The sequence below is a fragment of the Urocitellus parryii genome, chromosome 9, assembly GCF_045843805.1.
Source record: "Urocitellus parryii isolate mUroPar1 chromosome 9, mUroPar1.hap1, whole genome shotgun sequence".
Classification (NCBI taxonomy): Eukaryota; Metazoa; Chordata; class Mammalia; order Rodentia; family Sciuridae; genus Urocitellus; species Urocitellus parryii.
In genome coordinates, this window is record NC_135539.1 from 111,000,464 (window position 1) to 111,144,642 (window position 144,179).

At 40.6% G+C, this 144,179-nt stretch overlaps 5 protein-coding genes and 1 non-coding gene across 20 annotated transcripts; 3 read left to right on the forward strand and 3 right to left on the reverse strand.

The window, feature by feature from the left end:
- Positions 1–4,786: 4,786 nt before the first annotated feature.
- LOC113181803 (C4b-binding protein alpha chain-like) lies at positions 4,787–34,456 on the reverse strand. 2 transcript variants are annotated; one of them, XM_026387475.2, is made up of 11 exons: positions 34,312–34,456; positions 27,026–27,196; positions 25,618–25,800; positions 24,354–24,453; positions 19,332–19,417; positions 18,980–19,174; positions 16,318–16,500; positions 9,627–9,809; positions 7,984–8,163; positions 6,583–6,758; positions 4,787–5,180 (listed from the first exon to the last, which is right to left on the reverse strand). In XM_026387475.2, exons 2-11 carry the CDS (start codon positions 27,186–27,188, stop codon positions 5,007–5,009), a joined length of 1,623 nt encoding a protein of 540 aa, XP_026243260.2. In that variant the 5' UTR covers positions 27,189–27,196; positions 34,312–34,456; the 3' UTR covers positions 4,787–5,006. The 2 variants fall into 2 exon arrangements, with proteins under 2 accessions (XP_026243260.2, XP_026243259.2); XM_026387474.2 differs by having other exon boundaries at positions 27,026–27,199.
- Positions 34,457–38,628: 4,172 nt separating this feature from the next.
- On the reverse strand, positions 38,629–49,431 carry C4bpb (complement component 4 binding protein beta). The gene is made up of 7 exons (XM_026387491.2): positions 47,684–49,431; positions 47,199–47,302; positions 46,448–46,618; positions 45,246–45,422; positions 40,642–40,732; positions 39,387–39,501; positions 38,629–38,775 (listed from the first exon to the last, which is right to left on the reverse strand). The coding sequence occupies exons 2-7, from the start codon at positions 47,257–47,259 to the stop codon at positions 38,644–38,646; spliced, it is 747 nt and encodes a 248-aa protein (XP_026243276.1). The 5' UTR covers positions 47,260–47,302; positions 47,684–49,431; the 3' UTR covers positions 38,629–38,643.
- Positions 49,432–51,549: 2,118 nt separating this feature from the next.
- Positions 51,550–76,824, reverse strand: Pfkfb2 (6-phosphofructo-2-kinase/fructose-2,6-biphosphatase 2). 14 transcript variants are annotated; one of them, XR_003300625.2, is made up of 18 exons: positions 76,546–76,653; positions 75,414–75,524; positions 68,718–68,843; positions 68,114–68,210; positions 67,408–67,474; positions 67,213–67,287; positions 66,806–66,862; positions 65,786–65,910; positions 63,950–64,157; positions 63,383–63,529; positions 62,506–62,610; positions 61,603–61,732; positions 60,795–60,857; positions 60,480–60,544; positions 59,692–59,871; positions 59,003–59,071; positions 58,616–58,779; positions 53,454–53,535 (listed from the first exon to the last, which is right to left on the reverse strand). XR_003300625.2 is itself a non-coding variant. In XM_026387386.2 (17 exons), exons 2-17 carry the CDS (start codon positions 75,502–75,504, stop codon positions 53,470–53,472), a joined length of 1,671 nt encoding a protein of 556 aa, XP_026243171.2. In that variant the 5' UTR covers positions 75,505–75,524; positions 76,709–76,824; the 3' UTR covers positions 51,550–53,469. The 14 variants fall into 14 exon arrangements, 13 of the variants coding, with proteins under 13 accessions (XP_026243171.2, XP_026243170.2, XP_026243172.2 ...); XM_026387386.2 differs by lacking the exons at positions 58,616–58,779; positions 76,546–76,653 and adding an exon at positions 76,709–76,824 and having other exon boundaries at positions 51,550–53,535; XM_026387385.2 differs by lacking the exon at positions 58,616–58,779 and having other exon boundaries at positions 51,550–53,535.
- Positions 76,825–78,554: 1,730 nt separating this feature from the next.
- Yod1 (YOD1 deubiquitinase) lies at positions 78,555–85,664 on the forward strand. Its single transcript, XM_026387511.2, has 2 exons — positions 78,555–78,897; positions 80,001–85,664. The coding sequence occupies exons 1-2, from the start codon at positions 78,555–78,557 to the stop codon at positions 80,702–80,704; spliced, it is 1,047 nt and encodes a 348-aa protein (XP_026243296.2). The 3' UTR covers positions 80,705–85,664.
- Positions 85,665–100,872: 15,208 nt separating this feature from the next.
- On the forward strand, positions 100,873–106,392 carry C9H1orf116 (chromosome 9 C1orf116 homolog). The gene is made up of 3 exons (XM_026387540.1): positions 100,873–100,977; positions 103,497–103,674; positions 104,849–106,392. Exons 1-3 carry the CDS (start codon positions 100,873–100,875, stop codon positions 106,390–106,392), a joined length of 1,827 nt encoding a protein of 608 aa, XP_026243325.1.
- A 398-nt stretch (positions 106,393–106,790) lies between these two features.
- On the forward strand, positions 106,791–106,869 carry Trnaa-cgc (transfer RNA alanine (anticodon CGC)). Its single transcript has one exon. It is a non-coding gene; the product is annotated as a tRNA-Ala (tRNA).
- The last annotated feature ends 37,310 nt before the right edge of the window (positions 106,870–144,179 follow it).

Below are 144,179 nucleotides of genomic sequence, written 5' to 3' on the forward strand. Positions count from 1 at the left end.
TTTGTTTATCAAATAATACCCTGCAATCCAAATATTTGATTGCAGTGATTGGTGACAGTTTCCAGATCAACATCCTGGTTTGAGACACAGAGATACATTGAAAAATTATTTATAAGCATCTTGAGAAGAACAGGAAAAAATGTCAGAGGAATGTAGGCCATTTAAGAGAGAGGAAAACTAAAATTATACTTGGGTACCAAGGACTATTATTGTCATCCATTTTTACAATAATGACAATCATTATTATAGTCATTGACCATGTCTATGTGTTAACTTGTCTGTACAAGATTAACTTGTTAACTCTATGAAGTAGGTAGGTATCATGATTCTCTCCATTTTCTCAGAAAATTCTTAGGCAGAGAATTTAAGCAACTGTGAACGATCAGGCTTTTGAAGTGGTGTAGGCAGGATGCAAACTTAGGTTTTAAATTTATCTTTGGAAGTTGAATATGTGTACTCTACAGCTCGCAGGTGCATTAAAAGACGAGTGAAGGAATATTTAAGTTGTGAAATAACTGAAGAACTGAAACAATCCAAATTTTATCCCTAAGGAAATAAATAAATCATAGTATGTTCACCCAATCGAATAATAGAAGAGTACGTAGTGGTATAAATGAATTACCCACAGCTCTACACGACATGAATAAGTATCATAATCTCAGCAAAAGAAATCTTCTATCACTACATTTTGTGCAACGTAGGACTTCCTTAGCATCTGCAGTGGGTGGGATTTTGGATACCAAAAACTCATGTTGGATACCAAATGCTCTTGTTCCTTAAATAAAATGGCAAAGTGTACTTAGATTATTTATAATACCTACACCATGTAAGTAGTTTTTAAAACTATCATAGAGAGAACAATGACAAGGAGGAGAGTCTGTGTTCAGTATAGACCCAACAGCTGTAGGCCAACTACATAGTGTATCACTGGCATGATCCCATTTCCTTCACTAGCTCCTCTTCTGGAACTCCTGTAGATCTAACTCTGGGCAATCCTTGAGGATATGTTTTCACTTGCTGATTTCATTTTTTAATTTTTTAACATTGCATCAACCAATCAGTGGAAGAGATGGCCACATTGAGGCAGCTCCCAAATGCCTTGTGCTGATTTAAAAATGCAGCTTCTTGGACCCTATCCCCAAATCAAATATATCTAGTAAGACTTTAAGATGATTCTTGAATGCAGCCAAAAGGGGAAACAGTAACATAAATGCTATCCAATCGTTTTTCTACGTCTTCCAGCCTCTGTCTGGCTTCAAAATGGAGCTTTAGTACCTGTGTCCGGACATCAATAGTTGCTTATTTCTTGCAAAAGCATCAACCAATCTTTACATGTTTAAACGAATCAATTCAGTTCATAGATGAGGATGAGATGTTTGATTATTTAGATCAAAAACAGATTTGGTATTGTTATTGGCATTGGCCTTTAACAATTCCCTGTTTCTTACAAAGTATTCTATAAGATGAATTTTGACTTTCCATTTTTATTTTTCTATTGTAATAAGAGCAAATAAATTCCTCTTTTCAGAACTGTGTTTCTTTTTATTAAGTCAGTAATTTGGTTAAAATGGATGGAAACATGATACTAGGAACAGTAATTCCTGGGTTCAGAAGAATTTTAGAAAAGCCCCTCCCCCCTTTTGCTTCCATAAATACAAAATAGCAGTACAATCATATAGTTTCTTTTTAGTTATAGCTTTTTACAGAGCCTCTGGTTTACCAATGTCTTTCCTCCCAGGTTTATAAAACCTTGTATGAAAATTATTCACTTAGTTCTCAATTCTTTTCCTGTGGTCAGAGAATGGTATTTAGTAATACACGGTTTGGAGCTGATTTCTCTTAAGCTGAACTACACTTTAGAATCAAATCAATATTTCATATAGTAATAGTAGATTTTAATTAAGTTGTTTTACAGGAAACTTGGGCAAATTTCCAACTGAAGCCCAAAGCACAATGTGAGATGTACACAGTTCACTCTCTAAGATAGTGAAACAATTGTATCAGGGGTAACAAAAGGTGCAATCACCCGGGGATCTGACAAGGCAAGTGAGATCTGTGCAGGGAGAGCGTGGTGGGCTGGAACAGCATGTCCATCAACGAGACCACACAGAAAAGGGGACTTTAGAAGAGGCTCTCTGTGCCCTGTCCCTGTGCCTTGGCCTACCCTGGAGGTCACTACAAACAGCCCATGGGCACGACTGACCACAAGTCCCTCTGCCTGAGGGGGATCCCTGTCCCCAGAGCCTGCTTTGCTGGTGCACAGTGTGAGTCCCCTGTGCCTGTGGGTCAGGGCTGCTGGAGCAGCTCTTCTCCAGTCATGGGGGGAAACACCCAGGTTCTCAAGGTCAGGAGGGCAAGTTGCCATGGATGCACACACTCCCTGAGGGCTGACAGCATGAGTGAGCCTCTGTTAGCGACAGCAGCAGCCCCCTCCATAGTAGTTCCTTGTTAGCTTTCTGTCTTTCCCTGTCTTGCTAGCCAGTCACCCAGGGTGCTTTCCAGAGCCACCTTCCAAGGAAACTCTTGGCCCATCCATCCTTGTCTTGGGGAAGCCTCTCATGAGCAAGCTATGCCAATAACATAGACCAAACAGGTTTGTGCCTTTCCACAAAGTCAGAATTTATTGAACACCAATAAATTCACAAGTCACACCAAGTTCATTGTTGGCATTCACCACTTGTGGGTGACCTGGGAGTCATAAGATGAGAAATCACTTGTTCTTTTATTCCAGTCTTAATTTCTAATGTCTATAACACTCAAGTATTATAGTCATATAAATCATACTACAAAAATGTGTGTGTGTGTGTGTGTGTGTGTGTGTGTGTGACAGGATTGCTAAGGGTAAAAGCAGCCTTAGGGGTTCAGGATGCTGAGCTGAGAGCATATGTAGAGAGCAGATAGCAAAGAGTCACTGTATGTGGTCAGATATAATTACAGACCGTCCAAAGAACTTGTTCAGGGTGCAGAAGTGTCAAAGTGCAGGAACCTATTCTAGGCCAAGGTTCAGACAGATGCCACTTTCAGAGTGTCCGCTTGAGACGTCAGTTTGGAGTGGGCCGTGCGTGGCCATGGAGGACAGAAGAAAGGGTCCTCTGCTGGAGCCCAAGGACAGAAATTTAGGGGCTTGTTGCTGTGGTGATCTTCCTGGGCAAAGCTCTTGATAAGGAGTGACCAGATGACAGGGTCAGGATGCCACCTGTCCAGACACAGGTGCTCCTCCTTTTACAGACCTCGAGGGAGGGGTTTGCTTCATTTGATGGCCTAGAATGTTCAACAAGTTCATGGGTCTGGTTTTTCTGGCAGGAGGGTGATTCGTCCATATGTCCATGTGCTTAACTAATTCAATAAGTTCACAGGTGGTCATTTTTATTAGTATGAGCAATTTATCAGTTTGTGCCTTATGATAGATGGCTGCGTTTACGTGTACAAACAAGGTGGAGAGTCATTCTACTTCAGCACCTAAACTCAAAATGGCATAGCTATGGTAAACTACTGCTTTATCAAATGGAGTAACAGGTTTAGGCACAGCCTGGAAACTGCTGTTCTATCCAGGGAGTCACTCATAGCAGGGCACAGACTGCTCTCCACAAAACCCAAAGATGAACATCAAAGACACTCCTGTAACCTGGTAGGTCACGTCTCTTAAGATCATGGATTGATACTCTCTGCGGTGGGTGGGACTCTCTAGAAGTTCAAGCCCCTTGAACATATCTGAGGTTCAGTGAAAGCCTGTGAAACCATGGCCTCCTTGTAGTGTGTTGGGGGTGATTAAACCAAAGATGTCAGTGTTCCCCAGAGATTTCTGTTTAAAGGAGACAAGCAGCAGCAGGAGGTGCTGGGACAGGAGTACAAAAGAGACTTCAGAGGAAAAAAAAGATTAAGAAAGCAGTTTATAAAAGGAATAAACCTTTCCAGGGTACCCAGCGACATAAAGGAGAGATTGGCACAGGGTTGGGGTTTCTCCTCATGTGTGCAGTGGTTGCTCAAGAAACCATCTTATTATTAAGGCAAGTGGTGACCAAATAGGATGGAAGACTTGGGAACAGGAGGTGGCTGACCTGTGGGCGTCATACTTATCTGTCCTTTGGAGTTCCTTCCTGGGGTGGGAAGAAGGAGGTCAGACCCAGATGTAAATCCCCATTATGGAAGGCAATACTTGATGTGGTGGGAGTGAAAGAGGCCTCATGAGTTCAAGAAGAGTATGATTCCGTAAAGTGGTGGGGAGTAGATTCATTCTTGAATGAATCCTAAAAGTCAGATGTCACCATTATTGGCTGGGACAAGGACAAATGTGTGTTGACATTTAATCCTGCTCTGGAGGCCTGAGTGGAACTGTGGAGTTCAAGGTCATGTGGGTGTGAACCCAACTACATATTTCTTATGTCTACACAGTAAATAAAAACATTAAGTTGTGTAATTGTATTGTTTGGGACCCTCATTTATTATTATTGTAAATGACCACCAAGACAAAGTAGTTTTGATATACGAATATTTGTTTTCACGAATATTGGTGTCAAAGACATAGTAGGATTGCTAAGCTGAAGTGATCCACACTGAATTGAAAGGCAGCAAGTGAGCCAAGCACCTTTTTCAATCTCTTTTGGGAAAGATGTGCACATGTGGAGTCCAGGGACATGTGGGTATCAACCCAAGTGCATCTTTTTTACAGTCCATACAGTAAAAGTAAACGTATTAATTTTATGTAATAGGTTTGTTTACGATCTTCATTTCATGGAGTACTAAATGACCACAAAGACAAAATAGATTTTGACATGAAACTTTTTAATTGAAAATAAAATGTACTTTACATCCAGAAAAGCAAAATTCTAAGCCACAAGATGATCAATAATTCTGTAATCTCAAAGCTGTGAACTATCCCTTCTAGATGTTTATTACCATGAATATTGTTGCCAAAGTGACAAAAGAGTTGCTAAACTGAAAGGATCTGCGCGGCATTGAAGGCAGCGAGCCAGGTAGGCATATTCTTCTCCCTCCTCTGGGCAACATTATGGTGTTGTTTCTATACTAGTTTGTCTTTCCTTGTTTAGTTGTAGTTCTAGTAATTCAATCTCAAGGGATAGCTTAGATATTTCCAGGGCCATTTTCACATCTGCTGGGTTTGGGAGACACTGCAAGAGTTTTTTTCCTGTGTATACTTGATTGCACCCTTCCTGGAATTCCTGAAAGAGAGAGAGGTAGTGGGTGTGGTGGAGCCTCTTCTCTCCAAATCATGAAGGAGGTGCACCCTGAAGATGGAGGGCTCCAGACAAGGACCAAGACCAGCTTCAGATTTGTGGTTGACCAGAGAAAACCAGAAATCTGAAGCCCCCCAAAGTTTTCCTCAGATCATTGTCTGTTCTGAGATAGCTGCTCAGAAGACTTCCATGAGGGTTAGGGTACCCTGTTGACCACTCAGCAATAGAAGAGTATATTATATGATGTATAATATAGAAGAGTATATTATATGATGTAGAAATAGAAGAGTGTATTATATGATGTAGAAAAGTAAGCATCAGTACGAGACCAAACTAGATTTTCCACTTTTGCTGATAGACTGGATGTGCTTAAGGGGTAGTCTTCTGTGGTCAGTAAAAGCCCATTTTAGTGTTAGCAGCAAATCACAGCAGGGGATGCTGGGCAGCATCAGCCTGAGGGTCACAGCCAGCAAAACTGGATTCTTTTCTGCTATTACCAAGTGGCACAGTTGCAGTTCTCTGTGGCAGGCTATGCCTCCAGTGTCTCAGCAGACTACATCAGCTAACTACAGGTTTCTTTCCAGGTTCTTGTCTCACAAATTTGAAGACTGAAATCCACAGACAACAGAGGAAGGCAAGAGGGAAAGGAGTAGGATTTGTTTAAGAAGAAAAGAGAGAGCAGGACAAGAGAGGCCTCTATACCGGGCTGCCATTTAAATGTACTGGGTTAGGGATTTATATAGCTACTGGGGAGGAGCATCGATCGATCAATACCTATACTAATCAGGTCTTGGAAAAGTACCAGCCCTACTGGTTTGCTCCAAGATCTTCTAATCGGCTGTGCCCTTTCAGCCCTTAAGTTTGAACTTCCCTGTAACCTCCATTTGGGTTCACCCCTACCTCTGTGCATCAGGTCTTCAGGGGCTGTGTAGTAACTTCTGAAGGGCTAAGTCTAGGACCAAGCTCCTTGACCAACTTAAAGGTAGAAGAACCCACACAGATAGAAAAAAAAACACACTTAATTGGGGCCCATTAATTATTCTACTTTTTTCAGTACTATGCCACCCTGGCCTTCTTGCAGTGCATTTGGGGAAATTAAGTCAAAGAGGCTAGTTCCCCCTCATCCCAGAATTCTGTGTAAAGGCGAGAAGAGGCAGCAGGAGATAGCAGTTCTCTCATGGGCTCTGTTTATGTTGCTCTCAAGGAAGAACAGGAAAACTTACCACCTCTAAGGGTGCTTTAAGGAAAAAAGAGAAAGTTTGGTTGAAAGACTGAGAAATGAATCCTGAAAATCAAATGTCACCATCATTGTCGGGGAGAGAGCTTGGTGGGGACCACCATTTTTACAGTTTGATGGCACAGAATTTCCTTGAATTATGCCACTTACCCACTCACACTTGGGCACTGCCGGGTGCCAGGCTTTGTCCTCTGAGCAAGTGATCATTTGGCTACCCACCACTTTAAAGCCAGAGTCACAGTGAACAGTGATACTTTCCATTTCAAGATACTGATACTTATTCACAGACAGAGTCCCATTTGTAATCTCTGGTTTCTGACAGGTAGCTATAATGGAAACATATTTTTAGGCAATCTGTAAATCTAAGAAAAAACATGGCAATAGTCTAAGACAATAAGAATGAATTACATTTAGGAGCTGCTAATTGTTCTATATTTCATTTTGATAACAAAAATATTGGGCAAGGCGGTAGTAGTGTATGCCTATAATCCCAGTGGCTCAGGAGGCTGAGGCAGGAGGATTTTGAGTTCAAAGCCAACCTCAGCAAAAGTGAGGTGCTGAGCAACTCAGTGAGACCCTGTCTCTAAACAAAATAAAAAATAGGTCTGGGGATGTGGCTCAGTGGTCAAGTGCCTCTGAGTTCAATCCCTGGTAACAAAAAGAAAAAAATTATATATATTGGTTAACAGCTTTATTGAGCATGATGGTCTAAGCACTTTATGTGGCTATCTCAACTCTCACGATAATCCTCTAAAGTGAGTGCTGTTATCTGGGAGAAAGGTTAGATACTGAGAGGGTAAGGAACTTGTCCATGGTCATCACATTTTAAATAACATGACAGGATATTTTTTTAAAGGGGATGTGACTCCAGATTCTCAGCTAGCAGAGTAACTCTCACCCACAGACAGGATTGCTGCAAGATGCTAGGCATGGAGTTTTTCTTCTTTTATCCTGTGCCTCCTGTGTGCTATGGAGACAATGTTGCAAAATACATTCTAAATTATTATAAATATAGTATTATTGTTGTTGTATACATGTAAAAATCAGACCCAATCTTGATTTATCCTGTTCCAGATAGGTTGGCATGAGGAATCCCCTTCATACACACCATTTAATTATAGCAGGCAGCACTCTGCACATGACTCTGATGGAAATATCTGTCCATCCATTCAATTTGAAATTACCCTAGGAGAGCCTACATTTATGCTAAAACAAGTTTCCTTGAAGATTTTATAGAGCCTGCAGGTAATACTCCTTAAAATGTGATGCTCCTAGGACAGTTGTGGAAATGTTTACAAGAAACCAGGAATAGGGGCTACCTCAAGAAGGCTGAATTTTGTGACTGGGAGAAAGAAGTAGAGAGCAGGAATTTTTGTGTCCATTTTTTTATGCTTTTTGCATGGTGTACCACCTGCATATGTTAATTATTTAAAATAAATGAAATCAGATCAAGTGTTTTAGTGCTGCCTCTGAAGGGAACATCTTTGCTCTTGATCTTCTCCTAACAGTTCCACCAGCATTTGTCATGGGTTGAGGAGGGAGCTGAATTACCTTTGCACTGAGGAGGTTCAGGTGACCACTGAGAATAGGAGCAGGAGAGTTTTGCTTCTCCAACCAGTTGGTATCCTACATCGCATTCATACACAATCTCAGTTTTATATATATGAAAAGATGGTTTATGATGTCCGTGGGCAATGGTAGGTGGGAAATTGCAATTTTGATGGTGAGGCACTAAAGTAAGAGAGAGTAAGTGTGTGAGAGAGCACATCCCGGGATATGTGTGGTTTGTAGAAGGATTCACTCTGTCCTTCCATCTTCTCTGACACACTTTCTTTGAGGAACATGCCTTCCCCATACCAGCACAAGAGAATAATCTTTATCACCAGAGAATAAAATTTGTTGCTGCAATGAATCTGTACAATAAACTCTCAAACATAAACCTAATCTTCTACTAGCTTTAAACCCCCTACATAGCTCCTAACAACTTCCCTAGAATTTACAACCCTTAGTCCAGATGGCTCTGTAATGTCATTTCTTCACAAACCCATTGATCTGTTTCTAAAAACTGTAAAATTTCCTGCATCGGCTCTTCTTCCAGGTCTTCACTTTTATGAAGGCGAAAATAAAATAAAAATGTTTTTCTTCTGGTCTCATGTCAGTTTGGCTCCTAGATCCTATTTGAGAACTAAAAGGGTAGAGATGTATAGTGGGGTCTACACATAGGATTCTCTACATCCAACTAGAAGACCCATTCATAGCAATTAAAAGAGAAAAAGGGTGTGGCATTAGTACCGTGGTCATGGAATCACTACTCCAAACACATAGTAGATCACCCAGAACCTGCTGGCTTGTTAGAACATTGGGGTGGCCTGAAAGGCATCACTGAACAGGGATAGGCACCATCTTCCAGAATTCACTTTGAACCCAAGATCCATCTTTATATAGCGCCGGGTCCCCAGTTAAATAAATGCATGGAGTCCAGAAGCCAAGGGAGGGAAGGCATCAGCGGCCCAGCTTACTATTACTCTAAATGACCCACTTGCTTGAACATGTCTAACAGGGGAGAAAGTAATTTTCTCATTGATTTATAAGCTTTAACTAATGTCTGGCGTCTTTGGGGCTTCTAAAACCCTCTTGCTCAGGAGGAAAGAAAAAGAATCACAATCCTGACTGAGGTCATCGTTCCTAAGCATCAATAGTTAAGGCTATCAAACACAATGAGGGAAGGGAGGAATGTGTTTAGCACAGAGAGTGCCCCTCCATCAGGGAGAAGAAGGCATCTCACAGGGGATGACAGACTGACAGGAGAGCGTAGCCAGAGGATGGCTGTTGAGGCAGAAGAAAAAAGAAAGTTCAGGAAGGTTTAGGCAGGTCTTATTTTACAGATTAAGATATATACACATCAGAAATGAAGAAAAAGGAATGTAAACAAAGAAACAAAAAACAGTCATTGAGAAGTTCAATTTATCTATTAGATGTGATCTGTTTTTACTGAATCAAAAAAGAAAAGGAAATTGAGAAGGCCAAGAGCATTGGAACAACACAGGAGGGTCAGAGAGAAAGGGAAACCTGGATCCACTCCATGGAATGTGGGGCATATGATTCTTTTACCTAATTTTAAACCTTCTCATAATAATCTCCATCATAGTGATATAAAGGCACTCCCTAAATAACATGACTCTTTAAGTTCTTACCGTGGTCACATGATGGTGTTCGGGGACTCCATGTGCCATCTGATCCACATGTAGCTGAAAACTGTCGCCCATAACACGTGTATGAAAGTTGGTCTTTGTAGCCATAAGAACACTTGTTGGTAGGGTGGTATCTTTTAGGGTGAATGATTTTACCATTCGCCAGCTCTGGTACTGGGCAACATACTTATAAAAAATAAAAAGTGAAGATAACAGTTAATAAAAGCACCGTGAAGAAGCTCCTATGGCTAACAACCTCATTTCTACCTTTGAAGGATCTTAGTACTGAAGAGATGCTGGGGAAACAATAGAGACTCAAAATGTTCCAAGTATGTGTTCCCTGTCCCTGATTGCTAAAGAATTCTAATCCAGTCATTTCCCTCCAACAAAACATTCTCATTAGGAGCCTCCAAAGGAGAAGTTGTAACAAACCTGTGTGAAAAACATAAATTTTCAAAATTATTCAAGAACAACGACAAATAACATCCACTTACTGACTTCCCTGGGGTTACATCATAATTAAGAAGAAAGTTCTCAACAGTTTATATCCACCAGACAGTTCATCCATAGATATAAATTGATATTATTGCTTATGGCAATAAAAAAGAATTTTTTCTTTTCTGATGTAAAATTTTAAAAAATAGCTATTCAGATTCTTTCCTTTTAGAAATAATAATAACTGATACAGAGTTATAATTTTTCATTAATTAGTAGAAATAAGGACTTTAAATGGAACTGGAGCCAGGCACAGGTGCACACCGTAATTCCAGCACCTCTAAAATGACCTAATGCTATTAGATGGGTAGAAGGAGACATTTTCTCCATTTTTTTTTTTGTCAATTTCACTGAGATGCATAAAATAGCATCTACCTAACCTATCTGTGGGCCCCTCCCTGGTTCCCGCAAGTAGAGGCGGCACCTCTCCTACCAATGAAACTGGACAAAGTCTCCTTTGTATCCTCCTGAGGTAAGAATATTGGGCAAGGAATCAGGATCTGTCTTCTAGAGGCAGGTGAGGAGATCCAACTCTGTCTGCCTGCTGTCTTTTAAAATTAAAAGCAACTTCTCATTTCCCATTAACTGTTTTTCTGCATCTTGCATTTCCTCATACTGAGAGTAAAAACTGGAGGGAATCTTACTCTGGGGATGCCAAGGAAGCTAAGAAGGGAGATGCCCTCTATCCTGGCCTGATTCACTGGCGTGTTCTTTGTCTCATCACCTAAGTAAATCTGCATATGAATCTGCCTTTTGTCCAACTTTGCTGCCTTTTCCCCTTTAAATTTTTTTTATTTGTTCTAATTAGTTATACACGATAGCAAAATGCATTTCAATTCATTGTACACAAATGAGCACAGCTTTTCATTTCTCTGGTAGTATATGATGTAGGGTTGTTGCACCATATGTACAGTCATCCATGTACCTAGTGTAATGATATCCATCTCATTCCACCATCCTTCCTACCCTCATATCCCCTCCCCTCTCCTCCCTCCCTTTTGCCCAATCAAAGTTCTTCCATTCTTCTCATAGCCCCTCACACCCCATTATGGATCAGCATCCACTTATCAGGGAGAGCATTTGGCCTTTGTTTTTTTTGGGGGGAGGGGGATCGGTTTACTTCGCTTAACATGATATTCTCCACCTCCATCCATTTACCTTCAAATGCCATAATTTTATTCTCTTTTAATGCTGAGTAATATTGCATTGTGTCTACATACCACAGTTTCTTCACCTATTCATCTGTTGAAAGGCATCTAGGTTGGTTCCGCAGTTTAGCTATTGTGAATTGAGCTGCTATGAACACTGATGTGGCTGTGTCAACTTTCCTGGCCCTTAAGTTTTCCAAAGAGGGAAATTTGAAACAAAGGTATCTTCTATTTTCATTCAAAGCCAGCTTTGAATAAAACCGCTTTTCCTGCCAATATGACTCCAAATTTTGTGGAGGCATGAATGGAGGAGCAGTTCTATAGAATAACAGAATGGACACTGAAGGTATTGAGCGTGCCTATTGGCCTCCATTGTAGTGTCAGGCAATCTCTTAATGTGCAGACATGTTTTATTCTGTTCTGATGTTTTGTCTCATATCAGGCAATATCATCACAAACCATCTTTGTGTGTGTGTGTTTTACTGGGGACAGGTTGCTTCCAAACCCTCTCAGACTGCACAGTGCTACTAACTAAGCACAGATTAAGAAGCCACAGGGAAAATATGAAGTACATTGGAATTAAACTCAACACTACACAACAAGCCAACATCCCAGGTCATATCATTAAGGGAAAGTTGCTCACTAATAAGATTCTCACATAAAAGTGGAAAAGATATTCATCCCAACAGATGCATAAATCTCAACCCAGAAATACAAGAAATATGAAAACACAAGGCAATATTACTATTCCAAAAGATCCCTAGTAACTGAATCCAAAGATTGAAATGGATGAAATGTCACATAATTTGGAAGACTGATTGATAAAATGATCAGTGATTTTAAAATACAAATTAATAGCAGAATGAATTAAGGAAGACAATGCAAGATATGAAAGAATAATTCAATAAAGAGACAGATTCTGAAAAAGAACCAAATAGAAATCTTGGAAATGAAAAGCTCAAAAATCTCTACTGAGGAGCTGGAGATGTGGCTTAGTAGTAAAATGCTTGCCTGGCATGCATGAAGCCTTGGGTTCAAATCCCCAAGCACACACACACACACAAAAAAAAACCCCATCAACTGAAAGTCTTACAATAGACTAGATGAAGTAGAAAAAAGACTATCAGGGTTTAAAGACAAAGTGAATACACTGGCAAATTCAGATAAAAGTAAAGAAAAAATAAGAAACAGTGAATAGAACATATAGGTCCTGGGACAAAATTAAGACACCAAATATTCAAATCACAAGTTTAAAGGGAGAGAATAAAATTATAGGCTAATTGCATAGAAGACATAGTAGGTGAATTAACAGCATAAAATTTCTCAAATATAGGCAATATTGTTGACATCCAACTAGTAGAAGCATTTAGAACCTCATATGGAAAAGACATTCATCCCAACAGATGCATAATGATAGGAACTAGTGCACATTTTTCAATAATACCCCTGAACATAATTGGTCTGAATTCTCCAATTAAAAGACACAGACTAAACAAATGGATTTAAAAACAAGACCCAACTGTTTAATTTCTTAAAGAAACTCAATTAACTACCAAAAACATACAGACTGAAAGTGAGAGGATGGAGAATGGTATTTAAATCAAATAGAATCCAAAAGCAAACAGAAATAGCTACATTCATAGCTGAAAAAAAATAGACATCAAACCAAAATACGTCAAAAGAGACAAAGGAGTTCATTACATGTTGATAAAGATTATAATTCATCAAGAAGATAAAATGGTTTTAAATATATATGCATCAAATGTTAGAACATATAATTTTCTGAAAAAAAATTAATGAGCAATAAACAAACAAAGTAGAGAAATTCTCTCATTCAGACAACACCAGGAACTTTGTCATTAATGAACTTCACTAGACATTTTTTGGGCCTGAGCCCTGAGTCCTAGCCTCTTCCCTTTCCTGACATTGCTGATTCAAATGATATGGACAGATAATCCAAGTATCTACCAAGTTAGGTGTTTATTACATTTTATCTTCAAACATTTGAAATGGCATGTAGACTAAGGTCCTTTAGAAAGGGAAATCCAATGTATTTTTAGTATATTCACAGAATTGTGCACCATCATTACTATCTAATATCAGGACATTTTTACAAAAAAAAACATCTAATTAACAGTCACTCTCAAGTCCCACCTTTCACCAGGTTCTGTCAAACATGACTCTACTTTTCCTCTCAATGGATTTCCCTATTCTGAACATTTCAAATAAATGGTTCATACAATGTGGTGTGTGTGTGTGTGTGTGTGTGTGTGTGTGTGTGTGTCTTATTTTACTTTGAGTAAAGTTTTTAGTGTTCATCTATGTTGTGGCATGTGTCAGCCCTTCATTTTTATTGTCAAATAATATTCCATTGTATGAATGTGCCACTATTTATTCAGTTGATGAACACTTGGGTTGATTTGCTATGTTGAATAATGTTGTTCTGAACCTTCTTGTAAAATTTTTTTTGTATGTGTGAACATCTGTTTTCATTTCTCCTGGGTAGATACCCAAGAAAGTAATTTCTGGATCACATGGTAACTATATACTTAAAATTTTGGAGGAATTGTCAAAACTGTTTTCTAAAATGGCTGCACCAATTTGCACTCACACCAGTAGTATATGAGAGTTCTAATTCTTCCACAAATGTTAGTGAGAATGCCTATTTGTTTCCTGTAGCCATTCTAATGGATGTGAAGTGATAACTGTTGTTGCTAGAGAGAGAGGACCATTCTTACAAAAATAATAGAGAAAATTCTTTAGACTGAAAGCAAGTGACACCAGACAGTAATCTAAATCCATGCAGGAAAACAATGAGCACCCAAAAAGGTCAACAAAATTGTGTTGGTAATTATAAAGAACATATGAAATCATCTCTTGGTGTCCGAGAAGATTGGTTCTAAGACTCCCCGTGGGTACCCAAATCTGCAGATGCTCAAATCCCTAATATAAAATATTGTCCTATTTACATAAAACCTAAGAATTTCTTCCCGTATACTTAAAATAATTTTATCTCTTTCCTAGTTGTATACCTAGTACAATGTAAATACTGTTATATTGTATTGTTTAGGGAATACTAATAAGGAAAAAGGTCTGTACATGTTCAGTGCGGACAATTTTTTTTTTCAAATACTTTCAAGCCACAGTTGGTTGAATCCCTAGCTATGGAACCTGTAGATACAAAGGGTCAATTGTAATTGCATATTTCATCTTCTTTATTCTTTTAACTGATTTAAATGGCACTTGCATAAAATAATATATAAATAAGTGCATTATTAAGTCTATAACATACAGAAATGGAGTACATTAGACAATAACCCAAGGGTGGTAGGTGTGAACAAAGCTGCATTGGAGAATAAAAACAATACCAGGTGGTAACTTGAAGCCACAGGAAGAAAAGAAGAAATCCAAAAATGGCAAAGAAGATTAATGTAATAAATTCTATAAATATATACTTGTGTTCCTTTATTTTTCTCCTCTACCATCAAAAATATGAAGTGTAAAAAATTTTAATCAATAATTATAACAGTGTACTATAGGAATTCTAACAAATATAGACATGAAATATTTTGCTAGATTCTTGGCTAATGATATTCTCTTTCTACATTTTGAATATATCATCTCACTGTCATTTAGCCTTCACTATTCCTGATGAGAAGTCAGATGTAAATCTTATTGGGGTCATTGTATATGACATGTTTGTTTCTTCTGTTTTGCTATTTTCAATATTTTCTCTTTATCCTTGACTTCAACATTTTGACTATGACATGTGGATGCTGGAGCCTATTTAAGATAAACCTTTCCCAGCATAGGACTTTGGAAAATGCACAATGTTGAAGAGCTGCTAAATCTAGTCCACTCCAAATAACCTTCTACCTCCAGGACACTGGAAGAGATGGGAATTGCCATTGTCAGCCCACCAAAGCAGTTCTCCAAAGTGGTGATTTAGGGAGCTGAGAGCCGTTCTTAGTTCTAATGTAATGGCCCACCACTGTTTGTATCAAGTCTGTTTGTACAGAGTTGCTGAATAAATGATTCTCAATTGGTTGTAAATCCTTTGAACAATCTCTAAGAGACCTTGAGTGGTTTCCTTTGCTAATTTTTAAGAGCTTAATAAATACCACTCTGAGAAGTAGTCTAACTCCTAACACCACTGTTTCAGCAGTCCCCGGAGTAAGGCTTTTGACGTTTCAGTAAATCAAAACTAACAGCACAACGCATTAATGACTTTCTTACCAGTTTTATAATCTTTGGGCAAGTCATTTGATCTGTTTCCTCTTCTGTAAAATGAGGATAAGAGTGCCCATAACTGTTGGGAGGATTCATTAAACATAACTCTTATTATGCACTAAGACTACTACTTACTCTTATCACTATTTTTAAAATATATGTTTAATTAGTGTATTGTAAGTACACACAATAGTAGGATTTGTGAATATATATTTCTATATATGCACATATATAACAATATAATTTAGTCAATTTCATTCCCCTGTACCTCTCATCCTCCTTTCTAGTCCCTTTCCTCTGTGCTACTGGTCTCCCTCCTATTTCAGGATATCACTATTTATAATGATCCACATGAATTTAGAATTTCACAGAATCAGAATCAGCTCATTCATACAACACCTTTTTTTGCAAGTTAGAAAAGGTATCTTTCCTCAGGATACTTTATTGCTTATCTTTCAAAGTAATGATCATAATGTAATGACTTTGCTAAAATAAGATAAGTTTTCTACCAACTTAAAGAAGTGTTGAAATATATATAACCAATCCATCATGTTTACAATGTGAATGCTTCCCCTTCAGACTAGAACAGTCATGACCTGCACAAATATCTATGGCAGCCTTCTCTGGTGATGTAGGCATTGCAGAGTATACTATACTCATTTTTCTTTCCAACAAGAAAAAAAATGAAGAAAATTATTAATCTAAATTTAAATTTTTTTCTGGGATTCAAAATGAGTCTAGATATACAAGTATGCTCACAATGACATTTCTGGGTACCTTTAGATGCCAAACACTGAAATTCCTTCATGGTCCATACTTACTGGGCTCACAGATGGGAGGAGAAGTATTCCATTTTTTATTAGCTTCACAATGGATTGAACTGCTGCCTTTAAGGTTAAAACCTCTCTGGCAGCCAAACACTATAGAATCTTTGTAAGAATAGGTTGGTCCAAATCCAGAGATGATGATTCCATGTGGAACAACTGGTGCAGGACAGTTGATATCTAAAAAAAATCATGAGAAAAAAATCAAGCAGATTTTAAAGGTTAAACAGCAATAAGAATGTTACTGCTACTACTAATCCAGTTAGTAACACAAATACCTAATATGTCATATAGATACAAAGGAAATATTTTTAAATGAGTGTGTGTGTGCACGTGCATGTAATTTCAGCTTTTCAAAGCCTCAGTAAAATGAGGTCCCATCATACTAGTCCTTCTATGAGATGATCGTGAATAAGTCCTTCAATTTACTAATAAAGATTAGTTATAGGTAACTCAGAAGACATATATCTGTGAGGTCTAATTTTCTCAGATAATTTGGGTTGTAGGTCAGTGTAATGATCTGTAGGTCAGTGTAATAATCACCATAGTAATGATCTGGTGATGGTCATGAAGAGGTAGGTGGCCAGAGCTCCATGCCCCAACAAGCATAGTAAAGATCATCCCCCCCATCCCTCTCCTATCTCTAGTCAGTTATCCAAATCCTATCAATACAGACACATTACCTCCTCTATAATCCCTCAACTTCTCTCCAGGGCTGCAGCCACTGCTATAGTTGAAGCCACACTGACTGTATGGTTAAGCAGTCTTAGTTCGAAACACCACAGACTGAGTAATTCCTAAACAATAAAAATTCCTCATATCTGGAGACTGGGAAGCCCAAGACCTGGGCACTGACAGCCTTACTATCTGATAAGGGTTTTCGGTGTATTTCCAAAATGGTGACTTTTGTGCTGCATCCTCTCATGAAGAAAAGGACGAAGGTTGAGTCCTCATGTGACAAAAGATCTAAAAGGACCAGGGAGCTTCCTTTCCTCTCTTTTAAAATGGTACTAATCAGTTCCCAAAAGGCCCCATCTCTTAGTACCATTACACTGGGGCCTAAATTCCAATATGAAGTCGGATGAACACATTCAAATCATAATAAGTGCCTATTGGTCAACTTATGTCTCACTTCAAGTTATTGTCCATCCTTCAGGTAACAGTTATCTTTCTAAAATATAGAACACTTACTCTCCTGGTTCAAACCTTTTATCTCCCCTTCACCTTCATTCTGAATTCTTTTTTATTTTTATGATGAAGAGTATATTGAAAGAGGTGGGGAAAAGGAGCTTCCAGAAGATGGATTCAACATGTCTGAAAATATTTCAGTTATGTAAAGGGAAAACTTCAAGAGCAAGAATATATTATAAATAAAAGTCTTTCAACTAGATGGACAGATGAGTAAATCTTGTATTATTTGTACCCATGGGAGAGGTCTTCTTGAAAAATGCTTGTTTATAGAATATTCTGTAAAATAGAGTTGGCAACCTCCAGTGATTCTTCTTTTACCAAAACAATATCGTAAGAGTCCATGTATTTTCTAAAAGTTCATCTACTCTATCATTTAGATAACCAACCTTCAGAATGTGTTCAACATTGACTACCCCATCTGCCATTTTTAAATCTCCTTCAGACTCTCCCAGCAGAATTATGTTGCTGTTGTCTTTGAGTTGACTGAGATAGTCTGTATTCTTCAAGGCACCATCATGTTTGTCAAATACATGAATTAGTTCTTCTTTAAATCTTTTGATGACAACATTTTCATCAAAACACTACTTTGACATTCTTTAGAGCAAGACACAAGCTCCTTTATAATATGACCCCTGCTGACTTTTTCGGCCTCAGCTCCTGCCTTCTATGTATCTTACAGTCCTGACTCAGACACTTGAACTCTGTACTATCCTGCTCTCTCATCCCCAGGATTGATTGCATCTCGTACTGAGTAAGAATAATAAGTGATACTGTATAAGCACTGAATGGTTATGGAAGATGCCTTTGGTCAGCAAACTAACAATACCATATGATATCTCCCAGCTTGATTATCATTTTCTTTGTCTTGTTATACCTTCTGTATTTAGTAGGGTTTTTTTGTTCTATAGGCACATATTGTTGACATTGTAGGTGCTAACCAATATTTCTTGTTATATTTTCTGAAAAGACAAAAAGACTTCATGCCCTACTCCTCTGAGGCCAGGTAGTATTTGCACAACACCAGTTGTAAGGCCAATATGGAAAGTGATATGTGGTCACTTTGAGGCCAAAGCTCTAATAACCAGGATACAACTATATTCTTTCTTCCTCGGCTTAAGAGATTGTGAAAGCACATTTTGATAGGGGGTGCCATTGGATCAAAGTAACCAGAACTGTTGAGCTGGTTACTAAGCTAATGTATGGGCTACAGCGATCCTGAGGAGCCTCCTGGACATGCAATGGATTCCGAATGAATGAAGAAAAACTTTTACTTTACCAAACCAATGAGATACTGGTGTTGTTTGTGCTATATCCTAGTAGAGCATGCAGCAAGTATCTATTGATCAAATAAAGGACTGCCTCAGTGCAATCATTAGTTTCTTTGAATCATTTCATTTCCCCAATAAATTCAGCTTCCTTTTTCTTTAGGAAAAAAAAAAACAAACAATTTAAGGCTAAATTCACTTACTTTCACAAGTAGGAGGACTTGGGCTCCAGACGCCTACTGTTTTATTCTCTACCGTGCAGGAAATGGAAGCATTCCCTATGAGTGAGAAGTTGGGGTCACAGGTGTAGGTGACAGAGGAGCCATATGTAAAGAGGTCTTCATCGCTACCACTGTGCTTCCCATTGCTGATATCTGGAGGGGGTTCACATGTGACAACTGGGATAAGGGAATGAAGAGAAAGGAATATTCAGCAAGGCATCAGGACAAAGCTAAAATTCCTGCCAATTCATACCTCCCAAGAGGCAGTAAAAATGCATTATTATTCCATAACATAATTTAAGCTTATAGTCAAGTCAGAAATACCTTTACTTACTTAAACATACAGGGAAAGGGTCACTCCAGGCAACTCTCTTATCTTGGATTTCACAATAACTAGTGGTTGGACCCTTTAAGACAAATCTAGATAAGAAAAGATGGAAGACTTTAATGGAATTCTTCCTGTATGAAATTAAATTAGATAAAGGGATTTGAACAGAGAGAATCTGTTACTTAATATTAAAATAAATAAATAAAGTTTTCTTGGATATTCCCAGAGAATACTCCACTTGGTAAAATTTCATCACTGTGATGAGATGTGTGTGTTTATTCATTTGTTCTTTTATTCTTTAGTATTGAGTATTTAGTATCTATTAGGTATCAAGTCTGCAGTTCATCCAGAGCTTAAGTAGAACAACAAAAAGAATCATCTGAGTGAGTTCTATGGTTTTCTTTGAGAGTAAAACTCACCATCTCTGGTTTGCAGGATGCCTCTGACTTCAGATGTGTGGCTTTCTTTTCACACACTATCAACTCACTGCACACTACCCCCATTTTTATGGCTCTTGACAAGTCCTAATCTTTCTTCAACTTGACTTTCCTCTATGTCTTATGATAACAGGAGGAAAGGCATTTTTAGTGTGATTTTACATTGTAGCATCATCAAGAAATAAACCTCCAATGTGATGGAATCTTGAGGTCAATTCTTTAGCAGCCTAGGATAGCCCCTGGAATGGACTTAAAATAAAATGTATCTTTTAATAGAAACAAAATATAGCTAGAATTTAGCAATTACTTTAAAATTGCTTTTAAATGTAGTTTTTCTAATCAAGTGAAAACTACTGTTTCTGGTTATTTTGATAGGAGCAACTCAGTATTTCAATAGCACCTTAGTTCTCAATCTTTTCACTTTCCCTCTTGGTAGCCATATACAACAGGGCAAGCAGAAAGCAGGATGGAAATGAAACACCAACCAAAGTGAAATAACCACAGAAAGAAGATTAGAGAAAAAATAATAAATAGAGGTGACAAGCAAAGGAGAATCATTGCATGCTTTATTGGAGAGGAAAATAGCTATTTTTAAATTCATTTCAAGTAAATAATATTAAAATAACACTCTGATCTACATAGTAAAATTTCAAATCAGCAGCAAAAAAAAATTGAACCAATGGTCTTTATCAAAACAGCTAAGAAGAAAATTATTAGATTTCAAAGTTTAAGAATACCTTTGGATAGTAAATTTGCAAGGTGCGTAGAAGAGAAAGAAATTGAGGTCAGCATCTGAGTTTTCTACAGCATCATTTGCCACTAAAAAATATTGCTGCAGTACCTACAGGATATCCAAGAAATGAAAGTACTTTAATGCTAGGGATTGAACCTAGGGACACTCCCACTGAGCTAAGTCTCCAGCTCTGTGGTGTTGTTTTTTCCCCCCTGTGGTGTGTGTGTGTGTGTGTGTGTGTGTGTGTGTGTGTGTGTGTGTGTTTGGTTGAGTTTCTGTTTGCTTGCTTGTTTTGGTTTGGTTTTTGAGAGAGGAGCTCACCAAGTTACAGAGACTTGGCCTTTGAACTTGCGATCTTCCCACCTCAACCCCCCTAATTACTGGAATTACAGATTGCATGCCACTGTGTCTAGCTGGAAAGTACTTATATCCAGCCACACTATCTCTGAAGTGTCCATGCTTCTGATACACTAAAACCTACAATAGGTCAAGGAATAATTTGCACTTTTTGGGGGGTGGGGGTGGGGCACAGGTTATTTTGTTTCAGTTTTTAGGAAACCACTACAGGACCAACTCTAGACAATCAAGAGACAACAGGGGCAACTTTAGCCAAAAATGGAAACAAATCAAAACAAAATGGTAGTGAACATTGGATCAAAGACAAAATACAAGATGGGGCTAAGAGTTATTAAGTGAAATATAAATGTTATATGCTGAGACAGCAGTAGAATGCTAAAACTGTCAAAAATAAGAGATGAGGAAGAGAATAGAAGAAAAACACATTTCCTCATGGCCTCATCTCCAAGAGTTAGGAGTGAAATCAACCTGTAGACATATAATTGTATTTGACTCTAATGTTAAATACAAAATAAGTAATAAGATATATGAATAACAAATTTACTGGTAAAGACAGAAGGGGTAAGAAGGGAGGAGAGAATGCAAATTTATTGTTGCTTTCAAGTAATAAATTTAAACTGCCTCAAGATAAACTGGAATAATGATACATAAATATAAATTTATAAAGATAGCCACTAGATCCAAATTTCAAACCTTCCTAAATATCATATCTATATCTTTCCATATTTTAAATAACAAATAAATGTACACATGCCTACATACATATATCACCATACATGAAATAGTATGACAAAACCAAGTTTATAGGCATCACTCATATCAATAAATGTAATTGCGCTTCAGTATCTTACTGAAAGAAAAAATAGGTTTTAGTTTGAACTAAATTCAACTCTATGTTGCATACAGGAGACAAACCTATAAATATTTCAAACATGTTAAGGAAGGGCAAAGTAAATGCAAACCAAAAAAAGAGATAATAATTTTTAACATCCCATAGAACAGACATCAGAACTAAAATGATTAAATCATACAAAGACAGGTACTTTATAACTTTGAAGATTTTTTTCCTCATGTAGAGCAACATGAGCCAGCAGTTTGGGAAGCTGAGGAAAAAGGATCTTGAGTTCAAAGCCAGTCTCAGCAAAAGCAAGGTGCTAAGCAACTCAGTGAGATCCTTTCTCTAAATAAAATATAAAATTAATCTAGGGATGTGGCTCAGTGGTTGAGTGCCCCTGAGTCCAATCCATGCCCCCCCCCAAAAAAACCTCTATGTACCAAAATATATGGTAGCCATTTTAATAAACAAAAATACATGGGCTATAAGCAAAACAGTCAAGCTATGCTATTAATTATCATTAATTTACTTATACTATTATTTTATAATATAGTTACAAAAGTTATTAATTTACTTTAATTCCTATATTTCTGTTTAAAGTATATAAAGAGCCTAGTGTAGACTGGTGTATGCCTATAATCCCAGCTACTCTGGAGGCTGAGACAGAGGATTGTGAGTTTGAGACCAGCCTGGGCAATATAAGGAGTCCGTTTCTCAAAAAAAAAAAAAAAAAAGCAAATCAATAATAAAGACAATAAGGCATATAAAAAGAAGGCCTAACAAAAGATTCAAAAAAGCCAATATCAAAAAATTAGATCTGAGATGGGCACATGCCTGTAATGCCAGTGACTTTGGAGGCTGAGCCACAAGTTCAAGAATAGCCTCAGCAAATTAGCAAAACCCTAAGCAACTTAGCAAGAGCCTGTCTCAAAATAAAAGTACTGGTGATATATCTCAGTGGTTAAGCACCCTGGGTTCAATCCCTGGTACCAAACAAAAAAGTAGATCTGAAATATGTATATTTCAGATATATGAATATATATAATAAAAATATGCCTTCATTTGAAGTGCCTGTGGGCTATTGATGAAAATCAACCATATATTCATGATGTACCCTAAATCCTCAGTAAATTCTGAAATAGAAATAGGCAAAATTCTCTATGGGGGTAGAAGTACCATAATAGACAGCAAGAGTTCCAATAAAAGAGTTGCCAGGATTCAGTAAATAAAAAGACAGGATAGCTAGACAGGTGGCACAAGCCTGTAATCCTAGCTACTTGGTAGGCTGAGGCAGGAAGATCACAAGTTCAAGGCCAACTTGGACAACTTAACAGGACACTATCTCAAAATCAAAAATAAAAGGAAAAAGGACTAGGGATGTAGCTCAGTGGGAGAGTACCCCTGGGTTCAATTACCAGAAACAAAGAAAAGAAAGAAAGATAGGATGTTTACTTTTCAAGTTAAACTTGAGTGCCATACAAACAGCAGTTTTTTTAGTGTGTGATCCAAATATTGCATGGAGCATACTTATAATAAAATATTTGTCTGAAATTTAACTGGGCATCCTGGGTTTTACCTGGCAATTCCAAACTAAAAGTTTTCACCTGTCAATTCTGGCTCCTCATGCAAGTGAATAAATAGGAAGGGCGGAGGTTATGATGGTTGGGCTTATTCATCCTGACCACTGAGAGGAAACTGGATTGCTTCTGCACAATGGTGTTGTGTAACTACATTTGTACAAATTTATATATGCATAAGTAAATGCATCAGAGCATTGTTCAGAATAGCAAAATACTAGAAACACCCATGGATCCATCAAAGGGGTTAACTCTTGACACATCTACACAATAAAATTCTGTACTGTTGTAAGCAAAAATTAATGCAGAAACTCTATATATATAAACATGAAATTTTTCCAATATATACTGATCAGTGCAATAGCGAAGTAAAATGCAAAACTACATTTGTGGTTGAAAAGAGGGAAAAGAAGAATATATGCTCATTTCTTAGCTTGCAGTAGAATAAGGAAACACTAGAAAGATACAGGAGAAACCAATAAAAGTAAATCCTTGCTTGAAGAAAGGAAGAAATGGAGTATATGGAGATAGAATAAGAGACTTCTTACTGCATACCTTTTCATGTCATTTTAAAATTTGAAATATATGAACACATTAGCTATTTTAATTAGCTATTCTAATTTAAAAATTAGACAGTAGAATATTACTCAGCATTAAAAGAGAAGAAAATCATGGCATTTGCAGGTAAATGAATGGAGTTAGAGAATATTATGCTAAGTAAACCAATTCCAAATGCAGAATGTTTTCTTTGGTATGAGGATGCTGATCCATAATAGTGATGGGGGAGGAGGAGCATAGGAGGAATGCAGGAACTTTAGATAGGGCAAAGGGGAGAAAGGGCAAGCGAGGGGGCAGGAGAGTAGGAAAGAAGTGAAATGAGATGAATCATTACCCCAAGTACATGTATAAAGACACGAGTAGTATCATTCTACTTTGTGTATAACCAGAGACATGAAAAATTGTGCTCTATAAGTGTACTATGAATTGAAATGCATTCTGCTGTCATATATAACAAATTAGAATACATAAATAAAATTTTAAAACAAGAAAAAATAGTAATTTAAAGTATTGTTTTCAGACTACTCTTACCCCTCTGAACAGATGAATTCTATTTGTGATCCAAAAGTGAGATCTGTCTTAATTTCCACACGCCCATTAGGTAAATCTCCTGGATTACTGCATCGTTTCTCTGAGAGAAAATTTAAAATGATAATTAGTGACTCTAAGATCTCACATTAGAAAACAAAATTGAATTATCAAATTCTACCTCTGCATCCAGAAAAATCCAAATGTTAAGATTCATACTTATTTCTGAACCCAACTTACTTTAATTTGGAGGAACAATGCCATGAAATTTTATCTCATTTTTTTATGGTACATTTTACCAAGAACCCTGTGTCCTTGTGTAACAAAGGCTTAGATACTTTACTTTTGCCTGAAAATATCCTAGAGGGGGCTAAAAGCAGAATTACAGAGTTGGCATCTCTGTTTCCATTTTGCATCTGTCTCCTTTGCTCTGAGTCAACTTGGATTCCAAAAGCAACAAACAGGTCTGATGGATAAACATCTCATGATGCCTAAGAGCTATGGCTCCACTGACAAATCCTGAGAAAATGATGGTCCAGAGCACACATGGTCAATATCACCTGGTTAGCTGTGAAAAACCTCCAGCTCTTCAGACACCCCACCTTTGCCCTCATTTTCTTTCTATAAAACCTCAAAGTCATTGTCAGCCCCTTGAGAACAGGGCTGAGGACATGAGTGCCCCATCTCTTCCTGAAAGTTCCTCGCCTGTCTTTCACCTTTACTTTCTGGACAGAGTGGCCTGACCTGATTTATTGGTTCCCCGGAGTCAGGTTTCTGGCCTTGGACTCTAGTAACCCTTGGTTACAAAAGGAAACCAAAAGACAAGGTATTAATTCATATGCCCTTTCTTTTGGAAAACATCACAGAGGCATCACCCACTGACAGGGAATCATCTCCATAGACCCAGCAGATATGTTGGGTGAGAATACTTTGGCAACTGCATTACCACTTTCTAGCCACTTAATTTTTTATAACTTTCAAAACAGTTTTGAACTTTTCAGCATATCAAAGCAAGGTTGGTGGTTCATTTCTTAAAAGAAGGGCTTGTTGAATCACTTCCTATAAATTGGAATTCTTTTTCAATGTAAACAGCCAACTCCTAATGTTTCTGCTTTATTATGTTCTGTTTTTCAAAAGTGGTTAGATGAATCCCATTGAAACCAGTAATTGACAAATTGGATGTTTTCTCAGCCGGAAGTTTTGATCCTGAGACAGTTTTGCAAAGCTGGAAAAAAGCAAAACAAGCAGAATAAACATTGATACTTACTGACACAGAAGACATCATAGTTCCATTTGCCAGTATATGCACAGTAAACTTGCGAACTTGAACTTGTCTTACTGTAGCCAGGGCGGCAGGTATAGCTCAGACTATCACCAGTTCTGAATTCTGTCTGGTTCGGTACACTTATTGGAGAAGCAAAGCTTAGATTGGGTGGGGGACCACATTTGCCTGAACATCAAAATGACAAGAAGCACCAAATATTATATCTTGAGACACATCATCTCAGGGTTCTAGTAGTATGATTGTAGAGCAAAGACAATCGAGAAATATTGAGCGCTGGGGATGTGGCTCAAGCGGCAGCGTGCTCGCCTGGCATGCGTGCGGCCCGGGTTCGATCCTCAGCACCACATACCAACAAAGATGTTGTGTCCGCCGAGAACTAAAAAAATAAATATTAAAAAAAATTCTCTCTCTCTCTCTCTCTCTCTCTCTCCCTCTCCCTCTCCCTCTCCCTCTCCCTCATTCTCTCTTTAAAAAAAAAAAGAGAAATATTGGAACTCCCAGGAGGCTCTCTGTTCAATGAATCCAGTGAGTGATCAGTACTATGCTTGCTGATAACGATAATAATTAAAGGTATAAATTGGTCCTTTCTCTACAATATATCAGAGAATTTATCTAAATAGGATGACAGCCATGAATTTTACAAGCCTATTGGATTCTTCATCTGAACTGACTCAATGTACCTATGCTAAGCCAGAAATCCCCACAAGTCAGCCTCAACAGAAATGTATTATTTCATTAAAAATAATATGACATAAGGTCAGCAACCAGAAAACTGGGTGGCTGGAAGATGTGTATGAGTAACACATTTTAAATTAAATATTCTCTGTGTCTTTTGGATTTTGAACGATATGGAGGAGGAGGCTTAGTGTCCTTGAAACATAAAAATCTTAATCTACTTAATGAGAGAAGTGTTAGGGAATTATGTTGGTCAAATTACATTGTGTGCATGTACAAATATGAAACAACAATTCCCATGATGATGTACAACTATAATGCACCAATGAAAAATGTGGAAAGAGAATAAAACAGGACTGATTTACCTTTATAGAGACACAATAGAAGTATAATCTTCACTTCTTCTTTCTGAATAAAACCACAGACAGTGGAATTGTTCAGCTGGACTGACAGACAATATAAATTTGTTTCAAGTCATGGTGGGAGACTGATTGTTTTGGAAACTCCTAGAAAAGAAATTCTAGCGGGAAATATCTAGAAAATTGTCTCTTTCATGTATAAAGCAAATTCCTCTGTATTCCAGTTGGACAAATAAATTCTATGGCTGAAACTGAATTGCTGCTGGAAGCTTAGTCAGTTCTCTTTCAGTCTACTTAAACACGTGGATGATCTCGATTTTCTTGTTGCCCATCTGAACCTGTCTCCCACTACTCACCATGAACAGTAACCAACAGAGCAGCGGCCAAGGTCATTTGGAACAGAATTGGATCAGAGACTCTCCGCAGATTACAGAAGGCCCAGGTTGCCATTTCCCCCTTTCTATGATGGGTTCCACTTGGTGGTCTTGGGGGGCACATGACCTGCTGCTTCTCTGGCATTTTTTTTTCTGCTGAAAGAATTCAATTTAATAAGTACTCATTAAATTCCTACTTGTCATAAAGCAGTAGAATAAATACCATGGGATCCCTGTCTTCAAGGAAATTGCAGCCTAGATTGAAAGAAAAAAGAGCTTAAACATCATACCAAGACAAGACAGTGAAGGATGGCCTGTGCAGAAGTATCCTCTCAAAAGACAGATGAATTGCAAGTGGAGAGAGAAAGAGGGATTTAGAGGGGGGGTCACATCTGAGCTAGGTCTGCTGTGAAGTTAGAGGATAAATGCAGGTCATACTAGGAGAATAGCAGATAATTCTTCTGTTTGGGATGTTAGTAGTGTCTGTGATAAGGGGATAGGAGGGGGAAACTTTTAGCTATGTCTGAAGGGGCTGTGAGAGTCAAATTTAAGAATTCATAGATTTTACTCTTTGGGGAATAAAGAGTCATTGTTTTTCATTTTTGTTTTAGTTTTTGATTTGTGCATTTCTTTTAAGCTAAGGTGTAACATTGTGTGGTTTAAGATCACGATGGCAGAAGGAGACAGAAAAGAAACAGAGAGGTTGATTAAGATGATATTGCAAACTACCAGCTGAGCCATGCATATGATCTCAACAAGGAAATAGCACCAGAGTTTCAGCACTCTCTGGTGTTTATAATTCATACTAAGCTCATGGCCATTTAAGAAGAGGGAGTTCAGCTGGATGTAGTGGTATATGCCTGTAATACTAGCTACTCAGGAGGCTGAGGCAGGAGAATTGCAAGTTCAAGACCAGCCTGGGCAACTTAAATAAACCCTGTCTCACAAAGAAAAAGTAAACAGGACTAGGGATGTAGCTCAGTGATAGAGACCCTCAGAATTCAATCCCTAGTATTGAAAGAAAAGGGGCTTCCCTCAATATTTCTCTCGAAGATGTTTCTCTCCCACATTATGGGGGGGGTAGTAGTTAATAGTGGATCCTTCACACAATGTAAAGGGACCAAAGTTCTGCATGGAGTAAAGACACCTGGAAACTAAAACTCAGTTGTGAAGTCATTCCTTCACCTGTTTTAAGGCATGGGCACACATTCTATCCCATGAGCTTTATAGGCAGCCACCAGGACATCTGTCAATGCATGGATACACCTACTGAAGAATTTACCTGATAAATTTGTTGACTGAAATATGCTTGCAGAATTTATACTACATGAATCCATGTGGTCTAATGAGGTTGGGAAGAGTCTCTCCTTCTTTCTCTGGCTGGTACTCTCTCTCTACCTCCATTCCCCTCTCATTCCCTAGCAGCCCCTCCCAGTCTCTAGTCTCTCTTTTCTCTGCCCTTGCAATCTGGTGAAGCTCAAGACAGTAGAGAGAAAGGCAAGTTGCATAACATGAAGGCTAGCCCACTAAATCATCTGTGAAATTTACAAAATATGATAAGTTTCTCCTACCCAATAAATACTTCTATGAGGTATGAAGCCAATAATTTTCTTTAAAATTTGATACGTCAGTAGATTTGATATCGTATTGAATTTCCATGAAACTGATGATATTAAAAATACAGATGTGTTGACAAAAGAATTTGATGATGAAAAGTCAAAAGGATAATATAAAGTGAAAATTTCCCATATGAATTATTGCAGTTGTTATATTCATGAGAAAAATATATATGTGGACTATCTTCAGAGAAAATATTTATGACTACAGTTATAGCTTTAATCCTTAGCTTTAAGAAATTGAACTCAGATAGCTAAAATGTTGCAAAAATATTCATTAGCTGTATTTAAAAAGAATATCTTTGTAATCATTAAATGTATTCTAAATATTTCCTAAGCAATGTTATGTGAAATGAAGTTTTGATATATTCAGCAAATTGGTTCCATTGAATCGAGCCTTTAGGAAGTAGTAGTCACTCAATCAGCTTTGGTGACTAACTTGTCAGTAGTTTGGACTGAGTCACTGGGCTCCATCTGACCTGTTCTAGTCAACCAGGATTCTTGACTTTCCTACCTCCTACCTCTCCCTACATCACTCACCCTCTCTCTTTCCTCTTTAGCTTCTACTTATTCTGCCAGTCCTTTCTCCAGTGTCCCCTTGTTTTCCAGGTCAGCCTCCATGTACCAAGTACAGTTTTGTACTTATCACTCTCCACTGACTTGGCTTGCAAGGAACATCTCAGGTCTATCATCCCCACTAGATTATAAATGCCTTAAGTCAGAGGGTGGCCATCTATTCATTGCTGCCCTACACAGTACCTAGCAACGTGGCACACAAAGTCAAATTGCTCAGTGTATGTTTGATTAATGCACACCCCAAAGCACCTAGTGCTGAAATGTGTCTCAAAGAGAAATGATACTTGTTTTGGTTTGGTTATGAGGTGTCCCCCCAAAGCTCCTGTGTTAAAGCAGGAATGTTCAGAGTGAAATGATTGGATTGTGAGGGCTGTAACCTAATCAGTCCATCCTAGTTTGAATGCACTGACCTGGTGGTAACTGTAGGCAGACCGAGGGTGGTTGAAAGAGGTGGTCCCTGGGGGTGTGCCCCGGAAGAGTCCATCTTCCCTCAACTTTCTCCTATCTGCTTCCTGACCACCATGAGCAGAGCAGCTTCCCTCTGCCACACTTTTCTGCCATAATGTTCTGCCTCACCTCAGACCAGAGCAATGGAGTCAGCCTACCACGGACTGAATCTCTAAAACCTTGAGCTAAAATTAACTTCTTTTCCTCTACGTTGTTCTTATTGGGTATTTTGGTCACCGTGGTAAAAAGCTAACATAATACTGTTTGATATCCACACTATTTGTTTTATAATTTTGAGTTCGTTTCAGGGGTTTTATATGATGGTTTGTTTGTTGGGACCAGGGATTGAATCCGGAGTGCTAAACCATGGAGGTATATTCCCAGCCCTTCTTTATTTTTTATTTTGAGACAACACTAAGTTGCTTAGGGTCTCACTAAGTTGCTGAGGCTGGCTTTGAACTTGTGATCCTCCTGCCTCAGCCCCCTGAACTGCTGCATGTTCCAACATACCTGTCACACATCTGTATTTTAAAGAAAATTGACCCAAGCAATTTTATGCTAATCCCTTTTACATCACTAACCTGAAGTCATCCAATCATCAACCAATTGTAAGGGAGGGGCAATGAAAGAGGGAAAGAATAAACAAAAACTAATTCTCCTCCCTCCATGGGTTATGAAACAGACACACAGACATGACACCATGATGAGGAAGTTATTTCACTCCCTTTATCTCAGTCTCACTCTGAGGCCACAGCCACAGAGCCAGGGACAAGGAGGGCAGTGTTCCCAGTACCTTGGGACTGTATCTGGATTCAGACCCAGATGCTGTGAGTTTAAATTCTGGTTCCACCATCTAGGAACCAGGTGCCTGTGGGTAAGACATTGAGCCCCTCCACACCCATTTCCTCTGTTATAAAATGAGAATGATCAAAATGCACTCTACTGTCATGTGTAACTAATAAGAACAAATGAAAAAAAATGAGAGTAATAATCATATATGTCTTTAGGAATTTCTGAGAGGGACTTGATGGTGTTTGGGTGGCACATAGTAAACATTCGGAAGAGATGTTAGAATTGGTGTGGGATGTTACTCTGCCAAGAAGAAGAGTGCCTAGAATTCAAAAACATCATCTTCAGAATGATCTGAATAATGGATTGCATCACCAGGGGGAACTTTACACTCTAGTGCAGAGTGAAAGCCACCAACATGGGGACAGAAGCCCTCGGTCAGATATCCTCTGTGGCTCTTGGCACACTGAGACCCAATGTGACACCCAGAGCAGAGAGACGCTCATGTCCCAAGGGCTACCTTGAGTTTATTTCTGTCTTATTCTCAACCTTCTTCTGGGAGGAATTCACACACACCTATGACCCTCATCAGCAGACATGAGTCACTTATAGACCTCTGGGCCCAAATGCTTCTACAGACATAAAAATGTACGAGCTCCTTAAATTTAATTATTAATAATTACCTTATTCTGCCCCATTTGAATCTTCTTACATGTAAGTTTTAAGTCATTCAGGCCTGTCTTCCTTATTCTGGTTGCTAATTAGTGAAATATCTGTGCTAAACCTTAAAACTATGTCTTTCCTAAGTTGGTAAAGAAATTTTAGCAAAGTTAGGAAGAAATATTTCCTCTTCCCCTGCAACTGCAGAAGAGCAGATAATATCTACATGGTAAAACTGACTTTGCAAATGTTATTTCCCACAAAAGTGTTTTCTAGACTTTAGAGATGGTTGTTCTGCTACTTGAAAGTAACCTTTAACTTTAGGAAATATGTACTTCTTACTAGTTATCTTAGCAAATTATTTTTTGTCTGGGATAATATTTAACTAATTTCTCTTTCCCAAAAGTTACAAATATTTATGAGTTTTCTTTGTATATCCAGAAATACATAATTATACTTTCCTCTTCACCTGCAACCCTGAATGTAAACCAAAATTTGAGACCCTGTTAGATTTCTTATTTAAGCAAAAAATCACATTTTTAAAATTTAAGTCTCTATTATCAAAGTTCAGATTTTTCAACCACGTCATTTGTATCTCCTAGGCACTTTGAATCCAACATATCTCAAATTAAATTTCCTGCTTTACCTCTGTTTTCTGTTTGGGCTGAAGTAACAAGATACCAGCCATCTCCCAGATGAGATCCCTGAGTCAGGCACATTATCTCTCGTCTTGTGCCAGCTTTGCATGTTCAGAATGACCGAGTCTTGTCAAGATGGCCAGAGCAGGAGCACTAGAATCTGTCACTCTGTCCTATGTTCTACTTCCAAGTTTAAGTTCTCATAATTCCCTTCACCCCACCCCAGACTTCTGCAAAAACCTCCAAACATTTGTGGCCAGCTTCCATATTGATATATAATGTCTCTAAAAAGCAACTGACATTATCACTCTGCTTAAACATTTATGTGGTCCCCAATCCTTATAGGTCTCCATTTGTCTCCAAACTTCCTACTTGCCTCTTTTGCAAATAGAATAATGCTTCTACCTAATGAAAGTATTCACCTTTCTCAAAACACATTCTGAATTAAAAACAAACAAATCTGAAAACATCTTGGAAGCACTTGTACAAATGTTCTTACCTTTGGTGCCTCCTTTTTTCACTACCCAGATCAAATGTCACCTCCTTGAAGAATTGCCTGCCTCCATCAAGAAAAGTCAATGTCTTCCCCGTATCCCTACTACTTTCCTAATACCTTACTTGAACACCACTTTATATTGTAACTGTGTATTTACTATTGTTTCTTAAAATATATTTTGATACCCTAAAGACAAGGAAGGCATTTATTCAACTTCCTATCTCTAACCTGGTATTGTAATTGATGTATTACAGCTATCCAATAATTGTAAAATGAAGCTCAATTTAGTTTTACCTTCAGAGTGAGAAAAGTTAACTCTCTCGCTGAGGACCAAAGGAAAGAATGTGTGTGATGTGCCTTTTCAACTTGGCAGAGAGAAGAACCAGGCTTTAGATTTTCCTCATGAACTCTCAAGATGTCCTGGTTTACTTCCTCAGCTGCTCTTTGGGTAACTCAGCAGAGCTTGCAAAGAGATCAGCAAACCATAGAGTGTGGGGATAGAGGACTTGTGAGTTGAGGAGAACTGAGCTTGAGTTCCAGAGATGCCACAATCTTAATTCTGTGATCTTCAGGAAGCTACAATCAGCTTCTTAGAACTCAGTTTCCTCATCTCTAAAAGGTGACTTAAACTTCGGTGATCTATTATATTGCCTACCAATTCTGTAACTGCCCGCTAAAAAGCTGAGATGACTCTAGCAAATGCCGCAGAGTTCAGTGATATTGTCCTCTGTTTCCTCCCTAAGGAAATGAAACCAACTCAAGAACTATGGTCAACACAGTGGGTGTCTCGTAAAAAGCAATGTCAGCACTTAACAATGCGGTACAATTTGAGAGACATTGGGAAAATCTTCCACCCCTAAATTTTTCCTTCTTTAGTGATTCTCCTTTAAGTTTTAATGTATTTCTTTTGTCTGAATTCCCCTTTTAAATTTCTGATTGCCTGGGGGCTTGGGTTGTGGCTCAGTGGTAGAGCCCTCCCCTCACACATTGGATACTCTGGGTTCGATCCTCAGTACCACATAGAAATAAATGAATAAAATAAGGGTATTGTGTCCAACTAACAACTAAAAAATAAATATTAAAAAAAGAATTCATTTAAAAAAATAAATAAATTCATATTGCCTCTGAAGAAAGATAATTTTGTCCCTAGTCTCAGGCAGTGTCTCCTTCCTTACACTGGGCTCTCAATCACATTGTTTACAAACTTCAGAAAGAACTTGCTTCCACACCCCACCATTCCTGGAACCTCTTTATCTCTCTGTCAACGTCTTTCTTCTTTGCTCATATTACAGTCAAAGGTACCTCTAAGTTGAATGCAGGCCTTATTGGATGCTTCTGCCACTTCCATATAATCCATTTTTCATTCTCCTAGTAGCACCATATTTAGGGACAGTATAAGCGTCCGCAAAGACATAAGTAAAATGGGGATCAGAACAGTACGGTGCCCTGTCCAACCAAGGGAGAAGAGACTTTTAAGAAGGAAGGCTAATCAACATTGCCAAATTTGGAAAGTGAGGGAGAAAACTAGCTAGAGGCTGACCAATGTCTTCTTATTACCAAATCTAAAGGACTTTACTGTCAGCGATGGAAATTTGAAGGAGTTCATAAAATCTAATTGCATTCTAAGGAAACTGTACCAATTTTCAGAGTACAGGAAATAAAAACCAGGTCTCTTACGGTTCCACTGGGAAGTCAGATTGGCTTCTTGCCTCCACTCCTCTTTGTGAGGAGATGATAAAGAATCAACAGACAAACCCAGCTCTTAGATAAAATAGCATGAGCAATATTGTCTTACACTACTTTTTTGCTTTTCTTTATTAACATACATTACTATTCCCCCATTTCTAATTTTAAAAAATCTAGGCTCAGAACAGGTTAAAAGTACTTTTCAAATCAAACACCCTTCATGCAATACTTCTGCAAAGATTTCTGCTGAAAACACTGTCGAGTTTTTATCTGTCTTATTGTTCCAGTTCTGCACTCTCTACAGGGTCAAACCATCAACCTTACCCCCTAGATCCCCCAAGTGCTCCGTAGTCCACTCACCTGTAATAGCAGAGGAAGAAGAAGGCTCTGATGGAGTCTTGATCTCTATAGTCCTAGATCCTTCCAAGATTAGGGTTTATCATAATATCCCAAAGTTGACTAGCAATTGCTTCACCAAAAAGTCCCTGAATTCCAGACATGTAGCTGGCTGGTCAGGGATTATTGAATGAAGATGGATGAGCAGAAATTCTCCCCTGGCCCTGTGAATGATTAACAGCAGAAATAGAGCAGCAATATTTACCTAAACTCCCTCCTCTTTACTAGCCCTCATTCTCGATACCGTGTTGCAATCATTTATTTTCTCCTTTGCCAACCATTTCCCCTAAGTGAAGAAGGTAATTTGAATATGATGCCAGAATTCCTTCTCTCTCTTTTTATAAACACAGGTTATGCAAGAGGCAAGCCAGCTATCTGGAAACCTTGAATACAGCAGGGTTCAGTCAAACTTCATCAAAATGATCTAGTTTCCATGACATGAAGTCCAGAGGCTCTCTGGGGACTGAGGGTCTTGCCTTGCACTCTCCTCCATCCTATCCCAAGGCAAAGTGAAAGGTGGAGAATTTCTCAAACATTCATTGAGTTCTTGCTATGTGCTAAATGCCTGGAACATACGGGAACATACTTGGAGCTCAACAAATGTCAACTACCACCCCCACCACCATTACTATGATATATGGGACACCTAAAGACCAGAAACTGGTCTGTCACGGATGGCTATTCAGAAGAATGCAATGAGGGGCTAGCTATGTTTACTATCACTTAGGTCTAGGAAGGTACCCCAAGCCCTGACTTTGTCCAGTTACTCTATTCACCCTAAAGCTTCAGAGTTGTGTCCACAAAGGACAGCTTTTATAAGTAGTTTTTCTAAGAGTGCAAAATTTTCCATAAAAAAATACTGAAAGTGCCACAAAAACTCAACCCCAGTGGTTGAGTTCATCAAAGAGGTGGTGATGGAAGACATGAGATTTAGACCAGACTTGGTGAGGTAGAAGGTATTAGAGGAAGATGAGAAGGATATTAGAGGGAAAGAAGACCCGGCTGAATCACAGAGGTGAGAGATGACAAGCACGAGTGTAGAGGGAGAATCTGGTCTGTGCAACAGGAGGGTGAAGTTGGAGAAAATAGCATCTTTTAAGTTGGGTCTCCAAAATCCCATTGTCCAACACATCCTGCTTTCCACTGTAATGGCTGCAAATTTTTCTATCCAGGTCACCAAATTGTCGTGTTCTCAGCAGATCATCTTGCTTCCCACTTTACTAAAATCATTCTACATTAGCCCCATGTCCAATTTTCTCTCCTATTCACTCCTGATTCAGAGAATGACTTCTTCTTTCTTCTCATTTTTACTGTGTCTCTCATCCTGAAATACTCCCGCCTTCTTGCCCAAACCTCCAACTCCATTTTCCTTCTTTAGTGTGATGCTGCACTCTCAGAAGTGGGACCTGTACCTTCTGCCTACTCTTTCTCATCAATCACTCCCCGTTTTGCCTTCCCATCTGACTTCCACCCACCCTCAGACCCACACTCTTCTCTGGGGCATGTCCTTATCTCCAAATCCAAAATTTCTTTATTTCGTTTCTTATAATTTCTCTGTAGCTCTTGACAGTGTTGACAATTTCTTTTCTAAACCTTTCTTCTCTTTTGACCTCTACTACCCCAAACTTTCCTGATTTTCTTATCTTACTAATATCCTTTTCTCAGTTATTGTTATTTCCTTTTCCTCCTCTTCATTTCTAAGTGTGGAAACATTCCATGTCCCTTTAATTTTTTTTTTCTTTCCACCATTTGAATAAATTTACCTACTCTCACAACTCTATTTCCAATGAGAGGATTATCCCATCCTACACCTTAATCTCTAAGGTGTAATTTCCTCTGCTAAACTCCATACTTTTTTTGTTGTTGTTGTTGCCCATTGAACATATTCCAATATACCTCACACTCAGCACATCCAAAATATCTTGTTTACTGTCCATCAGTTTCACCTTGTGATCCCAACTTTAATCTAGATTCTTGCACAGAATTTCAAGTTCAACTTTGAACTCCTTTTTTTTTTCCTTAATGTTCCAACGTTCCATTAATTAACAAGCTGAATGATATGAGTTTCAAATTGCTTCTCGTTTCTGCTACTTCCTTTTCACTTCTGTTACTGTTAAACCAGTTCAGGTTATCATTGTCTCTTTGTGGATATCTTAGTCTGCTTTCTGCTGCTATAACAGAATGCCTTAGAAAGGGTACTTTATTAAGAAGAGATATTTATGTCTTACAGTTTGGGAGGCACCTGACAAGGGCCTTCTTGTTACATCATCCCATGGAGGAAGGTGGAAGGTAAGAGAGCACAGGGATAGAGCAAAAGGAAAAGGGGAAGAACTCATTTCATTGCAGGAAACCACCCCTGCAATAAGTAACTCAGTAATATCAATCCATTCATTAGGGCTCTGCTTTCATAACCTAATCACCTCTTAGAGATTCCACCTCTCTTCACTGCCACACTGGGGGTTGATTAAGTTTCTAACACATTAACTTTGGGGCATACTCAAACCATAACTGGTGACCATTGTAGTAGCACTTCTTTTGGTTTCTCAGTCTCAATTTTTTTTCTGCTTCAATCAATACTATACACAATTGTGAGAAAAATCTTCTTCTATGCTCTGTCCTTATTATTTCCTTACTTGAAAGTCTTCTATGTCTACTCATTGCCTAAAAAAACATAAATTCTCTAGTGTGCCATTCAAAACCTTCTGAACTATCTTTAACTGATCTTCCCAGTCTTTTCTCTTACCACTTCCCATGCTTAATTCAGGCCAACTTAGACTGTGTAGTGTTTCCTAATCATCTTTCCTTCCTCTGTACAGTGCTTTTAATATATAATATATTATAAAAAAATAATTTTAAAACATTTAAGAAAATAAATGCCTATAATTTCAACATTTTAAGACAATAGTTTTCATCTATGTATATTATTGTCCAGTCCTTTGCCACAAGAATGGAGGTCTTACATAAATATAATCATAAGTATTTATTATTATTATTCTATTTTTACTTGAGATTACATTTTCAAGATTTTCTACTACTTTATAATTATCAGTGTAAAATGATACATAACATTGGATCTATTATACATTGTGAAATATTTTCCTAAAATTGGACAAATACTTACAAGGTCTTGATAATATAGTTATTAAGAGACAATAATATAATAAATACCTTCAAATGAAAATTATTTGCTACAGTTAGATTAATCCTAGCGGTGTACTTACTTGATTTAAAAACTTATGGCTCTCTTACTTCATTTTAAAAAAACTTATTTCCACCCAAAACATCCTCCTCCTTACTTTTTGTCTCTCTTACTTTTAAAGGCCAAAATAACTATAATCTATTCCTTAACAATTTTCTTCCCAGACAGAAATGATCTGTCTTTTTCTGCACTCTCATAGCACAGTGATCTCTGAAAAGTGTTTACTTCATTTTTACCAGCCTGAAATATTGTTTTAAATACACAGGACTTGTGTCTACTAAAAGACTCTAAGATACTTAAGAGTCCTTATTCTCCTTTATAACTTCACCTGGAGATTTTCCATTATTTCAAGCTCTCTTAAGTATTTTGGCTTTAATTTATCAAGATTTCTTGTCTGCTACAATGGGGGTCAGGCTGAGGGATGGGAGAAGGCTATAGTGTCAGCTCAATATGACATTGTGATGGAAAGCCTCAGGATTCTTATTTCTTCTATCCTCTAAAAAAGAAGAAAATATATTCACTTGTGTTGCATTGTCTCAAATCTCCTGGTAATGCAAGACTGGGTTCCATCCAAAAGGCAGTAAGCAATATTATTGAAGATCATCAAGAAATCTGGCTTCATAAAACAGATGTAGCAGAGAGCTGGGGTCCTAACTCTACATCTGTCTGAATTTTAAGGATATAACTGTTCTGACCCTATCTTTTCAGAATAAGAGGTTAATTTTTGCCTCATAAATTTTGGGTTATTTGAGGTTAATTTTTGGCTCATAATTCATGTCTCTTATGAAGTCCAGTCTTAGTTGAGATCCAAGCTTCCTCTTTCTCCTTGCAGACAGGAAATTAAATTCTCCACAGTCCGTCAATGTGGTGCCAAATGTTGTCTTAAACAGACAACAACCACACTTGATCTTTTCACATTCTAAGTATGACAATTCGCACAGACACCCAGAGACACATACAGTATATTATACATTTGCAGTTGCCTTCTATGAAGTTGCATTTCAGCCCAATAAGAGACAAACTGATACCAGTTTCAGAATCAAGAGGAAAATTTATTCATAAGTGAATTTGTATTACCAGTCTACTCAGCTATTGCATTACGACAATAGTTTTGCCTCCAACTCAGCTTTTTTCATCTCCAGAGAAGATTTTAATTCTTCTATTGTTGAACCACTTTCCTTCAATCTTTTCATAAATTTCTCTATGGCACTGCAAGGGTTATTTTTCTCCTGAAAGGCAAGGAGGAGAAACAAATTATTTTGAAGTTTTAATTGATAGAATGAGATCCAGCTCTACACCCTGAAGTCAACAAGCAACAAGGAGGTCCCTGAATGGGGACAGGAGTCAAAACCATGGAGCTCAGGTGGGATCTGGGCCTTCAACATGATGAATCATTTACTCTTTCTGTCTTAATAAAATTTTAATATTTCCACAGTAGTAAATATGGTCTAGAAGAAGAATCTCAAGGAAAATAAATTTTTCAGTGTTTGTTGCAATCTAGAAGAAGTTTAGAGCCTCTTCAGAGTAGTACTTACAAATCTCAGGCATTAAGTTTAAGAACCTTGTTCTATAAAGCACATGAGACAATAATGCCTACCATTATTATGAGGCATTTATGAGGGCTTTATGAGGTATTTGTGATGAAGGTGGCAAATGGAAATGTCCTTATATTGAAATGTGAATCAGTGGTTTATGAGGCCCCTTCTATAGTCAGGCCAAGGCCCACCCATTCAAAAACATTATACCAAATTGAAAAGATATTAACTGAACATGAACCAGAAACAATGGCCAAGCCCCAGAGACACAACTGTGAATAAGACAAACAACGGCCCCCACTTACCAATGCCTTCTCAAACCCAGTCTGTAAACATGGTTTGTAGATCCTCTCATGGGTAAGTACACTTTCCAGGTCCCCCTCAATGACCAGCTGCTTCTGTGGGCCCTCTGGGAGGTTCCTGCACCAAAGTTAGAACATTTAGCCCTTTCACCTTCAAAATAGAGTAACTGAGGCTACCTTGGGTAGTTATATTTCAGGCTGTAATAGAATCCACCTCCCTGCCCCAAGCCGTAATGCATGCTCATCTCATTATTACAAAACAGTTAATAAAGTAAAACCATTCTCCTGGGGGGCGGGTGGAGGCAGAGTGGGAGGATCCATGGGATGAGTTGACATCCATAATCCAGAGAGGTGAGAAATTCTGAATTAGTGTGTTCCTGCACAGAGTTTTTGGGTAAGGAGAGTGAGGGAAGAAGTAGCCGATCATTCTATAAACTAATAAGGCATCTGCCACGTAAGCTCTGGAAAGCAGTAGAAAGTTAGAAACACTCCTCAAAAAAATCTTAGTGAATGGGCTAATGAGTAGCGGTAGCTTTTAATCAGAAAAAATACAAAAGTGGACTTCAATGTCCAAGGAAGTCCAATGGAACTGAATTGCCAGTGAAGCCACGTGACTCAGTAAGAGTAAAACAAGGAAAAGAAAAGGCTAGGCAACCCATCAGGTGGGAGTCTGGCAGTGTAAACTGAGGCTAGACTGCAATTAGGAATGCTTCAAGGGTCTATCCCCTAAATATTTATATTTTTGAACTTCTGTGTTTTTTTTTAATTTCTTTTTTTGTTCTTTGATTCTTTAGAAAAACATACTTTTGAGGGGGGTGGGGGCAGTGTGGGGATTGAACTCAGGGTACTCAACTACTGAGCCACATCCCCAGCCCTATTTTTATTTTATCTGGAGACAGGGTCTCATTGAGTTGCTTAGTGCCTCCCTGTTGCTGAGGCTGATTTTGAACTCACGATCAGACTAGCTCAGCCTCTTGAGCTGCTGGGATTATAGGTGTACACCACTGTGCTCTGCCCAAAACATTTAAAAAACTGAGGTGGAAAAAATGGTACTTTCAAGAGGATACATAAGATATTCTAACAGGATCAGTCTGCTTTCCAGGGGTTGGAGAAGGACCACAACGAGCTAACGCAGTTCTCAAAACCCAAATCCTAAAGCAGGAGGTTGTCAGGGGACTAGCTGGACATAGACTGGGTCATACCCCAAACAATTCTGCCCAAGAGCAAGATTTCATATTCAAAGGCTGTCCGCACTTACCTCTCACCACAGGAAGAACTGGTAGACCCCGAGTCAGAATTTCCTCCTTCACAATATCCGTGAGGTGTATCTCCATGAGAGCCACTGTCTCCTGAGGAAAAGGAGTCCCAGAGGATAGTGGTGAGGTTCAGTGATGCTGAGGGCACAGCTCCCCACACAAGCAGCTTAGGCCAGCACCTGCCATCTCCAGAGCAGTACAGAGGGACCTAGGGACTTGATCTCCATTCACTCCCTTCTCATCAAAGTCAGATTTCTCAGCCGGCCCATAGCACACCTGTCATCCCCATGTCTCAGAAGGGAGGCTGTGGCGGGACTGTCAGTTCATGGGAAATTTAGGAAGACCCTGTCTCAAATGTTTTAAAAAGGTAGTGGTGGGGGTGTGTATCTCGGTGTTGAGTGCCCCTGGGGTCAATGCCTGTGCCACAAAGAAACAAGATCAGATCTGTCCATGGGGAAAAGCCCTCCCCAGGTTCATCCCCTGAATTGTGAGGGATTCTGGAGAACTTTCTAACTGGCAGGAGCTCAAGGAAAAGAAATTTGAGTTGTAGAGATGCTAATTGTTAATGCAAAAGAAAATAAAAATTAGACCCTAGGTGAGGGCAGAAGTAACTTGAGACAGGAGATGAAGGATGTGAGCTCCATGGGGCTGACACCTGCTGAAGAGGACAGGTCTGTAGAACTGGAAATGACACATTAGGAACAGTGAAATTTGATTCGGGCTCTTCCAGTGGCAGAAAAGAAACTCCCTGGCACCAAAGAAATCATTTTGGCCCTCTCCATTTCTAATATTTTATTTATTTGTTTGTTTGTTTATTGATCTATCTTTCTGTTGGTACTGGGGATGGAGCCCAGGGGTTGTTTACTACTGAACTACATCCCAGGCCCCTTTTATTTTATTTATTTTTCATTTTGATACAGAGTCTCACTAGGTTGGCTTCAAGCTTGGGATCCTCCTATCTCAGTCACCCAAGTCATTGATATTATAGACAAGGGACATAAGGCTGGGCTCAGCCTCTAATATAATAAGATAATTTCGAATTATCTTAAACTTCTAATATTTTAAGATAATTAGGTTAAATATTATTATGTATAAGGTTATTTATAATGTCTTTTTCAGTTCTGAGATTGCATGAGGCTAATCTTGGTGATCAAGATTAAAGGCTGAACAAAAGGTATATTAAAGGTCTTAAAAACAAATAGCTTGAGTAAAATCAGAAAATTATTAAAAAGCATGTATAATATAAACCGGTTTTGAAAATCAGGATAGGTCCTTGTTCCCCCATGTTGAAGATTAAACACCCAAGAAATGCCTAGGCAAGAGCAAAAAGTAAAATTTACTTAAGAAACAGAACAGAGAAAGAGAGAGAGACTCCTCTGGAGAGGAGGGTGTCCAGGGCTGGTACTCAAGGGAGTAGGGGTGTCTTGCCTCTCATATAGATTTCAGGTTTCCTTTCCTCCTGTCCCCTCCTCCCACTCTGCCTACGTGACCACAAGTGGCCAAAAGGGCAGGAAGAGAGTCACCCAGGAGGTGATTGCTTGTGTTGGAAAGTATGATTCTTTCCCTCCCCCAGAGGCTGTTAGCAATAGGGTGATGGGGAGTGCTATCTACCCATTTCCTTTTCTTTGATAATCAGCTACCTGTCCTTTGCCCTGGTCTCAATATAACACAATTTTTGTAAAACGGTCACACACAAATATGCACAGACAAAAAAAGGTCTGTAAATAATATACCAAGATTTTCCTAATGCTTGTCTCCAACCTCCCCTACCCCATAGGCTTGTAGGTAATGATTTTTTTCCTTCTATTTTCTATATTGTATTACTTGAGTCATTTTTAAAAGAATTTGTAAAAACTAAAAGACTGAGTTCAAAGACTGTACAGAGAAAATAAAAAAGGATTCCCATGAGTTGATGGAGGAATTCCAGTTTAGAGGGGGTTCTGGTAACTTTTAAAAAGTTCAGTTTTGAACTGAAGGAGATGATGTTGATCTGAGGTCTAAACACAAAATAATGTGCTTTACAGGGATCTAAGGAGCTCCTCCAAGATCTGAGCAGTTAACACAAAAAATGATGCTATATGTGGGAGCCAGGGCAGAAATTTCTAAATTAAAAGAGTAAAAGATTTGGAAGAAATGAAGAAATACTACAAACCCATGTCAAGCTATATTACATTCATGATGTGGTACAAAAGCATGTTCTGGGTACTCCCAAATGCCCTCATAAGAGAGCTCATGCAGTATGTGCTTTAAGTTCTTCTCCATTTATTATCTTAGGTAGCTACTGAAGTCACATACAAAGAGTGTAATATTACATCTCACTAACATAAGTGGCCATTACTCGTACTGTGAATAATATTAGACGAAATTAACTTTTTCTTTTTTGCTAACATGATTAGTAAGATATTTGTATCTAATTTTAATTTCCAGTTCCATAATTATTAGAAACATTCAATCAAGTTGGAAGATAGAAATAAGTTTGGGGTCATAAACTTGGAATCATCTATCCTTGGAATCATCTATCCTTACACAATTCTATCATTTTTCTATATGGCTGTCTTTTCTGTGCTAATTTATAGAGTGTTTATTTTATTTTATTTTGTATGTTTAAAATATTAATTGTTTAGCCATCAAGTATGTTGGCAAATACTCTCTCCAAATCTGTTATTATCTTTTAATTTCTATGAGGCCTTTTAATATATATTAAAATATATATTTTTTTATTTGAAGATTTAATTAAATCTGTCTTTTTGCTTGCTTTTTGATTTCTGAGTTTTATGTTATTGCTTAGGAAAGCCTTTGCCATCTCATGAAATAAACATATTCTCTCATGTTTTGGTAACTTAACACTTTTTCTTTCATATTTATATGTTTTTAACCTAGTATGAGTTAGAGTCCAACTTTGTCTTCTTCCAAATAGACAATTATCACCACTGAATACAAATGTTATGGTTCAGTGGTGGAGCAAGTGGCCTAGTAAGTGTGAGGCCCTGGGTTCAATCCTTAGCACTGCATATAAATACATAAAGGGCCATCTACAACTAAAAAAATATTTTAAAATAACAATAATAATAAACAAGTTCTCCTACTTTTGTCCCTATAAATTACTGTTTTAATAGCACATTAATTATAGTTCCTATAATTTACCAAGTTAATACCATTCTGCTTATAAGATTGTTGGACATTTTATTATCTGATAAGGCAGGTGTTTACTTCCGTTTGATCCAGCCAGATATGAACGTTAGTCAACATTTTCCAAAAACAATAAACTTTACATGCCAGATATGTACCCTTACAAATGATAATTTAAAATTAACTTTTTATTTCTTTTTTTTAAGTTTAAAATGTTGCGGGGACTGCACTGTAACCATCAGTCCAGCCAGATCATGGCATATATTTTCTTTTACTCAAGTCTTGTTTTATGTCTCCCAGTAAATTTTCATATTAGATCTTTCTAATAGGTTTATTTTTATCTTTTATATTAAACTAATAATTATTAATAGAAAATAAACCCATTGATTTTTAAATACTCATTTTGTATAACAGTATATATTACACAATTTTCATGGATCTTTTACATATATTCTGCAAATAATGACAACCTTTGTCATAGCAATTATTCTAGGAACTTATCCTAAAGAAATAATAGCATAGGTATAAGGATGTGAATGGGGGGGTGTATAAAACATTCATTTCAGCCTTTTTCATAATAGCAAAAAATAGACATAAAATACATGTCCATCAGTATAATAAATGTATAATAAATTGTGGTATACGTTTATGTATCTATTAAAAAGCAGGAGGTAAAGCTATATTACTGGAAAAATGCTCATGCATATTGTTATATTTCAAAAAGCAATTTAAAACGTGTATAGCAATAGCTTGTTTTTATAGGTATACACACACAAATGCTTATTTAGTGTTTATTTAATTCAAAACATTTCACTTTGGTGTTTGTTTTATTTAAACATATGTCTGCATAAACATAAGAAAAAGAGCCAGGTGTTAAAAGAGTCAGATGTCATGGCCCACCCCTGTCATCCCTGAGGCTCAAGAGAGAGAGGCAGGAGGATCCAGGCCAGCCTGGGCAATTTAGAAAAAAATAATCATGGTGGGGAGTGGCTCTGCAGTAGAGTCCCCTGGAGCCCAATCCCTAGTACTACAAAAAAGAAAAGAAAGGAAGGAAGGGGGTGGGAGGAGAAAGAACAAGACATGGAATAAATACATCCAACTGATTACCTCTGAGAGGTTTGAATTTTGCTGATACAAAGAGGGACTTTCACCTGTTATATACAATTTTGCAATGAATGACTCATGGTCTTTTCCCTGTCTGTTTTGTGTATTTTTTTTTTCAAATAAAAACATTAAATCATACTTGATCTTAGAAAGAGCCCTTGTTTGGATGCCATTCATTTCATTGGAATATCACTTGAGATTTGTTTCTGTGAGCTCAGTTTATTTCTTGACTGTTGGCTAGATCTAATCCTATTCCCAGATGCAAAAAAAAAAAAAAAAAAAGAGGAAAGCATTGCAGGGATGTGGGAATGACTAGGGTGACAGTGTGCTAATCAGGATGTTTGGGATTCCCGGTGATTTCTCTGGTACTTACTACTCTTGCAGATGGGAAAGGGAGGTGACCAGGTGTGGTTCTCTAAGCACTGGCTCCAACTGCTGCCCTGGAGGACGTAGTGGTCATTGCACTTAAATGTAATTTTGTCACTTATATTCACAGGCTTGAAGAACTGAATTTCACCATTCACCAGCACAGGGTCAGGACAGTGGCCCACTGAAGAAGAAAACTGACAGTGATCTAAATAGCCTGTCCCAGCAAATTCTTGACCTTCTCAGACACCAGTGAAAAAAATAGCAAATCATATCAATACAGGTTTTGATAAATAGGGCAGAAATGGTCTTGGCTAAGCATAAGAATGACATGAATCAGCAATTGAATTTGCTAAACACAATGAAGCACATAACTAGAAATCACCAATAGTATATTCATTATCCTGTTAAGCATTCCTCAAAATTATTGGGCCTATGTTTTAAGCAAATCTTGCCTTCCCTTTCATCCAGCCAGTACTAGCTCATTTTTTGTTTGTTTGTTTTATTCTTTTCTTCCCATGGTATGGAAAAACAGGAGAAAATGCAGAGGGATATGAATTCCTTCATGTAAATGAAGGATAAAAATATTGGTATAGGTATACAGACAGCATAAATTTTTCCCTGTTCAAAATATATAAGGAGTGAATATAAAATATGATGTTTTATTTCAAAATAATAAAGTAAGAATATAAATGAAAAAGGTGTGGCCATGTATTGGTAACTGATGAAGCTGTGAATGAGTTATCTATGTTAACTTGACCTTTCTGACTCTGTATATATTTTCCTATATTATTTTTAAAGCAGTTTTTAAAGCAGTACAAGATTAAATACATTACAATGAAAAACAAAGTAGTTTTAGTGTATGAAAAAATTTTCAAGGGCTGAGGGTAAAGCATTTACTTAGCATGTGCTAGGCCCTGGATTTTATCCTCAGCACCAAGAAGACAAAACAAAATAAAAATGAAGAGAAAACCTTTTTCCTAGCTGTAGGAATAATTGATTCTATTAATGCAACTAAATTAATACCCAGCAAGAGTTGATCTTGTATCTTCCCAGAGACATTCCACCACTATGCTACTTTAAAAGGGCATACCTAGAAATTGAGATTTTTTTAAAAAATAAAGTTTTAATATAGCCAACAGGGATGAGAATGTAAAAGAATATAGCCAGATGACAATATGGGCAAAGAGGTAGAGACAGTCAACTCACAGCGACACTCAGTGGTGAAATCATTCCATCCCTCGGAGGCATTGCAAAGAAAGGTTTTCTTTCCTACCAGGTGGTAGCCCTTGATACAAACGTAAGTCCCCAGCGTCTGTCCTTCCACCTCCTTTACAATAAATATGCTGTTGTTCACTGGGGGAAGTTCTAGACAGCTCTCTGTTGAAAGAAAAAAACAAATTGGCATATCACGCACTACGAGGAAGCCCCTCTAGATCCCTGCGTCCGTGACTTTTTGCAGGATTATTGGTCCTGATAGCTTGTACTCTTCCATATCCACATACATGCCTGCCCCTCCCTTTCTCAAGATTTCCAAAGTTATATTTCCAAAAGGATATCAGGCATTCCACTCAAATTCAGCCATAGGTTATCTACTACACAAACAATTCCCTTCTCAAATAGAAGTTCTGGAGTTTATACCAAGTATAACCTCTCAGAATACTGACATTGGTACTAGTTTTGCTCCCAGAATAGGAAGGGAAAGTCAAGGGTAACCACCCACTTCAGAAAGCAGAGTCATCCTTAAATACACAGTAAGCCCACAGGAATATGGAGCATTAGGTGAAGTAACTTGATATTTTTCAATATCATAAATGTAAATTTTATTTTTCAAGCAAATATTATTTTGGAAACAAATATCACAAATGTAAATTTCACCAAAACCCTAGACAGAATGCCTCATAACCCTAAATCTGAGATTAAGTGCCTTGTAATCTGAGTTTAAAGAAAGCATACATACCATCTAAGGCAGAAATCAACCACATGACTGGTACAAGACAGCACACGAGCCGATAAAACATCTGGTGATCAATTACTCGACAAATATGTACGTATATATATCCCCTGCCACAGGAAATAAGAGCAGTAAGAAAGTTGGTATGGGTAGGGGCCTTGCAAAAACACAAAGCTGGTTAAAGAGCTGCCAGTTTTAATAGCCAGTTTCAGAAATGTTCCAGTCCTTTTCAACTGAGGTTTATTCCTCCCCAACAGATGTGGGCCAAATAGTCTTGCCATGACCTTGATGTCTCAATATTTGCCAGTGTTTACAGTCCACCTTCTGCAACTCTCTAGCACTGGGGGTAGAGACTGGGTGCCAATCAATTGTACTTTCCCAGATAGGAGCCAATGTTCTGTGCCACTTCCTCCCCTTCTCCCAAACACCAGATTTTCAAAGGCTGTAAAGCAACACTGAAGACAAAGCTCAAGAAAGCAAACTGACCTTACCTGTCTCTATCCCTCCACGACAGTCCTGATTCCAAATCTGAGAGCTCCTAAGTCCTGCATTGACACCTTTTGCCTCCTTTTTCAGGACTATTTCCACTCTGTGGCTCTTCCTGGGGCAGGATATGGCCTGAGATCAGTTAACCAAATGAATGAAGAGAGGTGAGAGGAATGTTTTGGTTTCTTTCTTTAGGAAAGAAAAGCACATTACATTGCTTTGTGATTCTTTAGCATCTTGTTCACAACTATTGTGATACTTAGTTGGTTCTCTGTGCTCTAATTGTAAAATTGGGATAAAATTCCTATGAAATTCTACCAAATTTTAGGTTTTAATAAAATAATAAATATAAAGCATCTAAGGACACAGTAACGTCTTGAATGTTATTCTCCATACATTATTATTACTCTGTAATGATCTGTTTATATTCTTCTCTTGAAGGAGTTTAGAATTGCCACTCCCAAATATGCCACTTCAGTATAAAGTTGTTTTAAGCTGAAGATGTTTCAGATTCAACATATGCAAGGGAAATTAACCTTTCTTGGAGTTTCCCCTTATCCCACTAAAAGCAGCAACTTCTGGAAAATGAGGTAGACATAAATTCCTCCTAAATGTAGATCTACTCCCAGAAGAGAGAATGCAAATAAAGTCTATCCCAAATTCTTCTCCAAGGGAGTTTTATGGCCTTGAAGTATACAGACCACTCATACCTACATGGACAAACATTATTACAAAATTTCTTATCTCTTGTTTGTTCTCCTGAAAACCCATTTATCATTACAAAAGGTTATCTGTAATTACTTTTCCTGTAAGTACTTTTCTCTTCCACCACTTTACCTATTAAAATGACATATAAACCCCCAATTCTAACCACTCCTTTGAGCTACTTAGCTCTCCCACACATATTTGAGTTGCGTAAATTCTTATTCTTTTCTTTCTGCTAATCAGTCTTTTTTCAGTTTAATTCTCAGTTCACAGCTACTGAGTTTAAGAGGGTAGAGGTTTTTTCCTTCATCTACACTTCAACACTAAACTGTTAACCATTCTAGAAAAGGGTTTGTGCCTCATTTGTATTGTATACCTTTGTACCCCATATTGCAAAGCAGAATTGTCTGCTAAATGAATAAAATCAATGCAGGGCTGGGTGTGGTGGTGCATGCCTATAATCTTAGCTGCTCAGGAGCTGAGGCAAAAGGATCTCAAGTTTGAGGCCTCGGCAATTAAGCAAGATCCTGTCTCAAAATAAAATGAAATAAGCAATGTTGGAATAAATGTAAAGAATATAGTTATCTAGAAACTCTACTGAGCCATCAAATCAAATGCATACTGATTATCATGTACTGTATTTTGCTTATTTAATTCATCTTTTCTCAATTATTATGTAAAAAGCACCTTCTAAAGAATGATTTTCAAAGTTAAAAATATGACACTTGTATAATATAAAATGAATTCATTAATTCATTAACATGTCATTGCAGATGATGTATTAATGTCATTAAAGATGCTACAACTGGTTCAGAGAAGAATTTGAGAAATAGAGATTTATATAGTCAAAAGCATTCTATTTCAATAGATGTGAAACTAGTTAATGTCCTATAGAACAATACAATTTTGAGTTGACTTTTGTACATTGATGGAAATTAATTGAAACAAAATGGACAAAACTCACTTGCTTTGTTCTGATCATGAATCATTTGCATTGTTCTCAGATAAGAGTAATTCACATTTTCATCCATGTTACAAACTAACTTCTTAGAGGGTTGTAAAAGAATAATAAAAAAATCAAACTTGCATATCCTAAGGAATTGATAATCCCTGGGGGGTCTGCTAAAAAAAAAAGTGCCCAGTAACTCACTGAAATTTTATTCTAGTGATCTCTTTTTTGCCTAAGTCCAAGTTTTGAATAGTTTTTAACATGCCACATATTCTCCTTCTTGAGGAATACATGTTCTTCAGTGTCTTACATAGAGTTTTATATATACATATGTGTGAGTTTGTACAATAAAAGATTAAAAAGGGAAAGAAAATCTGGCTTAGTCCTGCATAAATACAAACATAAAATAGAGCACATATTATAGAAAATAATTGTAAATACCTTTTCATCTTAATGGTTTACTTTAGATGCATGACTCTGAGGACCTTATGGAGTTCATATTGCTTATACTATTGTCTTACTCTAATATTACTCCATGAAATATAATATTCACACTAAATGGAATAGAGACTGTAGATATCCTCACAAAGTTCAAGTCTAATTTTACTGTCACATGGGTTAGAAGAAAACCTGGTTTTCAAAGCTTTCTGGAACTTAGAATTAGAGATAAATGGATGCCATCTGAGTACACGTATTTTTACCATGTCAAAGGAGAGAAAACTCTTGGTTTCCTACCCTGAGACCCAAGGATGGGTTTCAGGTCATGACACCTCTAAACTGTAAGCAATACCCGTGTCTACCTTTTTCTGGGAACTGTATGTAAAACCTGTAAGTGTCTACCTTTTTACTTTGCTTGTTAAATTCTCAAATGAACTGAAGAGAATGAATGTAGGTCAATGGTGCAGACTATGCTTAGAGAACATAAAGTTTGGGAATGGGCTATTGCCAGACTGCCACAAGAAGAGCCAGTGGAGTTTTGTCACCAAAAAAGGCAAGCTAGTAGCCTCAAGGTTGAGCCTCCTTACAGTTGGGTCCCTAGTAAAATCCCTGGAAAGGTTTAACATGGTATAATAAAGCAACCAATGGCCATCATACAACGCAGAGCACTCTCTGAATCATTTTCTAATCCTGATATCTTTGTTACTGGTGACATATAAAAATAGTAAAAATAGTATGGTATATTTCTTGTGACTTCACTGTTCAAATCTTACCATTTACCTTGCTCTGAGATTTTGGCTTTGACAAACATTTCAACAGTACCAAGGGATGTCTTTTAATAGGGTGTTCAATGACCTATCTGTAAATGGAGGAGAATGATTGCAGACTCTCCCAGCCTTTGACCAAGGATGGCTTGACGGCTGATTAAATTACAAGTGACTAAAGATCTTTCCAAGGAAATTATACCCTTGAGAGCACACCCATATCAAAGTCCAACACATTTATCAAAACTTACAACCACTATTTCTCACTTAGTTCCAAACTTGGAAAATTCATAAATAATTTTCATTCTGTCCGAAGAATCTTTGAATTAAGAGAATTTGGAAATGCTTTCTGAGTCTGGCTTATTTCACTTAGTGTGATATTCTCTGGGTCCATCCATTTATCATCAAATGCTATAATTTTATTCTTCTTATGAACATTTTTTGTCTGATACTACTTATCCCAAGAAGAATGCACCAAGTTCTTTTACCATACCAATTTACTTAACTATTATCTAATAATGGTTTTACTCAAGGTTATTCATGAAGGAGAAATAATTCCCAGAGGGAGGGATGAGCTACAGACTTGCTGTTAACTTTTTACTTTTCAATAATAAATTCTAGAAAAAGGGCAGGCACTTTGATCCATGGCCTATCAACCAACAGGCAGTCATGAAATATTTGTTGAATAAATAAATGCCTAGAATACCAACAATGCCTGGCTGTAACAATCCCATTGATATCCCTCTGAAATGCTAGTGGAACTTGATAAAGATAGTAGATACTGATTAAAAACACTACTCTACTTGGAAATATATACACTATAATAATTTGAGAAAATTTTTAAAGAATTTAGTTTCAAATACATTTGAACAATGGTATTAATATTTTATGTATGTATAATATTCCAAATGTTATCTTCTTTTGTGGTGATTTTAAAAATTAATGTATTTTAATTAAAATAACTTTTATTTTGTTTTCTTATTGCAAAAACAATACATATTACTCACATATTTTAGCATGATTTTATTTATCCAGGAGATGAACATTTCTCCAGAGAATTGCATTTCTTGGTTTATAATAAAAATCAATGAGGAAAAAAAGTGCTCAAAAAAAGTTCACTGTGCTTTTACATAGTTACTATCCTTTTACAGATATCCACATTCTGAAAATTTCAGGAACACTATGGACATTAAACTTAAAAGTTCAAACCACCTAGGCCTCTACCAAAAAGCTAACAACACAAATTATATTACATTCTGATTAAATACATGCAAATGCTGATATAAAAATGCTTTGTATGGATAAATAAATAACTAAATAAAACATTAATCATCAGAAAACAGTATATTTAGATGCAGAAAGAAATCTGCATCAGAAGAACAAATCAATACAGTACAGCATGCTACAAGCAGCCAGATGAAAACCATCTGCTACAGAGCAGAGTAAGGAGCCTTCTGAAGGCAGCTTTGTGCATGTAAAATAAGCTCCCAGTTGCCAGATGCTGAGCTGCCTCCAGCCCAGCTCTTCACATAGTCAGTAACAGTCTTCTGCACCATCCACAGTATAAAAGAACCATTTAGAGAAAGCTGAATCTCATTATTTTTCTTGCTACTCAGACTTTTGCCCAGTAAGTGTGCATTTGAGTGAGAAAAAAAAGTAATAATTAAAGCCCAAACTGTACTATTCTTAAAATTTAAAAAAAAATAGATTTTATTTGTAAGATATAATGTCCTGTGAGGATTCCACATTCTTCCTCCATGAGAGCAGCAACATATTAAAGTTGCATTCACAGAGACATATTTGCACATTTGACAATCACTGATCTTGGAATGGTGATCTGGTTTCTCTAGAAGGTAAGCAATTTACTTAACTATTATCTAATAATGGTTTTACTCAAATGCACTGAAGTCTTGGTTCTTCTCCCGTGGTGTGACATGGGAGACCAGTTGATCAAGATAGTGAACTGGATCAGAGACAGACATCAATAGACTGCTTTCTTGAAATGACAGTCACAGCTTTCTTAGAGACCAGGTCACCATGACAGATCCCATCAGAGGATAGGTCTGTCTTTACCTGTTTCAAAGCCAAAAAAAAAAAGAAAAAAAAAAAATTCCCAAGAGCTGTTTTCATTCCTTCATGGGGTTATACATGAAATGGCACTCTCTTTTTCCAGCCCTCATTCCAGTCACCGAGGAGAAGTACCTCAGTTCTCTTCAGCTATGAGAGGCACATGCATCAGGTAGAAAATACAGCTGTACAAAAGAGAACTTAAAGACGAGTAACCTTCGGGGAAGTCTTCTAGTCAGACTCTCCCCTGAAGGGCCTAAAATGAGAAAAACTTTTCTAAATGAAAAGGGTGCTATTGACACCGACTTCTATTACTTCAGAAGAGACATTCTAGGTACTGAATTTCTCAGATACCTTCCATTTACCTGGTGATTTTGCTCACTTCCAATAATATATCAAGAGGTGGCTGTTAGCATATGTATATTGGACTCTAGCCAGCTGGCCTGCGGTGGATGCAAAGATCAGTTCTTATTACACAGAAAAGGCTTCCTGGAGCTCATCCCTCTCACTCAGAAACCACATTTGAAGAAGTACATGTGCACCTTGGGCAACAGACAGCTAGGGTTGCAGTCACAGGTAGGATGCTAAATGCCTAAACAGAATGATATCCACAAACCTGGACCAAACCCAACAAAGAGATGATGAAAACTAATTGGTTCCGGCTGTTAAATGTTTTGAGGCACAGTATAACTGATATTCCCATTAGGCATGGGGAAAGAAATGTGGCGACTTTTGCCAGGACTCATTTTGGTAGCCATGAATTTGCAGTCCCCACTTAACCTCCATTTCTAGCCTCAGGGGAGCTGACGTCCCAAGTTTTTCAGAAGATCCAGTCCCTTGGAGAGGTCTGGCCTCAGCCTCCACACCATCAGGAGTGCAATGTGAAGGACGTCACAGAGGCAGGTTTATGCTCAGTCGGCACAGTATTCACTTCCTAGGAGTCAAAGAGGAAGAGAAGCGAAGCCATTATACCATAACCAATAGATGAATGAAGAAAAACAGAGCAGAATTCAGCCTCAGCCCTTCCGTTGTGTCCCCTACCCTTCAGCCCCCATCCCTCCCCTCCACACACATACATGCAAGGACACACTGGTGTGCTTGCACACACACACCTGCACTCTGAGGGGTCAGACAAACTCTAATGGCATAGGCAAGGGCTTCTTTCCCTGAGAAGCTGACCTTGTAACCATGTTGGGCCAGGTGCTCCTTGCAGACCTGGACCATAAGCTACATACCTAAGATATGAAGCAGAAGTGATCAGGATTCCTGTGGCAAAAAGAGAGTATGCAGCCTACTTCATCCAAAGACCATGCCAAAAAAGTGACCTTGCAGTCAGAGGCTACTTGGCTTCTGAGGAGGGTCCCTACCATTGTAGTTACTCCAGGCCATTCTGAAGTCAGTGATCAGAGCAAATCAACTTTTTCCCCTAAGTTTGGATTCAATGTTTTACCTTGTGAGTTCTTCCCCTTAGAACAATGTTTCTCAAATGTTAAATGTGTCTGGTGATCCTGTAAAAATGAAGGTCTGATTCGGGGGCCTGAGACTCTGCATTTCTAATGAGCTTGTGGCCCTTCTTAGTAATAAGGAATGAGGCATGAGAATAGCAAAAGCAATTTCAGCTCTAGTTCCTGTTTCAGAAGTTGTTAAATAACCATTTTTTACCATTGGCTGTTAATCTCTTTAAAAATAGGTGGGGTATATTTTAAAAGCAACAGACACTAAATTGTAAAAGATCTCACAAGTTTTTTTTTTTTAATAGGTAATATGAGCTACATGTTGTTAGTAGGAGTCACAGCACCATAGGGTTGAGAGTAATTTTCCCTTAATTCTTGCATAGGTACCAACAGGTATACATGACTACCCAAGTTCATGAGCTTCCCATATCTTTCCCATCCTCCCTAAAAGGTAGTGAAAGAGAGTCTTGTCTATAGTCGCACTGAGAACCCACGTTGGTTTGCCCAAGTCTTCTCAGCATGCAATGAAGTTTTAGAGGGTGTGGGTGGGGACATAGCCCAAAACACAAAACAAAAAACCCAGAAGCCTTTTGATAGGTTTAAGTTACTCAACAATTTTATTTACCCATTCCACACACACACACACACACACACACACACACACACACACACAAAAGCACATTTCCAATACAGTTATATACACCTTTAGTGGATCTAAGTAAAAACGTATGTCATCATGTCACCAGATTAAATCAGAATGGTGCTAGAGATTAATGCTCCTATGTTCAACAGAAGCTGTGCCTGGGAAGTCCACAGTAGAACTCTGTTCCTGGGTTTCCAGGCCCAGCCCATTTCCATTCAAACCTATGGGGCTCAGCCCCACTCCTAGTCCCCTCCAAAGAGGGTGGCATTCAGTTCTTTGCTTTTGCCATAGAAAACCATCACTGTATTACAATAAGTTGATTTTGTTACTTCAACAACAATAAAAATGTATACAAGCAATTCAGATACAAAAATAGTAAGTAAATGTTGGCCACAGATATCCAGTGAAAGACTTATGGGAAAGAATACCTTTGCCCATTTAAAATCAGTTTCTGAATGCAAATTTCCTTTGCATTTATTATATTAGGAATAAAAGCCAAATGCATGGCAGATTAAAAACAATAACACTCTTCATTAGAATGCTACATTCCTTAATAGGATAAGCTGAGGACAGAAGATTCAGGAATGGATAGTGAAAGAAAAGTCTTACTCTAAAGCAGGGGACTGGACAAGATGACTTCAAGTAGAAATCACAACTTCAGATTCTGACTAGGCATTCCCTTATCTGAGTTCACAAAACACCATACAACTATCATCTTTATAAACACTGAGAATTTGACCACTATTACATAAGGAATGTCTATGAAAAATTATAGCACACAGATTTCCCCATAAAGAAAATGTACAGTGTTTAGTTCCTTTCTTTGCAGGACATGTGCCATAGATAGACAATTACAATAACTTACCATACTAAAAAACAGTACAATGAGAAAACCGAGAAGACTGTTGGCCTGCAGACCCTATCAGAGCCCACAGTCAGTCAGCACAGATCCCTTTAGAAATAGTCTTAGGGACACCAAGAATCTAAATAAAATTCCTGGACACACTTCTGATGTCTATGTCATCTTTAGGGAAAGGCAAGGATCTACCATGACAATGTGACAATATATTTTTAAAATAAAACATTTTAAAACACACACAAAAAGTCAAAGTACATATAAGAAAAGCTGGGTACGTCTATCAAACCTCTTGACAACAGATACAATGGCTTCTGGGCTTGGCTAGGATACTGGAATGTGCATGAGATTTCATCACCCAGGACGTGTTTCCCTTTGTCCACTGGCCACCCCAAGCATCAATGAGAACTCTAGAACTCAGATCTCCAGCCCCCAGAAAACCCAAAAGATGGATTTATTTGCAAACAAGTATATATCATGTTTCTTCAAATATCAGTGCATCTGAAGATCAAATGTGGATTGCAAGAGGTCTATCAGATCTTCACAAGAAACACTCAACCATTCCATCCAGGAGTACAAATACATCTTATCCTCTACTCCAATTTCTTGGGAAACAAAATCAAAACCCAGATACAATGACATAGGGCAATTCCCCAGCACAATGCATATAAAAGATTTTTAAAAGATTTAAAATCTTAAGATTAAAAAGACTTTTAAAAGGTTTTCTTACTTGAAAAAGATTTTTCTATTCTACTTTCCAATTCGATGTAAAACCAGCCCATTACCAAAACAAAAAGGACACTATTGATAATAAATAAGAACTAAATTCCAATTTGGAAATTAGGAAGTAGGAACAGAAGAGAAGTGGGTTCTCTGAATCTGCAACAAAATCCTTTCAAAAATCTGTTAACAGACATCCTCATTCAGCTTGGAACTAACAAAAACAAAATATGGTTTTCATTTCCCATTTTATACCAGTAGATCAAAGTCTCACCTATTTCCCCCATGGCAACAATTAAAACCTCAGCAAAGGGTTCCCTGGAGTCCATCCTTTCTTTGTAGAACTTGTGATATAGACATAAGCAGAGTAACAGGTATCTACTACCAATATACATTTCAAGTAACAAGGGGAAGAAGAATAGGGAAAAAAAAGATGGGAAGTAGGACTTCCCTAAAATCCTGAAGAGCTCTATTCAATTCTATATTCTCTTGACTTCTTTTGTGAACATCTCTGAAGGGATCAAAAGTCAAAGGATGTTGAAACTGGTGCTGTTTTCAAATTCTAACTTCCCCTGTCCTATGTGAGGATAAGGTCACCTCCATTACTCCTCTGGGAATAGCAAACTAACACAGGGGAAGATTAGAAGTATTATCAGCAGAATGAGTGCCAAAACGAACATCCAGTGACCTGTCTCTAATGACAGTGTTTATAACAGACTAACACAATGCTAGTCAGTCAGAGAAGGTCCCTGTACCTAAGAGGAGGTGCCATCTAAATCCCACATCTTTGGATCAAAGTTCTCCCTCTTCTCATTTATTATCTCTAAATTACTATTACCTTGCAGCAGGAGAATACATCGAATAACCATTTGGGCTAGAGTTGCCATCATCTCAACCAAATTAGAAAAGGCAACCCTGTGAAAGAGCCACACATACCTCCCAGGCTCTCCTACTCACACTGGGGAGATGGGGTCTTTCTATCCCCTAACACTTTTGGTCTCACAGCCATTGGAAAAGGGAACAGTCACAAGCAATCTGTAGTCCACGGCAACATCAGCACTTCCAGACTCAGTGTGTGGCTCTTTTGTGAATGTTCATTTGCTGTAAATTACATGCCCTGTCTCTTAAAGTAACCTTCTTGAGGACAAGGACCTTTCTTTTTCTATTTCTGTTCTTTCTTCCCCCATCCAGCTCCAAGCCCCACAAAGACATTACTACAGACCTTGTGCAACAGCTTGACAGGAAGAGCAGGTAATTTTATGTCTTAGACACAATTTTGAGAAGACGCTAGGCCAGCAGCCTTTGGAAAGCAGCTGTGGTATTCTACTTGGAATGTAAAAGTGAAGGGCTCAAGGTGGAGGCAACCTTCCTCATCTTACAGACTGTACCTCAGGAACTCTCTCCAGGGTGCTTGGAAACCCAGCTTTTATTCAAGGTCATTTAGAGGTTTGTTCCACGTCACTGCACAATGTGAAGGGTGAAAGGTGAAACTAGAACCTACAGTAAGTCTCTAAAGCACAGCAGCCTGACTGAGAGGCCTGCTTCGCTTACTACGGTGATCGGCTCCAATATTGAACTCCAAAGAACTGTCCTTTTAGAATTAAGAGGAATTCAGAATGCCAAGGTTGATCCTTTGTCCAAGAAACTACTATCTGGTATGTTTCCACTTAGCTCCATAAGGTGGAACACCCTGGGTATGAATCAGAATCATCAGGGAAGCTATTTAAACACACATGTGTCCAGACTTCAACTCCGGTTTCTGAGTCAGCATTCAGCCTGACTCAGATGGACCCAGGGCTGTGTAAGTTTCCAAAGCTGTAAAGGAGATCCCAAGGAAGGTTCTTGGGTGAGAGCCATGATGAAAGGTTTTCTATTACAAAACAAAAACCCTTGGGAAATAGTTAACTTGTTCCCACAAGCTAAGTCTAAAATGTAAACGGATAGGCAGGAGATCACCTATCTTAAAAAATCCCAAGAGAACTCTAGATTTGTCTCTCAGAAAAATGTGCGTATATACATTCATCTATTTTGTATACAAAATTGAGATAGAAGGAAAACCATTATATGCTATCAAGGGGCTAAGAGTCCCTTCTTTAAACAATTACTTTTAAACCCTACAAAGAAAATGAGATGACAGAAATGAATAGATAAATTAGAATAGTCAGGAAAGAGCTAGACTGCATGAAATTCTCAAAATGTCAAATTAATTTCTCCTTATGAACAAAAGAGTGCCCCAAGAAGAGAGATTAAGTTCATCATCAAGTTTTTCCACACTTGGAAAAAAAAATTTCTCCTGCTAAAATAATAATAATAATAACTTTAGGGGTATGCTGGAAATTACTGGAAAATAATAAGCAGCTTTGGTGAACTGGAGTGAGCTCTTCTCTGCCTTTTGTTTTGAGTGATTCAGACATCAGTGGTGACTCCAGAATCTAACTCCATCCTTCTAAAAAGCCCCAGAGGTCACTGGCTGTGGCAGGAAAGTTGCTGTGATTGGCAAAGAACCTGAAAGCCACAGGAAAAAAGATCTGGCTGAACTGAGAGGCCCACAAGGGTTACAGACCACCCTATCCTCCTGAACCCCACTCCACAGCCAGCAAAGGACTACCCCTGGCTCTTCTAGGTTAAAAATACAAACCAAGATGTGTCCCACATCCCCAGGGCCAGGTTCCCCCAGGGCATCAAAAACATAGGATTGTTTCTCGTGAAAAGAGATAAGAACTCTCACCCTATGTCCACTTGCAAGCTCCAGAGCATTCTGTGGGTGTTCTGTAACCTGGGCTGGCCCTTTCAGGACCTGGCTGGAGAGGAAGGAGAAGGAAAAGGAGAGACTCCTCCAGTCCAGATCCACTTAGACCCACCAGAAAACACCACTGGGGCCTGGACTTCTCCCACACCAACTGCCCCTTCCCTCTTTGACAGACACTACAATGTCATGCATTATACTAGACAATCCAGAGGGGAGATGAAAACGAGTTAAGTGAGGACTGTGAGTTAAATTCACATTAAAGAGACAAGGTGAAGGGAAACTGGGCTTTCCTGGTTCCCTTCACTCACCACCATCCCCACTTCACCAACACTAGGACATGAGTGAGGTTAGACACCGGAGAACAAAGAACCAAGTTATGAGGCATGCTTAGCCCCCAGGGAGAATGTGTCCTTTTTCTCCTTCTCCAGACCTCCCCATCCTAAAAGACCCAACTTGCCATCCTGCCCCTGGGTGAGGAGCTGTTTCCAACTGGAGAACGACTAGAGTTGGCCTGTACATGTGTGACCTCATATTCTGGGTTAAGAATAATGGTGAGGTGTTGAGGGAAGGGGTGGCGGTGGAAGTTAAATGACTCCTTGGAGATTAGTGACAAGGGCAGGAGGCCGGGGCTAAAGGGAAACACACGGTTACACCACCGGAATGCTGACTTGGGTCTTCGGCTGGTCGGCCCCTTCTTGCATGTCCAAGGCACGGAGAGGGCTGAGGGGCTTGAGGGGCCGGCTCCCAACACTGTAATTTCTTGGACGCCTTATTGTATTCGAACTGGACAGAGGCGTAAAGCTGTTCCTTCTCATCCTTACAGGGGTTTGGTTCTTGGGGAGGTTGTTCTGATTGGAAATGGAGGGACACCACACAAATGAAAGCCACGCCAGAAGCTCACTCACAAAGGTTAAATAACGCTCGAAACCACAGCAGCTTCCTTCCTCCTGTTCCTCTGGCCTCACACAGGACACGCCTGGTCTCCTGGCCCCAGGGGAATCAAAGGGTCACAGCGGGGGAAAGCTCCCTGATCATCAGATCCCAGATCAGAAAGGGGTCCACCAAAAAAAGGGGTTTACTTAAGGCCACACAAATCACAGAGGCAGAGCAGGAACCCACCTCAACCTGCTGACCCCACCTTCCAGCTCCTCTGAACCCTGCTCTTTAAAGGGAGCCTTCCTGGGGCAGGGAGTCTGGATTTCACTTCAGCCAAGCACTTCCCATATTTAACTGAATTTCTAGGAGCCAACTTTCAAGGTTAAGATTCATGAAAGAGGTACCGATTTAAAAATTAACAGTTCCCATATGGTTGCCTTTTAGAAGCAGACTATGGAGGCCATGAATTCTGGATCAGCTTTTCTTTTGAACATAAAAGAAACCCCAATCTCTTTATGTCAAAGGTTCAAGGACTCAGGGAGGTGGGAACTGGCAGGTTTGTCCACGGGAAAATACTTACAGCCGGTTTTTCACGGTGAGTGTTCACAGCCTCCACTCCGAGTGTAATCGTTTCCACTTTGCACCCTGAGAAACAAGGGAAAGAAAGGCCCTCAGGAGAAAGCTCAAAGGAGAATTCCTCAGTTTCCACACAGGAAAACAAACTCTCCAACACACACACTTATACATACATCCCCTTAAAAATGCAAAATGCTAATGCAATGTCCCTGACATGTGGACGTGATGCATTCAAATTTCTGGACAATCTTCAGAGAAAACCCAAACATCTGACCTTCTTCAATCCCCACCTCTTGCCAGTCCCTGAGCTCATAGTTACCATAGGCCACAGGAGTGAGTTTGAGGATGATATGGAGAGGACACCTCAAGTATGGTAGCTCATCTGAAAGCAGAAAGATTGGATGAGGGAAGTGTCTTAGATCATGGAGTAATTGTGACTTTTTTCTGAACTCTTCAGTCTTCAACCCTGACCACCACCTAGAGTTGTTCAGCTCGTTCCCTAAGCCCCACACAATGATCAGGACTAAGAAGCCACCTAGTTCTTCTGAGTGGTAAGGAAGGAAATAAGACCATTTCAGCTTCTTCCATGCAGGCAAAACAGGAGTATGTGCCATGCCAAAAGCTCTATGGGAAGGAAGACTATGGTCCATTTGGATACCCAAAGGCCAATCTGCAGACTTCTGGTGGCTCAAAGAGATTGAGAAGGGAAGGATCAGAAAAGGAAACAGCACTTCCTTACTATTCTTACCTGGAAAGAGCTGCCCACCCCCAACCCAAAGGATGAAGATACTTCTAAGATACCACCTTCCTAGTAGCCAGAGTGACAAGCTGGGACTATTCAGTCACTTTCCTGATGCTGCCAGGAGTGTTAGCAGGACACTGGCCCCTTAGCAGTTAGAATCAAGCAGCACCAGCAGCAGCCACCCTCCACCGGGGCTTTTGTAATAGTGGAGTGAATTCAACTAGCAGTTGACCCAGTGGCTGCTAGGAGCCCCAAACCACTGCCTGAAAAATGTACTCTAGTTTGAGTGGAAGAGGGGGAGGCCCAGTTGCCAGGAATCCTGGTGCCACTATGAGCCAGGCTCTCTCCCCATAGATGTGTCCCCAGACTTTCCCTCAAATAGCACCTGCGCCCTTATCCAAGAAGTAGGCCAGGAGGCATCGCATGACAGCCTGGTGGGAGATGACAAGGACATTGCCCTGACGTTCCAGCTCCATGATGACAGGCTCCAGCCGCTGTACCAGGTCCTGGTATGACTGTGGGGGCAAGTGGAGCAGGCTGGTAAGAGGCCAGGTGCAAGCTGGCAGCCAGGCCAGCGGCTGAATCCCGGAGTCAAGAGGCCACTTCTTGCCCAGGCTGGCTCTCTTCCTGGAGGCTCAGTGAAAAGCCACTGCCCACCCCCACCCCTGCCTGAATCTTAAGCTTACTTCTTGGATCTTTAAATAGCAATATTAAGACCAAGAAAATCACAGGTTACAAAAAGTTTGAATTCAACTTGCATGTGTGTGTTTTGTTGTTGTAGTTCCCATGACTAATAGGCAGAGTGTAAGGCAATGAGAGTCTTCTAGAAGTTTCCTGGACCTCTGCCATTCTGGTTTATTTATTTTCGCCTTGAATGTTCTAGAGTATGAAGCCACTTAGAAAAAGAAACAGTCTAAAACACTAAAGATGACAGAGAAGTAATGCATGCCCCATATATTTACTTGGTGACTAGACCCACTTGGGTAGTGGTGAGATTGAGGGAGCTGAATAGGGGAAAAAAAAAGGAGTAAAAAAGATCAGACTGATTCCATAGTATTCTTGACTCAGGGGACATCTTGTGACTCTTTTCTCTAGAGATCTTAACAAATTAATGAGACATTGGACTGCCTGAGCTGAATTAAACACAGGATGGCTCAAAGGTTAGAAGGTAAATGATGGCTAGGCTACCTTTGTACATCCCCTACGATCACATCAATCCATCCTCCAAATTAAAGCTATTCCCCCACCGGCAAAGGGCTGGGTCGTTACTCCACAGGAGAAGTCTCACCTCCCCACCAGGATAGCGATACAGATACTTGTCTTGATCTCGAAGAGCAAACTCCTCTGGGTACTGCTTCTCGATCTCTTCGTATGTCATCTCCTCACACACGCCCTGCAAGAAGCCACACTGGCTGAGGAGGTGGACTGGCCCACACTGTCCTATCCCACAGAAAGAAGACGCCACTGAAGAACACCGATTGCTTACTATGTGTCAGGCCCTATGCTGGGTCCTTTCATGGACTGCAGCTGACTGTAACCAGGGTGTCACGGGCACCATGGGTGGGAGCCACAGCAGAGAGAAAGCTGTCACTTTCTCCTACTTCTGTGGGGAATGTAAAGGTCAAGAAGAGTCAACAGGTTAAAAGGAATAGGAGGCAGGGAAGGAGGGACACTGATAAGACTGAAGAACTTGAAGGAGGAATAAATTAGTAGAGAGGAGGGAAGGAAAAATTAATGTTTACTTCTGTGTTCAGGGTTAGGAAAAGCCAAGAAAAATTTGGGGAAGGACTTTACCAGAATAGCTGATCAAATGTTCAAAGCAGAAATTAAAAAAAAAAAAAAAAAAAAACCAACTGGTTTATTAGCTACTTCTTCTTCCCAGGAGGAAATCATACAAAAGAACAAAACAAGTCCTCATTAGCCCCAGTCTCCCCAGGTACCAGAATGGCTGGGTCAAACATTGGTTTGGGTCCCATCGCTGGCACTGATCTTTAAGTAGGCAGGAAGCCCTGATGGGTGTTCCACATTTCCTCCCCCAATCCCCCCCCCAAATGGCTACAGATTCAGCTTCCTCAAAGTTTTTACTTGGTGCTTCTAGTTTCTAGACAAAACTGCCCAAATCATGACTCCTGAGAATTTCCACCTGAATGAGAGACTCCACTCACAGCATCAATCTCATTCAGAATCTTCCACTGCTCATAGGTCACTCCAAGAGACTCAGCAGTCTGGATAGTCCTCTTCAACTGGCTTGTCCACACTTTAAGGTCTTTTATTTCCTGCTCCTCTAGAAACTTCTTTAGAGCCTGGGAAAACTGGGGGTTAAAAATAAAAATAAGAAAACATACACATACTCAATATACTCACCCGCATACACACACACATTCATACAAAGCACACACGCACTGCTAACTCAGCCTGTAAAGGGGCAATTTGTTGAACCATGATCAAAATATAAACCCAAGAGGAAATGAACCTGAACTGGAGCACCCTGTACTGTGCTAAGTATACAAGTCATGCCCAATAAATATTCAATGACTGAATGATCACAGTGGAGATAGTTCCAAATTAACCATACTTTAACATGAAGCTGGAGCCATGAGCAAGAAAACATCTTGAGCATTTGCCTGACCATCTGCCCAAATGAGATTTAATACAGGGATAAAATAGATGACCTCCACCATGCCCTTCTAATTCTAAGCCTAGGAAATCTAGCTAGCTAGCTAATGACTCACCTGCTTTCCCCGCACAGAGAGGCCAGAGTCACCCCCAATCCTTCCTAAGAGATTGTACTCGCTCTCTCCGTGCCGGCAAAGGTAAATGGTGCGAGGCTGGACATGAATATTCATGAGGTAGTAGACAATCTTGCTCTGGATGTAGTCCTGGACTTTGTTGACTAAAAAACGCTGGCCCACATTTATCACTTTGATGAAAGAAAGATCCCTAGGACAGGGAAGGAAAACAAAACTTCTAGGGTAAAACAATCTGAGAATAAGTAAGGTGGGGGAGGGGAACTGGGTAGGGTGGTACACCTGAACTGTGCCATACAATGGGTAAGGCAAACAGAACTCAGGCTCCCCATAAGGCACTAGACCAGGTGATCTAAAGAGTTTGTTAAGCCTCAAAGTCGGTGAGAAGCACAGTCCCCCTCTGGGGTGGTAAGAATATGGTGCCACCAAAAATGAGAGGAGGGGAGGAGAGCAAAATAATAGGCAGAGAAACCTACCCACGCCTTCCATCTACCTAATCAAGCCTCTCTCAAAGCCACTGCTAAAAATGGCCTGCTTGGTGGCCATCACAAGATTTTTCTCAATATAAAAGTAATAGGGCTTATTTTAAAAATTAAGAAAAAATAGAGTGATGTGGGGCATGGCAGTGCTTATCTATAATCCCAGGGACTCAGGAGGCTGAGGCAAGAGGATCCCAAGTTCATGGTCAGCCTCAGCAACTTAGTGAAACCCCAAGCAACTAAATAAGACTCTGTCTCAAAATAAAAAAATAGAAAGGACTGAGGATGTATCTCAGTGGTAGAGTGTCCCTGGGTTCAATTCCTAGTGCCAAAAATGATAGAAATCACCCAATGTCCTACAACCAGAGATAAAAATCTATAAATATGTACACTTGTTCAAAACATTAAACAGACCACTGCAGCAATTTGATGGTGTCCCAGGCACACTGGTCTCACCATTTGCTTGGCTGCAAGGCTGTATCCTTATTTGAATAGAGCCGTCAACTGCCCTGAATGCACACTCTTTCACAAGGAACATTCCCCCAGGTTTCCATGTGTACACTATTTTTCTTCAACATGAACTTGACATTTTGCTATGGCTCCCATACCTTACATTTGGTGAATTCATCTATATTCTTTATCACCTCACCAACAGACATTGCTATAGTAATGATGGTTAATATCAATCAGATATTTCTAAGTCAGGAATGTTCTGAGGGCTTTACATGCATTTTATATGTGCAAAATATAATATGTACAATATTATATATGTGTTACATTACATGTGATATAAGCATATGTATTAACATACATATTACATATTTCATATTATATAATTCATATAATAAACATTTAAAATTGATAAAAAATGATGACACATGTCCCAGGATGTCCTGTAACACCCCAGTTCAGAACTACTGATACGGAGTTGTTCTTGAGTGGGTTTGTTTCTCAGGGGACATTTCACAATGTCTTTATACATTTTTGGTTGTCACAGCTCGAAGATGTTACTGGCATCTAGTCAGCAGAGGCCCAGGATGTAGCTAAATATCTTACAATGGATAGGACAGACCCCACAACAAAAAATTATCCCATTCACAATGTCAGTAATGCTGAGATGCAAAAAATTTTGCTCTAGAGAATAGAGAGGAAAAATTGATGATAAAAAAAATGTCAGTGTTTAAAATGCAACTCACATAAAAGCCACAATCCATACCTTGTTTCTTAGGAATAATATAACGTTTACAAGTCTAGGAGGAAGTTAGGGGGCAGAGGGAGAAAGGCTCTTTTCCTAATGAGACCCCTTCTTCAGGGCCTTCTAACCATGGCCTTAAAACCTCACTTGTCATAGTTGTCTGGGTCAAGGGGTTGGTAGGTGACTTTGTAGCACTCAATCCTCTTCAGGAAGTCCTCCATCACATTCTCCCTGTTCCTTTCAGGGTAGTCAGGGCTGGACACCTTTACCTCCTGAAATCAAAGGAATAGTAAGGGTCTTGTCAGAGGTCTGCCCTTAACAGCCCTCCTACAAATAGCCACTGTTAAGAAAAGAAAAAGAGGTCCATAAAAGTAGCCTTTCACTGGAGTGGTGGCACTCTCCATTCATTGAGCATTCCCTCCCTAGTCCTGTGACCCTGGCAACCAAGAAGGGAAAGACAACCTGGGAGTCATGTGCCTGCCCTTGGCTGAAGGACAGAGGCAGTCACGCAGCTGACACTGCTCCTGGGCCCAATCCCTTTATGTACTTTCCTGGGAAAACGGAATGGACTCCAATTTTCTCCCACTGCCACTCAGAAGAGGCCCAGTGTGGCCCAGTGCCTGACTTGGGACCCAGTGCCTCTCCCTCAGATGACCCCAGTTCTGACATTGCTGGGAGAGCATGTCAGATGATGACTTGGCACAGCACGACACAACCCATTGGATAAGGACTGTCTTGTGCTGTGACCCCACAGGGCACAGGGCACGAGGAGCTAGGTGTATAGAATGCTGACCAGAATGTTAGATAATTTCAGGGCAGATGACATTCCTGTAAGGTAGCCCTAACAGATAATGAAAAGGCTGATCTAGGATAATATCTAGGTCTCAGAACCCAGATAATAACAGAACACAAGCCAGGACTCGCACGGTCTAAGACTAGGTCTCTTTTCAGCAGCTAATTCTTATTTTATTCCGCAAAGCCTATTTTTTCTCCCTAAGGAACAATATGGAAATACAAAATGGCACTTCTCTCTGACAGAGAAAAGAGATCATTCTGTGACATTTAACACTTCTATTTCTCTCTATCACTACCCTTCCTCATACACACACACATATATACACAGGCCACAAAGGTGAGAAAGAGGTGAAACATAGGGGTGTCACCCACCAGGATATTGGCAGCGATGACATCAGGATCATCACAAACAGATTCCACAAAGAATACCTGGCCAAGGAGAGAAGGCAGTTATAAACAAGCCAAAAATACCAAGCTGTTAATTAAGAGCACATGCTCCTACCCCACCCAGCCACCACATCTCCCAGGATTTTCTTCATGAAAATCCTTCAAGGCCTCCTCATTTTAAAATAGCTCTTACCACATCCCCTGGGACTCAAACATACAGGCTAAAGGTCTGAGAAAGGACCTGAAAAAAAACACTCAAGGATCGGGGGTATACTCAAGAGAAGAGAATCAGATACCCAATCCCATCCTCACCAGAGTCAAACAGATCCATACCCCATCCTAACACCCCGCCTCTACTCATCCCTTTAATCTACCATGGAGTCAGATCCTACCTTGAAGGAATTCTCCTCGGCAAAGTTCAAAATCATTTTTCTCCTCTCCCGGGTAGTATTGGTGGCATCAAATACCTGGGCAGAAAACACATGAGGTAAATGAATGGAGACAGAGAAATGGAGCCCCACACCAAGGCAGACCCAAGGTGGGACTGAGAGCTCAGCTGCCGACAGGGTGGAAACCAGAGAGCTCACCGCAATCTGCCCGTTCTCCTCAGTCAGATAGGTCTTAACGTCTTCCAGGGCCACCATGGCACAATGTCTGCCATGAAAGCAAAGAAAATCAGCAAGAAGAGCTAGGCTCAAACACAGTGGAGGACACAAACAGTGGGATTGCTGTAGGAATCTCATCCCCTCTCACTTAGTTTCCCTCTGGTCAAATTATTTCCTTAATTTGATCTTTTTTCCCCCACTTATGTTGTTTTTTTTTCTTTTTGGTGGGGGGTATTGGGAATTAAACCAAGGGGTGCTTTACCACTGGGCTAAGTTCCCAGCCCTTTTTAAAATGTTGAGCCAGGGTCTTGCTAAGTTGCTTAGGGCCCTGGGCTTTCCTAAATTGCTGAAGCTGGCTTTCAATTTGCCATCCTCCTGCCTGGGTCTCGAGTCCCAGGTATGACAGGCATGTGACACCATGCCTGGCTCCTTTAAAATATTTATATCATCTTATACCTTCCTTTGTGCCCCAACACATGTATCTTCTCTTGCTAGGCACAGCCTACAACCATCTCCCTGAAACCTGTTTTTCTACCCAACAAGCCCAAGGTGATCTGCCTATCAGATAACTTCCACTTAAAATACCCACAAGATACTTATTGAGAAGAAACAAGCCCCATTACATTCAGTCTCATGATGGCCCAGAAAGAGTTGACCTGGGAGTAGTTCTTAAAAAAAAAAGACTCACTTGCGGATCTTCATGGCCTCTTTGTTGTCATGCCGAAAGAAGTCGTAGGACTTATAGGACTTGACGGCTTGACGTCGATAAACCCCAAGATTGAACACTGCAGAAGACACCCAAATCCTTCAGCAGCAAATCAGTATCATCGCCCCACCAAAGAGGACATTGGCCTAATGTCAGAGTAGCCAAGGAGTTGAAAATAAAAAGTACCATGGTATGTTGGAGACAATATGATATTAAGAGTCAAAACAGTTGGGTTCAGGTCCTGATTTAGGAGATCTTGGGACAAGTCTTAAGCTGTCTGAATTTCAGCTTTCTGTGTTTCTCTGTCTATTTCACAAAGACACTTCTAGGGTTAGATAACATAATGCATGTGCAAGGATTTCACAAAAGAAAAGTCCTATTCTCACTGAATTCTTAATAAACCAATTTATCCAGTCCAGGAGGAGACAAGTCCAGGGAAAAAGAGAATCCAATAAATGAGAAAGCAACCACTATTTCTACCAGAAGCACCCCAAAACGTTAATGCCTTAAGAGAGCCTAAGTCTCCCAGAGGTGAGTGGGGCCCAGGAACTAATCATTCACTTCCCAAGGAATGACTTGCACCTACCTTTGGTAGGCACCCCAATCCAGTTGAGGTAGCGTGTGAGCTTCTTAGACACATAGGTTTTACCCCGGGCTGGCAAACCAATCATGACAATAAGAGTCGGGGAGTTGGTCATGTAGGAGGCCCATGCTAGAAGGAAATGAGAAAAATAGAACTAAATGAGTATAGGCCCATAAGGTTTATGCACTGGTCTAGAAAATTCAGTCAAACTCTTTGTTTGTTTGTTTGTTTGGGTAATGGGGATTGAACCCGGGAGTGTTTTTTATCACAGAGCTATATCCCCAGTTCTTTTTTATTTTGATCAACTCTTGAGTTGATCAGAGTCTCACTAAATTGCTGAGGCTGGCCTCAAACTTGTGACCCTTCTGCCTCAATCTCCAGAGTAGGTGGGATTACAGGTATGTGCCACCATGCCCAGCTCATAATCTTATTTAATCATCCTAAACTTGTGGGGCAAAGGTCCAGGAGGAGTGGGAAGGCAAAGTAAGAATATATTGAGCAGATCCTCCTGAAATAAAGTTAAAGGGTCACACAGATTTCCAGAAAGTACCCAAACCAAGGAATGTCTTTCCCATATTCCTAAGGTTTTCATGGAAATATCCGAAGTGGAGAGTAACCACAGCACCCTTCTTAACATGAGACTGCCGAGCAACATAAAAATGATAGGGCTGTGATTTTACCAATGCCCAACTAGCAGGCTTTTAGAACAGAGTTTCTATCTTGAGGATCCCATCCATTCCCTCAAAGCCACAGGCAAAACATTAGCCTGCCAACTGCTCACCTGCCTTTTTTGTCCTCCTTAAACTGAAATTTCTAAGTGAGATTTGGTAGGAAAAGCCTACTTGATATAAGTGTGAAGAGACCTCTGGAAGCTTCATGGTAGAGCCAATTCACTGGGCATCTGGGTCAGCCTGACTCAGATGCAAGACAATTGAAAAGCAGGAACAATCCTTTCTTAGTAAATTAACTTATTTCATGAATGAACTTATGTTCATTTACAGAGAAAAGTCTCACTATATAGGTGGGGCATTTTAAATGCTCAGAGGTCAGGTGACTTGCCTAAGGACACACACATAATGAGTCAAGGGTAGAGCTGGCACAGGAATCCAGATCCTGTGCTCCCTCTTCAGCTTTTCTCCATAAAAAGAGGCCCCTCCTTAGCTTGCTCACAGGTCATACTCTTCCCAGCCCATCCTGCCACAGAGGAGAGCTGGGAGGAACCTGTACTGCTGCAGCCCCTTTCCTGGGGCCAAGACCCAATCTGAGGTCTTGGGGAGGGGGAGGCCTCAAGCTCTTCCAGCTCAGATGGGAAAAGACTCTGAACCAACCGTGGAAGGAAATGGAAATTTCTGCCTCCCAGCATGACTTTCCAGAAGGGTCCCTACAAGTTGTGGCTGCTTCTTTACAAGAACAAGATGATCCTGTCACGCTAAGAAACTATTCAGTAAAATAGGGGCATTTGCTTAGGAAATGCATCTTTCACCTTTGGAGAAAGAACTGGTAAAAGATTTCAACTGAGAAGTAAGTAGAAGGACCCAGGAAAAGAAATGACCATGGAAACAAGAGTGTTTAGCAAGAAATACTAGGCAGCCAAAGAGGCCCGGGGGTGGGGGGTGGGTACGCCCAGACTCTGCACCCACAGGTTGGGTTTTTAGCCCTTTCTCTTCTGGGCGAGTCGAAATTCCTGACTCTAGGCAGGAGTATCCCTTCACGTAGGTAATGGAGCAGCTAAGGTGATTTTCATCTCTGTCCAAACAGGGAGCCCAAAGGTAAGCAAACAGCTGACCCCTAACAAGCATATGTACTCTGCCTGGCATTAGCTACCTCAGGTTCAAGTAGTCAAATCCCCTGGGTCTTCACTTTCTCCAGCTGAGTGCACACTCTTCTCAATCCTCCCTGACTTGGTTCATTAGCTGCATTTCCAGAATTGCTTCGTCCACACCTTCCAGCCCATTAGGCTCTTCCCCCAAAGGTCCTGTTAGCCTCCCCAAAGCTTAAAATGGTCTGATACTTACCAGGGACTCAGAAGGCAACCAGGGAGCCAGCTGCTCATTGTTTAGCAGGCTGGACAGAAAATACTAAGAACAAAAGAACACAGTCCCCCAGGGACTCTACACCCTGCCCTCAGCACCTCCCCTTCTGCCTTGGCTCAGAACACACTCATACATCTACTATAGCCTGGATTTCTCCCTTCCAGACTAAAATATAAAACCACACTTCCTAGCTCAGACTGCCACATTGGCAGAAGGAGGAACATTCTGTTCTGTATGTTAAAAAAACAAAATCACCCCCCACAACTTTAAATTTGAATGGAAGTTACTTCACATTGCAGGGACACTGTAATGCCATCTCTTGACAGACAGTGGAAACCTGTCTCATTCCTGAAATTCTCATCTGTCTCCATTATACAGTTGAACTTGGTTTTTTAATTGTAAACTCATTTTCTCTTCCTAAGCATGCTTAGAAAAGATGAAGGTTATCTTGATGACTTCCCTCATATACAAAGAAAAACTCAAGCCCAGAGAAGTTGAAGCACAGCCCACAGTTCCACAATACAGAGTCAAGGTCAAGGCTCTTGACCAGACTCAAGGTCTCACAACTTCCCATTTAGTCCCAGCTCCTGGGCCTCCGGTCAGGACTTAACCCAGCACAGTAACCATAACTATTCTCTCCATCCTAACCTAGAAGAATGATCTGGAGAGCAAGGGGTCCTATCCTTTCCATGGTCAAGGTCTTCTTCCAGCATTCACTCTAAATGGGTCCATAAAGCTTGCTTCATTAGTAATATCTAATTTTTATTCATCAGAAGTAAAAAACAAAACAAAACTGATTATCTCCTGTTATTTTACTGATGGGCAAAAAAAGCCAAGTTATATGCAGCCAAATAATAAGGAAACTGATGTTTTAGTCAACCAGTGCAGCTATAGATGATCGTGTCCAACTTCTATTAAGTATCTTGAAATAGTGGAAGCAGCTTACAAAACTGAATTTCCTTAGAGAGCAAATTAGTAACACTTATCAATAATAGCTACAATGTGTCTGCCATTTCTCCTATTATTTCAGTAGGAAAAGTTTCTGACACAAATGCACAAAGGTATAAGGATGCTCACTGCAGCATTCTTTGTGATAGTAGAAAAGTTGAAGATAATTTACATATCCCTACAATGGAGAACGAGGCGAATCTGGACTTAACAACATGGAAAAGATTCTGCAATATAGTAATTTTTATTTATTAAAAGGAAATGGCAGCAGAACAGAATATATACAGTATGAACCTATTTTAATAGGATGTGCCAGAATAAGATGTCTACAAGAACAGCAGGGATGAGAGCGATTCTAAAAGACTTTTACTTTTCACTTTCTTTCTGTGTTGTCTGAATTATTCATGAACATGGATTGCTTTTTTACTTAGGGAAAGGTTCATGTATGAATTTGTCTGCTCCAGATCTACTCAAGATATCAAAAACCTAAAAGAATCAACAACAACAAATGTAGATTCCCCTATTCCTGTTTTCAGAAAACCCTGAAAGCAGAAATTGTGGGGAGGGGTACAGGAAAGCAGCCATTAAACATTTTAAAAGGATCTCAACCAGCAGTCCCTTTGAATCGCCATTCCTGGAGCAGCCGAAGTCCCAATAATGCTCCTTTGGAGGTTCTGGCTCCCTGAAGTCATTCTTCAGCCCCAATTTCAGTCCTCAAGACCAGTCACTTCCCAAACTCAAGTTCAGCCAGCACAAGTGTAATTAACAGCAAGGGGACAACAGTGGAGATAGTGATAAAGCAAATGCTGGTACGAATGCTAAGCAGCCAGGGAACCTGAAGCAAGGTACGTTCTGCTTCTGAATTTACCAACATGGAAAGATGTCCATAATATAGTAAGTTTGTTAAAAATGATGTGGTGGCAGAACAGAATACTTATGATATAAACTTACTTTCATTAATAGAATACACCAGAATAAGATGTCTAAAAGAATCAAACTTACATATGTCTCTGTAAATAGCAAAGGAAAAGGAAAAAAAAAATTAATGCATAGTCTCATAATGGTGTATTCTACTCTCTTGATTGTGAGTGCCACAGTCTCACAGTCCAACTGGGAGGTAAAGAACATGGTATACAACATGAATGACCATGGTTTTAGGACAACCCAGAGACCTCTACTTGGGGAGAAAAAGCAGTTTGGAGAGGAAAATAGAGCTTGAAAAGAGAAATTAAGAACCCAGAGCAGAAATGAGAACCTAGAAAACATAAAAGAAACCTGGGATTACTGCTTCCTTAATTAAAAGCCCTTAAAGCAGAAAAATTGCAGGAGAGGTAGGAAGGCAGGTAGGAGAGCCTGCTCTTGTGCAGAATCAGGCAGAGCCAGGAATGACACTGGGTGTCCTAAGTAGTCAGAAATACCCATGGTTTCCGGGCACAGTGGTGCATGCCTGTAATCCCAGCAGCTCAGGAGGCTGAGGCAGGAGGATGGAGAGTTCAGGCCAGCCTCAACAATTTAGGAAGGCCTTAAGCAACTCAGTGAGACTTCGTCTCTAAATAAAATACAAAAAAAGAGCTGAGGATGATAAGGGGTAGGGATATAGCTCAGTGCTCCTGAGTTCAATCCCTGGTACTGGAAAAAAAAAGAAAGAAAGAAAAAAGAAAAGAAAGAAAGAAATACCCACAGTTATCAGCTCTGAATTCAGCTCTCTACTCCCATCCAAGCTCTCTACTGAGGAGTGAACCCAGAGGTGCTTTACCACTGAGCTACATCCCTAGCCCTTTTTATTTTGACCAGGGTCTCACTAAATTGCTAAGGCTGGGATTATAGGCATGCAAAACCACAACTGGTTTCCACTCTCCTTTGAATCAAGCATCGCAGTAACACGAGTGTACTCCCCTTTAAGAAGTACAACCTAAACCAGGCATGGTGGTGCATTGCCTGTAATCACAGCTGCTTGGGAAGCTGAGGCAGGAAGATTGCAAGTTCAAAACTAGCTTCAGCAACTTAGCAAGGCCCTAAGCAACCTTGCAAGACTCTGTCTCTAATAAAATACAAAAAGAGGGTGGCGATGTGGCTCAGTGGTTAAGTGCCCCTGGGTTCCCCTGGTACAAGAAAAAGAAAAAGTGCATCCTAGACCACCAAATCTGAGTTACAATATTGTCAAACAAGATAAGAAAGCATTCTTTGCTGAAAAAAATAATTCTTCACAGGGCTGTTTTTAAGTGGTGAGCCCCCAGCTCACCATTTGAATATAATTTTATTTATACACAATGTTTCAAAAGAATAAATCCAGGGGGTGGGCTGTAGCTCACTGGAAAAATGCTTGCCTAGCACCTGTGAGGCACTGGGTTCCATGCTTAGCACCACACAAATGAAATTAAGGCATTCTGTCCATGCATAACTACAAATCTTTTTAAAAAGAGTAAGTCCAAGAGGATGATAGTTACCTGTGAAAAAATAATACATTAGCTATGTCCAAAATTCTTCTATATTTGTGCTTTCCTAAATTTGCTCATTTAATCCTCACATCACTCTTTGGGAGGATATTATTGATATTCCCATTTTGAAAAGGAGTAAACTGAGGCATGGAAAGAGAAAGCAACTTATTCAAGGACACACAGCTAAGAAAGAATAAAACCAGGATTCAAACTCAGGCAGTATGACATTGACACTAGAGGTTACACTTAAGAACCATGCTATATTAGTTATCTCTCCTGGGGCATTTTGCCCTTGGCACATGGCTTCCTGCCCTGGCAGAGAAAGGAGACCCTAATCACAGAGGTGTGCCAACCTCAGTATCACATCCAAACCAGCTGCTTCTGTCCAGCAGGCCTCATGGGTGACTGGGGAAGAGGTAGTATCATTTTAATCATGAAACTGACAAGAGCTTGACATCAAAGTCAAGGCTCTAGGGAAAGCTTTGAACAAGAGACAATTTCCTGGTCTCCTGCTGGTCGGCTGTTTGCACCTGCTGACATATATAACTACTGAAGTGAGAAAAACTGACTGATAGGGTTCCAAAGGAAAGGTGCAATCAGGAAGCACAGAACAGAGTTAGCATTCCTTGAGGTTTCCAGAAACATCTTGGGACTTAAAGTTCCATACTTCTGAGCAACTATGCAGTCTATAAAATGCTAAGGAATATAGATGACAAGGGACAGGAAGTGATGCTTCATCCCCTTGCAGCCCCTCCTGCTATCTCTATCTAAAAGACTGACATGGAAATGTTCCTGAGTAATAGTTTGCAAAGTACAATAGCTAAACCTGGAAGAAGGTAAAGTGCCCAATACACCATGAGAAATCACTTGTCAGGGCTCATTTCCCTGAGGCCTAAAGGAGTGACATAAAGTAACACTGGCTCCTACCTGCAGTTTCTATAGTGAGCAGCACCCACTTGGAACTTAGCCCAACAGATGAAAGATGGTAGCAGCCCCAAGTAATTCCTACAACTTACCACTCTTATTCACTGTTTGGACAATGCTTGCTCCAACTTCCAGCATTAAGCAAGTGTACAGATGTTCGAAAAGAAAGAAGAAACCACTGGGCCACACCAGCAATCTAGCTGGAAGGACAGAATCTACTTGTTTCAGTCAGGAAATTGCCCTCTGAAAATTTTGTTTTAAATTTCCAGCATCAAAGAATTATTCCTCACTCCCACTAAGTAGTAGAGTCTAATATTACAACTATATTCCCAAGAACTGTATTTTTTAGAACTCACAACATTTCTTATCTGTCATTCGAAGATTAGCAGTCTTGGGTTCATATCTGTTCTTGTTCTGTACTGGGGAAGATGTAGAATTCTCAGACATGGTAGCTCTTCAGGAGGCACCTGGAAGGGAGAAAAAGAATGCAAAGGAAGGGAAGGAAGAACATGTCCCTCAAAACACTCAGTGCAGAGGATCAGTGTGGAATAAGTAAAAGAACACTAGGCCAAGAACCAAGTCTATTCCTGTTTCTCCCAGTTAACAGTTACCTGTCACAAATATCTTCCATCCTCTGTTTCCTGTTCTATAAGAGAGTTAAACTGGAACTTTGTATTTATTTGCTGAGTGAGGAGCTTACATTTACATACCTTATTTCCTAAATGCTTCCCAAAAACCCTCTAATAAGGCAGATTTTATTACCACTATTGCTTCTTTCCATTTTACAGATTGAAAAATTGAGGTAAAATCAAATTAAGTGGCTTGTGCAAGTTTCCTCCTGCCTCAGATTCTAGTTTTAACACTAGGGAGAAAAGTAGTGGGAATTGGGAGTAGGTGGGAATGAGAATAGATCAAACTCATTATCAAGAAAGTAATTCCACTCCAAAGGTAAGACTCTGACTTGGGGGGGGTGAAGGGAAGGGATGAGCATGAGGGAAAATCTCAAACACGTTTCCTGAAGGAAAACATGTAACTGGACCCTGAGACAGCCATAACATATCCCAAGTTCTCCTCTGGTGTTCTCAAGCCTTGCTCCGTACTGTCTCCCTATTTATCTCCTGGGACTCAATGTAAAGATGAAACCTGACGTGCAAAGGTAGTAAATGACTTCCCCAAGGTTACCTGCAAAATAAAATTTAAATCCTGATATGAACTAGGGTGGGAGAGCCCAAACCCAGAAACCAAGGGGGCTCGTGATACATGGCGTCCTATGCCCTTGCGCTATTCCTTCAATGAAGGTAAAAATCCTCAACCCAATAGCAGCTGGGGCCGCTCGGGATCCTTACAGATCTGCACTCCAGACTGTGCCCTGAGGCCGGCACTTCCCGAAAGGGCGAGGCATCTCTACCCAGCACCGCATCCCGGCGCACTCAGAACCCTCATCCCGCCCGCTTAGACACTTGCAGGTGTTGCGTAGCTGTCGCTCACCCTACGATCTCTTCTAAGATCCCCTCCCGGCTGCGACACTGGCGCTTCCCTAGTAACGTTGCAGACACGAGCTGACAAGACTGTGGCTAGGGGCCCGGCACCCCAGTCTCCGACAAATCACGTGGCTCAGCCTGGCTCCGCCCACTCGCGCGTCAACGCTCACCTGGAGAGAATCATCAACCAATCGAGAACTTGCAGGACCTAGTGGGCGGGGCTCCAGGCGGAATCGCGGTCCCTGGCTCCAGAAGGAAGATGGATCTGTGAAGGAGAAAGACCGCAGCTCCCAAGTCTCCCAGCGCTGCGGAGGTTGGTTGCCTTCGTTGCTTGGTAACTAATAAGGCTGGGGGCGGGGCTAATTAAAAGACTTTTTTTTTCATATTATCGCGAGAGCAGAATACTAAGGAGACGTCTTGAGAGGGTGTGACTTTATGGTGGAAACGTTGAGAATATTAACGCTTTCATTCCTGAGTCCTAGACCTCGTTAAGATCCATGAATTGGGACGTAGCTTTAAAAGGTGCTTCGCTAGCTGCCACAGGTACTTGAGCTGATTATTCGTAGTGTTTGTATAACCTTCCCACCCATAGGTCAGACACTGAAATCTAAGTCAACTGCGCTCTTAATCAATAACTCACCCTTCTTTTCTCCCCACCCTATATCATCTGCGATGGTAAGTAATCTTGAAGAACAAAGGGGAAAACTGCACTAGCAAAAAAACTGGAGAGGGAGGCTGGGGATATAGCTCAGAGGTAGAGCGCTTGCCTAGCATGCTCAAAGCCCTGGGTGCCATCCCCAGAACTGCAGAAAAAGGAAACTGAGTCGTGAAAGATATGAAAAGACGCAAAGATTTCATGAAATTTATTCACAGATGGAAGCTTGTAATGGAGTGTGCACATTCCAAGTGAACTACACTTTTCATAGTTTCCCCAGCGGGCCTTTTGATGTTTGATTCTATCTATAAATCCCCTCTAAAAAGGGTGGGACTTTTGCTGTGGATCCAGGATGGAAAAAGAACAATGATTTCTTGAAAAATGGATACATTCAGGAACTTATTTATTTCTCCTTTGCAGAGAATTTTTCATCATTCAAAACAGTTCAAATATGTAGTTACAGACTCTTTGAGGTGTTCTACAACTCTCAGCGTGTTATTGTTGCCCTACAAACTGTCTTTATCCATCCAGAGAGTAGTTATTGAACACTTTATATTTTCAAGGCACAGTCTTAGGTTCCAGGCACACAAGGTTGAAAATGGCCATATAACTAGCATTAACCACGTTGCTATGAAATTCAGCGGTTATGTTCTTATGCCTTCTCTTCTCTCTGGACTACAGTAAGTACTTATACTGAAGGCAGGAATGAAGTCTTCATATTTGTACACCCAGGAATTGAACTGGAATTCGGATGACAAGCCTTAGTCTTCTGCATTCCTCCTTATACTGCCACTACCTGAATGAGGCAATCGCCCTAGGCTCAGATGCTGACCTCATACTGCGCTTTCTGAGGTGGCAAATAGACGTTTTCAAGTTTCAGTCCCACGGAGGTGGAAAGGCCACTGGTCCAGCCCCCTTAACCCCAATGAGTCAATGTTTGGTGCAGCCACGAGTCTAGTCACGAGTCTCATTGTTTTTGGCAGAGCCTTTGACTCACTGACCAATCTTGGCATTCATTTGCGTTCTTATCATTCTGATTCTCCTGGTGTAGTTTGAGAGTCCCGATTTAATAATTTCCGACCTGGGTGCAAGGTTACATTCCACTCTACTGGATTCAGGAACTCCTTCCCCCGCCCTCTTCGCTTGAGCATATATGCTACCGACGCGGGCGGCAACTCACTCTCTGTACAGGTAGCAAGAACAGCTGTACTTTAAGAATACCGACAAATTTATCCTTCGGCTCTTGAGGGTGGGCGGAGAAATTAGTTATCGCTTTAAGAGAGTTAGCTCCTTAATAGGAGTACTAAGGCAGAGGCCGAACCAAAGTGTCGCGAGAACTGTAACACCGGCAACATCTCGCGATGTTTGGCCCCGCAAAAGGTGGCCATTTTGGAGTCCACTCCGCGGCTGGTTGCCCCGGCGGCGTCTCCCAACCGGCTGGGGGGACCAAAGCTGGCCCTGCGGGTGTCTGGCCTGTGGGCGGCCGCGCCGACACAATGTGGCGGCTCCGCTGCAAGGCCAAGGATGGCACCCATGTTTTGCAGGGACTGTCCAGCCGAACCCGGTTGCGAGAACTCCAGGGCCAAATTGCCGCCATCACCGGGATCGCTCCCAGCGATCAGCGAATCCTTGTCGGATACCCGCCCGAATGCCTGGATCTCAGCAACGGGGATACCACTCTGGGGGACTTGCCCATCCAGTCAGGTAAGGGAATCGGGGCAGGGGCCTGAGGAATTCCTGGAAGGACGTTGAGGGGAGAAGTGAGAACCAGCAAGGCTAGGCAGCAGTGGGTCAGCTGGGGGCTTTGAGGCCAGGGGAGAGGCTAGATCAAAGAAGAGAGAACTTGACCGAGGCAGGGCAAGTGTCTAACAACTCCTTTGTTTACCCACGCTTGAGAGAAAAGCCGAAAGCCTAAGAGTCCCTCTTCCCCAGCCTGCTTTCAGATCAACCTGGAAACAAACTCGTTCATTTTATTTTCTTTGCATTCACAAAATTATAAAAATATAGGACCTATTTTCTTTGCCTAGTGCGTTTCCCCCCTCTAACCCCAGTATCTGAATGTTGCATCATACTTTATTTCCTTTCCTGATTTCTTCTTGCAGTCCCCTTCTTATATAGTTCTACAGATATATTACCCATTTTCGAATTAACTTTTAAAAATAATCATTAAAAGCCCTTTCAAGTTCTAACCAACAGCAGTTAATTTTTGCTCAGTATTAAAACTTGAACATCAACATTGACAATTAAAAGCTTTCCGTCGTTCTGTCAAGAACTCTGTAAACACTAAATAAGGTAGATATGTTAAGTTTCAGAAGGAGGAGAACCCCCTAGTGGCCTAGTCTGTGGTGAACATCTTCTGGAATGTTTGTGCTTTTAAATGCAGACAGCAAGTAAGAAAAGTTTGTTTTCAAAATGTATCTTTTAAAATATGTATAAAGGGATATACTCCAAGCCAATTCACTAAATTGGGATGCAATCTGAAGTGTTTTGTTTTCTTTTGTTTTCTTCTTTATGAAGAGTCAGTGAACAAATGTTTATAAAGTTGTATTCTTCTTTGGGGGGTAGGTACTGTGGATTGAATTCTGGAGCACTCAACCACTGAGCCACATCCCCAGCCCTATTTTGTATTTTTTAATTTTAGAGACAGGGTCTCACTGAGTTGCTCAGTGCCTTACTGTTGCTGAGGCTGGCTTTGAATTCCCAGTCTTCCTGCCTCAGCCTCCCTCCACTATACTCTTTAACTCCTGTTTGTAATTTAATTTCGTCTATAATTCACCACAGTTCTGGATTTGTTTTATTTTTAACAGGCGACATGCTGATCGTTGAAGAAGACCAAACCAGACCCCAAACTTCACCTTCATATACAAAACATGGTGCTCCTAGTTATGTCAGGGAAACTTTGCCTGTGCTTACCAGAACTGTGGTCCCAGCGGACAACTCTTGCCTCTTTACCAGTGTATACTATGTCGTTGAAGGTGGAGTCTTGAATCCAGCTTGTGCCCCTGAGATGAGACGTCTTATAGCACAAATTGTAGCAAGTGATCCAGACTTATATAGTGAGGCAATACTGGGAAAAACAAATCAAGAGTACTGTGACTGGATCAAAAGGGATGATACTTGGGGGGGAGCAATCGAGATATCAATTTTGTCTAAGTTTTATCAATGTGAAATATGTGTAGTAGATACACAAACAGTAAGAATTGATCGTTTTGGAGAAGATGCAGGATATACCAAAAGGGTTCTACTGATCTATGATGGCATCCACTATGATCCGCTTCAGCGTAACTTCCCTGATCCAGATACCCCTCCTTTGACCATTTTCTCCTCTAATGATGATATTGTCCTTGTACAAGCACTGGAACTAGCAGATGAAGCTAGAAGAATGAGACAATTTACTGATGTAAACCGCTTCACCCTGAGATGTATGGTGTGTCAGAAAGGATTAACTGGACAAGCAGAAGCAAGGGACCATGCCAAGGAGACAGGCCATACCAACTTTGGAGAAGTGTGATCTATGCATGATGAGGGTTGAAGCCTACTACCTCACAGATCCAGAAAGCTCTGGGTTTTCTAATAAGCTATTCTTAACCCTGAAGAACAAAGGACACAATGCTTGAACCATCCTTTTAACTTAAACCACTAAGACACTGAAATTCCTTGTTAAGATTAAAATTAGTGTGCAAGTTTACAGATGTGTGTCTACAGTGGTGATACATGCCCTCTTTCTGCTGGGGTGACAGAATAGGTGGTCCTCAGCCACTTGCTGACACTAACCTGAAGATTGGATTTTAGTATTACAAACTAGCATCCAGGAGCTTTAACTTATAGAAGAAAACATCATATTTGGGGTAATGTGGAAGGCCTCATGTTAAGGCCACTGGACATGAACCACAGTGTCTCCAGTAATTGCTTCCTTTTAAAACTGAGTTAATAGTTTCTAAATTAAGAATTCATCAAATGAAGATACTCACAGTTGTCAAAACTAATTTTATACTGCAATTTGTTAGACTTTGTAAGTGTGTACTTAACCACTTATAAGTACATAGCAAGCAATTTTTGCAGGGATAAGTCTATTCCTTGAGAATGTTATCTAAACAGGAATTGATTGGGTCCTGTTTAAGATTTCTAGTGTATAAAAGTAGAATGTATGAGGGAAAAGGTGCCTGAAGCAGCTTATTGAAGCTTTAAAAGACCATTGGCCTCATGTTTTAATGCAATTTATGTATTAGTGTTTGTCACATTGGACAAAATTTTAAAATTAAGCAGGGTGTGCTATTTCAGTTAAAGTTCCTTAAAATTTGAGTGCTCAATTTTTGCTTTTTTTTTAAAAAAAAAAAAAAACATTTGCCTAAAGGGCTTTAATTTTCTCAGCCTTTTTGTTAAGAGCACTTCCTCCAAGAAAAAGTCTTCATCTAAAGTGATAATGTTATACCTTGGTTTGGTTTTTATAAGATCTTTTGCATACCTACCTACTGATTTGTGCTGCCAGTATCCCTCCACTAATGCTCTTTAGAATATTCCATGTTACAAATTAGCACTTGGCTTATCTTTCATATTTTACTTTGACTTTTGAACAGTTTTAAAGTAATTGGTGTAATACTATTGAATGAATTTGTTTCACTTCCAAAATATGAAAGTTTTTAAATCCTTGCCTTATTCAGCTTTCTGAATTCTGCTTCTTCCTAATATCAGATGTGTAGCCATTTGCTTGGTGGACTGATCCTCAAGGCACACCCTTTAAAACTTAGCTTCACCACAAGATCTTCCAGATAAAGTTTCCTACCTCTTAATTCTTATGAAGATCAGGGATGCTAAATTATAATTTGTTATGTATTTTACACATGTAAAGAGGCCTAATGTTGTGAAGTTTTGTTATCTTGTTTTCATTATTTATTCTCACATAGAGAACCAGTGGATACTTTAAAGCACTTATAACTCCACATATCTTCTTGGCAAATGTTTTAAACTTGAGATTTACCTGTAGCGCTTTTACTTGGTGACAGTGGCCATGTAAAATAAAGGAACATAAAGGTGAACGATTTAGGAGGACAGTTCCTTGAAGGAACAATTCACAAAGTGTGCTTTAAATCATCAGATGACATTTCCTGAGTACCTTTTGTGTGCACTGCTGTTTTAGGCATTATAAGTTATTATGATCAGTCTTAAGTTGAAAGTGTTTCATTTTCTTTTTTTACTGAGCCTTAAAAAATAATGCTCCTGAGCTTATGATACTTAATGTTCGGCAATCATCATATGAACAGATGAATATGATATGAAAATCTCTTCATACCTGTCTGTCATTGGGTCTAGATGGTTTTTGTAGCTCCTTTATTTCCCCCAGAAAATATTAAATTGAAAACTATAAATTAAGATTATACTACTGGGTAGCATCCATCAAATTGCCTTCCTTTCTGTGCCACTTCAGGAGCCAAATTTGACCTTTGCTACTGAAATTTTAGATTTAGAAGTTTATTTGTGTGGCAAGTATTGAGTAATTTATAATGTGCCTGGCATGTTTTGATGTTTCCCAGCATGCATTATTGTCACTTTAAAATTGAGAATATGTTATCTACAGTGGGTTAATTTAAAACATGGAAGACATAGAACACTCATTTTAAAATTAAGCCCCTTCATTATAATTGTTGTTTACATATTGTCAGGTATTTATTTGGGGGTCTTATTCTATTTTATCTTATACCTAGATTGTCCATTGACCAGGTAGACATTGATATTCAAATTGCTTTCAGAATTCACTTTTTAAGTTAATATTTGCTGAAATTCAGCACTAGTACTTTAGTTCTCTGATCATGGAAAAATTCAAGATGAGACACTATTTGCTGACAATAATTAAGAATTAAAAACTTAAACTGCGTATTCTAAACTAAAGCCTGAAAGCCTCACAGAATTTAAAGGGTTTTTTTCCTCCTACTGCACTTAGTAAACTTTTTTTTCTTGTGTGTGTGTGTGTGTGGTGCTGGGGATTGAACCCATGGCCTTGTGCATATGAGGCAAGTACTCTACCAACTGAGCTACATCCCAGCCCTTATCTTGAGAATTTTGAAAGCTCTATGGATTTAGTACTTACAGCAGTATTAAAAGAAACTGTGTCCCAAGTTTGCACTGGAGGAGCAGAATGAAATCCTTCTTCCTATTCAGTTTTTGCCTGTCATACAAGATTTTTTTTTTAAATTAAAATGAGAATCATTCTGCCACAGTTAATGGCAGAATGAATAGACTGCTTTCCCAACCTATTGCCTGTTCTTTCTTACTCTTCTGATTAAAGATCAGGTATAGTACTCTGAAGATTCATTCATAGAGTGACTTCAGAAGTTGAAATTAATATCCATGAGAATTTTGTGTTAGTCAAATGAAGACATTGGTATGTTACATGTTTTGCTAATTATTATTTCCCATGAATGAGAAATGGGCATAGTCAAGTGGTACCCTTGAAGCTTTGTCTGCTGGTCAGCTTGAACCTGTTACAAGCTATAAAGTCATTCCATTGTTTCAAGAAGTTCAAGGCCCAGCAAAATCATCATCAGGAATTAATTTATTTATTTATGCCCCTAAGTGCCCACACCTAACTTTTTAGGTTATTTCTTCTGTCCTGTGTAGAGATTAAAACAAGGGTGTTTCAATGTACCCTGGCTAATCATAGTTTTTTATCTTTTTGAAAAAATTACAGTGGGGGAGTATGTACAATTAAGCAACAGAGTGATTTTTTTTTCTTTTGATAAATCAGGTGGCCTTCTTAAACTTGTGTATATTTAAGAGTTATGTTCTTTCATGTGTTGAGACACATTTATTGTTTGCAGCACTTTAAAAAAAATGAAATAAAAGTTTACATGTTAGCTCTATAGGGATCTTGTTGAGGACATTAAAATTTCTGAGCTGCTAACCATCAGCTCTTCATAATCAACTATTGCTGTAAATGTTTAGTGTATCAAGTGGTAAACATTCTGGTGTTTTGATAACAGTAGAACCCAATTTCAGTAACTATTAGGAGCATGATCTGTGCCCTAGCATTAAATATGTTATTGCTATGAAGTGATTATGATTTATTATTTGTTGTGCAGTGCAGTATTGAAATTTGTCCTTGTAGCACAAAGATGACTAACAATTTCTGAAAGATGTAGATTCTTAAAGCTCTTTGTTTCTAAGAAAACTTATTTTAAGGAAGCTGATTTTTAAGTCAGAAGCCTTAAAAATGTCACATAGAGCCAACATCATTTAAGTCTAAAGTGAAACACAATTTGAGTAAGCTAGTTTATTAACTAAAGATGTTTTCTGATTAAGCATTTAATATTTTAGCCATATTTCATCCAACATGAAAAGAAACTTCCCTGATTTGGGGGAAATGTTTTATCTTCTCCAAACGCTAGCTAGCACTTTGTTATAGTGCTTTGAATATTTGACTTGGAAAAAGATATTACATTGATACTGAATTGTGAGGTGCTGACTTAATTCTTGATTCACATGCATTTAATCGAGGTTGATAACCTGTGGTATTTTAGAGTGAAAGGAGAAAAAGGGGTAGGAGAATAAAGTCCCACTAAAAAGGAAGAGATTGTCAAATGAATGCATTACTTGTCATAAATTATGAGTTTCAGAAAAATTTCCAAGCAATGCCTTTGTGTTGCCCCAATCCTTTTCCTCCTTTTTTTTTTTTTTTTTTTTTTTGGCATAGAATGTAGCAGAGCCATAGATGAAAAGGAGTGTTATTAAAGTATAAGACCATGAATATATGAATTTTGCTGATTCCCTTTTGTACTTTTGTTTTCTAAAATAGTAACCTACATGTAGGAGTTTAGTGATAGTGAAGAGACATGATTTGGTTAAGTTAAAGATAAGCAGAAAGGTTAACATCAGAAAGACTTAGAATTAAGATTCTGTGAGTCTGACTTTATGTCTGGTGTAGAATATGTAGTTAATTATAATCCATAAATTAAGTAAAGGACCAGGGGACCTAATTCATGTCATTTTTCCAGTTCACGTTGGTGCCATCCAGGACTCAAGCTGTTTACAGGAAATATACTCAGCAAAGTTATATTTTCCTTTAAAATTTTTGAACTTAGCTTAAACTGCAGAATAAGTATGTATAGTTTGTTCAAAGGAATAAAGAATAACAATAGTTCTGCAGTTCCTGCATTAATACAGTAAAGGCAGATGTTCCTAAAGCAAGAAGAAAACCACAAGGCTGTCAAACTTAGAGCTTTAGAATATGGCTTGAAAAAGTAGTAGAGAAAGGCAAAACAAAACAAATAACATTTTTTCCTATGAAGAATAATGAACAGTGTTGTTTTCAAAATCTTACTTTGTCTATTTGCCAGTTTTTGTTTTTTTTCTTTTTCAAAGTTAATGCACTGCTGCTACCTGGAAGATACCTAATTTCATTTTGTAAAATTCATGTGAATTTGCCATTGTCATTAAGATGCATTGATTTTATTTATGAGGTGTATGACTTTAAATATATAAATGCTGTATGAAGTGACTTGTTTTAAAAGAATAAATTAATGAAAACCTTGTTGTTTGAGCATATTTTGGGATCAGGGTGGAAAGCCAATGGACAGCCATGACACTCAAGTTAGATACTATCAAACAGATGACTGCTTTGATTATATTTAGGTGGACTCAACAGGAGAATGTGTTTCTCCTTTTTAACACCAGAGAATATTTGAAATTAACCTTCACTATTTTTTTCCCCTGAATCTGCTCCCCAAAGCTCAAATTCAATATCATTTCTGTCAAGTTGGAAGATTGAATGCTCCTGTTCATTTTATCTTTTTTCATTTATTAGGTACTGGGAATTGAACCTAGGGGGCTTTACCACTGAGCTATATACCCAGCCCTTTTAAATTTTGAGACAGGGCCCTGCGAAGTTGCCAAGGCTGGCCTCAAACTTGGCAATCTTCCTCCTTCAGCCTCCCTGAGATGCTGGGATTACAGGTGTGCACCACTGTGCCCAGGGTTGCTGTTCATTGATAATAGACAAATCTGTATGAATTTACATCTGTTTGAAAATGGAAATATTTCTGAAAGAACTTATTTTGTCTTTGTCATCATTTAAATACTTTTTTGAAACAATACTAGGGTTATTAGAATTGATCAGAATTTAGGCCCTCTAAATTGAACTATTTAACTCTCATTGCAATAAGTTTTTAAAAGTAAGGAAGTCGAACCATAATAATGCAATCTAATCTGTACCAGGACAAAAATACATCCTGGGCTCAGTATAAATTGAACATAAGTAAGCCAATCCACATTAAAGGTTTATATGTAGTCTTGGCTCTGTGATGGTAGCTTGTTGAAAATTAACTGCCCATAAGCAATGCTTCTCAAAGTGCTTCTCAACACATTTCCTAGGAACTTGTTAAGAAATGAAAATTCTCAGAAGTTGATGGGGCCCAACAATCAGTTTTAAATCATTGTTCAGCTTTAGAGATACCTCTGACTTCTATCGGTAGTATTTATTTTCACTCACTACCAGTTAATGAAATTTACAGATTAATGTAAATCCCAAGAAAACTGAAGACTGATAGTACAATGGATGGCAATTAAAAAATTTCAACAGGCTAAAAAAACATTAAATGCTTAACTCTTCGCATTGGGGTGGATAAGTCTTTCCTAAATTTTGTTGGATTACATTATTTCCGCTGGAGCTTGAAAAAGGAAGGTATGAGTTCTAGATAATCCAACCAAAAAAAAAAAAAAAAGGAAACAGGTGAAAGGTTTTTCTCAGAAATATGATAGACAGTAAACTGATCAAATCACTTTTAAAAGTACAAAATAAGGAACAGATTGAATTATGTTGACCTACAAAATGGTCCTCCCATTGGATTCATCCTTTAACATCAAAAGACCCAGTTTTCTTTTTCTTACTCTTGAATGAAGGCTGAGAAGATGACTTTAAATTTGGCTTAGAGAAGATAAGTAATAATTAGACAAGTTGTTAAAACAACAAACCCTTACTGAACTTCTACTTATTGCAAGATACAGTGTCAAATGCCTCAGGATTACATAGATACCAATTTATTCAGTATTTTTTAATGATCTGATGTGCCAGGAACTGCCTGGGTGCTGGGTATATATTGTAGTGAGAAAAACACCTACTACTGTAAAGGAATAAAAAGTTGAAGAGATAATGGGTGGGAGAACCAAATTAAAATTGGAGAATCCAAGAAAGCCTTTTTGAGAAAGTGACATCTAAGCCAAAAACAGAAGCATGAATGGGAACTAGTTGAAAAGTAAAAACATTCTAAGTAGGAGGTATAGCATTTGAAAACACAATATTGCAGGAGGAAATGAAGTATTTTTTCAGATCATTCTGTCCACAGTGTGTTAAACAAGGAGAGGGACTCAAAATGAAGTGGTAGGGTCCCAGATAAGAGTGCCTTTAGTTCTATTAAGCACCTACCTCATTTAATATTTACCAGGTTGTATTTGATTGTTTATATTTGTGTCCCAAATTAGTTTGTATACTCCAACCAGTTTGTCCTTTTATCATTATATATTGTATGCCCAGGACCTAATGAAGTACTGGATACATAATAGACATTCAATATATATTTGATGAGTTAAACATGAATAAATGAAGTTAAGGTATAAGGAAATATACATTAGCCTTGATATTTATCATAAAATCATTAAGAGGACATTAGAGCATTTTAAGGAAAGCATCAGATTAATAAGGCTTCTCAAAGGAATTTTATTAGCTCTTATAATCGGGAATTCTAAAGGGTTTTGACCCTTTGGTTTTTGGTTCAAGTAAAGACTTTTAAGAGTTAGTACATCACCATCATCATCATTATAATCATCATCACCATCATGGAAATATCAGAATACTGACGATAAAGAGGAGGACCTAAAATTTAGGATCAGAAATGCTTTGGGCTTTTTAACAACACTTGAAGCTAGCAGACATTAACCCAAAACACTATCTAGCCATTCCATCAATCACACCTATGGATAGAATAATGGTATTGTTTCGGGCAAACAAGATCTTATGCATTTATTCTCAGGAAGTTGTTGGAGAATGTGTTGTAGCAAAAGAAGAGAGAGAACCCAAGAAAGAGGAAGAGATGAATTCTATAATCCAACAAAAGAGCAAAATGAAATGATTTTTCTAAGAAACAATAGTCATTGAATTCCCTAGTGAACAACTTGGCCAAATGAAAACAGGTCAGAATTCTCTGGGAAATTTTTTTCCAGGATGAGATTAATAGAATACCTAATATCCTTGAAAGTGCTGAGAAGAGATTTATATAATGGGTGGGAGGGGCGTGTAAAGCAACATGGAAAAGAAAGAGTAACCATAGTATATCTCATTGCACAACTGTGGAAAGCACTTATTAAATCATGAAAGGAAATAATATATATGCAGTACATATTAAGTATTAAAATGCAAAAATGTATAGGATGTAGGTGTAGATGCCATAAGGAGGGACAAAGAACAGTATGAGAGAGAGCAAAGTCCTTATCTTGCATAGTAGAAAGGGGGAAATATGAAGATATAGCATAAACATATGGACTGGAATCCTAAAAGAATTTGGAGAACAGGAAATTATGTATCTAGTATTGTTTTCTAGTAAGTCTTTTAGAATTATTTGTCTATATTTGTGTAAGTATAACTTTGGTGAAATTAAAAAGTAAATAAAAATTTTAAAAGTGTAAATGAAAGATAAGGAAAGATATGTAAACAACCCAAGAAGTATGGCTGTGAAGGGGAGCCAACGGACATAGAACAGTCAGAGAGAAATGTAGGACCATGGGAGCAAAGATTGAAGCTTTAAACTACCAGCAACTCATATATATTAAGTGTTTACTATGCACCAGGCACTCCTAAGTACTATATACATGTATTAACTAATCTACTACTAGTGGGAGCATCAACCCAATTTTATAAATAGGGTAACTGAGACTTAGAAAAGTTACATAACTTTCCCAAAGCCACACAACTAGTTAATGAAAAACTAGGGAATTGCAGCTGGCTGTATGGTCCTGAGGCACTATGCTACACCATAGTGTATTTGAATGCTGGTGGGGATTTTTTCAGTAGAAAGGTCAAAGTGACAGGAGAAAAGGCTGCAGAGATTGAGTTCATGATATGAGATCCAGAGCACATGTACATGATAGAATTTTACAGGAAGAACATGTGCTCTATTGTACCAACAAAAGAAAATGAGTTTAATGGAAGGGTAGGTTTATAAATTTGGTGATGGAAACAGCCTGGCTGCTATTTTCTTACTAAATATTTTAAAAATTTTGGCAAAATACTATGAATTAAAAATGCATTCTGCTGTCATGTATAACCAAGTAGAATAAATAAGTTAAAAAAATTATTATCTGAAAGTGAAAAGGGTAAAAGAGAGTAGAAGGTTTGAGGAAAGAGGAGAAAGAGTGGCCTCAGACTTGGGAAATTTGGCTTCCTAAAGAATCGTGGCAATTGTCAGGCAGTTACCTGTGATTCTTACTGGTACCAATCCACTGTCATGTGATCAACACAGAGGTGTTGGTGGCTCAGGGGAACCCAATAATATCAAATCAAAAGTGAGAGTAGGAAATGCTGGTATATGGAGCAGAAAGTTAAAGGTGACATTTCTGGTAACCAATGGCAACAGCAAGTAGAAGATAGTCACAGTTTCATTATTTTTTTTTCTTTTTTTTTTTTCAGAGACAGTTTCATGTAGAAAAGCAGATACATATTCAAGAGAGAACAAAGGCTAGCTCAAGGGAGAGATGTCTTTTAGAGTCAAGTAAAAAATATATATTCAAGGGAATATGCCAGTCATCTTAACAGCAAGAGGCTTTAGGGGTGAAGTAAGGGAGAATGTGGGCCAACTCTAGAGAAAGAGACAGCCGCAGTCTCATCAGTTCACCTCTCTTATGGCTATTGCCTTGTTGATTCTGTTCTGTGACCCTGTCTACTGCTAAGATGAGTCATTATAGCAAATAAATATTAATAAATTCACACTGATGGAGTATTTTATGCAAAATATCTAAAGAATGGTTCAAGAAATAACAAATTTAGGAAGCAAAAGATTTATTAGATTGGCAATTTCAATAAGCAGTTCTGTATAGAGCGTTAGACATTTGCTAGGAGACCAGTGGTGTTTCCGGGGATTTCCACTCTTTGAATACTTGCTATAAGCTAAGCTTCTTTGCAAGTACTATTAAACATATTTCTTATGTACTAATCAATTTTTAGATATCCATAACAATGAGTAAAGAACATAAAGCACGCTAGAAGCCTATTAAGAAAGATTAAATCAGTCAACTTCTTACAAGATATGTGTTGTAAATCATTATGATGTACAACATCATCATCAGCTAAAGGCCTTTGTAAGTATCTCAGACTCACAGGGATTGTTATGATTTGGATATGGAGGATATGGATCAAAACATTGCCCTAGAGGACATGAAATGGTTCAACCACTTTGGAAAAGAGTTTAGTGATTTCATATAAAGTTAAAAATATACATACAATGCACTCTCACACTTCCATTTATTTCCTCAGGTGGAATGCAGCATACACATACACAAAGACCTCTATGCTTTATTCAAATTTAGGGAAAAAACAATAAAATTATAGTAGTACATGGATAATCTATCACTACAATCTCAAAGAATGGATTTTTAAAAGGCAAGTTTGTTAAAGACTTAAGTTGCCAAAAAGTTATCATTGGTTTTGGCCTTATATATAATTATTAGAAGAATTATACATACAAAAATGTAGTGCCCTTCATCAGTTCAAAATTTACAGGAAGAGAGAGAGAGGACAGGTATATCCTAGTGGATTAAAGCTAGAAATACGTCCTTGTGTTAAGAGATTACAGCATATTACGGGGACACAGCCACATCAATGTTTATAGCAGCACAGTTCACAATAGCTAAACTGTGGGGCCAACCTAGATGCCCTTCAGTGAATGAATGGATAAAAAAATGTGGCATATCTACACAATGGAATTTTACTCAGCAATAAAAAAGAATAAATCATGGCATTTGCAGGTAAATGGATGGTGATGGAGAAGATAATGCTAAGCGAAGTTAGCCAACCCCAAAAAACAAATGCCGGATGTTTTCTCTGATAGAAGGAGGCTGATTCATAGTGGGGTAGGGAGGGGGAGCATGGGAGGAATAGATGAATTCTAGATAGGGCAGAGGGGTGGGAGGGAAAAGGAGGGAGCAGGGGATTAGCAAGGATGGTGGAATGTGATAGACATCATCATCCAAAGTACATGTATGAAGACATGAATTGGTGTCAACATACTTTATATACAATCAGAGATATGAAAAATTGTGCTGTATATGTGTAATAAGAATTGTAATGCATTCCACTGTCTTTTCTTTTTTAAAAAATTAATAAAAAATTTTAAAAAGAGATTATAGTGAAGTAATACCTAATATCCTATTCCAAAAGAAGGTGGTGCTTGAGCTGAACTTTGAAGGAAGGATAGACAAAGCTAGAAGGATAAGGGTGAGAAACAAAGGATATAACATGTTGAAGGCCCAGAAGCTTGAAATCATGGAAGTTTCAGAAAAATTAGGTGTGGACATAGTAAAGAATACAAATAGAAAAAAATGTGATAGGACACACGTGTAGGGCAACTTCACGAAAAGTCCCTTTATGCCATAATTGGGACTTGGAATTTCCTACTGAATGCTGTGAAGACTCATGAAAGTATTTTAAGGAGAGGAATAACTGATGTGTATCTACAAAAAATGGAAGATGTGTAGCAAGCGATTTCTCTTCCATCTTTAACAGTCCATGATCCTACAAATAGTGAAGTCCTGAACCAGAGTAGAGAGAATGAAGGTTGGGAACAGACTTGAGAGCTATCTCACAGGAGATACTCAAGAATGGCTGGGAATTGTCGCGCCTAGGTGAGAACAGGTATGACGCAGTTAGCTGGCATGCGGAGAGAGAACAAAGGACACTCCTCAGTGGTTTGGACATGGACAATACAAGTTCAATTTTGAACATATTAAGGTTCGATGTTCCTAACCAACTCTTCGATGCTAATGGGTTATCTCAGCCCTCAAACTTTCACATGTTTTGGGAAGGACATCTTCCAAATTTCTGTAGTAGGTAGGTCAAAGAAATACTACTTTTAAAAAGAAATAGAAAAAAATGAAGCACACTTCAGAAATTACTTAATAAGTAATGCCTGAACTTCTTCATCCAGCTCTACTTAATTATATCCCTTAGTTCCTATTTAATTACTTTAGGCTTAGTATTAATATTACTCTGGTGAGAACTGGGTGATCTATTGTATGAGTTAATCTGGTCTATCAAACCTTTGATTTATAGCCAAGTTATAATTACCCTCATCCGAATCCTTATCTAGTCATGTTCTCTTTAAAGTCAGCTCTTGGTTTCCTAGTCCCTACTTGGATAATAAACCTTTTGTCCTCAATATTTTAAGAGGTTACCCTCTGAGCCCCAGTACATAGTACCCTAAACAGAGAAGCCACTAAGTGTTTTCTAAGGATGGCGACTGCATGCGTTCAAAGTAATTTCATTTTTCCTTTGGAGAGGAAAGGGAGAAGACACTAATAGATGTGACTATAATAGGAATCAGAATCATGGATGGTTTGAATGCTGGTCCACAACTATTTCTTCCAGTTCAACTTTGTAAGGAACCCAAAGAAGCAAGATTGAACCATTACTGTCTGTGGTGTATTTTGGTTTTGAAGTGGTGTGTATATGTGTGTGTACGCACACATGCATACACTTGGATGGGGAAGAGAGAGCCTCACTGGGAGGCCATGCTGAGGAATCAGAAAGGAGCTTCTGACAACAAAGGAGATGACTGCACAGCAGAGGCCCTCGAGGATGGAGGAGGGGTATGGAAATCGCTGACTCAGGTGAGCTGAGCTGTAATTAGACTTCAGAGTCAGGTCATCAAATGTGAATTCATACACATAGAGCAATAACTCACATTGCTCCTCAAATGATGACCTACATCGGGAGGGAGTCATTCTTCCAGATATTTCTGACTTTGGAAGTCCTCCCTCCTCTGTAGTCCAGGCTACCTTCCCAATTCTCTTGAAACCTTAAGAGACTTCATCTTTTTCCAAATCAAAATAAAGCAAAGCAAAACCAAGATCAATTCCAAGGAAAACATTTAAGAACACGAAGGGTGGGAAGCACTACGGCAGGACTTGATTTCTTTCAGTTAAGATGTATGTGTGCTTTGAAGGACAGAGAGGGGAGCTAAGGTTTATTAAGTATCTTTGGCTTTGGCTTGAACAGAGTTAAGTGCAGTGGCTTTGTGTTATGGTATCTGAAATATTTCATAATTATTGAAAGGAAATTTCTGAAGGGAAAAAGAAAAAGAAGGGTTATTCTATTTGTGTCCCTGCTTCTACCTGGGAAAAGATGGAGGGCCCTATTATTATCCTAATTTTATTATAAACTGCAAAACTATGTCTGTTCACAGACGGTGCCTACTCTCCTCTTTTAAGTTAATGCTCACAAGTCAATTTTTTTTTCTTTTAGCAAATGTTCAAATCACACACCTATGAAGCTGGATCAACTTCAGTGACTCCATCCTTGGGTGTAACTCTAGTGGTATTTAAATTCTGATTTGGAGATGCCCTTCCTGTTTTGCTAGTATTATGACATCACACATGTTTGAATGACATATCAGGAAGCAAGCCATAGCCCTGGAGTGCTCAGGCAGCTCTGCTGTCCTGTCTGCTGCAAAGGTGCTGGGTATCCCAGGCTTCCTCCAACTTCCTTCCTACTCAAAGTCTTGCCTGCCTCTCCTTCACCTTGGCCCAGGATCATTGCATATCTTATTTCCTACCCAACTATGATCACAGAAAGAGAAAAGATGAAAGCCATGTGTCATCTTCTTATTAAACGTGAATAGTTAAATCATAAATGAAATAGGAAAGGATAAATTTAAGTAGTAGTATTAGATCAGAAAACTGTCTGTGTAGTTTACGTTTATCACTCGGTTTTTCTCCAAAATAGAGAGAGATTGGCACCATATTGATACATAGCAACCCTGAGGTCATATTGCCTGAATTAAAATCCCTGCTCTGACACTTCCTAGCAACATGGCCTTGGGCAAATTATTTAACCTCCCTGTGAAATCTACATAGTAATAAATAGTGCCTAACTTTTGAGGTTGAAATAAAAAAAGAAATTATTCATGAGAATACTTTGCATGATATTTAGCATACAAGAGCTGATAATTATTATGTGCATCAATCTTAATTTTTCTTCCAGCCCTTGTAATGCTAGTAAGCAAAATACCTTAAAAACTGATGGGTATTTGAGATGACCTGCACCTAGGAAATATCAGCTCTGGGCAAAAACCACATCTGGGAGAGTAGCCTCCACACCTGGAGGAAGAGTTCCTCCTGAAAGCAGTGGTTTCTCCTAGCTACTCTCTTCACCCTACAGGTGCCAAAAACCTGCCCCATGAAGTGAGACAGGAGTTGCTAAACTGGTTGGTAGCTTAGTCTGTTTTTATTTAATATCTATTACCATCTTCCGTGAGCAGCCCAAAGAAACCAGGGACCCAAATAACAAGGGTTCCAGTTCTCTCCTTCTAAGCTGTCAGGACACTTTTTCGTCAGCACAGGGACCTCAAGGGAGAAAAATGGTTCCATTTCCCCCAGAAAGAAAGGAGGCCAAGGAGGGTGATGGCAAGTGTGGGGGCCTTGGTGGCTCAACTACAGCATCTCTGGCCTTAGGGTGCCTGCTCAGTGGACCTAGAGTTGCTAACTTAATGAGCTGCTAGGAAAAGGCTTGAGACAAAAGTGATCCTGAGCAGTTCTGAAAGCTAGTAGCAAAACTAGTCATTGAGGGTTTTATCCTGAAGAATTCAGGGGAATACTTCTCCAGGTGAAAGTTGGGAGGAAGGACAGGAAACCAAGAGTTAAACAGGACCACAGAAAGCACACTGGCCAGGGGGACAGTCCGTGTTTCTTTGTATCAAGATTAAAAGTCATAGTACCTTTAGCCTCCCTGCCAACTCTCTTTTCTCTACTTTCCTCCATGCTTAGCTCAAACTGACTCCAGCTCCTCCACCTTCCAGACCTCCCCCGCCCTTTTTTCTTTTTAATGACTCTTTATTGGCTCTAAATGTTAGGGGGATGGGAGGGAGCAAGGGACAGCAGGATGTGATTGGCTAAGTGAGAACAGCGCCGCCCTGATCATTTCCCACCCACACCCTCCCTGGAGAAACAGCTGGAATGAGAAGTGGGGAGGGAAGCTAGGATTGGCTGAGAGTCAGCGGCTAGGTGTGGTGAGGCAGCAGGGATGAAGCATTTACCTGTGTAGGTAAGTCAGGAGGAGGTCAAAAGAAGAAAACAGCAGGAGGCAGAGAAGCAGTGTCTGTCTTCATCTCTGCCCTTTGAAATAAAAGGGTATTTCTTTCCTCCCTTCAGCCCCCTGACCCAGTGAAGGTGAGTGACTCACTAACCAACTTTGCTTATTTTGCAGCAGGAGGAGGGGTTTCAGGAGAAGTCAGAGCTTCATGGTTTCTGGGAGAAGTGGGGTGCCTCTCCACACCCCAACTAAAGGATTCCTCCTGTGTTCAATTCTCTGAGTCCAGCCTGGGATCAGAGCAGGATAGTAGCTGAGATTTAAGAATTTAGACCAGGACCAGGAAAGCCTTTTCATTTATTTATGTTGGGTAAGCATATTTACAAACAAGAAAAGAAAATAGACTTGTTTTGGAAATTTCCATCTCTGAGCAATTGAGATTGAGGTGTGATTTTGAAACAGAAAAGTTTGAGCAGAAAAGGTTTAAACGGGGTTCACTCAGGTGAGTAGAGTGCCTTGGTTTTCCATTGCATTTCTAACTGGAAACTCTCCCATGGCTTTACCAACTCAGTGTCTATCTGTATTTAAATAAAGGGCGCAGTGTGTATATGTTCGATCATGGAGGTTGATAATGGAGTTCTTGCTGGACAAGTGTGTAAGCTATGGACTGTGCTAGGTTGTTTGTAAGGACTTGTGATATCAGAAAAACCTTAAAATGTGCTACCAGTTCATCTTTGGAAAAACCCACCAATAATCTAGCTACAAAGTCAAGTTTATTTGGGTTCAACTCATTACTTTTCCAACTTTTCCTATTAGTAGATAGAGACACTGGCAAACGGAAAGCTACTGGGCTGTGCCGGGGCCGCGCCCACATTGATATTTCACGGCTGCATGTTGAGTCTGGTCAGAGTTCCAAGTGGGGCTCAGGCCAAGATAGTGTGGCAAAGTCCACAGAGAGGAGAAATAGACCAGGGCAGCGGTTTTGCATTATGTTCCTTCAGGTGTCCCAGGTGGCCCTTGTGTGGCAGGGGTACCTGCTTAAGGAAGCTGGCTGTAGAAGAAGAGTCAGAGTAGCAAGTCAGCGTTCCATTTTCCACGTTGGGGGCTAACACTTTGGTCCCTAACTTTGCCTCTTTTCCTCCTGTGTAGTGGAAAGACCTCAGGGACAGGATTCCAGGGCCTGGTGCACACAGTACTAAAAGGGGTTTCAAGGGGTCAATGGAACTTTAGATGTTAGCTTCCCCCATACCACAAACAGTCCACCACACCAGCTGCCTGAGGACTGCCTGTGATGGGGAACTCGTCAGCAGAGAAGGTCACTAGCTGTGTCTAATAAGGCCCTTCTGCGCAAAGGGTATTTCTATCCATCTTTTCCCTTATATCACTGGTGGAAAAGAGATTCTAATGTTTCCTGACACTCACAGAAACGTGTCCTTGTGCTTGTAGAGAGGGAGACGACACAGTGCATATTTCAGTCTTCCTGGAATATTTCTTAGGATGTTCTCCAGCCCAAGGCACATTTCTAGGTAGTCAGCAAAAACCTCTCTGACTACTGAGAAGAGAGGCTGAGCTCTTGGAGGATATGGGGTGGGGTTCATGGAAGGGGCTGCTAAGCGGGGCTTGGGTCTGTTCAGAAAGTCTCTTCCAGTGAACTTAGACTGGGACTGGAGCCCTCTCCCTCCGCACAGGCTTCAGATGCCAGAGTGCCACATGCAGTTTATTTACTCTTGTCCAAGACTTGGCTAGTTTCAGTGAAGTGGTTAATATTTAATGTGCCTTCGGATGGGTGGCTCTGATTATAGGCTGTGCATATTTCCCAGCCCATTCCCCCCTCCTCTTAAGTCCCCCAAAGAGGTCAAGGGTGAAAAGACACTACACTCTCACCTTGACTGCTGTGCTTGTTTCTCAGGTTTCTTATCTGGCAGAAATACCTCCAGTTTCGATGGCTACCCTGATATAGCCCTCAAGTTTCAAGGTTATGGAGTTGGTAGAAGGAAATGCTGTATGTGGGTTGGGCAAAGCCAGTGAGGGGTGACAGAAAGATGGGAAGAATACTGCTCAAACTCTTTGGGTCAGAAAGCTCGGTATAGAGATGAGGTGTCAGCACTTGTGGGCTCACCCAGCTTGGTTTCAAGTTCACATCATCTCTGCAGAGATTGATTAATACGGTGCCCGATGACATGATCTTCCCTGGCATTTAGCGTCATTTCTTTGCACATCCCCCTGCCCACCCCCACCCCCTGAAGAATGTAGGTATGGGTGAGTGCTCTCTGAACCTGGACAGTCATTAATGGTGGATGACTGGGATGACTGAACTTCATCCACATGATTTCTCACATGCCTGTTTCTTTGAGGTTCTAACCTCACGAAAAAACCCTCCCTGTACTGGAGATTAAACTCAGGGGCTGAGCTACATCCCCAGCCTTTTAAAATATATTTTATTTTGAGACAGGGTCTCACGAAATTTCTCAGGGACTGGCTTTGACTTGCAGTTCCCTTGCCTCAGCCTTCTGAGTCTCTAGGATTGCAGGAGTGTGCCACCACACCCATCTAGTGTCATTTCTTTACTCCGGAAATATATAGGTCAATAAACTGTCCTGGAAATATAGGTCTGATCTGAACCAGAAAATGCACGGGGTTTAAGATATGAAATAAATGAAGAGGATGCCAATCCTGTCTTTAGTAACAGTCAGGAGTGATCAATGACCCCTCTTTAGGTGCAAACCCTCTGGCAACTTGGCTGTCCCTGAGAGCCCTTTGGAGGGGCCCAGATCCATAGCTGTCCTGAATATGTAGCTCTGGGTTTTTTATCATTTTTCTTGGTAAGAGATAGTGGGAGGAGCCCCAGGTTTCACACCTGTGAAATGAAGAAAATGTCACCAACTGTCTCAGTTACCAGGTTATTCTGAAGGTCTAATGAGCACATCTGGGAGCACTTTGGAGTAGCGTCCCAAGTTCTTGCTGAGCAAGACTATTCCTACTCTTCAGGGTCTGCAGTGTGAGCGCGAAAGGCCTCCCTGGGAAGAAGGAAACCTGGTGACCCACTGCAAAGCCTGAAGCATACTTGGGAGATCAAGGGTAGCAATTTTCTCTGAAAGTAAGAGGCAGCATCTGCTCACTCATTCAGAGAGAAAATTACATTAATTATAGTGAATCACCTTAAATATTTATTGCCCCAATTTTACATATAAGAAAACTGAAGCTCCAAACCAGACCCTTGGATCAACACTGACTTCTTAAAAACAATGCTTTTGTCTTATTCTGTTTTATACCCCCACTGCCTATTAGGTGCTCATAAATATTAATTTAACTGAAAACATTGCCCAAATTCCACTAAGCCATATATTCTCTGTGATATAAAATATTCAAGAACAATTTTACAGGAGTAGATTAGAAGCCAAGGAGAAACCTCTCAACGGCTCAACCCAACAGACACCAGGACAGATGGCAAGCATTTTTTGAGTGCCTCCTGTGTGCCTAAAGCATATGAGATATGGGTTCCCTTTGCTGTAACAGCCTCAACCCTGAAGAATGTAGGTATGGGTGAGTGCTCTCTGAACCTGGACAGTCATTAATGGTGTGTGGCTGGGATGACTGAACTTCATCCACATGATTTCTCACATGCCTTTTTCTTTGAGGTTCTAACCTCACGAAGAAACCCTAAAAGTCATCTCTACCAATGTTGATTTATCACTGGGTTTCCTGGGTATCTCTGACTCTCTGTTCCCCTCCTTATCTTCTGAGAGACTATGGACCTTTATGAACCCCTGGTGTCTGGCTCTTTGGGGATCTTCCCTCTTCTTTCTACAGTGTTCTGTCCTTCCCTCCCTCCCTTCCAAGAGTAGCTCCATGCAGCCTTATACTTGCCAGCTCTCACGGGTTAGAAGGCTGATTCACCCAACCCTGCCCAAACCTCACACTGGCACTGGAAGCTACTACTGGTAGAAGTCAAAGGGATATCTGCCTGGCTTCCAAATCCTGAGTCCTCACATCTCCTAGAGAATACATTTTTCTAAGGTGCTTTATCTAGTATCTTGGGAAAAGTAGAAGAGGTCATTAAAATAGAGCATGGTTTTATGGGCAAAATATGGATTCTGAATTGGATAAACTTTATTGTAATTCTAAGTTCTCCCCCAACTTCTTGTTTGACCTTGAAACTCTTCTTTGATCACAGTTGTTTTAGAATTTAATTTAACAAGAGAGTCACCCTTGGCCTGCCCGATTCTATTTCCCACAAGCACTGACTTCAGTAGGAAAACAAAACAGTGGGACTTTTAGTAGGAAAACAACACTGACTTCCTTTGATACTACTATTGTCACCATAAACCTGAAATTTTTTCCCCTAAGGAGCTGAAGTCAAGATGAAGCTATATAGAACTTTTCTCTTGTTCCTCTGACAGCTAGGGAATTTTATTGGGAATATATACAATGATGGAGGAGGAGATGCACAGGTGGGAAATTAGGTTTGTGCCAATCACCGCAGGTGCCAAGCTCATGTCTCAGAGGCTAGAGAGATGATGATAGCCATCATAGCGGTGGCTGTGATGACGCTAATGAAGTTGACCTTGACAGCAGTTGACAGCAGGCCCTGCAATGCACAAAATGTTTTACAGGGAGTTTTTCATTACATTATATTCTCAAAGTGACTAAAAAGCAAGTTCAATTAAGGGCTCTGGTTTTTTTCTCTCAAGTCTATTGTCTACATTTAAGCAGAATCCTTCTTTTCTAAGTTCTTACTTCCCTTGTTTCACTTTAGTTTGGTCCTAGATGTATCTTGCCTTTTTCTTATTACAAGAACAATAGTAGTTATTTATTTTATTCATTAAGTGTTTGAGTATTTACTACCAACTAAACTGTGCTCTTCTCACATTTAATCCTTATGTTATTCAATGAGGAAAATTAGACTCAAAGAGTAATTTGCTTCAGGTAAAATAACTCTAAATGGCTCAATTGGAATTTGAACCCAGGCCCAACTACCTCCACAGCCCCGATTAAACCTTGTAATAACTTATTGTTTATATTAAAGACAATGTAGATGAAGCTCCCTGATTAGGAGGAAAATGGTAACTAAGAGAAGTGATAGAAGCTGCTTTCTGACTAGACTGCCTCTCTACCACCTAAGTCTGTCCCTGTGCATGTTTTTGAGCCAGGCAGGCCCCACGTCCTTCTATGCAGGCTGCGGGCGTGGAGGCACGCCCTCCAAGGCCCCCTTCCTGTCCTCTGCTTGCTTGATGTCTTCACAGCCATGCTGCCCTGGGGCCTGGGCAGAGCCTCGCAGAAGCCTTGGCTCACAGTGGCTTTGATTCTTCTCTTTTCAGGCCCAGCTTGGGACATTCTTCGCTTCTCTTCGCTTCCCCTCTGGGAGTCCCTTTCACCATCCCTGCACCTTGCTTCGGGCGATGCCCGAGAGGGAGCTGTGGCCAGCAAGGCCTGGCTCGGAACCCGTGACCTGCATCCGCAGCTGCGACAGCATGATGAGCGCCACCTCCACCCGCTCGGGATCTGTATGTACTCTCCCGTCTGCTGGCTGGCCCGCTCTCTGCACCCCTGCTCCTCCCTGCCCATCCTTCCCTGCCACCCTCATTGCTCCGCACCTTCTCTTTCATCTTCCTTGTCAGCGAGTGAATCACTACATTGCTGGGTGCTTTCTGCCTGAGTCACCCTTGGTTCTATAGAACGCAGGGTGGGACAGCCTCAGAGAATGATAGGATCAATGAGAACCCCGTCCAGTCCCCAGCTTTCATTAGGTTGAGGAGTTCAACGGAGGAGTTCCTAGCAGGCCTAGGAACCAAGGTCATGGTGGAAACTAGAACACAGATCCTTGCAGCACATGGGTTCATGAAGTGGTCTGCAACAAAGGGCATTACTTCAGTCTTCTAGGAAGGTCGAAAAGAGTGGAGGGCTGGGGCTGCAGCTCAGAGGCAGGGCCTTTGCCTAGCATGTGTGGGGCGCTGGGTTCAATCCTCAGCACTACACAAAAATAAACAAATAAGATGAGGGCATTCAGTCCATCTACAACTACAAAAAAGTTTTTAAAAATCTTTAAAAAAAAAAAAAAAGAATGGAGTAATTGGGAGTCTTAAGTTTTATAGCCAGAGCGATCTGGGTTCTCTAGTTAAGTGACCTCAAGCAAATTACTTAATTTTCCTAAGCCCCAGTCTCCTCAGTTTTAAAATGGGAATAATATTAACACCTAACTCACTGGAGTCTTAGAGGAAGTAAATGAGCATTTAGCATTTAGCACTTGTCTCTGTGTAGAAAAGCCCATCTAGGAGAAAGTGAGACACTTTGAAAATCACCGTTCAGCTATTTGTGAGTGACATGTAACAAATTATAATTTGGGGAAGCATGAATTTAAATCTCAGTTGTAAGGCTTGTGTGAAGGTGTCCATCTGCCCTACATCCAAATATAAGCATCCCTTTCTTGTTCATTGTCACCTGCATAATAACCCAGAGAATTTAGATTGTATTGCTTCATATTTTATAGAGGTCTTGAAAATGTAAAGATCATAAGGATCTCTACAGAATGTCAAGGATGTTTAATATAGTTAATATAGTTAATGGGTTTTAATATGTAAAATGGAGCAGATAAAGCAACACAAAGACACACACACACAATGCAAACAACCTATGCAAGATTTTTTTGTGATCCCAGAGGATGGGGACAGGGAGATATCATCCCGTTCCTGATAGACTGAAGCCAGTATGAGTAGTTGTCACATTCCATTGGACACAGAATGTGACAGGGATTCCAGGTTTTCAGAGTGAATCACCCACAAAGGAGAAATTAAGAGTTGGCTTATCCCGGCAAGGCTATTTTAGAAGAAAAAGACAGTAAAGAAGATCTTTGTTCCAGTAACTTCAAGGGCTATATTTGGGGCTTCCCTTGACATGGAGGCCCCAGACGGTCATCAGACAGATGACTTTAAGGGCAGAGGCAACTGGAAGCTTTATTTAATCATCCTGTCTTCCCTGCAGGATATTCTTAGGATTTTAAGATTCTTAAAATCTTCCTTGGCCTCTGAGGGGATCTGAGAAAATACAACTCTTTTGTCCCAAATTTTGTCCCCAATTCCGGGAGGACAGATGGAGAGGCCAAGAAAAGTCTTAGGACATTTCCACTTGTCCTTTTGGTTTTTCCTTCAACCTCCTTGTTTGAAGAGCAACTAGTTCATCAAACTTCCTGGTTTACTACAGCATGGGCAGAACCATCAGGGATGGCATAGTATCATCCTCCAAATATCCCTATGTGCTTTCTCACAACATAAATGATCCATTTTATGTCTATTTAGTTGTTTTCCCTTCCTACCTAATCAACCAGTTTCTCCACCCTCCCTGCTTAAGTTAATATTTGGTTAAGAACTGCATACTTATTTGAATATTAGCCAGAGCCAAATGCCATTAAGAAAGTAAATTTATAAGGGGGAAAGAATCCAGCATGGAACATATTTCAAAGTCAAGTATAAAGTATTTAGTAAGCTTATCTGTGGCTAGTCATGCCACTCTTCCCATTGGCCTGGCAGCCAGTACTTGGCTTCATTTCCTGTTTGTCTTCATATTGTCCTTGACATACCAGATCAAGTATGCAGAAGTATTTTAAAAAGTTAAAAGTAATACCATTCGAGTTTCAGGTCAAATCATTTCGTTGTGCATATAATCTAGAGTTAAATCAGAGAAACTGAAATACTTGACAAAGGTCACACAGAATTGAAATCAGAACTTGAACTGCTTCTGATCTGTGTCCAGAAGCATTCCACCCAGGACCAAGCAAAAGAAAGCACCCTTGCCATCAGCCTGCCCAGCCACCAGATCTGGGTGCTGCAGGGGCCCCAGCCCGGCAATGTCTGTCCTCCCTGGTGCCTGCAAATGTAGGAAACAACTCCATTGAGTTTGCAGAGTTGCACCAGCCACCAGCGAGAGGATCTAGCTCCTCAGCCTTCTTTCCCCACAACAGGGTGGTTCTCAGGCCCCACCAGTTTCTCCAGAGATAGCTCCCTCTCACACTCCCTCTCCCCTTCTGCAGAGTGACAGTAGCTACGACTTCCTGTCCGCGGAAGAGAAAGAGTGTCTGCTATTCCTGGAGGAGACCATTGGCTCATTGGACACTGAGGCCGACAGCGCACTCTCCACGGAGGAGTCTGAGCCAGCCACAACGCCCCGAGGTTTCCGAACACTGCCTGTCATACAGCCGGTTCCCCAGAGTAAGCCCATCCAACTGAGGGGGCACTTGTACCAACACCCAGAGAATCAGTGCCTCTTGGTCACTTCCCAGCTCCTCTGGCCTCTGTTCACAGGCAGAAGGATCTCTGCACTTCTCACCACTCTCTTGGCCAGAATAAAGCCTTGTCCCTAGAGGGAAGGAGGGACTGCTGACAAGCCAGTCCTTTATGTCTTTCTGTGAAGTAGCAGAGGCTGGGAGGGGAAGGGGTTTGGCTAGCTACTGTCCTATTGTGGCAAAATTCTAAAGAGATATGACCCCCAGGTGGAGGAGGGAATTCAGGGAAGGCTGGGTGGTTGGCTCTAGCCAGACCGAGTCATTCCAGGGAGCTAATCTGGAGGACCCAGAGGACAGGGCCGCAGGAGATAAGAAGAGGGAAGGACTCCCCCGCTGCAGTGGGTGGTACCTAGAGGCCCTTCTTGAAGAGGGCGGCATTCAGGCTCAGTAGAAGAGGACAGGACAGGAAGGCACATAAGCATGGGTCATATGTCCCAGAGTTTAGGGAGGACTTTACTCTCAATGACAGTCCCATTGGCTTCAGGGTTACAATTATTTATTAATTTATTTATCGCATATTTATCGACAGTGTGTTACACCCTCCCTATAGATAGAGTAATTAATGGGCTGTGCCCCTTGCAGCACCTGAGGCACCTGCTGAGCGTGCAAGAAGGAAAGAGGTCATGTCACTCTGGTGCAGGACACTGTGCTATTATAGAATTGGCCAGGGGCTCATAGCAGGTGAAAGCAGAAGATAGACTGGTCAGATCCAGAGCAAATCACTTGTTCGAATATTTCCACTGGGCTCAGTTGCCCAGGAGTCCCAAGATGACTAGAGGGAACAACTCTAAATCCAACCCTGATCTTGAGGCCTTTGAAGAAGGTTGGAGGAGCCTGAGTAAAGTATGTAGGGCAATCAGGGGTCAGTCTCTCCCCAGCCATCATGAAAAAATAATCCTCAGTCACAAGGAATCTGCCGTTATTGGTCTATTAGACTAGATGATCTCCAGACAAGAGTGGTACCCTTTAAAAGCAAAAAAATAAAAAACGAAACCCATGCCTTGCTTAGTTGGAGAGCAGAGTTCAAGTATTTGTTTTCCCCTCTGCAGCAGGGTTCTCACCCCTTTCCACTCTCTACCTGTTCTCCCTGACCCTCGCAGGAAACTCAGAGAAGACAATCATTCAGCAAGGACCAGAGCCAAGGAAGGTGACTCATTCCTCCTCATTCCGTCCCCCTGAGCCTCACAGCTTGAGCTTCAAGTCTGGCTCCTACAGCCTCCCCAGAAATATCCACATTGGCGGAAACCAGAACCTCAGGAAAAGCACCACCCAGACTAACAGCCACTTCCCTGGAGAATCTGAGGGACTCATAGCTAAACCTGAGAAAAAGCCAGCCAGCCAGAGCAGGGAGCCGGGCCAGGCACCAGCTAATCCTCTGGGGACTGCCCTTGACCTGGACGTGGTACTCATCCCCCCACCTGCGGCTTTCCAGGACGCCCAGCCAGAGCAGGGTAGGAAAGACAGCCTGCCCAAGGGGCCAGGAGAGCCAAGGCCCCAACTCCACCCACCATTCAGCCCCCTGGAGAGAGTGGAGGGGGATTCAGAGGCCATGTCCCACCCAGCCAGTGGGAAAGGCTCCACCGGGGCCTCAGGAAAGCCACAGCCTCCTCCTGCTGAGTTGTCTTGGAATGCCAGAGCTGAAGATGCTTCCCTCCCACCAGGGGCCGATCCAAATCCCAGAATGGCTCCCCTCACAGCCCCGAAACCCCGGAAGCTGCCACCCAACATTGTTCTGAAGAGCAGCCGAAGCAGCTTCCACAGCGATCCCCAGAACAGGCTGTCCCGACACCATGAGGCTGGAGAATCTGGCCTGGTGTCCTCTTCACTGCAGGACCAAAGGAAAGCACGCAGAGAAGCACTGGAGAAGCTGGGGCTACCCCAGGACCCAGAGGAGCCCAGCCTCCCTTTGAGTAGGCCCACCAGCTCCATCAGACTCAAGGAGGCTCAGGGCCAGGGTCCTTCCCCAGCCCCAGCTCCAGCTCAGCCATCGGCTCCAGCTCCCATAGCTGCAATTGTTCTTGCTGCAGAGAAGATTCCAGCTCAGGGACCTTCCCCAATGAAGCCTCCAGCATCAGCTCTAGCTCAGGGGCCCTATCCAGGCAAGACTTGGATTCCCGCCCAGGAACCCTCTCTTGGGAAAGTTGCAGCTACCAAATCTACACCAATCCCTATCCCTAAGGCCCCAAAGGCGAATAGTGGCTTAACTCAGCCAAAGCCAGACTCAGGACTGACTCTCCAGGAGAGCAACATCCCTGGCCTGAGACAGATGAACTTCAAGTCCAACACTCTGGAGCGTTCGGGTGTGGGACTGAGCAGCTACCTCTCTGCTGAGAAAGACCCGAGTCCCAAAACCAGCACTTCCCTGGGAAAGGGTTCCTTCTTGGACAAGATCTCACCCAGTGTCTTGCGTAATTCTCGGCCCCGCCCTGCCTCCCTGGGCACTGGGAAGGACTTTGCAGGTATCCAGGTGGGCAAGCTGGCTGACCTGGATCAGGGCCAGAGCTCCAAGCGGCTGTCCTACCAAGGACAGAGCCGTGACAAGCTTCCTCGACCCCCTTGTGTCAGTGTCAAGATTTCCCCAAAGGGCGTCTCTGATGAACATAGGAGGGAGGCCTTGAAGAAGCTGGGGCTGCTGAAGGAGTAGGCCACCCGAGCCACCAAGATTAAACCAAGAGGAGAGACGGCGGGCTCCACTTAGGAGCCCTTGTGACCTCACGGCTTAGGGCTGGGGCAGCCATGGGCTCCTCTCACCGGTTCTGTGCTCTTGGAGGCGAATGGGAAGGAGAGACTTTTGTTCAAGCATGTGTTGAATTCAGAGTGGTTGTGCCATTGACCACCTCTACAGAGCATTCTGAAGAAGAAATAGATAAGGGTGGGGGGCATGTGCACGTGTATTTGGGGGAGCTGTACATATCATTGACACTCTTTATGTAACACATAAAGTTCTGCTCTTGTTGAAAATTTTCTTACAATGGAGAAGGGAGGCCAGAAAAGTCAAAAGAGATGACGGATATGCAAGTGATCTGAAAGAAGAGTTACAGTGGGGCTGGGGATATAGCTCAGTTGGCAGAGTGCTTGCCTCGCATGCACAAGGCCCTGGGTTCAATCCCCAGCAGCACCACCACCCCCCAAAAAGAAGAGTTATAATCTACACATAAAGGTTCACATGAATGTGGGCCTCCTAGAATCCTTGCGGGAAATGGAGACTGGTTCATACCTTGCTGGATCCCTCTCTCAGTTCAGGCCTTCTGGACAAGGCCTTGAGCCTAGAGAAGTTGGTTTGTTATCTCTTTACCCACTGCCTTCTTAGTGTCACCCGTCCCACTGGAGGACCCCTCCCTGTGACTAAACCTCTTAGTTCACTGATAGCAGGACAGCTCTTGTCAGTCTTGAAGGCAGGATAAGAGGCCACACACTCATACCTCTGCCCGCACTGGTGTGAGTTCTTGTCGGTGGGCTTGAGAAATTCGATAATAAACTGTGCTGTGGTCCATGATTCTGATATTACGATGCTTCCTGCTCTCTTGCTCTTTATCTCACTCTGCACATGACCGACTAGAGGGCTGGTCAATACTGAGGTGGAAGCCTCCGGCCCAGAGGTTTTATAAATACCACAGAACTATTTCAGACCTATGTTATTGTAGATCATTTTCAAATGTCCACAGTTCCAAGGATAAGAAATCAACACAATACATAGAAAATTGGAGCTGAGAGGAATCTTAGAAGAGCTCCTATCCAACCCTGCTGGGGAAGGGCAGAGACTCATTCATGGTCACTCTGCATTTGGTAAACAGCTGAGTCAAGGATCTGGGGCTCCTGATTCCCGTTCTCTGCTGCCTCCCTTAACCATGCTCTTGTACTTCCACGTACCACCTTAAAAGTCCATAATCACTGTCGAAGCCTGATCCCTAAGGTCCTTCAAGACCCTAGAGTCTTCTGAAGCAACCAGGACTAAATGTTCAGGATATTTAGTGTTGTAGTTTTTATTCCACCTTCAGAAAGTGGTTATATAATAGCTCATTCTTAACCAGAACACCTCTTCCTGCAGATTCTCTGACCAAGCTGTACAATTGAGCAAATGCCAAAAGAGGGTAATATGAGTAGGTGGTGTGGACTTGTGAGTACAAGCTTGATTAGACATGGCCAGACATGACCCTCGCTTCCCCTTAGGAAATACGTCTTATGCCTATGACTCGGTTGGAGTTCAGCATGACCAGGTGTGAGGGGTAGATAAAGGAACTGTTGTTGGAAAGGTGCCCTGCAGCTCTGCTGAGCATTTCTGGCCCGTGTCCTCAAAGACCCATCACTGTCAAACTCAGAATTTCTGAACATGATGAGAAGGTTAGGGAAAGGATAACAGATGGCTCCGCCCTGCCCTGGTATGTGGGGTGTGGGTGTGGCAGTTTCTATGTACACTTCTCACACACACTCACACCCAAAAGCCTGGTGCCTCGTTCCTAGCCCTGAGTGAGGACCCATTCTGTCACTGCTGATGGGGACTCCCACACTAGCCAAGCTATATCTTATTACAGACTCCCATAAGGAGAGATAGCCACCTTCTAGAGAAATGATTGGACATACTGGATTATTTTGAGCTGCTTCGTGTGTAAGTTTCAAGACACGACCTGAGGAATGATAGCTTTCTTCCTTATTCATTAATTACCTTGATTAATAGGGAAACATGAGACTAGCCATCAGCTGAGACTTGGTGGGAATCCAGAGCCCTGGCATCAACACAATGCTAACCCACACTGGTTGGTCAGGACTACCACCTTTTTTAGTTTCCACCCCTGGGAAATGAAACTTCTCTCCCAGACAAAGCAGAGTTACAAACAGCCTGCGCTCTGCCCATCAGCATCCTCATCCTAGTGGTGAGCTGGCTTCCCCAGTTTCATAATCTGAAAGACTCTTACCTGGTCATTTAAGGATACCATGCTCCTCATGTCCTTGTCCTTCAAAAAGTATATTCTGCTTTAAGGATAGTTTTTAGAATTCAGGAATAAAATAATAAATCTAAATGAAGTCATCTCATTTTGAAGAGGAAAAAGGAGACCCAGTGAGGATGGATCTACCTCCCTGAGGGTGATGCTAGACCCACCTGAGGTGATGTTAGACCTGAGGTAATTGGGTCTGTTCTCTTGTGCTCGTATAGGATTTCTCTTCACTCAGCTTGGACTGGTTTGGTGGAAGGTGAGAATGGGTTTTGTTATTTTTTTCAAAGGATTTTGGGAGGAAATTTGTAAAGACCATCAATTTGATATTAAAAGCCAAAGTGATAGCTCTTGACCTTGGATTTCTTGGATTTCTGCTATACAGCACTATAGTCTTGCTGCTATTAGGCAAAAACTATTCTCAGAATAAAGAAGTGACCACTCTTCAGCCTGGTGCAGTGGGATCTGTGTTTTCAGAGGTGCTGTCAGTTGCTCCTCCAAGTCACCACTCCTGTGATAATTTGGGAATTCTGCATTCTGACTCCAGGGTGATGGCAAGGCCGACCTACAGGTCATCTTGCACTGAAGTTGGGACAGGGCCACTCACCTCTTACCTGCCTTCTTCCACAGAGGGAAGTGTGGTCTGGCAGAGTTCATCCTGTAATCTGGAGGGAGCAGGTGTGCAAACATTGCTGATTGTTTCATGGAAGGAAGGGCGGGTGAAAGATAGGAAAGCAGGTCCTAATTGATGTTCTAGGTTTAAGCTGGAGGAGAAGGTTGAAGAGTCTATAGAATGCACAAGTATGTGAGATGAACCCCTCTCTCTTTGGATCCATGATTGCCTATGTCGGCAAAGAAGGATCACACTATGCAAATATGAAACTACATCTCTTAGATTAGTGGAAGTGGAGACCAAGGGGTGAGAAGAAGGAATCCTGTATGTATTTATCAGAACCTAAGAAGGAATACTCTTTTCCTCATGTGAACGACTATAAAGCGTACAACTCTAGACTCAAAGTCAACCTCCATCATGGGCGAATCAGGAGCCCTGGGAGTGATACTTTAACTTTTGAACTTCAGAATTCTCATCTGTGAAATGGAGGAAATACCACTGTTCTTTAAAGATTGTTGGGATGGAAAGGTGATATAAAATATGTCAAGCTCAGTACTTGGCACTTGGCTCCATAATTACAGTACTATCTTCAGGAACTTAGTCTTTCCTTCTCAAAGGGAGCAAACAGAGAGAGGGTTGGAAGCCAAGTATACACCCAATTCTGCTCTGAGAAGAAATAGAAGAGAGCTTGCTGCCTATAAAAGTCCAAAGTAACAACTAGTCTTTGGCACACCCTGCAGGTGACTCAGCTTCACCCACGCCATGTTTCCGGAATTTGAGTCTGATGTTTGCATCTTGGTGAGGATGAGCCCACTGCTTCCGTTTCTGAATTCTCAAACCCAGTTTCCCCTCAATTGTGTCTCATGCTTCTTATGAGCATATAGTTTGGTTCTTCAAGTTTTCCCTAACTTTCTTTTTGCTATGTGGTTCATGGAGCTATATGCTCTTCTAATAGTTATTTATTTTTAGGAAAGAGGGGGGAAACTTACATAACAAGTGGGAACTTTTGCTAAAAGCAGAAAGAGATAGAAACTCTAAAAAAGGTTTCAAGATTCCTGGAGAAATTTTTTTAAAAAAATAGGGTAGACATCTTTCTGGATGAGGCATTATTTATCAGGATGTCAAAGCCCATGGGATGGCCTTTCCACATCCTTCCTGGTGTGGTGACCCTGTGAATTGCTTGAGTCATCACCACCATCACTGACACTTAGCACACCAGTGAGGTAAAAAATGGTGACAGTGTGATTCCAGGCTGTTACTCTCTCTTGCTCATTACCTAGTTGAATCATTGTCCCTGTTCACCACTTGTTCTGGATCCTGAGTTCAAAATTGTATGAAACACAATGGTATCCAGGCAGAGCTGAAGACCAGGTGAACTCTAGTAGATGATTTCATGTCACTCATAAAATGGGGGGGGCTTGGAATGGACTACCTCCTAGATCCATGACATCCCTGGAATATATGTTTCATGAGTCTAAATAAGTCAATTAGGAAGATCAGCACCCTGCCCAAAATAACCACAACCTAAGTCTAAGAAAGCTTAGGTTTTATAATGCAACTCAAGCCCCTATTTAAAGAAAAAAGTGGATGGATGGATGGATGGATGGATGGACCGATGGTGTTATGGTTTGGATGTGAGACAAAAGCTCACATGTGAGACAGTGCAAGAAGGCTCAGAGGAGAAATGATTGGACTGTAAGAGTCTTAACCCAATCAGTGATTTAATCCCCTGATAGGAATTAACTGAGTGGTAACTGAAGTGGTAGGGTGTGGGTGGAGGAGGTGGGAATTGGGGTGTGGCTTTGGATATATATTTGTATCTGGCGAGTGGATGCTCTCTCTGCTTTCTGATTATCATGATGTGAGCTGCTTCCCTCTTCCACACTGTTCTTCCATGATGTTCAGCCTCACCTTAAACCTAGAGGAATGGACTCCACTGTCTATTGATTGAGACTTCTGAAACCGTGAGTCCTTAAACAAACTTTTCCTCCTCTACAGTTGTTCTGGTTGAGTCTTTTGGTTACAGAGGCAAAATAGCTGACTAATTGGATGGATGGGTGGATGGATGGATGGATAGATGGATGGATGGATGGATGGACAGATAAAAGGAGACAGGAGAAAGATTGAGAACTTGGAGTAGCCAAGAGCATAGGCTTGGGAGGCAGGTTTCCAAGCTCTCTGTACCTTAGTTCCTTTCCCAGTTATTTCTTTGTACTTCGTTTATATTCTTTTTCTGAATAGTTCAGGGAACTATATGCTGTTCAACAGTTATTGTTTATTATACTTTATTTCATTTTTGGTATTGGCGATTGAACCCAGGGCTTTGTGCGTGCTAGAAAGGTGCTCTTCCACTGAGCTACATCCCCAGGCCTTTTTATTTTATTTTGAGACAGGACCTCACTTAGTTGCTGAGGCTGGCCTCAAACTTGAAACCTCCCTGAGAGCTGTAGTTACTACAGACCTATAGTGACATCTGACTATTTTTTTAAATGGAGGAAAAATGAACTTAAATTATAACAGGATGAAACCCTATAAAGTAAGACAATAATAATACTTGTTTTAGTCAGTTTTGTCACTGTGACCAATTCACCTTACAAGAACAACTTCAAGGAGTAAAAGTGTATTTGGGGCTCACGGTTTCAGAGGTCTCAGTCCATAGACAGCCGACTCCATTCCTCCAGACTCAAGGTGAGACAGAACAGTGAAGGAAGGGCCCAGTGAACGAAGGGTTCAGCTCCTGATAGGGTCAGGAAGGAGAGATAGATAAACAGATATATAGATACATAGATAGATAGATAGATAGATGAGAAGGGGTTATAGGGAAGATGCACCCTTCCAGAGCATGCCCCCAGTGACTCTCCAGCCATACCTCACCTGCCTAGGATTGAAACCCAGTCAGTCCATTCAAACTAGGATGGACTGACTAGGTTACAGCTCTCATAATCTAATCATTTCACCTCTGAATAGGCCTGCACTAACAGGAGCTTTGGGGGACACCTCATATCCTATATAAACACCCTATGCAGTTGTTCCAAGAATAGAAACAAAGTAGATAATCTATGTATAAAAACACTTAGCACACTGCTCAGTAATAATAGTTATTAATGTTGCTATCATTACACATGTAATTTAGACTCAACTCCCCACCCCCCTATGAGGATTACATTAATCATAGCCTGCACCTAAACTCCTCAAGCTGAAACAGTGGAGTGTTCCTGCAATTTGCAGACCCTCCTGCAGCCCACCTCCACCCAATTCTGTACTATCTACATCTGTGTGTGCTGCAATAGGACCTCCCCACAACAACCCCCTCACTATCCCTCCAGATTCAAAGCCCAGGCCTTTGACTGAGTCACTTGGAAATGAAGTGACTTAACAGTATTTTGTTGTTTTCTGAGTTTTTTACTGAAGGTTGGGATGGGGGATACTAAGGGACCTGTCACCACAACATGGCCCCCCTACACCTCCCTTCCTTTCTTCTCTCTTTCCATGCCAACTTGTCCCACAACCAGGAAATCCTTCTCACCTTCACCCACACTTGAAACCCTTTATCATCTGAGCCTTGGCCCAAGAGACTTTTCCAAAAATTCCTCATACATGAATACAGTTGACTGAGTGGAATCAGCGGGACCTCCTCACCATCATTCTTGAAAGGGGGCAGGGAGCTGTGACACAAAATTACCTGTGGCATCCACACCTCCTCCAGCTCCCACCATGCTCTTCGTGAATGGTTAGGCAGATTCTGAGAGGCCAGCTCCTTGGGTGTGGGAAGATGTTTGTCATCTCCTCTCAGTGACTCTCCTGCCCCATCCTTCAGGCACAGGCTCCTCTGTATCAGCAGAGGCCCCAGGTGGGTCTTGGTGGGCTAAGGAAGATATCATTTGTTTGCAGTTAGCTCAAATACAGCATCATTAGCCTTTTGGCACCGTTAGAGCTCCAACCTCCGCCATTCCTCTTCCACCTGGGGAGTCAGGAACCATCCTGTGCTTCTGACCCAGCCGCCTGGGAAGGAGCATCATCCAGTTGGTCCCCTGCCCTGCCAGGTGTCTGCTCTGTTCACTTCTGTCCAAGAAGAGGTCAGAATAGCTGCCCAGGTTTTGTCGCTGTTCTGCCTCATGGTGCTGGGACAGCCAGGCTGTTGCCCCCTCCTCTCCAGACCTAACGTCCAGAAGGCCAGAACAATGTTCTCTACTGGGGAAATTTCTCATCGAATCTTCCCTCCGTGCTCTGTTCCTCAGATGTCTGCTCGATGCACAAAAAGAGTCTCGTACCCTTAGTCCTTACACAAACCCCCGTGGGGGACCTGCATGGGTTCACCAAAGTAGTCAGTCCATCAAGTCATGTAAATGTGACCTCCGGACATCTCCCAGTCTCTCTCTCTCTCCCAGATGATTGTTCTCTTCACATCACCTCAGCCTGCTTCCATTTCTCTCTCCACCCGGCAACCACAAGGATCTTTGCATCTATAGTGCATTACCTTTCCTGTAAGAAAAGGGGATATGAGAAAAAAATATGGGAGTAAACCAAAAACAAATGTGATCAGTTCCCTACAATGGGGGAGAAGGGAAGCAGTGGGAAGAAAGTGGGGGGTGGAGGGTGGGCATAGAGAGAAGAGAGCAGGGAGAACTACCTGTGTGTACCTTTTTATATGGTTCAAATCTGAAAGCCCTAGTAATGTTTTGCATACTCATTAAATAAATAAATAAGCAAACAACTACCTAACATGTGCATATAAGGAGAAGGGGAATCCAGAGAGTAACAAATCAACCTGTGTTAAGAATGAATGTCATCAGCCAGGCACCATTGGCATATGCCTGTAATCTCAGTGATTCTGGAGGCTGAAGCAGGAGGATCCCAAATTCAAGGCCAAACTCTGGCCAATCTAGCAAGACCCTATTTCAAAACAAAAACAAAAACAAAATAAGGACTGTGGATATAGCTCAATGCTAGAGCACTCCTGGGTTTAATCCTCAGTACTACAAAAAAGAATTAAAAAAAAAGAAAATAATGAATGACATCATCATACCAAAGGGGGTGGGAAAGAAAAGAACAAATTTAAGTAATTTGGAGGGGGGAAAAACATATATTTTAAATACATGCTTTAAAAAATAAGACATTCTATTTCATGAATGTTTCCACTTGTACAGTTCAACAATTCTAAAACCACATAGTGAGTATTACAAGATAAGTAAGCAACTCTGTTATGGACAAAGAGAACTAGATTTATTACTCTGGGGAAGAGAGTTATAAATTTAAAAGTGGAGACTGGACTGAATCCTTTGATACTGAATTGGAATCAGAGACATCTATATGAACTCAATGGTTAGTTAGGAAAATAGACAGTTAGATGATTAATAGATAAACATGGACAAAGATACTGGTGTGTATGTATATCTGTACTTTTCTTTCCTAGCTCTGTCCTCTTTCTGAGAGAGTCTGGGGGTAACGACACCCCAGAAGGAATGAGCATACCTGTACACAGGCCTTGATTTTCAATAGCATTTTCTTCAAAAAGAAACCTTTTGTTTCTTTGGAGAATTACGTGGCTAGCCCAGAAAAAGACAAGATAGGCCTGAAATATCTTGTGATACCTAAAAGTAAGAAAATACTCAAAAAATAATGACAACATTTCAAAAGGACATAAAAGCCAACACAAAGTTCTCTTGGTCAAATAAGGGAGAAGCTGATCAATGAGATAACTGGCAGTTATGGATTATACTCCTTGGAATTAAAATAAACATTCATGGTTCCATACTGATGTAAATAAATAATTGAATAAATAACTAAATCAGGGAGAAGCAATAGTTATTCTGTACAAAACAATTCTAATAAAGGTAGAATGAATGACAGAGATAGAAGGATCACAGTCTGGCAAGCATCACAGTGATAATCATTGCAGGCAAGATTATGAATGGACATTGAAATGAACAGAAGAAAATATGATGAGATGTTGGCATCGTCTCAAAATATCTCTCTACAAAATTCTTATTTATTACAGAGGGAAAAATAGAACTTTTGTAAAGAAACAAACCTGGCAGACACAGTTGGACCAAGTGACCAAAGTTAACATCACCAATTACAACCCATATGGACATCATGTACCTCCTATTATAGTGTGTAAAATTGCTTCAGTGAATTTCTTTCCAAAACTGCACAGCCTGACCTTAAATACGAGGAAACAACAGATAAACACTAAGAGTTGGTTCTTTAAAAACATGGGGGTCTTAAAAGATAAAGAAAGCCTTGAGGAATAATCACACATTGGAGAGGACAGTTAAATGCAAAGTAGCGTCCTGGGTTGGATCTTGCACCAGAAAAGGACATTCCAATTTAATTTTGATAAATATGACATGCAAGCATTTGGGAAAGATGGGTAAAGATTATGTGGGAACTCTTTGTTCTGTTTTGGCAACATTCAGTAAGTTCCAAAATTATTGCAAAATGAAAAGATTATTTTTCCCCAAATCTGAATTCCTCACTGTTCTAAGGATATAGACAGGAAAAAAATTTTTTTTTCAGTGCTGGGTATAAAACCCAGTGCCCTGTGCATGCCAGTGAGCTGCACCAGCTGCAGACCAAAATCTTAAGCATGGACTTCAACATTCGTAGATTCTGACAAAGGCAGCCCTAGTTCATCACTGTAGTATTTCACCTCTCCCCATCTGAGCAGTAGTTACTGCTTCAGTTCATAGAATTAATCTCTTCTCCAAAGAGCATTTGTGATAATTATGTCATTCATGTGTGTTTTTCCATGAGCTACACTTCAGGGTTTTGGAGACCAGGTCTCATTGTATGCCACACACATTGCACAGTGCTCAGCATGCAGTAAGCACTCAATGAACACTTATTGAATGAATGAGCGACTTAATGGGGTGCAGTGTGCCACAAATGTCCATCATTTTTATAGCTCAAACGGAAGTTTTAAGCTATAGAAAGGACACTTCCGATTCACTGAGTCTCAGGTACACCTTTAAATTTTTTTTTTCATATGCCCAACTCATATTGGGACCTGCCTGTGGTCTTCTTGGTAGTTAGGTTTGGTAGAGCAAATGTGCCAACAGCATTGTCTCTACCCAGGACCTGGGATTGTGTTAAGTAAGCTCCTCTTGGGAGGTGGAGGACCTCCTTGCCCCAACTCTGCAGGACCACACTTTAGTGTCTTCAGAGGTAGAAGAGAACAGTTTAAGACATCTTAAGGAGGAAAAGAAAGAGAAGTTCTTGGAGAAGTCTGAACTCCAATTTCACAAACAAGTCTGATATCTTTCACATTGAAAAATAAACAATAATCAAACCAAACAAAAAACTTAAAACCTTTCTTAACCCCATTTTCTTGAGAGCATGGTTGTTCAATAGATCTTTCTGCAATGATAAGAACATGCTGAATCTGTTCTGCCCAGGTAAGTAGCCACTATTTATCGGTAGCTATCAAGCCTTTGAAATGTGGCCAGTGTGATGAAGGAACTGAATTTTTAACTTTGCTTCATTTTGGTTCATTTAAGTTGCGGCTGATGGTTGTGGTGCTGAACCATCCTGCTCTAGAGCTCTGGCCATCTCTCTGTTCCTCTTCTGAAAATGTTCCTTGAAATAGTCACAACTTCTCCTTTCTCACCTCAACCTTATTTTTCCTCCTTCTTTGAAACATGCATCTATTCCCTCCATTCCCCCAGATTACACTTTCAAAATCACCCGTGATGCCTATGCTGACAGATCCAATCGTCCTCTTTGCCCTCAGCAGTGTTTGACACAGTGGACAACTCCCCATTTTTGAGATGCTGACTCCTCTTGGCTTCTGGGTATTTGTGTGCTCCTTGTTCGTCTCATTTGCGAGCTTCTCTTCTTGGGCCCTGGGACTCCCTCCTGTGCCCCCTTCTCCAACTCATCCCTCAAAGCACAACAAAGTTGTCCCAACTTTGGGACTCCGCCTTGACTATTCCTTCTGCTGAAATTCCCTTCCCATCGTCTTTACCTAGTTAGTTCCTTCTCATCCTTCAAGGCTCAGGATAAAGTTCAGACCTTCAGAGAGACCTTTGCTGCATGCTCAATCTAAAGGAAATTCCACTCATTTCCTTCACAGCACAAACCTTGAATTCTCTGCATGCACTCACCACTATCTAATCTCTTCTTGTTTATTGGTTTGCTTGTTTTATTTACTTTCTCTCTCCCCTTAATCAAACTGCAAACTTCATGAGCATAAGGACTTTGTCCATCTTGTGGAAGAGTTCTTGGCACTTAGCAAGCACTCAGCAAATATTTGCTTAATAAATATATGAAAGGACTCTTATGAAATAGAGGAGAGAGATGTTTTGAAAGCTAAGGGGGAAAAGGCTTTGCAGAAGAGGACAGAGGGACATGATCAACAGTTTCAAATACTGAAGGCACATCAAATATGATGAGTTAAATATATCCTTGGAATTTGGGAATTAAGGGGTCACTAGTAATCTCAGTAAAAGCAATCTCAGTGGAGGATTAAGTGTGGAAACCTAACTTTAGCAGCCTGTGGAGTCGACACTAGTGGAGACAGTGAAGATAACTTTAAACTTAGCTAGAAAGGGACCAAACAAGTAAAGGATATTGACAAAAGATGACTAAGGGCCCAGGAGGGGTTTTTATCATTTGCTTTAGGATAGAATAAGATTTGAGCATGATCATATGCTAGGAGCCAAGTGAACAAAAATGAATTTTTGGGAAAAGGGTCAGCACCTTCTCCTTGAGGCCAGGAGAGAAGAGGAAACATGTGGTAGGGGTTGGGGACAACCTTTTGGGTGGAGGGTGCTTCCTCTTAATGGATCGCATTTTTCTCTTAATTTGGAGACTGAGAGCAAGGGAGGTAGAGTCAGGGTATGGAGCTTGATAAGATAAAAGGTTTACAATAGTCATGGTGGTTAGGGATAAGGAATAGTTAATTTGGAACGATGACCACCCCACCCCCCCAGCAAAAAATGTATGTTGATACTGAAGTCCTAAATGAGGTCAGAGGCCACCTGTATGTTTTTCAGGATTTAGAAGATACAAGCAAAGGAAGGTCAGGTGCATTCATGTCTGAGGGAGTCCTTGTTATCTCCATCTCTGGTACTTTGACTGAGGCCCCCTCACTCAACATTTATAGCTACCAAATCATAACATCCCCAGAAGAAAAAAAATTGTTCCCAGAAATTCCCCCATTTTCTATATAACTAATAGAAATCCATAGCTCTTTCAGCCCTCCTTGTTCACTTGCAGAACCTTCCAGCATCCTGTCAGTACCTGAAGGAGATGTCAGTACTTGAAGGATACTCAAAGACAAGTTTTAGATGTACCCTCAAAGCACTGAGGAGTGTCCTATGCTGATGGGGTAGTGCTGTGGAAATGGTCTGGGGTCAGGAAGTGCTACCCCTCCCTCCAGTGTCACCCCAGGCCCTTGCCATGGGGTGAGAGGCTGTGGACATATGTTTCAACTGGGGCAGAAGGTGGAAGGAGTACCGAGGGAAATGCTGAGGATGTGACGAATTTGTGGCAGAGTTGCATCTAGTAGACATGGTGGGGTGTGGAGGAAGGAGCTGGGCTAGCTCCTTTCTAGGTGGAATCAGTGCCAAATGACTCTGAGCCTGTGCAAGAGAACACAGGCTGGGAGTTGGGAATGTGGGGCGGGGCGGTGGGGAGAAGAGAGTATTAACTCGGTTCAAAAACCCTTTGCCCTTACCGGAGTAGGCAATGCCATTAAGGCTTGGAGCAATCCAACTAAGCTTGTTTTGTACCATCTGCTGTAGTCAAGGTTTGGATGTTGATCTATGTGCTGCTTATGTCTAGTCCCAAGAGAGAGAGAGGGAGAGAGGGAGAGAACTCCTTCCCAGCGCTGGGAGACCCCCACCCCAATACCTTCTTTAGGAACTTTCCCCTTTTTTTTCCCTAATTTAGTATCTCCTCCACACAGGCCTTTCAAACACTATCCTTGGAGAGGTGTGGCTAGAATCAGTGTTTGACAAACATTTAAAGAACAGGGTGTGTTGTACTCTGACTTTGAGTAGAAAGAACAGAGCTCCTGAGCAAATGGGGGAGACACAGATATGTCCTTGGAAAGCAACCTGACCCGGGGGGACAGGAGCACACATGGGAAAAGTGCCCCGGGAAGCTGAGGAGGGCGAATGAGCATAATCCAGGGTGCTTAGTCGCTGGAGGGATGAGGGATGGAGTGTTGAGGGGGCTGAGCAAAGGAAGGTCAACTCCCTTTTGAAGAATAAAGAGCTCAACTTGAGTGGCAAGGGAAAAGCTTTCTTTAATTGGCTTCATTCTAGAAGAGAAGAAGCAAGAGATGTGAAAACCCTCATGCCTTAGACAGGAAGCCCTGAGCAATGCATCCTATGGGTCTGTCCTTAGAGGTGGACCCCTTTCTTCTCTCTGCACCAATGCATTCAGAGGGCACAAACTGAAACTGGAGGCTCTTTGTGGCCTCCCACCTCTGGAAGGGTCTGGGCAGGAAGGAACAACAAGCTAATGTTTAACTCAGGAGACAAAAGGCCCTTTGATAGGACCCTGACCTTGGCACCCTCTTCCTGTCTTGCAAATGAGCTTGGATTCCATTCAGGGAAAGCAAGGGCAGGTAGCTGAGGTGAGCAAGGGACCCCTTATCCTGTTGAAAGAATGTGGTTGTAGAATGAGGGTGTTATTTAGATTTTCACCTCTTATCGGGCTTTCTGTTAATGCCCTCAGATAAGGTCCTTTCACACCCAGCAGTTTTGTACGTGACTCTGAAAGAGGTGGGGCTGGGGCCAGGTGAGCTAGTGAAGAGAAAATAAGGATTTGCATGGACACTGGGGATCCCAACACATATGTGGATCAAGAGCTTGCCTCAAGGGTAACTGATGTGATACAGCAATCTGTATACGGGGTAAAAGTGGGAGTTCATAACCCACTTGAATCAAACCGTGTAATATGATGTATTAAGAACTATGTAATGTTTTGAACGACCAATAATAAAATAAAAATAAATAAATAAATAAATAAATCAAAAAAAGAGCTTGCCTCAATTAGAGTTCCTGAGCCCACAATCTAGATAATTCTAGAGTAGCAATTTTACAAGATTCCTATTTTTCTCTGAATAATCAGTTCCATGGTGGATTTCAGTTCTTATGCTAAAAGGTAGGAGAGAGGCTGAGCAGCTTACAGGAAAATGGTAGTGCTGGGAAAGATCAACTGGCTTGCTTGAGAGGTCTGGCACAGTATGCTGAGAATGAGGGGAGGAGACCTCCATGCAGGGTCTGGGGAGAGCTGGCAAGGGGCACAGCAATGAGGGGAGCTGAGAGAGGGCTCCCTGGCCAGCCCCGGTGTGGAGCCTGCAGGGTACACCTCACACTATTCAAGAATCACCCTCCCTGAGGGCTCTGGAACCCTTCTGAAAGCTTCAGAGCCAGCTTCCCTTCCTTTTCTCTCCTGTTGTACGCACCTGCCCACCTAGGATATTCTTGGGTTAGACAGAACCCTGTCTCCAGGAGAGATCCACCTCCTCATTGGGAAGTCAGCAGGGCCAATTCTGGGCCCTTAACAGCAATGCTGCACCCAAAGTGTCACTAGAGCCCATGTGAAAGAAAATCCTCCAGAGCACAGTTAGCATACACCTATATTCCCTTCCAACTCAGTGAAGGAGAGATGTGCTACAGGACTTCAGCAGGAAAGGGTCGGCCAAAAGTCACTTTGATTTAGAAACAGGTGTTCAAAAATGGTCTTCGGAAGAGGGAGAGACTATGCTTGCCAATTAGCAGTCATTTGGGTGACTTGGAGTTTACCAACAGGGGTGGAGAGGAAGCCTTAGAGCTAAAGTCGTGTATGTCAGTGCAAGAACTGCTGGATGGTACAGAATAGAGGACACAGAAACCAACCCACAAAACTACAACTTCCTTATATTTGATAAAGGGGCTAAAAGCATGCAATGGAGGAAGGATAGCATCTTCAACAAATGGTGCTGGGAAAACTGGAAATCCATATGCAACAAAATGAATCTGAATCCCTTTCTCTCGCCAAGCACAAAAGTTAACTCAAAATGGATCAAGGAGCTTGATATCAAATCAGAGACACGGCATCTGATAGAAGAAAAAGTTGGCTACGACCTACATGCTGTGGGGTCGGGCTCCAAATTCCTCAATAGGACACCCATAGCACAAGAGTTAACATTTAGAATCAACAAATGGGACTTACTTAAACTAAAAAGTTTTTTCTCAGCAAAAGAAACAATAAGAGAGGTAAATAGGGACCCTACATCATGGGAACAAATCTTTACTCCTCACACTTCAGATAGAGCCCTAATATCCAGAATATATAAAGAACTCAGAAAATTAGACAATAAGATAACAAATAACCCAATCAACAAATGGGCCAAGGACTTGAATAGACACTTCTCAGAGGAGGACATACAATCAATCAATAAGTACATGAAAAAATGCTCACCATCTCTAGCAGTCAGAGAAATGCAAATCAAAACCACCCTAAGATACCATCTCACTCCAGTAAGATTGGCAGCCATTATGAAGTCGAACAACAATAAGTGCTGGCGAGGTTGTGGGGAGAAGGGTACACTTGTACATTGTTGGTGGGACTGCAAATTGGTGCAGCCAATTTGGAAAGCAGTATGGAGATTTCTTGGAAAGCTGGGAATGGAACCACCATTTGACCCAGCCATTCCCCTTCTCGGTCTATTCCCTAAAGACCTAAAAAGAGCATGCTACAGGGACACTGCTACATCGATGTTCATAGCAGCACAATTCACAATAGCAAGACTGTGGAATCAACCTAGATGCCCTTCAATAGACGAATGGATAAAAAAAATGTGGCATTTATACACAATGGAATATTACTCTGCAGTAAAAAATGACAAAATCATAGAATTTGGTGGGAAATGGATGGCATTAGAGCAGATTATGCTAAGCGAAGCTAGCCAATCCCTAAAAAACAAATGCCAAATGTCTCCTTTGATATAAGGAGAGTAACTAAGAACAGACTAGGGAAGAAGAGCACGAGAAGAAGACCAACATTAAACAAGGATGAGAGGTGGGAGGGAAAGGGAGAGAGAAGGGAAATTGCATGGAAATGGAAGGAGACCCTCAGGGTTATACAAAATTACATACAAGAGGAAGTGAGGGGAAAGGGAAAAACAGTACAAGGGGGAGGAATGAATTACAGTAGAGGGGGTAGAGAGAAGAGGGGAGGGGAGGGGAGGGGAGGGGGGGATAGTAGAGGATACGAAAGGCAGCAGAATACAACAGACATGAGTATATCAATATGTAAAGCAATGAAGTGTAAATGATGTGATTCTGCAAGCTGTATACGGGGTAAAATGGGAGTTCATAACCCGCTTGAATCAAAATGTGAAATATGATATATCAAGAACTATGTAATGTTTTGAACAACCAACAATAAAAAAAAAAAAGAACTGCTGGAAACAAGAGCATGCAAGGGCTGGAGTGGAAAATTCAAAGTGGAGTCATATAGGAACACATGGACTTGCCCCGTTCTTGGCTCTTTGGTGTTGGGACTGGTTCTTCAGCCCTTGCATGGCTCCCCTCCACTCTGGATGCAAAGAATCAAGGACTCTGGCCCTTGGGGCTGATGGAAGAAGAGGGTCAATGAGACCTGGTACCTGGGGCAGGGAAAAGAAAATGAAGCACCAGTTGAGGAAGAGGAAGGATTCCTTTTAGCCCTCTCCCTGACTGAAGAGGGAAGGGAGTAGGAGAGTGAGTGAACAGAGGGGTGAAGGGAATAAACAGGGGCTCCACGAGGCTGGGCCAGAAGAGGGTTCTACTCTGGCTCAAGCATGCTTCCAGCAGGATTTGAGGCTGGCAGGTAACTTCGTGTCCCCTATCCCGTAGGGCTGCATGTGAAGAAGGGACATGGCAGGTGCTCACAAGAGGGTGCAGCCTGATAGGGAGACAAGATGCAGGGGAGTAGGCAGATTGGGTTGGTGCCATGTGCCAGGGTTCTTGCCCATCTCAGAAAGAAGATGAGAGCCTTGTGTTGCTGAGGAGAGGAAAGGCCTCGCAGAAGGCCAAGAGACCACTTTTAAAGTTGTGCCCAGTTCCAATCCTCTGGGCTGCTGTCAGCCATTGGACCAGAGGGTCAGTGGTAAACACAGGAGGCATAGGGAAAGAAAGACCCCAGGCCAGCCAGGTGAGCAATCCCAGATCCTCACTTGACCCCTCTACTGGTCTGCTGGGGTGCCACCATCCCCCCATGCCTGCCTCCACCTACCCTGCCCTCCATGGGGATCAGAGCAGGTATAAAGTACCTGTTTCTTCCTGGGTTTAGCTGATCCAAGGCTGGAATTATTTCTAGAGAGTTTTTTGTAGAAAATTATAAGAAGGGTAAAATCATGCAAAAATCAAAGACAGGAGTCATGAAACAGAAAATCTTTGAAGCTCAAATTCCTTATCCAAGTCCAGCCAGAGATCGACTTGGCTGGCAGGAGTCCCAGTTAGTACTTCTGCAGCTTTGTCACAGAAAACCAGGAAACTGAGTTCATTATTCTTTGATTCTCCACTCCTCCAGCTTCCAGCATGGTGCTAGACACCTTATAGCTTGGATGATCATGTACCTGTGCATATTCAATTCCTAGCATATGAGAGGGAGTAGTGATTTTACTCATAAGCACTTGTCCAAACCCTAGTTATCCCAGGGATAGTCCAGATTTTTCACCATCTCCCTTCAATTTTCACCCTTAGGGAACAGAGAACATCTCAAACAAATTGAGTGAAACACAGCTGAGCTGAGTGATGGGAAAGAGTCAAGGGTGTTTAGAATGCTCCCCTTAGAAGGGTCTTTGTGTGTGTGTGTGTGTGTGTGTGTGTGTGTGTGTGTGTGTGTACCCACACGCATGCTGGGGATTGAACCCAGGGGCACTTGTACACTGAGCCACATCCCAAGCCTTATTTTTATTTTTTACTTTGAGACAGGATCTCACTAAATTGCTTAGAGCCTCACTAAATTGCTGAGTCTGGCTTTGAACTAGCAATCTTCATGTCTCAGTCTCCAAGAGCTGCTGATAGGTAGGTGCCACCATGCCGGGCTGTTTCATTTTTACTTAATTAAAACTGTCCTCTCTGGGCCATGGCGGTGTCCCTTTAGACCTTCCTCTGGCCTCTTCTGTGCATTCTGCTATTCTGTCTCTCCACTAACCCTCAGTGCTTCAACGTCTCTGCCTCTTCTCTCTCTGTTTCTTTGAATCATGGGCCTGATCCTTTTCCTGGGACCCTTTCCACAGTGGCCACTCTGGCTCTGGTCTCCAGGGGACTGACAGTCCCACCAAAGTGTCAAGGCTGAGTAGCTGTGCACAAGTAAGGCAGTGAGCTAAAGGTATGAAATTGGGGGCAGTGGTACACATCTGTAATCCCAGTGACTCAGGAGGCTGAGGCAGGAGGATTGCGAGACCAGCCTAGGTAACTTAAAGAAACCCTGTCTTAAAAATTAAAAAATAAGTAAATAAATAAAAGTGCTGCAGATGTAGCTCAGTGGTAAAGCACCCTGAGCTACATGAACCCTGGTTTCAATCCCCAATATTGACCCCCACAAAATATATGAAAGACCCCAGCAAGCATGTCTGTAGGGAGAGATATCCCCCAAGGACACTTCTGCCTTAGTCTACTGGAGTGGATCTGGTACATGCTAATATGTTGTGGTCATTTTGTTTTGTAAGAATCATAAACCCACTTGAGCAAGACCCTGGCACTTAAAGTTTCTTTAGAAGCTTTAGCACAAATAAATGAAAATACTCAGCCCCACTAATGAATTTTTGTGTGTGTGAAAAGTAAATTATATAATTATATAAGATGCATCACATTTTAAAGTTAACTCACAAGGAAAGCAGTTTTGTTTCTTTTTTTCTTCTTGTTACAATGGAATCTGATGAGCCACACCCATAATTTGGGACATAACCATGCCACAGATGGTGAATTCAGTGAAGAAGGGAAATGGGTGGAGGAAATTGTGAAGGGAGCATATTAATACGTCTTGATTTTTGGATGTAGGTATTTCACTTTTTGCCAAAAAAGCACAGTAGATTTATTTGACTTCCTCTTTTGATATTCAGTGAAGAGGAAAAGTTAAAGGAAGGGTGTTTTAAAGATTGGATTAAGAATTGCTCTGCATGGTGACGTAAATGGAGTACATGCTTGGCCTGGAAGTTAATAAATGAGCAAGGAATGAACTGGAAATGATAAAATCAGAGAGAGGAATAGTTAATGAATATCACAGGTGCAGTTGCTCAGCCAGAGTGTCCTATGATCCTGGCTGAAGAAAGACCCCCACCAGCTCTGCTCCTCCATCAGACTGGTCAACCTACCCACCATCATCCTGTTCTCTGATGACAACCATTTTTTCCCCAGCCCAGCATTTATCCATAATCAAACATGACCAGTCATAGTCTCAAAATGCAGAAGATGAGATTTAAAATTTTATTTTTACAGATGAGGAAGCTGATGCCCCCCAAATTAAATGACTGACCCAAAATCCCAAAGTGGTACTTCCAGGACTAGCACCCCACTTGCCTGACTCCATCTAGACCATTCTCTGGCTCTTACTGCATCTCCTGAGACTTTGCTTTAGATTCAACACTCCATGCGGATCCACACCAGACACTTCTCCTGGGATTGCCCATTTACTGTTGCCTATCTTGTTCGAGGTCTTGTTAGAGTGGTGCCCACCTCGGCATGCCCACCAGACCCCAGAGATGGGCACACTCAGCTTAGTTCCAAATAGTCTCTTTCTATACTCAAAACCACTACGCTCAGACCTCTATGCTGCTTCAATCACCTCCTAACTAAGCTCCCTGTTGGATACACCTGGTAATATTGGGAAAACTTGCTGGAGTTGGAGGTAAAACACGTAAGCATTAGTTCTGGTTCCTGTCTGGGTAAGTAACTCTGAGCAAATAACTTCATCTCTTTAAACTCCAGATTTTTATGTGCTAAACGGGAATAATAATACAAGCGATTTGATGTTGTTAAGAAGAATGAATGAGGTATCTTTTAGAAAGGCCTGTTACATAGACTGCAATGATCGCTTTTTTCCCCTCCATTTTACCATTCTTCTTCCCTCTTCTCTCTTCCCTGCCGTTCTCTCTTCTTTCCTCTTTCCTAGGGTTCATCGTGCACCATACGCCCAGACTGATCTTCCCTGAACAACTACTCTCACACTAGAATGCTCCTTTGATTGCAAATCTCCAATGATTACCCCATTGCCAAGTCCAGGGGCTTCTCTATGTGCCACACAGGGCCCTCAGCTCCTGCAGCACCTCTGTGCTTCCTCTCCTGCTATTCAGGAACATGCTTGGTCTGGTGATGGGACGCCCACTAACACTGATTCCCCCTTTCTGCTCTCTGCTCTCCTCTTCCTGTAATGCTTTTTCCCACCTCTGTATCCCCAGGGGCTTCCCTGACCATTATGTGGTTTTTTTCCTTCTCTGATTTCCAGGTTCACTCACTGTTCATATCAATTTCCTTGGCATGAAATCAGAGGCCACCATGTCTTCAGGTTGTTTCCTCTGTGTCCATCTTTTTCTTGTCAACTCTTCTGTCTATTCCTTAAAGGCAGACCAAGCTCCCTTACCTCTCTGAGTTCCCACCAGGCCAGCAGAGGTGATTGGAACACAGGATGAGATTGGAACCCATGACTTCAGGTCTAAATCCTTGAGCCAACACCTAGGAGCTATGTGACTCGTGTTTCTCAGCTGTAAAAGCAATCACTTAACTTCTTCATTAGAAGGTTGCTTTTGTTCATTGAATAAATACTTATTGAGTACTACTAAATGTCAGGCCTGTGCTTTACGACACATATGAGCTCATCTGATCCTCCTGATCCCAACATGATAATTTTGTTCTGGAATGCCAAACTCTAGCATGAAGTCTGAGGAAACTAAACTAAACAAATTAAAAACTTATATGAAGTTGCACCATGCTGGACACATAGAGGTGCCTTGGCTGAATCTGAGTATTCCGTCTTCAATAAATACTTTCTAAATTGAATCTGATTGACTTACTCATACAGTAATGAAAATATTATAGTGAGTAGAACTACAATATGCTTTTTCTCCAGGAGAGAGTTTAGTCCAGCAAATGGATGTGGTACATGCTAAATAAATAGCAATGATTTTTAATCATACTGCTATTAAGTATAATCAAGGGAAAGTAAGGAATATTATGAGCGTCTATCAGGAGACCTAGTCTGGGGTACCGTGTCAGGATAGGCAGCTCTGAGAAAGACCTGAAGAAGCTGAATAATATCAGTGGGGAAAGAGAGGGGAAGGGTTCCGGGGGTGGGGTGGGGTGGGGTGATGCTCCCAACAGCAGAAAGAGCAGGTGTAAAAGTCCAAGGTGAGAAAGCACAGGGACTTTTCAGGAACTTGGGCTCAACTTGGCCTGCAGTGAGGGAGGCGAGGTGGGGCTGAAAGTGGGCGCACAACATGGCTGGCCATGCTGAGGAAGCTGGAGTTGATGCACAGTGGGGGGGACACTAGGGACCTTAGGCCAAAGAAGTGACAAGATCAGGTTTGTATTTCTAGAAGCTCCCTCTGGCTGCTGTTGAAAGAACAGCTGAAAGAGCAAAGGTGGACTCAGGAGAAGAAGATGGAATTAAAGAAAACTGGTATCTGGAACTCCCCCAGTGAAGACCCCACAGTGCCCACCGCCTGAAAGCTGACTTCAGGGGCCTGCGCTCAGTAGAGTGCAAGTGCCCTCCATCCTGAGTTCCCCTCCTCCCAGCTCAAGGCTGTCCCAACCCACTGCCTCCCGTCCTACCCACACTCTTCCTTCTCGTGGGACAGTGAGGGGTGGGGGAGCAACCTCCACCCCATTCTGAAGTGCAGGCTAAGCCACAAACTGGTTTGAACCTGTCTGTTCAGGGATGGTTCCAAGGCAAAGACTCACTGGGCCTGGCTCAGAGTGGCCTCTCCACATTCTTGCCCACAATCACCCTTAGAAGGCCAGAGCAGAGGCAGGGCCCTCCTCCACCCTTCCAGCCCAGACAGCTGGCAGCAGCCCAACCTCTGCTTACCTCACTGCGCTCAAGCATGGCTACATTCTCTGGTTTGGGCTGGGTGGCTTCTGGAGGAGAGATTAATAGGTAGGTTAAAGCTACAGATGTGGAAATAAGAACCAGTTTCCAGTTCCTCTAGTTCCACCCAGGAGACCCAAGGGTCTAAACTCTGGGCACATCTGCAGCTGGAACACCCCAGAGTCCAATGGCTCCCCAACATTCACCACAATATTCTTTGCTGGTGTGAGGAACAGCAGTGGCTCTCTGTCAAGGTCAAGAAACTTGGGGACACCTTGACTCAGTCACCTCCGTGGGCAAACACACAACTTCTCTGGGCTTTGGTTTGCTCAACTGCCCACTGGGCAATGATCACTGCTATTGTGTGTACCTCAGGGGGGAGAGAAGACCAAGGGCAACATTCTTAGAAAAGCCAAAAACAAATACCAACTGATAAGGGTATTTGTAACAATGTTCATTGAATAAAATAGCAAAACATCTTGCTAAGTTGCTGAGGCTGGCCTCAAACTTGCAATCCTCCTGCATCAGCCTTCGAAATTGCTGGGATTACAGATGTGTGCCGGATGGCTTGGATAAGCCTGGCAACTTATCTTTATTTTAAATGTAACCTAACTTCTAATTGAAAGTGACAGATTTGATAAATACGTTTCTCCTCTCCCTTAATAGACCCCTCTAAATATAATGATGTGATGATAGCTTATGTCCATAGTCACTTATCCAGAGATGCGATAGCACTGAGAACCCTCAACTAGAGTTCAGAAAAACAGTCTCCAACAGTAGGACCCCAGTTTCCCACGCCCAATTTGCCTTCCTGCCCCCAACCCCAATGTAGTGGAGGCTGAGACAGAAGCTCAGCACCTCTAGAAGGTAAGCTGCACTCAGTTAGGGACTTTGCACTGCTCCTAAGGATTCTGCCACCCTCTTTCTCAGCTGAGACACACTTATTCTGAAGCCCCACGTGACTAAAAGAGCAGGTGTTTCCAAGGGAAGTGGGTAGAGGTGATTATCATGTCAAAAATGGCAGTTGCAACTGCCCCAATTAAGACTAAAACCACTGCCTAAAAGGAAGAAGATTCCTAGAAGGATTCAGTGCTCAGAGACCAGGCGAAAGGAGAGTACAAAAGTATATGTGCCTTCTGGGTCCCAGATCTCTGTTCAAGGCCTCCTCTCTGCCCAGGATTCTCTTTGAAATATTCCACGTTGTAAGAAAAGTCATAAAGTTGAAGAAAAAGAAGAAGAAGAAGAAGAAGAAGAAGAAGAAGGAGGAGGAGGAGGAGGAGGAGGAGGAGGAGGAGGAGGAGGAGGAGGAGGAGGAGGAGAAGGAGAATCTAACAAAGATCACCAGCACAAACCTGTAGTGTGACAAAAATTTAATTCATGGACTCACTGAGGGCGGGAACTCTAGAGGAACAGTGGAACGATGCTTAACAGGAGAAAGGAGGCGAGTAGTACACAAGGGCGCATCCCAATGATTTGGGAGGCTGAGACAGGAGGATCTCAAGTTCAAGTCTGGCCTCAGAAAATTAGTGAGACCTTGTCTCAAAATAAATAAATAGGGTTGGGGTAAATCACCCCTAGGTTAAATTTTGAAGAAGGAGGAGGAGGAGGAGGCAGCAAAACATCTTTTGTAAGCCTTGGGTTCCTGCTGTAGGGTTTTGAGAAGAGTCTTCAAAAAAGTTGGGGTCAATGCTGAGTTGGTGGTGTTTCTGACACAGAGTTAGGACACGTGAAACACTGGATGCTGTCATGGAGGAGGGCAATTGAGCAGTTGGCTATCCCCACTGATAGGAACATTTAAGCAAAATAGGTCTGGGAGCGTCATTGGGAAGAAGTAGGAGACATTCAGAGAGGAAGCATTCAGGACAGCTGCTGCCTGACTTTGGAGGAAAAAAAAATCATTCCTGTTAAATACAGCTGGTTTTATCTATGGAAGGATAGCCTTCCAGCCTGAGGAAGAGGAAGGCTGCTTTTAAATTTTCATTCTGAGTTAATGTTTGCTCTTCAGTTTGGTCCAGGTTTTGTACCCTTTCACCCACCACCATTGCAGTGAAGATCTTCAGGTTGGATGGCTCCTTCTTCACAATGTATATTCCACTCTATGCTTACTGACATAGCTCCTGGATTCAGACTGACTGCATTCACATCCTGGCTCTACAAATTGCTTATCTTTGAGGTCTCAGGCAGGTTATTTACCATTCTGTGTCTCAGTTTCTTTATCTATAAAATAAAAAAAGTACAAGAGCACTTGTCTCAGAGGGTTGTTGTGAAGATTAACAAAATAATACATGCCATGGTCTTAGATCAGTGACTAGCCCTCAGTTAATATTCAATAAACATTAGTTCTTTTTCTTATTACTTTCATTTAATGTATGTATTTATTATTTGGTACTGGGGAGCTTTACCACTAAGTACATCCTCAGCCCTTTTTTATTTTTGATTTTGAGACAGTGTCTCCTAAATTGCTGAGGGTCTTGCTAAGTTGCTGAGGCTGGCCTCAAACTTACAATCCTCCTGCTGGGATTACAGATATGTGCCATCCAAGCCTGGCAACTTATCTTTATTTTCATTGTAACCTAACTTCTAATTGAAAGTGACATATTTGCTAAACACATTTCTCCTCTCCCTTAATAGATCCCTCTAAGTATTAATGAAGGATTAAAATGTACCAACTCCAGGAATAAAGAATCCAGTGGAAATGCTGTCAGCAGTTTGAAGATGTCAACAAATATGTGGAAGAAAGGAAGCAGATGGAGGGGTGACAACTGATGAAAAATGAGAGCCAAAAAAAATTTTATAAAAAAAGGGATTTTATTCTTAGAAGTTAGAAAATGTACACAAATGAGCATGTATATATACAGATAGAGAGCTAGGTTCTCTCCACTACCCCAAAGATGGTATTAATTGCTCCCTCGATTTCCTTTATATTTATTCACACATTCAGCTGTCCCTCAGCAATGAAATGCATCTTTTGTCTTTTTCTATTTTTGAGTGTTATATAAATGAAACCACACTTCATGTATTCTTCTGTGGCGTTTGTTTTCAGCATTACACTTATTTTCAAATAACAGTTTTATTAAGATAGAATTCACACAGCACAATGGTTTTTCGTATATTTGCAAAGCTGTGGAACCATCACCAGCATTTAATACCAGAACATTCTCATTACCCAAACAGAAGCACTTTGACCACACTCCTTTATGTCATTCCCCAATCTCTGCTTAGCCTCATCCCTGGCAACCACTAATCTACTTTCTGTGTCTTTGGACTTGCCTCTTCTTCATAAAAATGGAATCATATGATATAGAGCCTTTCCTATGTTTCACTTAACATGTTTTCAAGGTCCATCCATATTGACCATGTATCAGAACTTTATTCATTTTTATGGCTGACTAATATTTTGTTGTATGGATATGCTACATATTCGTTTATTCATTCTTCTGCTATTGAACTTTTGCATTATTTACACTTTTGAATAATACTGCTTTGGACATTCATGTGCAGTTTCTTGCATATATATGTTTTGATCCTCTTGGAGAATACCCAGGAGTGGAATTGCCAAGCCATATGATAACTCTACATTTAACTTTTTGTGAACCTGTGGAACTGTTTTCCAAAGTGGCTTCACATCTTACATTTCCAGTCAGCAACACAGGAGGCTGCCAGCAGTGTTTTTACATCCATTCATGTTGATGCCTGTGACCATGGTAAGTCCATTTTATTCACATATCCCACTTTTCAAATACATCCTACCATTGATGGGCATTTGGGTTAGTTCCAGTTTTTGCTGTTATCCATAATGCTTCTATGAACATTCTTCTGCCGGCATCTGCTGTACGTGATCAAGAGCTCTTTCAGAGGACAGTCAGCCCTCCACATCTACAGATGTCTACATCTGCAGATTCAACCAAATGCAGATTGAATTTTTTAAATCCATAAAACCAATTTGCCCCACCAAGCACTATACTAAATTCATGTAAATAAAGTGATACATAGAAGCATTCGGCCAGAGCCTCCTGCCACCTCCCAGATGCTCAATCTCCAGCACCTATGGATAATTGTTTGCCTGTATCCACTTCATGTACTCTGTGTCAGGCCTATGATAGTTGAGTCTTTACTAAACATGCACAGATTTTTCCCCTTATTAATCTCTAAATAATACTATAGCAAGTATATTCATAGCATGTACATTTTATTCTGTATTGTAAGTAATTTACACAGGATTTAAAGTACACAGGAGGATGTGTGTGGGAAATATGTAATTTTATAAATCTAAAAATGTGCCATTTTAAATAAGAGACTTGGGCATCCATTTTGGATACTTAGGGAGGATAGAATATGCCCAGAGGTAGAATTGCTGTATCATAAGGTATGCACATATTCAATCTTATTAGATAATGCTAAATTGTTTTCAAAAGTCTCGTTCTAATTACCACTTCTATCCTCAGTGTTTAAGAGTTCTTGCTTTTCTACATCATCTCCAAGTATAGACATTATCATATTTTTAAAAACCTTGCCTAATTCAATGAGCATGTAATATTTTCTTGTTGTGGATTTTTAACCTGGCATTTGAACTGTTTACTCATACCATCGAGCCTCTTTTCCCATGTTTCTGGTCCATTTGGCAAACCATACCCAACATAAAATACAAAGGGCTGAGGATGTGGCTCAGTAGTAAAGTACAGGAAAGAAAGGAAAAGAAAGAAAGAAAGAAAGAAAGAAAGAAAGAAAGAAAGAAAGAAAGAAAGAAAGAAAGAAAGAAAGAAAGAGAGGGAGGGAGGGAGGGAGGAAGGAAGGAAAGAAGGAAGGAAGGAAGGGTAAGAGGGGGAGGGAGGGAGGGAAGGAGGGTAAGAGAGGGAGGGAAGGAGAGAGGAAGGGAAGAAGGAAGGAAGAAAAGAAATAAGGAAGGAAAGAAGGGAGGGAGGGAAAAAGGCACATTTTTGTTATTGACTTTTAAACTTAATAATTTTATGACCAGATATTAAGTTCTGCTTGATCTTCATTCCTTAAATTTGATTTATATCTTTGATTTATATCTTACAATGGTGGTCAATTCTTGAAAAATGTTTGTGTATTAAAACAAAAAAAGTGTTTTCTTTTGTTGAATGTAGTTGTTAATATATATCCACTAGCTCAATCCTGTTATTTGTTTTATTCATAAAGATATTTTTAGAAATGCACAGACTGAGCTGGTTTTGGTGGGACATACCTATAATCCCATCAGCTGAGGAGGCTAAGATGGGGATCATAAGTTCAAAGCCAGCCTCAAAAAAACTTAGGGAGGCCCTAACAATTTAGCAAGACACTGTCTCAAAATAAAATAAGAAAGGGCTGGGAATGTGACTCAGTGGTTAAGTGCCCCTGGATTCAATTCCAAGTACCAAAAAAAAAAGAAAAGAAAGAAAGAAAAGAAAAAGAAGAAAGAAAGAAAGAAAGAAAGAAAGGAAGGAAGAAAGAAAGAAAGAGTGAAAGAGCAATACACAGACTGGAGAAATTTACTATTAAGCCTCCATTGGTTAGTGACTCATTAATGTGTTTCAGCAAATATAGGAGAAAGGCAAGGCAGAGGAGAACAGTGGCCAGGGAACAGTGGCTACATCACTCACCACTCACGGAAATGGTGACCCCCCCCAAACCCCCACCAAGTTTGGCAGCTATGCAGCAGGTCTCATGAATAAACAGTCCCTTTAGATGGGGACATTCCAGGGCTCCAGGCCAGAAAATGCCAGGATTCCAGCCACCTAACACCATCCTTAAGACTTTGAGAAAATAAGATCCAAGACAAATCACTGTTTGCTTATCTGCCAAAGTCAGGGTTCATTAGAGTTGGGGGCCTTGAGTTTATTGGGGCATCCAGAGCACATGACTCAGGCTGCTTGGGTTTGCCCCTGAGGAGAGATTTCATGGATTCTGGAGAAACTGGCTATAGCCACTTAGTCTATCAAGAGCAGAGACCACGAAGACAGGTGCTGTCCTCTCTAACCTTGGTCTCTAACGTTAACCCAGCGGGGGTTTACAGAAAGAGCCATTGGGATGATGGGAGAAAATATTCCAACTTATATGTATCTCATTCTTTTTATTTCTTTGTGTGTGTGTATTATAATGCACATAATAAATTAGTAAAGTAGAAAATGTGTGTATATGTGTGTGTGTGTGTACATGTATATACACACATAACAGGCATGCATATGCAGATATACTTAATAGATGAAGTTATAATTATGAATACTTCAGACCCCTGATAAACACTAGCTATGCAGGGAGAGACACTTGGATAGCCTCCCAAAGTCAGAACAATATGATAGCCGTGTCACTGCTCAGTGACTGTGTGACAGATGCTATGCAAGATGCTTTTAATTGATTATTTCAGTGAATCATCAAAACAACCTTTCAAGGTAAATATTTTTTTTTTCATTTAATAGGTAAGAAAACGGATGCTCAGAGAAGTTCAGCAACTTGCTCAAAGTCCTACAATAGGTCACAGGTCCAGAATTTCAACCCAAACTATTAGTTGCCACAATACATGTTCTTTTCCATTAACCAAATGTTCCCTTTACTAATTTCAAAACTGCCATTCGTTAAGGGTTGAATTGTGTATCCCTAAAATTAATATAGTGAAGTCCTAACACCCAGTACCTTGGGATGTGACCTTATTTGGAAATAGGGTTGTTTCAGTTGTAGTTAGTTAAAATGAGGTCAGACTGGAGTAGGACCCTGTCCCATATGACTGGTGCCCTTATAAGAAGAACTCCCATTGAAGAGACAGATATACCCACAGGGAGAATGCCATTTGAAGATTGAACTCAGCTGACACAAGCCAAGATACTACCAGAAGCCAGAGGGAAAACCTAGAACATATCCTCCCCTGGTACCATAGGAGGAAACAGGGTCTTTCTTACACCTTGATTTTTGACTTATACTCTCCATAAATGTAACAATATATTCCTCCTCCTCCTTCTTCTTCTTCTTCTTCTTCTTCTTCTTCTTCTTCTTCTTCTTCTTCTTCTTCTTCTTCTTCTTCTTCTTCTTCTTCTTCTTCTTCTTCTCCTCCTCTTCCTCCTCCTCCTCCTCCTCCTCCTCCTCCTCCTCCTCCTCCTCCTCCTTCTTCTTCTTCTTCTTTTGTACCAGGGATTGAATCCAGGGATCAAGAGGTGCTTAACCACTGAACCACATCCCCAGCCCTATTTATTTTTTATTTTGAGACAGGGTTGCTTAGGGCCTTGCCAAATTGCTGAGGCTGGCTTTGAACTTGTAATCCTCCTACCTCAGCCTCCCCAGTCGCTGGGATTTCCATTGTTTAAACTGCCCAACTGGTGATACTTTGTTATGTTAACCTCAGCAAAATAACAGACCAGTTATTACTGTACTTGTAGATGAGATTAAACTGAATGTTTGTAGCAGGAAATGGGTTTTAACTTCTTATCACTGTATTTTTAACTACATGTGTCTTGTTAGATTTTCTTAGTCTTCTTTCCACATGCCCTAAGTATATTAGTAATTCTTCTTAAATACTCACAAAATGAAGGTTAGTGTTAGTGAGATTAAATAAGTGATTAGAAGTGAACTATTTTATTCATCAAATTTTATAAAACAACCCGAAACTATAAAATGGGGGTAGCTAACAGCCATTTCTCCAGAATCTGGAGATGTGGGACCATGTGTCTTCTAACGCTTAGAAAAACCTCCCTCCCAGGGCCCAGAAGCAAACTCCATAGCTAACATTGAACGCTGGCTCAAGAGGGATCGAGGAGAACTCTTGCTCCTCACTATTCAGTACATTGGATAAGAAGATAATGTTGTTATGTAGAAAAATCCCAACTTCTGCTTAAACATGGTAGATTAGATTCAATATTTTATCTCTACTTTGGGTCAAAGCCCCATTGAACTGATAAAGTTCTGATTTTGTTTTTGTTTAAGGAAAAATCGACAAGAACAAAGGAAACAGAAAAAGAGATCAGGGCAGATGAGAGATGGTGGAAAATGCTGGAAGATGAAAAGCAAGTGGGAGGGGGATACTGACCCAGAGGGCAGAGAACATGGAAGCCCAGACCTGCAAAGAGGGAAAGCCTGTGGGAAGCCAGCTTTTGTGCTGCTGAAGCACATGGGATGTGTGCTACTCAGAAGTGGAGGTGAGGAGTACACCTAAAATTAAGACCACCAGTTACAAGTCTGTGTAGAGAAAGAATTTCCCCTCTTTCACCTCAGGAGGAAAAGGTCTTCTACTGATGAGAATTTGTGAGAGATGAACTCTAATCTCAAAACTCAAAAATGTCAACCACATCCCATAACTGGAGATTAACAGGTGTTTTCCATTGAAGGGTGCACCCTCCGGCCTCTACCTCCACCTGTTCTAAAAATGCTAGTTCAGAGGTGCATCCCCCTCCACCACTGCCAGAGAGGCAAATGGGAAATTCTCTGGGGAAACAATCACTCAAGAAAAAAATGACTGCAGCTAGTAAGTTTGGGTGTTTCCTCCAATGAAATGGATGGTGCTTACCTTAAAAAAAAAATGGTGAAGCCCCAGATAGGTACAGTCCTAGGTACAGTAGATAGGTGCCTCAGTGTTAAATATGAGCACACACTAGGAGGACTACACATTTGAGGAAAGGCTCTAAAATGAAAGTCAGGCACCAAAATGAGCAACCAGGAAGAAGGAACTCAGAGGAAGTGGCGACAACGCAGAAAACGGAAGAAAACAAACAAATTTTAAAAATACATACCATTGACAAGCTCAGATATTGAAACCCTGAATCAAACATATAACATTACATATTTAAAAGGAAGGTTTAGAGAACATCAGAAAGTACTAATAAGATACAGTCTAATAGAAGAAATTTGTAAAGATGTATTATGGGATGTATAATATTACAATGTGTATAAAAATGAAGTTATGGGAATATCTCCTTATTTGATTCTGATTTTTCTGCCTCCCTTTTCCATCTTATAAGGACCCTTGTGACGCCAAGGCATCCAGATGATCCAGGGTAATACTCCCAACTTGAGATCCTTGTCTTAATCGCATCTGGAAAGTTCTTTTTTGCCAGGTAAAGTAATATACTCACAGGTTCTAGGAATAGGGTGCTGTTGTAGTTTGGATGTGAGATGTCCCCCAGCAACTCATGTGTGAGACAATGCCAGAAGGTTCAGAGAAGAAATGATTGGGTTACAAGAGTGAAATAATCACCTAATGAGATTAATTCAGTGGTAACTGAAGGTGGGTAGGGTGTGGCTAGAGGAGGGAGGGCATTGGGGCTACAGTTTTGAGGTGTATATTTTATACCTGATGAGTGAAGCCTCTCTCTCTGCTTTCTGATTATCACGTGAGCTGATTCCTTCTAATACACTCTTCCGCCATGATGTTCAGCCTCACCTCAAGCCCCAAGGAATGGAGCCTGCTGTGTATGGACTGAGACCTCTGAAACTCTGAGCTCCCAAATAAACTTTTACTCCTCTACAATTATTCTGGTTGGGTCTTTTAGTCACAGTAGTGAAGAAGCTGACTAAAACAGAGCCAGACATTTCTTTTGCAAGTGAGACCATTATTCTGCCTATGACAGAAGTCCTTTGGGGTGAGATTTTCAATGACTCCAATCTGTTTCTCCCTCTACCCCTGATCCACAGGAAACCCATATGTTCAGCCTGGGTAGAGCCTGAGGTCCAGGCCTTGGCAGGGCTACACTAACATTTCTGGGCTTGTTCCACTCCCAGGGCAGCTAGCCAGCCTGCCTCACCTCCCCTGACTCCAGGGGCAAGAGTCAGACCTTGTCTAACTGCAGGCAACACACACAGTCCATATGGTCAATGGAAGCCCGTCCCCCCAAACTTGAGGCAAGGGGTAAGCACCACCCACTCCTGTGGTGGTCTAGGAAGGTCAGTTGCTGCATAGCTCTGTATAAGAAAATCTGGTCCCATCTTCACCACAGCCCTTGAGCAGCCTCAAGAGGAGGTCGCCTCACTGGTTCTCCTCATGGAATTTTCCAGATCTTCATCTCCTCTCACTCTGAAAGCATTTCTTATATCTTGGTGATCCAGTGGAAATAGCCAACTTAGTCTGCTGTTATAAATATAAAAAATGGGGCTGGGGATATGTAGCTCAGTTGGTAGGGTGCTTGCCTCACATGCCCAAGGCCCTAGATTCAATCCTCAGTACCCATACACAAACACACACACAAAAAAATAGCTAGGGAGGCTGAGACAGGAGGATCATGAGTTCCAAGCCAACCTCGGCAACAGTGAGGCACTCAGCAACTCAGTGAGACCCTGTCTCTAAATAAAAGACAAAATAGGGCTGGGGATGTGGCTCAAAGGTCGAATGCCCCTCAGTTAAACTCCAGTACAAAAAAGAAAAAATAGGAAATTTGCAGAAGACCTCGAAAGGCAATTCATAGAAGAATAAATAGAATTCAAATGAAAAGAAGATGCCATCTTCACCAATGAAATTTGAAAGTTCCACGGTTTGAGGATATCCTATGAGGGTCTGCACAGAACTTTTCTATACTGTAGAGCAAAGTATGAATTTGGGGGAGGGCAGCTTTTTAATATGCATAAAAGCCTTTAAAATATGTACCCAGGAAGTCATTGGAAGGTGTATAAACATGAATAAAAATATTTACAGAATGATAATTTATATTAACAAAAGTGATTGCTTATTAACCAAGAAGGGACAAGTTGAATAATTTCTGGTTTCTGTATATGGTGTGTGTGATGCTTTGTAACTATCTGAAGTGATGTTAAAGAAGATCATTGAAATCAATAAATAAAGCTTGATGTGTTGGCAAATGAAACATATGGGTTAAAAAAACTGCTTTCATATTGGTCTAATTTTGTGGAAAGATATGTAACAGGACAAACCTTGAGATGTTCTAATTAGTGTCTCTAAGTGATGGGGTTAGGAATAAATGTTACTTTTTTTTCTTTTACTTTCAAGTATTTTTAAATAAAACTGTGAAACTATATTATACTTTTTATAATAAAATCTATTTTTATGATGGTAGTTTGCTCCTATCTCTGCACAGCTGTCTTTGGGAACAGGTTTTGATGTAGTAAGGCTGGTTGAGAGTGGTACTAGGGAGCTCTCTCCTATAAAAGGCCAGCAGGAAAGTTGCCCAACAAGGACAGAGAGAGAAGAAATTCTAGGTCAAGACAAGTAAGGGCAGGGTGAGCAGCCGGATGGGACAGGTCCTGCAGCTAGTACTCTATTAATAGAAGACATGCCTGCCCCTTAGGGGGCCCCAGGCAGCAAACTTTGGCTCTGTTCCCACACAGAGAAGAAGAGAGGAGAGGATATTTTATTCAAGATGCAGAGGACTGGTTAGGGAGAGAGAAATTGTATGAAATAATAACAAAGGTATGCACTAATCCATTCAAATAATGTAGTACTGGCTGGATTAGAAATGTGGTAAGAGTGGTACAGGTTAAATAGCCAGAGTTCTGAAGTTTGTTGAGAAACAGGTAGGATGAAAAACATGAATGAATAGATTGATTCTAACCAAAAACCACCCCAAGGTATGCCTCATGCCTATTAATGCACATTAGGTTGTCATTATGTGTTTGAGGAAGGAAGTCAGGAAGGAAAGAAGAGGGGGAAAGGCATGGCCTGAGCTAGTGGTTTTGAAAGGGTGGACCCTAGACCCACAGCACTGCATCACCTGGGAACTCATTACAGAAGCAAATTCTCAGGCTCCTCCCCAGATCTACTGGCTGGGGTGGAGCCCAGCAATCTGTATTTTAACAAACTCTCTAAGGGATTCTGGTGTAGCTAAAGTTTGAGAACCACTGAACCAAGCAAAGGCAAAGAAGAAGCTGGCATGAGCAGGTTCTGGGTAAGTAAACTGGATTTACTGGAAGGAAGAAGCCATACTGAAACTGAGCATTGAGACCAGATCTCCTTCCTGACTCCCTATTTACCTCATCTGACTCTTATCTCCCACAGTAATCAAGTGAAGTATGTTTTATTTCATTACGAGGAGTTTGGTGGTCAGCAACAGGTTCTTGGGGCAGCTACCTGCTCTATCCTGTCCATTGCATAATATGTTAGGAACGGCACATAGGAAAACCAATCAGTAACAAGAAAAGCCTGAAGAAATAATGATCTTTGTTCTTGAGAGATGCAGAACTGAAAAAGTATCTCTTGATTAAGCAACAGGGTCAGACGTGCAATCATTTGACCACAAGCCTCTACCTGTTGAGGAGGGTATAAATAGTCCTAAAAAAAAAAATCAGCTAAAAAGCTGATGGCTCTTTAGGATGGAAATCCCTGCCCTCTTCCTATCATCATAACTCATCATCATAATGAAGTGATTTCTACTACTGCCTTGCCTCTCAATTAATTGCACCTCATATGCTACAGATTGTGCCTGTGCAAAATATAAGCATCAGGGATTGATGGAGCCCTGGTGGGAAATCAGGGGTCAGGGAGGCTCTATATTATTGGAGGCAAAATTGATTCTTTTCTCACAAACAACATGACTCATATTTACATATAGCTAACATAAATGAAATGTGCTGAAGAAAAAGAAAATCACACTCTTTTGACTAACACATCAATTAGCTTTATATTCTCCCTATTCTGTGATTTTATCCATATGCATAGAAAATGCTCACACATTTATAATGAAGTTTAATGGGTTTTGTTTGTTTGTTTTAGCATTTTGTAGTAGACTAACCTTTTGATACCTTAATCAGTGAGTTTACATTTTGATTTTGATTTGTGCTGTTGTAATATTATATCCTAGTGAAACCAGATTTTCTGCTGTTATGATTATAGTAAGTCAATCAGCTTCACAACAGGCTATGCCTTCTAGTGTCACCACATAGCAGCAAACTGTCATCATTTCTTTTCCAGGTTCTTGTGCAAACTCGAAAGAATGAAATCCACGTCAATGGAGAGTGAATGTGAAAGAGTAAGATTTATCCAAGTGAAAAGAAACAGAGCTCTCGCCAAGCAAGACGGGGCCTGATGAAGGGTTGCCACTTAAATGTACTAATCTAGAGGTTTGTATGGCTGCTGGGTAGGGATGTTGTTCAATATTTAGGCTAACCAGGTACTGGAAAAAATGCTAAGGTTATCGGTCAGGCTGGAAATGTTCTGATTGATTGGTTGTGTTCTTTTAGTTGGTAAGTTTGGAATTTTCTAGCCTTCACTCAGATCCATCCTGTTTTCCCTTTTTCCAAATCTCTTGGACAAGGGAAGCTTTTCCCACCTCTGTAGGACAAAGGAATCAGGTAGAATATTTGGAATGTTTCTACAGACCAATTCATTTCTATGGAATAGCCTATACTTTCCTTCTTACTTAGAGAAGACTATTTGAGGCCCATCACTTTAATTATCAGCCTATGTTTTACTATTGATTATCCTGCCTATTCACTGGCTCTTCCTACATAGGCTCTAAAAGGGTTGTTATAGCAGAATGAATTTATCAAATAATGGGCCATGAATTTTAATAGTTGAGGGTTGGGTCAAAGACAAATCCACTAGGAAGTACATGAATAGTCAGACCCACTCTTCTTTACCCCAAAGACTTGATAAAGTGTGCTGAGCTAGGGCAGGGCTGCAGAGAATCAAAAGGAAGCTGGGTGTCCTGTGCCTGCTCTACCCGTACCCCCAGATCCTTGTGGATGAGACAGGAACCACCTTCAAGGAAGGAGCTTAGGGAAGTGGCAAGTGTCACTGAGATCCTTCCACTAGCATTATGTGGGAGCACAGAAACTACAGAACCAACTAGGATATGTAGACCCAAGACAACCTCTCAAAGCTCCTGTAGCCCCAGAGGTTTCATGATACAATGTAGCAAAGTCAGAGACTGTCTTGCAATTTTTTAAAATTTAATTTAATTTATTTTTTTTTACTGGAGATCAAACCCAAGGGTGGGAGCTGGGGTTGTGGCTCAGCAGTAGAATGCTCGCCTAGCACTGGCAGGACCCTGGTTCTATCCTCAGCACTACATAAAAACAAAATAAAGATGTTGTGTCCACCGAAAACTAAAAAATAAAGATTAAAAAAATAAAGGCATTGTGTTGTGTCCATCTATACCTAAAAAAATAAATATTAAAAAAAAACCCAAGGGTGCTATACCACTGAGCTATATCCTTAGTCCCCAGCCCTTTTTTCTGTTTTATTTGGAGACAGGATCTCACTAAGGTGCTTAGGGCCTCACTAAGTTGCTGATGCTGGCCTAGAGCTGGTGATCTTCCTGTTTCTGCAAGGATCTTCAAGTCACTGGGCCTGCACATCTTTTGTATTAGAAAACAGAAGACAACCCAGGTCCTACCTGAATCAATAACCGAAACAGAAGTCAATGGATGCCAGCTAGAGCACACAAGCACAGGGAAAAGCAAGCAAGTGGGGGCAAAGGAGTGGCAATAGGATAGAATTGCTGATATCACCCAGAGTGAGCATAATGTGGACAGCAATGGGCATAATATTGGGCATAGAGGGTACTTGAAAAGAAAAGTTAAGCTTTACTATAGAAAATTGAATGTGTAGTCTAAGATTCATACTTGTTATAATCATATAAGGTTTATTCATGTCTTATAACACTTGACAATTATTATTTTAATTGATTTATCCCCATCAAGTGAGTAGTCATTCTATTATTAAAATTAAGAATGTTTCCCCCGAATGTTTTCTCTGATATAAGGTGACTGACTCATAGTGGGATAGGGAGGGGAGAATGGGAGGAATAGATGAACTCTAGATAGGGTAGGATAGAGGTGGGAGGGGAAGGGTGGGGGCAGGGGATTAGCAAAGATGTTGGAATGTGATAGACATCACTATCCAAAGTACATGTATGAAGACATGAATTGGTGTGAACATACTTTATAAACAACCAGAGATATGAAAAATTGTGTTCTATATGTGTAATAAGAAATGTAATGCATTCCACTGTCATTTATTTTACAAAAATTAAAGAATATTTCCATCTTAATATAATAAAAATGCTGCAACAAAATAATTTCTCTGCAATATTTATTTGCTACATATAATTATGTCAGAATTGGGTCTAAGCATCATGATTTCAGAGGTGAAAAAGAAAATATAATGTCCCGTTGTCCAATGGAGAGTCAGACATGTAAACTGACCATCACAATGCAACTTATGGCCTAGAATAAGCCCCAGATAGTAAGATTCCTGGGTTATATTACTTACTTGAGTTATCAATTTAATCTGCAATGAATAAAAGTTTCATGTAACATGTAATTTTCTCTCTGTCTCTCTTTCTCTCTCTCTCTCTCTCTCTCTCTTCCTTTCACTCTCTCTGTACTAGGATTGAACCCAGGACCTCACACATGCTAGGCAAATGCTCTACCACTAAGCTACATCTCCAGCCCTTCCTATTTTTTATTTCAAGGCAGGGTCTTGCTAAGTTGTCTAGGGTGGCCCTGAATTTGTGACCCTCCTGCCTCAGCCTCCCCAGTAGCTGGGGTTACAGATGTGGTGATTACACTCAGTACCCTGACCCTTATGTGTGCTGGAAATATTCTCTAAGTCTTTTGTTTTCATTTTAATTTGTTTATATTGTGGGGGGAGCAGGTTTTTAAAAAGCATTTTATTTTCTCTTCCTGTTTTCTTTCTTTAAGGATTTTTTAAACTGAAAAATATTAGCAGCAAGTAAAAGTGAGTATTTTTTTTTACTTGCTGCTAATATTTTTTAGTGTTTTGATTTTTCTTCAAAGGATCAATTAGTTAATCCATATGGAACTTATTTTAGCTTCCAATTGGAGCAATTTATCTTCTAAACTGCCAGCAAAGACTATTTTTTCCTTATTATTTGATGACATGTATTGAACACAAAATTCTCACTGTTTTTTAATGATTTTTTAAATAAATGACATCAAAATGCATTATAATTCATATTACACATATATAGCACAATTTTTCAT

Coding starts and splice junctions, on each gene's coding strand:
- C9H1orf116 (XM_026387540.1), top strand. CDS start 100,873: ATGCCCGAGAGGGAGCTGTGGCCAGCAAGGCCTGGCTCGGAACCCGTG. Junction 100,978..103,496: donor CCTCCACCCGCTCGGGATCT/GTATGTACTCTC, acceptor CCCCTTCTGCAG/AGTGACAGTAGCTACGACTT. Junction 103,675..104,848: donor CATACAGCCGGTTCCCCAGA/GTAAGCCCATCC, acceptor TGACCCTCGCAG/GAAACTCAGAGAAGACAATC.
- LOC113181803 (XM_026387475.2), bottom strand. CDS start 27,188: ATGCCAGAGAAGCAGCAGGTCATGTGCCCCCCAAGACCACCAAGTGGA. Junction 25,801..27,025: donor TCTGTTGGTTACTGTTCATG/GTGAGTAGTGGG, acceptor TTTGATGTTCAG/GCAAATGTGGTCCCCCACCC. Junction 19,418..24,353: donor GAATTCATCTGTTCAGAGGG/GTAAGAGTAGTC, acceptor TTTCTTATCTAG/ATTTGTCTTAAAGGGTCCAA.
- Pfkfb2 (XM_026387386.2), bottom strand. CDS start 75,504: ATGTCTGAGAATTCTACATCTTCCCCAGTACAGAACAAGAACAGATAT. Junction 67,475..68,113: donor GAGGCCATGAAGATCCGCAA/GTGAGTCTTTTT, acceptor CTTTCATGGCAG/ACATTGTGCCATGGTGGCCC. Junction 60,858..61,602: donor CTTCTTGGATAAGGGCGCAG/GTGCTATTTGAG, acceptor TTCTGCTTTCAG/ATGAGCTACCATACTTGAGG.
- C4bpb (XM_026387491.2), bottom strand. CDS start 47,259: ATGTTTTATCGGCTCGTGTGCTGTCTTGTACCAGTCATGTGGTTGATT. Junction 46,619..47,198: donor GTTGATTTCTGCCTTAGATG/GTATGTATGCTT, acceptor TTCTTTCAACAG/AGAGCTGTCTAGAACTTCCC. Junction 40,733..45,245: donor CTTTCCCATCTGCAAGAGTA/GTAAGTACCAGA, acceptor CCTTTTCCTCAG/GAGACAGTGGCTCTCATGGA.
- Yod1 (XM_026387511.2), top strand. CDS start 78,555: ATGTTTGGCCCCGCAAAAGGTGGCCATTTTGGAGTCCACTCCGCGGCT. Junction 78,898..80,000: donor GGACTTGCCCATCCAGTCAG/GTAAGGGAATCG, acceptor TATTTTTAACAG/GCGACATGCTGATCGTTGAA.